Source organism: Cryptomeria japonica, chromosome 1, assembly GCF_030272615.1.
Source record: "Cryptomeria japonica chromosome 1, Sugi_1.0, whole genome shotgun sequence".
NCBI lineage: Eukaryota > Viridiplantae > Streptophyta > Pinopsida > Cupressales > Cupressaceae > Cryptomeria > Cryptomeria japonica.
In genome coordinates this window covers 564,173,008-564,317,186 of record NC_081405.1, presented here as the reverse complement: position 1 = coordinate 564,317,186, position 144,179 = coordinate 564,173,008, and positions in this window count along the sequence as shown.

Below are 144,179 nucleotides of genomic sequence, written 5' to 3'. Positions count from 1 at the left end.
CATCATAATAAAATTGTGACATGATGATTAGTTGATGAGTTGGAGAGATTAAAGATGAAGATAAATGAGAGACCAAAGCTCAAAATAGGATGAATGACCAACTCAGACTAGAATAGGGTCTGACTATGAGGAAACTCGAAAGAGGATGAAGGTTGATGTTTGATTTTGGATGTTTGATGTTTTGATTGATGACCTAGGAAGAAGGCAATGATGAGGAAAATTAGGAGATGAGAGATGATGATGGGCGATAATAACGATACAAGAATTGAGATGAGGACTAAAGTGATGACTTCCAATTGAGATGATAAAATTGATTACGCAAGTCAAGACCTTAGTAGGTGATAATAATGATGTCAAATTTGAACTGAGGAAAACCATGGGTATGATGAAAAAATTGAGATGATAAAATTGAAGATGTAATTCATAAACCCTAAAGGACGATAATAACAATGTCAAATTTGAAATGAGGACAACCAATGGTATGACTACAAATTGAGATGATAAAATTGAAGATGTAAGTCATAAACCCTAAAGGATGATAATAACTGATGCTCTCCAAAAATGGATTGTTAGAAAAACCCATTTGATTGTTACACACACCAAGAGAAGCACAAGAAATAGATGTTAGTCATTAGTGTTAGCAAATCAAAGATTAAATACTATCTAAGCAAGCATATGAAGAAAGACACTACACAACAAATAGAAAGCTTAATTAATCTAAGAAATGAAACTAAACATCTCCAAATGCTCTCTACCATGGTGGTAGCTTCTCCTTCCTTGTTCCTCTCCTCTCCAAGTTCCAAATGAGTGTAGCTCTCAACAACTTTTTGCACTATGGATGCCTTATGGAGGTTCAAGATTGAAAATGATTGACTATGTAAATGCAAGTGTAAAACAAACTAATATTAGATGCTATGAAATAAAAATGATTTATTTTAGTCCAAAATAACAATATACTAGTGATTTATGCTAAATGCTCTTCTCTAAAATTGACTATAATGTAAATGCATACAAGTTTTCAAGATGATAGCTGAAAATACTAGATGCTTCAGGATTTGAAAATGAGGAATGTGAGCTCTATTTATAGGTAAAACGGAGCAATGGATGGTTGAGATTGAGTAATCTCAACAAGGGTCGGGATTGAATGGTTTATGATCCATGTGAGGACTTTCAACCTAATCCTAGGATGACAAGTGTCAACATGAGAGGGGTTGAGGGGAGAGGGAAGAAGCATTAAATGATTGACATGATCTGAGGGTTAACTTGGGAGGTAGGGTTAAGGTTGAGTTAAGTGAATAAATTCATTATCCAAATAATAATGCTTTTATCCAATGGATAAACTCTTGTGCAAGAGTTAGTGAGGATAACCATGGTCAAAGCAATAAATGCTTGAGGAGACACATGTGTTACATGAGGGTTGAGTTAGGGGTCAAAGTCCCTAACCATGGGTGCAAGTGGATTTAACCATAAATGGTTATGTAAGAGCCATTAATGGTCATGTAAGAGCCATTAGTGGTTTTGAAGACTTTAGAGGTTAAATTGTTGAACACATAAAGCATTTAATGCTTTTCAAAGACTTTGGAGTCTTTGAGAAGTGACTCCAAGTTGCTTAGGAATGTGACAACAATTAGGGGATGGGTTAGGCTAATTAGGAATGGTTAGAAAGTGGTTAGAAGAGTCTAGAAGGGGATTTAGGATTGCAAGTGGGTTTGGTGGGTGAGGGAAAATAGGATTTTTATTAAAATAAAATTCATTTATTTCAACAAATAGGTGCAACTTGCATTTGTAGGAGAATGCAAGTGGGGGGATTTAATGATTTAAATAAATGTTATATTTAATTTATTTAAAAGAGGAAAGGGGTTTAAAATGAAATAAATAAGATTTATTCATTTAATTGATTGTGAATTTAGTTTAATGAATTAATTAAAATAAACTGAATAATTTATTTAATTAATAGGAGAATGTTTGAGGATGAATTAATTAAATGTTAATTTAATTAACTGTTGGCTAGTGGATTTTTAATCAAATAAATAGAAAATATTCATTTAATTAAAATGGATAGATTTATGTGACTAAATTTGCCCCTCTTTGAGACGGTGTGGTTTATTGCGTCATTTCAAAGAAAGAAAATTAGGTGTGAAGAAATATGCCCCATAAATGTTAATTTAATGGGTGGTATGCCCCCTCGAGAGATGGGCCGAAAAAATTTCAAAAAATCGGATGATCTCTCGAAAAAGAACGAGAATTGGCGAGAAGGTACAAGAGAAGAATTTAGTAATAACGGTGAAAGAATAGAAGAAATCGGAGATAAAATGGAGAAACATCAAGCCAGTGAGTACCCTTAGGTCATGCAGGAGATTCAGTGCAAATGCGGTGTTTGTGCTTTTGATTGATACTGTATAATTGATCAAAATTGGTTGGACAATCTGGTGCAATCAGTTAAATTGCCCCGGTCGAGTCAAAGTGTGACAATTGATGTCAGTTGTTTGCTTGGATAGGATAAAGTCTGAGTAAGTGAATCAAAGTGACCTGATGGTGACTTAGACAATTGATGTAATTGCTCGATGAAGTCAAGGTATATGAAGCAAAATACTCATTGAGACTTAGAAAATTGATGTAATTGTCTGTGTTGATTGTGTTTGATTGGTTGGATCAATTGATAGTGTGTGCGTGTGATGGATGGTTGTGGGGAATCATGGCAGCCCCGTTGAGACTAGGTCATTATGATAAATGCCTATTGTAGTCTAGGTTTGCCATGATCGATTACCTGTTGAGACCCAAAGATACTTGATCAAAGTATCGATTGATAGTCTAGGTGTGTGGGAGTTGATGTACATGTGCAACAAGAGTAACTGGCTTGATTATAGGATGAATGACTTAGGATGGAAAACACAACCCCTCCTGTTAGAGATGGATGGTGATGAACATGGTTTGATTGGGTTGATGGGAAATGATGAAGGGATTTATGATGATGACCTAGATAGGGAGGGTGAGGGGGGGATTCAGTGTTAGATGGAAGATATGGAGGACCTGGGACTAAGTCCTATGGAAGAAGATGAGTAAAATAGAGTATGCATTGTTATGGCTATGTATACATGATATGCACCTATATGGATGTATGGATGGGTGGAATGCAATGAAATGCAATATATACAAATGAGATGGAATGACGATCCATAGTGGTTTATTTTCATCATCGAGCAATGGTAGTATCAATCTTGGATGAGGCAGTAGGAACTAAGTTTGGAGCATTGTACCTATAAGCAAGTAGCATAGATAAAGAATATGGACCCTCCATAATGTTTCATGCTCATATGGCCGAGGTATACGCTATAGTCAGCAAGCCATCATGATCCATGATTGTATTTTGCATATGATCACGTAGCTTAGTGAACTTCCCATGTAGACACCATTAGTACATGCCCCAGAACTTCATTTGAATAATTCGCAGAGGACATACAAACAATGCTTAGGAACCATTGTGACCACTCTAATCACTTATGGATATCCCGGAGTAGCGTAGGAACTTGATATAAATGAATAAATAAATAACAAACTGACCAAGTACTTGATAGCTTAAACAAAATTTTCTTGTCAAAGAAAATGTTATCATGTCTTTGCTTTGGGTAAGGAGGGATGAATCCTTGTTAAGACAGTTTGCATGTCGATGTTGATTGTTTAGTTGACGTGATAAGTATTTCAAAATGTTTGTTTGGGATCTGCTTGGATGCATATGTACAAAAGCGTTGTCATGTTTTTGATTGATTTTTGATGTTTTCTGATGTTTTTTTGATATTTGTGAGTGTTTTATGAATGTTTTTGGTATGAAGAACTCAATGAATCACAAGTAATGCAGAATCCACTTCCATCAATAGGTTAAGAGCATTGCCCCCAATTTAGACATGACTATGAAAAAGCGGGATGCAAGACTAATGCAATACTATCCTTGATTGCAGATCAATAACAAGCCCTGATTTTGACTAATGGATGAGTGGATGCAATGAATGTGATCACAACAAGTTTGAAAGATAATGGAGCCATAGCTTTTATGAGTGGCGCCTGTTTGCCAGGTTTTCACCATCGCACTTAGCCAAGGTGCCACTAGAGTGGTTGTTCACCGTTTAGATGCATGATTTTTCTTTACTATTTTTGATGTTTTTGTATTTTCTTCAAGATATTTATCTAAATGTTTTTTTGGTGTTTTTTTGGTATGTATGGGAGCCTAATGCTCTATATAGCTTATGTATGAAACCATTTGAGGTGCATGCTGTTGATCGGATCTGCTAGTGGTTCTCCTTCTGAAGTAGCCAACTGATATGCCCCAGACCCAAATACAGTAGTGATAACATATGGATGCAGCCAATTGGATTCAAAATTTCCCTGATGTTCTCTGTTGGGTTGGTTACAAGGATTCTCTCAAAGAACAAGACCACCTACCTCAAATGTACGAGGTCTAACTCGATGATTATAACTTCTGCTCATGCGCTGCTGATAAGCTTTGAGGTGATTGTATGCAACTTGTCGTTTCTCATCAAGTAGTTCCAAGTCTTGAAGACATGATACTCTGTATGCTTCATCATCTATGAGATTATGCAAGGAAACCCATAGAAATGGTATCTCAACCTCAATAGGTAAGATAGCTTATGCTCCATAGACTAGTGAGTAGGGAGTTGCGTCTGTAGGGGTTCAAATGCTAGTTCGATACGCCCATAGTGCTGGATTTAATTAAACATGCCAATCACGACTGACATCATTTACTGTCTTCTTTAGAATTCTCAATATGTTTTTGTTTGATGCTTCGACCTGACCATTGCCTCGTGGGTAATAACGAGTGGAAAAGCGGTGTTGGATGTGAAACTTCTCATAGAGCTCACGGACATCCTGATTTTTGAAAGGAAGTTTGTTATTCGTGATGATGGACATGGGTACACCATATTGACAGATGATGTAATTAAGGATGAATGAGGCGATCTACTTGCCAGTGACTTGGGTAAGTGGAACAACTTTGATCCACTTTGTGAAGTATTCAATGGCGGTAATAATAAATTTGTGGCTGTTGGATGAAGATGGATAGATTTTACCCATAAGGTCAAGGCCCCATTGAAAAAAGGGCCATGGTAGTGTGATTGGTTGCAATTCCTGTGCTAGTGCATGTATCAGGTCTCCATGAAATTGGCATTTCTTGCATTTTTTGACAAAATAGTAGGAGTCTTTTTCCATGGATGACAAATAGTATCCAGCGCGCATGATTTTCTTTGCTAAGGAAGGACCACTTGAGTGAGTCCCACAAATTCCTTCATGTACCTCTTCCAAGGCCTTTGTTATCTCATCCTGTTCCAAACATTAAAGGAGAGTACCATCAAGAGTGCGTCGGTAAGGGTTTCAACAATGATGGTATATCGAGCGGTTTGGCGAATGAAAGTTTTACATTGGTTATTTGATTGTTTAGGAGGAAGTGTGTGATCGTGGAGGTAGGTGTAAAACTCATCGTACCATGGGGATTAAGAATCGACAAGGCAACATATCATCTCGGATTCGGGGATATCATAAGCGGGGATCCAAAGCTATTCTACCAAGAACTCATAGCGTGTTGAATTCTGTGGAAGATTTGGGAGAGATGCAATGGTAGCCATAGCGTCAGTGGCTCGATTATAATCTCTAGGTATTTGCTCAAGGTGATTGTAGTAAATGATGCCTTTAATTTGTCCACCATTTGCTTGTACGACATGAGTTTATCATCCTTGGTCTGATATTCATCGGTTACTTGTCGGATGACCAGTTGGGAGTCGCCATATATTTGTAGCTCTTTTAATTTCCATTGTATGGCTAGTCTGAGTCCTGTGATCAAGACCTCATATTCTGCTATGTTGTTTGTGCATCAAAAAGTTAGCCTGTAAGACTTCGAGATGCTGTCACCTTGACGTGTGATAAATAGAATGCCTACCCTCGAGCCATGCATAATGTAAGAACCATCAAAGTATAGTCTCCATGGTGGTGCTACGGTGATTATGAATATCTCTTCATCTGGAAAATTGGAAATGAGAGGATGATCGCCTATGAGAGGTGCATTGGCCAACTGATCTGCAATAATTTGACCCTTGATAGCTTTACGGTCCACATACTCGATGTCAAATTCACTTAAAATAATCACCCATTTGGCCAAGCGGCCTGTCAATGCTGCTTTGCTGAGTAAGTACTTTAGTGGATCGATCTTTGCAATGAGTTGTACTTTATGTGTTAACAGGTAGTGCCTCAGTTTAGTGGCTACCAAGATTACTGCTAGGTAAGCTCACTCAATAGGTGTGTAATTGAGCTCATAGCCGACCAATGTGCAAGAGATGTAGTAAACAACACACTCTTTCCCTTTTGCATTATGTTGAGCCAATAGCACTCCTAATGCTCTATTTGTTGGTGAAATATAGTAATAAAGGCTTACTTGGATCTGGTGGGATCAACAATGGTGTATTCATGAGATAGTCTTTAAGCATCTGGAATGCTTGTTGGCATCTGGCATCCCATTGAAAGCAGATGTTTTTTTGTAATAGGTGTGTAAAGGGGTGACACTTATTTGCCAGTTGTGCAATGAATCATTGGATGGATTGTAGCCACCCTTGTAATGTCCTTAGCTGACTGATATTCCTTAGAGGTGGCATGTCCATGATTGCTTTGACCTTTGTAGGATCAACCGCAATGCCTTTGCTTGAGACAATGTATCCTAGAAGTTTCCCCGAGGTTACTCCAAAGACACATTTATTTGGATTGAGTCGAACATGATATTGTTCTAGTCTGTCAAAGATTTGCTCTAATATTTCTAGATGACCTTTGTGTGTTAATGATTTTGCCAGTAAGTCAACATAATCTTCATGGAATGCATCATATCATGAAAGATGGTGGTCATTGCTCTTTGATAGGTCGCTCTTACATTATTTAGACCAAAAGGCATTACATTCCAACAATATGTTCCCCATGGATATGTGAAGGCCGTCTTATGTTGATCCTCTGGTGCGATCTTTATCTGGTTGTACCCTGAAAAGTCATCCATGAGAGAAAGCATGGCATGTCCTATTGTTAGGTCTACGATCATGTCAATGTTTGGTATGGGGAAGTCATCTTTAGGACATGCCTTGTTTAGATCTCTGCTAGTATAGATACAGATGCCCCCATTTGGTTTGCCGACAGGTACAATGTTGGAGATCCAATCTGCATAATCAATTGGTCTAATAAAACCAACATCCAGGAGTTTCTTAAGTTCCGCTTTGACTAGTACCGCAATTTGGGGGTGCATCTTGCGAAGCTTCTGTTTGACAGGCTTAGCTCCTTTTGCTATGGTGAGGTGATGCATGACCAAATCAGGATCGAGACCAGGCATGTCGGCATATGACCATGCAAAGTTGACCTGACGCTTTTGGAAGAATTCTACAAACTTAGGTTGTTCCTCTAAAGTTAAAAGAGATGCCAGATGTATGTGGTGAGGAGTCTCAGGGGTCCCCACGTTGAATTCTTTTGTTTCCTCAATAAGGATTGTTGATCATTCCTAATTTGTACTAGAGGGGAGGATGTCAAACCTTTCATCCTTAGGCACCTCAGAGAGATTTTCACCATTGGATACTCTCTTTCTTTTTACCTTTTTGGGATCAAACAGTGCCACAGTGTGGTTTTCACTAGAAGATCCATGTTTTATTGTAATATTTTTGTAGCTGAAAGGTTTGGCATCCGCCCCAAAGTATGCTGCACTATTAAGTTCGATGGCAAATCCAACTTTCTGATCCCCACTTGGTATGTTATCCCGTAGTTCCAAAAAGTCAATGATCGCCTCATCATTTTGGAATTGGTCCAGGCATGGGGGATTAGGTTGGTTCCATTCGATGAGTTCAGGATGGATAATAAGAATTACCTCATTGACCAGGTTAAGTTCATAAGATGTGTCAGTGAGGGTCAAGATGTTGTGGTGAAGGTTGTTGATGGTACTCTCTCTGTCAGAATCAGGCGTAGGATGTGACGTAGGGTCTGTGGAAGGTGTTTCCAGTTCAGGAACCCAAGAGGTTTTAATATGTGCTTCTCTGTAAATAGGGATTTCTTTGTGAGGTGGAGGTGGTGATGCGTCTTCCTCATCTAAAGTATTGAGTTGTATGAAATCAAATTCCCACTCATGTGAGTCGGTCTCCGAGTCGCTTTCTAGCATCTGATTACTATACCAAACCGGGATATCCCTTGAGTTAAATACTGTAGGTGTGATCGGTTGATGTACCTTTGGAGATGGAATGGTTGATTTTGTAGGAAGTGTAGCATCCTAAAATTGTGACACTTGCAATTTCGACCGCATTTGGGTCTTCACGATGGCGACGCAACACTGAACCTGAATGGAGACCCCGAAACTTGTTCATGACATCAAAAACTGCATTTTTCAGCACCCTGGCCTGATCCTCCTTGCACCCTGCTGTCCCTGGAGGTGGGACCATGGCGCCCAACGCCCTGGTCCCTGGCCCTATTTTGGGCCCGGTCTCTTATGGGGCTTCGGGGTCTTTAAGTTTGCAAATTGGAAAATAAGGTTGCTATGTCGGCCCAAGGCCGGAAAAATCAGTCTTTCAACCCTAATTGACAAGTATATAAACTACATTTCCCCTCTCAAAAAGGGGAGATGGAAAAAAGGCAGAAGCGACATTCAAACATTCAAGCATTCAAGCATTCCTTCAAGCAATTGATCATTCTAAGTCTCCATTCAAGGCTAAGTGTTGCATTCAATACAAGGATTCAACCATTGAAGAGGAGATCACTTACAACATACAACATACAACAACATTTACACCTTCGCATGTAAGAATATAAACATTCTTACAACAAGGTATTAGTACTTGTTTACATTACAATCATTTACATTTACAACATTCTCATTTCTTGGTTAATTCCAAAACTAGGGTTTGACCTAAGGGCAAACCCCTAATCCCTAACCCCCCAATCGTCTTCTCTTTTCTATGTGTAGGTTGCAGGTACGCGGCTGTAATTGAAGATCTGGAATCCTTGTGCAGAGACGAACAGATCCCCCTTCGTTTTGCGGATTTTTCGAAGGACTGTGTGCACGCCGGGTGCCATTGTCCCATCAACTTTCGCTCAAATTTGCAGGACAGCTTCGTCTCGACATTTTACTGCTAATTCCAGGTCCGCAGCTTCATCCTATATTCCTATCTCTGTTTATAAGTGAATCTTTCTCACTTTACATGCATTCCTAGCTCAATCCTTCTATCTATATTCTTTACAAAAGAGGGTAGCCTTGCTGTCTTAACCCTTGAAACTCATTTACAATCCAATCTTGCATTGTGTGGGATTGGGTCTTGTGGGTTTCAACCCCTCTTTTGAATGTAAAGTCTCTCCTAAGTGAAAACCGTCAACCCTAGTGACCCCCTTTCTCCTTGGAGTGGTGGAGAACACCTAGGGTTCGATTTTCCGCTTTACATTTTGGTGAACCCGACGTGAACATCCTAATTCTGATTATTCATGGTTAGATCTAAAAAATTTTGCTTCCTTATGTAGCGTCCTAAAATTGCGACACTTGCAATTTCGACTGCATTTCGGTCTTCACGATGGCGACGCAACACGCAACCTGAATGGAGACCCCAAAACTTTCTCACAACACTGAAAACTGCATTTTTCAAGCACCCTGGCCTGAACCTCCTTGCACCCTGCTGTCCCGGGAGGTGGAACCAGAGCGCCCAGCGCCCTGGTCCCTGGGTCCTATTTTGGGCCCGGTCTCCTAAGGGGTCTCGGGTATTTTTGTTTGCAATTTGGAAATTAACTTTCCTGGTCGGCCTAAGGTCGGGAAAATCAGTCTATCAGCCCTAAATGACAAGTATATAAACTACATTTTCCTCTTTCATTCGACATGATGGAAAAAGCGTGGAAATTATACTCAAGCATTCAAGCATTCAAGCATTCCTTCAAGCAATTGATCATTTCAAGTCTCCATTCAAGGCTAAGTGTTGCATTCAAGTCAAGGATTCAACCATTGAAGAGGAGATCACATACTACATGCTACAACATACAACATACAACATCTATACCTTCGCACATAAGGATACAAACATCCTTAGAACAAGGTATTAGTACTTGTTTTACAGTCATTTACATTTACAGCTCTTGCTCATTTCTTGGTTAATTCCAAAACCGGGGTTTGACCTAAAGGCAAACCCCTAATCCCTAACCCCCCAATCGTCTTCGCTTTTCTGTGTGTAGGTTGCAGGTACGCGGCTGAAATTGAAGATCTGAAATCCTTGTGCAGAGACGAACAGATCCCCCTTCGTTTCGCGGATTTTTCGGAGGACCGTGGCGCCGGGCGCCATAGTCCCGACAACTTTTGCTCAAATTTGCAGGACAGCGCCGTATCGACATTTTATTGCTAATTCCAGGTCCGCAGCTTCATACTGTATTCCTATCTCAGTTTATAAGCGAATCTTTATCACTTTCTATGCATGCTTAGCTTAATTCTTCTATCAACATTCTTTACAAAAGAGGGTAGCCTTGCTGTCTTAACCCTTGAAACACATTTAGCATCCAATCTTGCATTGCGTGGGATTGGATCTTGTGGGTTTCAACCCCTCTTTTGAATGTAAAGTCTCTCCCCTAAGTGAAAACCATCGAATCCTAGCGAACCTCCCTTCTCTCTCCTCGGAGTTGGAAGAGGGGAGAACAACTAGGGTTCGATCGCGATTTTCCGCTTTACACCTTAATTACATTTCCATGTTGATCTTTTGCAAATTTTAGAGGTTAATTGCACAAAACCCTAAATTTTCCTTTTAATAATTGAGCTTGCGAAATGTTTAATTGTTAATGCTTGTTTCAGATCTACCCTTCTACTACAAATTGTCAGATCATATCTGTGCTTTAATTTTGAAAATTAAGTGGTTAAGTGTCAAAACCCTAATTTTTAAAACCCTCTTGATTCAGCCTTTGACTGATGATTTCACTGATTAAAACACCTCCAAATCGGCTGTAACTTTGGATTCCGGAACAAAATCATAATATCTCTCATCCCTGAAAATTTGGAAAAAAGTTGCGAGGACCGTGTGCACCCCGAGCGCCATTGTCCCCGACATTTTTTCCAAAATTTCGGGAGTTAGATCTTACTGTATTTTTCTGCTAAAATCCAGAATTTTGGTTGATTTCATCAATTCTAACACTTTCAAAATTAAAGTCAAAGTTGGTCTAGGGATTGCTTGGATTAAGGCTTCTAATCATTAAAAAATTGTTGAAATTAAAATTCATGTCAAAATTGTGCTTCTTACTATCCTAAATCTGAAAAGTGTGTTGGCATTCATTCGAAATTTCAGTGCTTTATTCAAATTTTTGCAATTTGTGACTTTTGAAATTAAATGTTTAATTGCAACAACCTTGATTTCCACTTTCAAAATTGAATTTTGCATGAAATTGAGTCAATTTTTAAATTTCAAAACCTGCATTGCTTTTAGTATTCCCTCTAAAATCATAAAATTCAAAATTTCAGTTTCCCTCTCTTTTTCAAAATTCAAATTTTGCATTTTCAACAATCTTGGTAGGGTTCAATTTTGAGATTGCAACTTTAATTTGGCCTATCTACAGATCGTAAAATCGCTCAATTTTTTCAGATTAGCTCTAAAATCATCATAACTTTCATCCTTGAAAATTTCGAAAAAAGTTGCAAGGACCGTGTGCACTCCATTCGCCACGGTCCCGGACATTTTTTTCAAAATTTCGAGAGATTGTCCTGATTGTATTTAATAGCTTAAATCTAGGAGATTGGCTGATTTTATTGAAATTTGCTTCCTCTAAATTCAAAATTTTCTCTCTCTCCCTAGTGCATGAGTTTTACAACAATAAGCCCTACTTACACTATTCCCGTTAGACGAAGCCTTAGAATTAAGTCTTTCCAAGGTTTAATTACTGAGGAGATGGAAACTAATTTGAATGGCCTTTTTAACGAGGACACGGGTAATTCCTCTAATCCTCTTAATGATGAAGAAGCTCTCCATGAGGTTTCTGTAGAACAACTTTCAAAATTGGATAACCAATTTGATGATTTTCGACAATGGATGTCTCAAGAATACCCCGATAGTCAAGCTCTTCCTTTAATTGAGGGTCTAAAACGTATGATTCAAAGTGACAAGAATGGAATTGATATTTTGCGTGGTATTGCACACATTGTGGATTCAAATGTGATGCCTATGAAGAGTTGTGCTGAAACTTTAGGTTATACACAACCTTCTACTCAAGTCAATCATTCTATCCCTTTGACAACTTCTATTGCTAGTATACCTACTTTCACATCAAACATAATGACTACTTCAATACAAGACATTCCACCTATGATCACCAGTCACGGGGGCAATCCTTCTTCTTCAATCAACCCTCTTCCTTCATTCAATCTGACTTCTTCATTCATTCCTTCAATAAGTGTTCCTATTACATCTCCACAAATGAACCTGGCGCAAGGGGGCAATTCATTTAATCATTCCATTCTTCCTTGTAGTGTTCCTCCTTTCCAATCATCTCCTATGACTAACTATCATAGTGTCCCGCCACCTTACTCTCAATCAATACCTTCTTTCAATAACATAATACCTCCATCTCAATCTAACACGTCTAATATGAACTCTTCGACTGAAGCGACCATTAACAATCTTGCACAAACTGTCTCTTCTTTACAACAACAAATTGCCTCTATGAATCAATCTAAGTTTAGTGTGCCCACATTTGATGTTGTGAGCCCACTTTCTCTTGACATTGTTCGAGCTATTCCCCCTAAGCATGTTGAACTCCCACAATTGGAGCTTTACAATTGTAAAGGTGATCCTCTAACACATGTTAAGACCTTTCAAACAATATGTACCGATTTTGCTCATGACCAAAGGTTGCTTGCAAAACTGTTTACTAGAACATTAAGAGACAAGGCTCTACAATGGTATTGCTCGTTGCCTTCCTATTCTATTACTTCTTTCCAACAACTTGCAAATGCTTTTATTCAACAATTTCAAAACAATATAAGTCCTAAAGTTACTTTGATTGATTTAATGCATTGTAAACAAGGTGTTAAAGAAAAAGTGACTGATTTCATTGGTAGATATAAGCATTTGTATGCCCAAATTTATTTTCCAGTGCCTGACAATGATATTCAAAGAATCTTTATTTCTAATTTACAAAAAGATATTAGAGAAAAACTTTTGTTTTCTGAGTTTACTTCTTTCCAACAGTTGTGTGCAACTCTTCACAATTATCAACTGACTGTGAGTCAAATGGAACAAGCAAATCCTATGGCTCCGAGTGATAAGGGTGATAGTAGTCAACAACCATTTGGAAAGTTTAAACCGAATAGAGAGTCCGTTAAGTTCAATGAAAACATCATCAACAACAATGTGAATGCAGCATCAGGTGTGCCTCCTATTTCTAAGTTTTTCAAGAAAGAAAGAAAGTTTACTCCTTTGAATGAATCATTGCATAGTATTATGAATAAGTTATTGGAACAAAATGTGCTTACTCTTCCTCCTATAAGGCAAATAGATCCTGCAAAGATTAATTCACCCTATTTTGATAACAAATCTTTTTGTCAATTTCATCGTCAACCTGGGCATGATACTGAAAAATGTTTTGCTTTAAAGGGTAAAATTCAAGATTTGATTGATAATAATACTATCTTTGTTTCTGGAGTGAATGATAAAGGCAACACATCTGTAGCTCCTCCTAACCAAAATTTTAAGATTTTTACTGATCCATTACCTTCTCATACCTCTAATGCGATTGACGCTAATGATTCCTCTTTCTCATCTGATGGTCTTGTGTCTATGACTCTGAATGTGATTAACTTTGTAGAGCAGCAAGAAAACCCTAAAGAACCTTTCATCACATTTGATTCTAATGAAACTATCAGGGCACCTGATGGTCCTTTATACATAGTTGCAAAAGTCAAGAATACACCTTGCCGTGGAGTGCTTATTGATCCTGCTTGCATGGTTAATGTTATTACTGAGGAATTTCTTTTTACTTTGCAATTGAATCAAGTGATCTATGACAAAACAGATGTGATTGTGAAATTATTTGATGCATTTTCTTCTCCTGCAATTGGTTCTATTACATTACCTATTGAGGTCCATAACAAATCCCTTGATGTGAACTTTGCTATTATTCCTTCATCCGAACAATTTCATGTGAAGCTAGGCTATCCTTGGCTATCTTCCATGAAGGCTATTGCTTCTCCTATTCACAAGTGTTTGAAATTTCCCCATAATGGTGAAGTTGTTACTGTCAATCATAGTCTCTTTAAACCAGCTGAAAGAACTTCCAGTGTTCCTATTGATTATTTTTGGCCTAAACAATTCCAATCTCTTCCACCGCGAAGTGATCATCTTTTCAAATCTTATCAAAAGTGGAAAATAGATATGATCCTATCTCTAAGTGAACCTAAAACACCCAAACTTGATATTCCTATCATTCTTAAGAAGGAAGTTCTTCCTTTGAAAGATAAAACTAATGTCTTTCCTCAAGAAGATTCCCAACTCATTCCTATGGATGTGACTATGTCTATGCCTAATAAACTTTCTAAAAGTAGACCTATACCTCCTCATCATGATGGACTTGGTCTCCTTCCTAAACCAAATATTCCTCCTTTATATGGAGCAGTTCCTCCTCCTTCCTCTTATGGAGAGAAGAGACCTTCCTCTTCTCCTATTATCCAGCCTAAGAGACCACAACCTAAACACCCAAGTGATAAGGATGAGAACATTCCTCCTCCTCAATCTTCTCCACTTCCTACTAAGACTAGACAAAATCGTTCTACGCGTGAACGCCGATGAAAGCGTCGTCTTAGAGCTTAGGCAGTTGCTTCTCAAACTTTGCAATCCCCAAAAACACCTTCAACAAGCATTATTCCATTTTCTCCAAAATCTCCTAAACATAAGATGCATGATGCTTTTGATCCTGTGCGAGTTAAAGATCCTATTTTTATAAATCTTGATGATGATATAGATGAAAATGTTATTCATGATGAAAATGTTACTTCTCTTGCTTTTGATAGTGAATATGAATTTGTTGATGTTGATAACCATCTATCTAACGAATTTTCTAAAGCACTTATCCTAGCTCCTAGACAAGAACAACGTGGCTTGGAACATGAACATAGCCCTTGTTTGGATCTTGTGATAGCTCCATCTGCTGTGTTGGATGTTCCTCCTCTAGCGTGTTCTCTACCTTCCTGAAACATTGATCAGCAAGATCGGGGGGTGGATGACGTGCTAGACTAGTTTCATTAGCATAGCAGACTCTCTCCTCCTCTCTTTTGTTACTTCTTCTATGTGTTATTCTCATTCGTCTATTTTTTGTCCTTAGTGTTGTCTACTTGAGGACGATGCAAAGCATTGAGATCCCTTTTGGTCTCTCTCATGTTGACTCAAAAGACACATGTGTTCCCTTCTTCTAGGTGACCTTCCTTGATTAGGGAATGAAGAACAATTATGCATACATACATATGATATACATGAATTATCATACAACATACTGACCCCGAGGAAAGCGAAGTCACCTCGTGATTCATGTTTTGTGTCTATTATCCTTAGGTTTATCTCACACTTGGGGGCTAAATCTTTGTGATAACATGCTCCTTTCCCTTCTCATTCCTTATGTGTATCACTACCTTAAAGCAATCACCCCCGTTGAGGCGTGTGCGATCGCTTTAACGTAGGGGGGCATACACCTCGTCTATCCTTTCATGATACTTGAAAATTTCTTGGCGAACTTAGCTTTGCCTTGAAAATTTTTGGTATTTTTCTTGCATGACTCATAGTGAGGGAACCTTACTACTGACAGTCATGGTTCTCCCTTGTGATCTTCCCTTTTACTTTGTCAATCGAAGTCGTAAGATCCTTAGTCCACTGGGGGCTTGGTGTGTCTTGTCTCCTTGACGTGGTGAAAGTCTTTCAATGTTGTTTCCTTGTACTTTATCGGAAGTATGAGCATATGCTTATACTCCCGCTAAAGTGGGGGCTAAATGTAGCGTCCTAAAATTGTGACACTTGCAATTTCGACCGCATTTGGGTCTTCACGATGGCGACGCAACATTGAACCTGAATGGAGACCCCGAAACTTGTTCATGACATCAAAAAATGCATTTTTCAGCACCCTGGCCTGATCCTCCTTGCACCCTGCTATCCCTGGAGGTGGGACCATGGTGCCCAGCACCCTGGTCCCTGGCCCTATTTTGGGCCCGGTCTCTTATGGGGCTTTGGGTCTTTAAGTTTGCAAATTGGAAAATAAGGTTGCTATGTCGGCCCAAGGCCGAAAAAATCAGTCTTTCAACCCTAATTGAGAAGTATATAAACTACATTTCCCCTCTCAAAAAGGGGAGATGGAAAAAAGGCAGAAGCGACATTCAAACATTCAAGCATTCAAGCATTCAAGCATTCCTTCAAGAAATTGATCATTCTAAGTCTCCATTCAAGGCTAAGTGTTGCATTCAAGACAAGGATTCAACCATTGAAGAGGAGATCACTTACAACATACAACATACAACAACATTTACACCTTCGCATGTAAGAATACAAACATTCTTACAACAAGGTATTAGTACTTGTTTACATTACAATCATTTACATTTACAACATTCTCATTTCTTGGTTAATTCCAAAATCGGGGTTTGACCTAAGGGCAAACCCCTAAACCCTAACCCCCCAATCATCTTCTCTTTTCTGTGTGTAGGTTGCAGGTACGCGACTGTAATTGAAGATCTGGAATCCTTGTGCAGAGACGAACAGATCCCCCTTCGTTTCGCGGATTTTTCGGAGGACCGTGTGCACGCCGGGCGCCATCGTCCCGTCAACTTTCGCTCAAATTTGCAGGACAACGTCGTCTTGACATTTTACTGCTAATTCCAGGTCCACAGCTTCATCCTATATTCCTATCTCTGTTTATAAGTGAATCTTTCTCACTTTACATGCATTCCTAGCTCAATCCTTCTATCTATATTCTTTACAAAAGAGGGTAGCCTTGCTGTCTTAACCCTTGAAACTCATTTAGAATCCAATCTTGCATTGTGTGGGATTGGATCTTGTGGGTTTCAACCCCTCTTTTGAATGTAAAGTCTCTCCTAAGTGAAAACCATCAACCCTAGTGACCTCCTTTCTCTCTCCTTGGAGTGGTGGGGGGAACACTTAGGGTTCGATCGTGATTTTTTGCTTTACAGGAAGGATTATTGGGATTAATGAATCCGATACTGGGAGTATCGACATTATTGAATCTGCTACTTCTGATGGAATTATCAATGTTGTCGATACTGCTAGGGGTTTTGATATTGATAATGGTGCTATTGATGCAGTTGTTGCTACTGATGGGGTTGCTGGTTTGATTGGTGGGATGATTGGTGTTGTGGATGGTATTGTTGGGATTCTTAGTTGTATTGGGGCAGTTGGTGTGGTTTTTGGTATTGCTGATATAATCAAGGGTGGCTTCTTTAGAGTATTAGGCTGATATAGAGGTTTGATGGGTTTCCCTTTGAATCTGAGCTTAGGAAGAATCTCCTTTTGAAAGCCTAATCCAATATTATCTTTAGGTTTTAATTCTGGTTGTAGTAGCTCATGTCATCCTTTCTTGCAAGGTTCCAACACACTCTAACCATCATAGCCCATTCTTTGCATAATAAGAAGGCTTTTTCCATATTGATTTGTTGGAAGCTTAGCTTGTGGGATGTCTGTGGTGATAAGATCTTTATAGATCCATTCTGCTAAGTCCACATCTCTGGTCTCTTCTTGACTCTTTCCAAAGATAAAAGGCGCCATAGTGCATGTTGGCTTGACCAGTGGTGCTTGAAGTAATCGTTGAGGTTTACCATGAGTTCTAGGGGAAGTGGGTAGTTGTCCAAAATAAAAGAGTTGGCTGAGATTGTACTCCCCAGGACCTTCCTCTGCCATTTTCATTTTTAGCTTCTCTTGCTTGGGTATAGTGGTGTTTGAACTAGAAAGAGAGGCTGGACTAACATATGATGTGGATGGGATAGCTTCTCTATTGTTGGGAATGGTAATCTCTGGTTGATGGTTGATATTGTGACAAAATGCAAATGGATTTGCATCGCCTAGGATTGTAATTTCTACACCATTCTGAGGAAAGTTGATACACTGGTGGTAGGTGGATGGAATGACTTGCATGACATGTATCCAACGTCTTCCTAACAACAAATTATATGACAGAGGAAGGTCCAGAACTTGACATATGATGTGCTTCACCACTGGGCCTACTCGGATTGGTAACACAACTGCTCCTTTTGATGAATGCTCTGCATCATCATAAGCTTTTATTGTTATTTTTTTTGTGGGGATCCATTGATTCAATTGCATATCCCAATGCTATGACCAATTGTAGTGTACAAATATTTAGGCTTTCTCCATTATCAATCAAGACTCGCTTGATCCTGTGTTGGTTGATAAAGCCTTCAATATGGAGTGAGGCATTATGAGGTTGTTGGAAGGATGTATTGTCACTTTCTGAGAAAGTGAGACATGGTGATGACCTCAGACTACCAACCATAGCTTGAAATTGATATGTGTTTAGATTGGTAGGGATTGATGCCTCTTGGAGAGCTTGATCAAGATTGTTTTATGGGATGGAGATAGGTGCAACAACTCTAAGATGGATATAAGTGCGGGCATTTTATCTAATTGTTCAATAAGGTTTTACTGCTTTGGGATGGAGGTTGTGCCTTGTGGAGCTACTTTAATGGTGATCTTGCTACGACGCGTAACAACATTGCAAGTAGAGCTTGGATTTTTGATGGTAATGGTTATAATTTGTTCATCAGCATCATATAGGTGATTCACAGTGTAATTATAAGCAGCTCACGTATAATCATTGGTATCTATGTTTCATCCTGACGTGGAAGGACCCCTTTGATCTTGTGATGGAAGTGGATTTTTAAACATAAGATGATCATTATTCATGGTTTTTGGGTCATGTCCTTCAATTTCAATCTCTCCTCGGTCAATAAGATCCTGAACAAGATCTTTCAATCTATGACAATTACTTGTTTTATGCCCTTTCCCTTGATGGAATTCACAATGTTCATTATCCCTCCACCATGGAGGTTTGACCTAAGGTTCGTAATTAGATGTTTTGGGTAAGGTCACTAGATTTGACGAGACTAATTGACTAGATTTGACAAGACCAATTGACGTAACACTGTTTCAATAGGTTCCCCTAAGGGAGTGTATGTACGTTTTGGTTTATAATTCTGCTGTCTTTGCCTTGGTTCTTCCTGCTGAACATTGCATCCTTGATTTGGTGGGGGAGGAACCATGTTGGTCTTAGGAGGGGGGTTTTGCCCCGCAAATTCGACTACAGGTTGTGCACTCTTGACAGTCCTTACATCTACAACCCCATCATTGATGATGTTTTTGTTTTTATTCCAAAAGTTAGGTTTATCACTATTAAAGCGCGGGCGAGGAGCATCTTTTGGTTCATTGTATATCTTGATAAGCCCCTTTTTAATGAGGGCCCTTTCACATTTTAAACCCCGTGTGATCATGTCATTAAAGGACTCTGCGCCTTTCATGTCTAAATGAAATTCCATTTCTTTGTTCAAGTTGGAAATAAATATTTCCACTAGCTCTCTTTTAGGTAGCTGAAGGGAACGTCTGCTAGACATTTGTTGCCATCATTGCAAGAAAGCTGAAAATAGCTCCCCTATTTTTTGCTTGGTGTTACACAAGTCTGCCATGGTGACATCACACTCTATGTTATAGGAGTAATGTGCAATGAATTTTTGGACCAATTCTTCGAATGTCCTAATGCCGCCTGCTAGTCGGGAAAACCATGATGTGGTTGTCCCTCCCAAACTTTGTGGAAAGATTCGCATTAGGTATGTGTCTTCATATGCCACTTCTAGGAAAGCTAAATGAAATTATCTAACATGATCTTGAGGGTCTCCTTTTCCTTGATACTTTTCAAACTTAGGTTTTTCAAACCCTCGTGGAAAAGGTGGCATATGTAGGTTCCTATCAAAGGGATAGGGACAAATATCATTAAGTGAAAACTGGTTTGTTTTCACATCATTGTGGAGTTGTTGGGCTAAACTCTTGATTTGTTGTCTCAACATGTCAATGTCATTAGGAGGAAGAGGAGGTGGGGGATTTCCTTGATGAAGGTTGTATCTGATATGATCTTGACCTCTTCCATCCTCATTATGAATCTGGTGTTCCGATGCTTGCCTTAGTTGTGCAGTATCAAAATCAAAGGGTAATTTGGCTCCCTCTTGGGCAAGTCTTAAAAAGTGGGCATCAACATTGTTCCTGAGGATTTCGTCAAAAAGTCGATTGAAGAGAGGGTTGTGTTGTGCCCTTTCTATTGCTGCAGGAGTAGGAGTACTTGGATTTTCATCATTTGCATTTACTCCAAGGGCTTCTTGGAATTCATTGAGATTTTCCTCCTCTTCCTCCTCGATCTCAAGTTTTCTAGATCTTGATTTGGTTTGAGCCATTTTGTTTAAAAGTTGTTGTTGAAGTTTGGTGAAAATGATTATGAGTTGGTGATGAAATGTGAGATAAATGTTTGTTGAAGTGTTTTGCATATGGATCTCTAACACTAAAGGTAGATGTTACCAAAGTCTTTCTGTGAATTGCTTGTTGTGTTTGGTTGACAATGTTTGATGTGACAAGGTTTAAAGAGGCCTGAGATGTGTTATAGAATCAACTACCTAGTAATGAGAGGATGCACTCATAGATTAGTTTTAACTTGTGTAGAAATGCCTCTTAGGATGAGTTTATCCTAGATGTAGAGACACTCTAAAAAGTGATGTGTTGCGTTTGATTCAAGCAATATCTAAAAAGAACTAGGACATGACCTTTTTATGTTTTGAGAGTTGGAATGGATTGATGATATGTGAATGTGAGAATGGATGAAATGTTAACTTCAATAAAAACTTTGTGTTACAAATGGGATAAATTATTCCTCTTCTCTTTCGGTGGTTGGTGGTTCTTCCATAGTTGAGTTATATGTGATGCAAATGTCTGGAAAGAAGGCAGGATTGATTTTGCCTCCCTTGTTTTTATGATAACTCAAAGCTCTATATTGAGTAAAAGCTTTGCGGTTTAAAGACTCTTGATCAAACTCGTTGGATTTTCCTTGAAGATATAGACGCATGTGATGTAAGAATGTTCTATGTGAGACAAAGATTTCTCTATTGAGATAGAAAAATTTCCTTCTTTTGATGAAAGCTTTTGAGCTCAATGGTCTTTTCTTCAAATTGATATGTTGACGAAGATTCTTCTTTCTCAAAATGTGAAGGATGGTCATATAGTTTGATACTTTGTTTTTGCACTTTGTTTTTTATTTTTGCCAAATGTTGGTGTTGAAAATTTGTGTTGGATGAATACTTGTTTTTGAATTGGTTTTAATTTTCTTTGACAAGAAAATAGAGAAAGCACACAAACTCAATAATGTTGCCTAAAAGAAGGCACAAATAAGTGTGGGTCTAAATCAACCCAATCTTTGGACTTTTTGACCCCTTTTCCAAAATTTTTTGAGTATGTTTTTCCTAAAAAAAGCCTGAAGTCGGCTCAGTTTATCACTGGTCTTGACACAAAACAAAGACACTTCAAACACACTTTATCCCTAAGGTCAAATGGCCAGTTGTGATAATTTCAGCTCACATCTTGATATTTCTTCAACTTTGGTACTACATACCTTATGAATCCTGCCGTGGCAGGTAAAGATGTGATATACTAAGTCTTGCACGAGCATAACAAATAGATGATCCCTATGATGGGGGAGTCACCACTTTTATCAAGCTACAAGTAGCCTTTCAAAAATCTATGTTTCTACTCAAGGAAATATGTATGGTGAGTATCTTGGGAGCAAAACCAGCTATGCTCTTGCACTGAATTTATCACAAATGTCCTCAATAAATAGAACGGGTGGGTTTTTACATAAAAAGGTGTCTAGTAATTTTCGATGTTTTTGGACATAAGTTCATTCTGCAGTGACTCACTTAAGAGCCTTGTAACTTGTGGTGGGGCCCATTTGTCCCTTCGACAAGTTACATTGTAGGAACAACTATACCCAAGGCTACAACTTTCGCTCACACCTAATTTCTATAGCGGCTCGAAGGATTTACCGCGTGAGGTCGTTCCCAAGAGTGATGTGTCTCTTGGTAGGCCTGTCTTAAAAAGATAAAATTTGAGTGTTACTAGCACTTTTCTCTTGCACCTAGGATCACGAAAGCTAAGGGAGAGGATAGTGTGTGTTAGAAGTAGGACCACTCGACAAACTTTGCACAATTGTGCCAATCACCAAAAACACTTGTTCATTTTAACTGATTTTCATTGCAAAGTGATCTAACTATTTGGAGATGTTGCTCCAACAATCATGGTGTTCTTTTTAACTTCAAAGGCAAAATGTTTTGTAAACTAGGAACTTTGAAATCCTGGTCAACTGAATTAAAAACACGTTTTGCTTGAAGTAAATAGTTTGAGAACAACTTTGACAAATTGGGGATTCTTTTTAACTTGCACAAAATGAAGTGCTGATTGTGAGTTTTAGGTTGATGCAAGAAAATAAATTTTGCCTTGTTTTTGATTAAGTAAAAATAGGTTCTAGGGACCCGAAACCTGATTACAATTTGAAAGATGAGCATTAAAGAAACGAAACAAAACAGCTGCAAAACACCAGCACAAAAACCAACAGTTAAGAAAAAGACAGCAAGAAGCCAACAAGAAGTTGGCTCCAAACCCAGCATTACAAATTAATTGAAAAATTTAATAGATTCCTCAACATTTTGAACCAAGAGCATCATCGCCTTGGCTGCTTCCCTCAGTTCGTTGTTTTCCTCTCTCAGCTGGCTATCTTTCGTATAAATTTTGTCTTGTTGATTTTAAGCACTAAAACAATTTGTTCCTAACTTCGCAAAATTTTTTTTTTTGTGTTTGTTTTTGTGATTCTTTTTAACTTTGAACAAGTGTGATTCTTTTCTTAGAACTCCAAACGAAAGATGTGGTTCTTTTTAAACTCCAAATGAAAGTGTAGTTGATTTTAACCCAAAAGGAAAATGAATTTATTTTATCCTAACTTGAAAGACAAAGTTAGCAATATGAACAAATTTACTTCCTAAGCTAAAATTGCTAAAAATCCTATTGTAGGGGTTAGTAAAAAACCTGCACAAAAGAAAATTAGTTAGAAAAATCCACATGTTTGGTGGGCTCCTACAAGCCTAAATTTATTGGTTACAAGGAATTTTCTTACAACTCTCTGTTACAATAGCGCTACTCTGTGTTAAAACAGAAGCACTATTTAACACGAAAGTGCAATAGTATAGACAATAGCACTAAAAGAAAAGTGAGTGCACTGAATAAATAGACAATAGCGCTAAAAGAACCGCTGTCAAACAAAGTTAACTCTGTCAAACAGTGAGTCAAAAGCGCTAATACTAGAACGATAGCGCTATTTTATGGTCAATAGCGCTAGAAGATGGACGATAGTGCCAGTTTGGGAACAATAGCGCTAAAGTATCAATTAATGAAGGCGCTAAAGTGAGAACAAAACTGCAAGATTGTGACCCTTGTGTCAATTAAAACATTAAAAACGTTAGTAGTTTTCAAAATGGTTGCTCTTGGATTCATGTCAAGTTCACCAAATGATGCTCTACAAAAAAGGATTGCTAGAAAAACTTGTTTGATAGCTACACACACAAAGAGAAGCACAAGAAACAAATGTTAGTCATTAGTGTTAGCAAATCAAAGATTAAACACTATCCTAAGCAAGCATATAAAGAAAGACACTACACAACAAATAGAAAGCTTAATGAATCTAAGAAATGCAACTAAACATCTCCAAATGCTCTCTACCATGTTGGTAGCTTCTCCTTCCTTGTTCCTCTCCTCTCCAAGTTCCAAATGAGTGTAGCTCTCAGCAGCTTTTTGCACTATGGATGCCTTATGGAGGTTCAAGATTGAAAATGATTGACTATGTAAATGCAAGTGTAAAACATTTAATATTAGATGCTATGAAATGAAAATGATTTATTTTAGTCCAAAATAACAATATATTAGTGATTTATGCTAAATGCTCTTCTCTAAAATTGACTATAATGTAAATGCATACAAGTTTTTTAGGATGATAGCTCAAAATACTAGATGCTTGAGGATTTGAAAATGAGGAATGTGAGCTCTATTTATAGGTAAAATGGAGCAATGGATGGTTGAGATTGAATGGTTTAAGATCCATGTGAGGACTTTCAACCCAATCCTAGGATGACAAGTGTCAACATGAGAGGGGTTGAGGGGAGAGGGAAGAAGCATTAAATGCTTAACATGACCTTAGGGTTAACTTGGGAGGTAGGGTTAAGGTTGAGTTGAGTGAATAAATTCATTATCCAAAGAATAATTCTTTTATCCAATGGATAAATTCTTGTGCAAGAGTTAGTGAGGATAACCATGGTCAAAGCAATAAATGTTTGAGAAGACACATGGGTTACATGAGGGTTGAGTTAGGGGTCAAAGTACCTAACCATGGGTGCAAGTGGATTTAACCATAAATGGTTATGTAAGAGCCATTAATGGTCATGTAAGAGCTATTAGTGGTTTGGAAGACTTTAGAGGTTAAATTGTTGAACACATAAAACATTTGATGCTTTTCAAAGACTTTGGAGTCTTTGAGAAGTCTTTGAAAAGTGGCTCCAAGTTGCTTAGGAATGTGACAACAATTATAATATAATATAATATAATATAATATAACTCAATATCTAGGTTTGTTAAGTTTCTTCATCATGAGCACTAAAGCTTTCAAAATCTAAGTAATACACACAAAGCTAATTTAATCTAGATTATACATATTTTTGAAGGTGTTAATTCTTATTTCACCTTGTCTTGCTTTTTAATGACTTGTTTACTCCACTACCCTCATTCATCACCTCTAATGTTATGGGTTAATGACTCTTATAATTTTTTTTTTTTAATTTATCATGACCATTTTTAGCCAATTAATAGATATGTTTTTCTTACGTAAAATAATATTAACTTTTATTTATTGCCATTTTGACAACAATTTCATTTGTAGTGACATCTCTTAGAAGCACATTCCTCTTAATTCCATGTAGCTATATATGGATTTTTATGCATCATAAATAAAACACTCTCCTATTTTAGTTTTATGTTGTTGTGTTTATGCAAGTTTTTTTTTGCGGGAAAGGATTTGTATACTCTTGATATCACTCAAAAGGTTGTCATCATTTTATCTCTCCTTTGTTATAATTATATGTTCATAGTTTTGATTGATGTTTTTTTCATAGATTACATTAATTGGAATATTACAATATAATGCATGTTTGTCACATGCATAGATCAAATATCAAATTGTATCATTTTTTTAATGATATGTTCATTATTGTGTATATCATAGATTTTGACACAGACAGTAGTAGACATACAATGCCCAATTTTAATAGAGTAGAATTTAGTGCAACTCCATTAAAAGTGTATTTGATCTAAGATCCCCAATCTTATAATAACAAGAGACACATTTGTGTTAGGTTCCTACCATAATGCTTTTGTATTAAAGTTGGAACATTTGTAAATTGTAGTAATAATATTAAAACCTTGACATTGTTAAATAATAATTTGAAACTCTTTAAATAAATAGTATTGAGGAAAGTTTTACCTTGAAGCTTCTATATTTAAATGTTAAAACATAAAATTCTTTTCCTTAGCAATTAAACAAAAGACGCATTGCATCTAGTTCCTGCCAATCAATAAAATCTATAACATATTGCTTAATTAAACAACACTGTAACAATAATAATTTCTGCATCTAACAAAAAATAGATATGTATAGTAAAGGTTTTTAAAAAAATAGAGTATGTCAAATTAGAATAAAATCTTTGTGTACAATAATTTTTAATCATTAAAGTAAAATTAATTGATATATATTATAAAAATAACTATAAATTTTTTTTTTTTTGGGTCGGTAATAAGATTTTATTTTATTAATATATAAAAAATAATAATTACATATGATTAAGATCAAAGCTTCATTCACTGCTCCATGCTTCAAAAACAACCCAAAAGACTAGTAGTTCATAAACCATCCTCCTAAATAATGTCTACCCTAGCCACCCTTACACACCAAAATCTCTGTTGTTCAAACCAGAGAAGGCAACCCTAAATCACAGAGGACTACATTCAGTCCAACCACCTACAAACATTACATTAGATAGGCCATTATAGATATTGAAGAAAGACAAAAAAACCCTTATAATTTTTCGCAATCCTGAAAACCTCCTGAAACTATGAACTTTTAATTAAGCACAAAAGTCTACTTAAAATTTTAAAATTGTAGACTGTGACAAAAACCTCCTCCACCCTCCATTGTCTTGTGATTATCATGGGTCCTTTCACTCTCTGAAATCCTTCAGCACATGAGTTCCACAAACTTACCTTGCACAACATCGCACCATGTCCCTATTTTTGGTTCGACCTCTCCTTGAGATCTCTCTTGGCCATGCACAAGTCAAATATTTCTCCTCCTTCTCGTGGTCTCTAATAATTGCTTTAAGATCCTCCCAAGCCCCTGCAATTTCCAATTCATAGGGCTCTTTATCAACCTTTTCCATCCACCTTACAAAGGGAACAATTCCAAACTCCTCCACTTCCACACTATCTTCTATCCCCTCATAAATGTCCATCCCTACCCTTGGAACCGCCCACTCTAATATTGTGTCCAAATCCTCAAGCAACTCCTCATCAAATAGTGATGTTGCAACCCACTTTACAACATCGGTGTCTTTACCCAGCTCTAAGCCCCATGTTATTATCATGGATATTACATCTAGGTTTACTCTCCATCGCATTTTATTCTCCATAAATTTTTTTCCCAAAACCCCTATAGCAGCATTCACCGCCTCCTCTTCCTTGAATCTAAGGATCCCCTGCATTCTCTCCTTACTCACCAGCCCTTTGCAACCCTTTTTCTACTTCTTGGTGTTAACTATGAAGTTAGCCTCCATGATCTCCCCTTCACTTAGTTCTTAGCATTCACCTTTGCTAAAATGTAGAGAGAGCGTCTAAGTTTTTCACCAAAGCCACAACACCTTACCTTTAAAATAAGCCATGGCTCATTCTTGTCGAAGAAGTAATTATGAATATGAAAAATTCACATAATCTATCTGGCACCTTTCAAATCATACACTACACCGTCCTTTCGCACGTCTGAAATTCCCTTCCATGTTTTGATTTGAGATTAATGTGACCCAGATCATGCCTCCAAGCATGCACGTCATCCCTCATTTAAGATTCATCCAAAATACCATAGTCATCTATTAATGATGTGGTCATTAATGCAAGGCTGTCCTTTCAACATGCCATTTTGAAAACACCGGATTTATCATCCCATATCTAAAGCTTGCTTCTCTAGGGATCATCATCGATTCATAGTCTTTAATTAAGACCACAACGACACCCTTAAAATAGTTATTAATGTCTTTTGTTGAAGCTTCTTTTAAATTTAATAAGAATTCAAAGTCCTCCAATCTCAATTCTTCCTCCTGATCAAAGCTTAAAGCCCATTTTGAAAGTTTATCTGCCACCTTGTTAGCCTCTCTTCTAATGTGGCTCACCTAAAAATTCTTAAAGTTTTTCAATTTGTCTAGAATCAAAGAGATGTGACCCTATAAGTGCCACACATTTATGGCCCCATTTTTAATGGCTTGAATTATAAACAAAGAGTCCCCTTCTAAATGTATGTTTTTGACACCTGCATTCCTGACCATCCTAATTGCTATAAGTGTCGTGTTGTCTTCAACCTCATTATTTGTGCCTGGTTTAAGTCTCTTAGCTCCACATGTGACAATCTCACTTTTCTCATTTCTGATAACAAATCCCACCCCAGACGGTCTCAGGTTTTTTTTGGTAGCCCCATCAAAGTCAACCTTATGCAAACCTTCAATAGGGGCTTCCCAAGTAACACTTAGCTGATCTTGTTTACTAGTATTATTGACTATCTAGGCCCCATGTCTAATTTTAATTCCTGGCCATATCTTATGGATCCTTCCATCCTCTACTGTGTAGGGTAAAGCTACTGAATAAGGTCGAGAAGATGCAACCCCAATGACTTCCTCAATTGCATGATTTATTCTATCTTGTAACCTTCTATCCTCCTCCCATTTGTCCATGAAAATTCTATGGTTTCTCTCTTTCAAGATTTCCCAGATTAGTAATGAAGGGATTGAAATCCATATACTTGACAATGAGGATTTCCTTGGAGGTGTTGGCCAACTTTCAAACACCCCTTGAAGAGAATTTTATAAAGGTCCAAACAAATTCAGTTTTTCTTTGAGGTTAGCCCAGTGCCTAGAGGCTACCTCACACTTTAGAAGAAGGCAATCTACTAACTCTTCAACACTCCCACACATCACACACTTTTAAGGGCCAACAAACCCAAGACACTCCCTTCTCTCCCCAGTCAAAATCCTACCTTTAACAACTAACCATGCAAAGACACCCACCTTAGGAAGACAACTCTTATTCTAAAAAATATCATGAATCTTCAAACCCTCATTATCCCTCCCTTCTAAAAATTAATAATCTAGTTTAACTTAGTATTGACCATCTCGAGGCCCACACCAAATAACTCGGTCCTCATTTCTTGTCAACAATAACTTCCACTGATCTAGCACCTCCTTTAAAAGATATTGTTGTTGTTCTGATAGTTCTATAGCTATTAAGTCTTTCCAGACCCATTCAACCCCAAAGGTCCCTTTCTTCACTGACACATAGTCCCTGACTCTATCCTCCCAGAGGGGCACTAATTGATCTCTAATTCCCTGCAGTCCATCTATCTCTTTTAAAGCTGTCAATCCTGACCAAGAATCATCTCAAAATTTGGCTTTTGCTCTGGTACCAATTTGCCATGAAATATGATCAGTAATCACCCTCCTGCAAATACCAATGAAATTCCATATAGTTGGCCCTTTGGGTGGGTTACGAATTGTGAAGATTCTATGTTCTTCCAAGGAGTCTAAATATTTTGCTCTCATAACTCTAACCCAGAATTGATTTGGATTAGAGGAGAGGCTCCAAACCCACTTGGCTCCAAGGGCCTCATTCATAATATGCCACTCTCTTAAGCCTGCCCCACCCTTACTCTTAGATTTACATTTTTTTTCCCAATATAGTAATGGGATCTTGTCATTAACATTGGCTCCATTTCAAAAAAATTTCCTCATTCGAAAGTTAATTGTTTTAATGACCTTACTAAGGATCTTCAAGCACATCATGGAGTAAATTGGAATGGCATAAATAATAGACCTTAACATTAAAATCCTACTAGCTAAAGTAAGCCACCTGCTTTTCCACCCATCCATTTTATTTAAGTAGATGTCCACTAGACCCTTCCATAAATTTGATTTGCTGGCACCACCAAAAAATGGGATGCCAAGATAATTGCTAGGGAGGTTGCCAATTCTCATGCCAAGGATTCTACAAATCTCCCTCTGTTTAGCTGGGACAGTTTTGAAAAAGAAAATTTCTAATTTATGCTAGTTAACTCTTTGTCCCGAGGCCTGTTCATACTCATCTAAGGTCTCTTTTATCACTCTAGCTTCCTGTCCAGAAGCCTCTCCTTCTAAGAATGTATCATCAACAAATTGTAAATGGGTAATAGGCTCAACTCCTTCAATAATTTTAATACCCTTCCACACACCTTCACCATCCTTCTTTGAGATCAACCTTCCAAGCACCTCTGCCATGATGATGAAAAGGAAGGGGGATAATGGATCCCCCTATCGAATCCCCTTCTTTGATTCAAATAATCCTTGTGGACTTCCATTTTCAATGACATAAAAGCGTAGTGAACTAATACAACTCCTCACCCAGGATATCCAATCTTTTGAAAACCCAAATCTTGACAACACCTGTAGAAGAAAGCCCCTGTTTACCTTGTCATACGCATTCTTGATGTCAACTTTTACCATCATTTTTTCTATTTTTCCATCCTAATAGAGTGGACAACCTCATGAGAAAGGATTATGCCTTCATAAATGGATCTCCTAGGGGTGAATCTGCTCTGTTCATTAGAGATCACCGAATCTAGAACCACTTTGAGCCTATTTGATATGACCTTTGATATTATCTTGTAAATTGTGTTACATAAGGATATTGTTCTGAATTCATCAAAGGAATTGATTGCCATCTTCTTGGGGATCAAGGCAATAAATATGTTATTAAAATCCTTTAGAATAAACCCCCTCTTCTTGATTCCTCCACAACATCCAATATATCCATAGCCAAAAGATTCTAGAACTTTTGATAGAAGAGAGATGGAAAACCATTTGGTCCTGGAGATTTATCTGCTCCTAGACTAAACACCGCACACCTCACCTCCTCCCATGAAATAGGATCCATTAGCATTTTATTGTGATCTTCCTTAACACAAGGAGGGATAACATCCAGAATAGGATGTGGATCATCAATTTTTCCCTCCTCACCATTATAGATATTTAAGAAAAACCTCACTACCTTTGAATTAATCTGATCTGTCTCTAAGAGAAAATCACCATTCTCATTCTTGATAGAGAAAATCTTATTATGGGTCCTCTTGATTTTGACCGAAGTGTGGAAGAATTTCGTATTGTTAGAGTAATTGGGTCTTTACTTGATTAATTAAACAATATTTGTTTAATTCTTTAAGTTCCCAATTATCTTTTTACACTTAAGCTAACATTAGGTGCATATTAATTAATTGTTTTATTAATTATTATGTGCAAGCCTAGGGTTTTCCCTTTTTAGGGTTTCTTGACCTATTAGAGGTTATTTTTCTTTTCATTGTATTATCTTTTCACAATACATTTTTTGTGAATTGGAGCTCTCATCTTTTGAGAATATTTTTCCCGTGTTTGGTGTGTTCTTTAGATTATTGCTTCATTGCTTCTCCTTGTAATAGGTTATTCAGCTTGCAGAAGATCTTTAGGCTACCGTGGGTTGTATTTCTCAACTCCTATATGGTATCAGAGCTCAGATCTGCAGCTATCTGTTCCTGTTTTTGAGAATTTTGCATTGGAAGCAAATCTGGGGTTTCGGGTAATTTTTTGTGTGCTTAGGGTTAGGCTTTTTTATGAGCACTTTCAGCCTAAACGGACCTCACCATCATGCTTAGAAGGCTCAAAAACCCCTATAGTCATATAGAATTTGTCCATTTTTGACTCATGAGCATCTGGGTGATTTTTTTTTTCCCAACTAGGCCGTACAACTCTGGCATGCAAATCAAGAATTTTTTTTTTTGCCTTTTTACAACATGCAGGCCAGATTTTTGATTTTTTAAAGAAAAATCACAAAAAAATCAAAAATCCAAAACAATTGGTAAACAGGCGAAAATGAGGGCACAATTTTTTAGTTTTTTGGGTATTTGGGCACCGGACCTGCCAGTCCGGTGCCGTATGGCGGCTGCAGACTAGTCAGGCTGGCCCCACCGGCCCTCGCCAACCCTCTGGCCACCCCGGCCCTCATGGGCTGCACACTTCAGAAAACCCACTGGCCTCTGGCCCCCGCCGGCTGTCCCCTCCGGCAACCCCACTGCCGCCACCGCAGCTTCCCGTCGGTGGCCCCTGCTGCCACCTCCGCTCGGCCAGCGCTCCGCTCAACCCGGGCCGCACCACCTCTGCTTAGTTGCTCTACCCACATACAACTCCACTCGACTTCTCCACCTGGTGGCTTCGCTCCACCCGGCTGCGCCACCGGAGCTTGGCTTCTTCACCGGAGCCCCATACTTTACCCTTTTTGAGGAGGGGTTGGTTTTTTGGGCCTAGATTGCGCATCTAGAGTCGGATTTTGGTGAACGAATAGGCGTCAGAAAGGTGATTCCAAGCCGAACCTTGTGGCGGTGGATTTTTTTCCTGAATCTTCTATTTGACTATATTTTTTATCATTCAAAGTTGGGCTTCTTTTTTGCACTTTCGGGGCCGTAGAATTGGGCAAATGGACTCCATTTTTCAAAAACGAATAGGCGTTGGAAAGCTCTCAGCATGCTCTATTCAGATTTGTGATATTTTTTCTTAGAATATTCATCAGGTACAATAGATATTAGTTTGAAGTTTTTTTGCTTATGCACTACTTCCTTCTCATTACTATGTACTAGGGTTTGGGTTTCTCTATTTTGGGGGATGTTTTTTTTCTCGCTTTCTATCATTTATATCAGAAATCAAGAAGACCTAAACTCTCAAAACCAACAAACCCTTCTGTGTCTTCTATCTATTCTGAAAGATCACCTAATAAAAAAAACCAACAAGCAGGTACAGGTGCAGAGTTTTTTTTGTTCTCATGGCAGATCCTTCAGTTGAGTTGTTGACTTCACACAACTATCACACCTGGAAGTCCCGCATCATGAGGCTTCTTAGGACATGAGGGTTGTGGGATTCTTTGGATGAGGTTCAACTAGTACTACAACATCCTTATGATATTCTTATGCATAGGAACAAGCTGAATGAGGCCATGGGTTTGCTCTCTTTGCATGTCTCCAATAGTCTTCTATTTCACCTTGATGAGTTGCTTACTCCTCGAGATATGTGGTTGAAGTTTGATTCTCTCTTCGGGAGGGTCAATGAGATTCAGGCATTATAGATTGAGACAGAGTTGATTTCTTTGTCACCTGATTCCTTTCCCACTATTGAGGATTTTTTGAACAAAGTCAAGACTACTAGATCTGTTCTTCAGGGATGTGGAAAGAACAAGACAGACATAGGGTGCATTCATTTGATTCTTTCGAAGCTTCGGGGTCAATTTCAATTTTTTGCCTCTGCTTTCTACTCCACCATGGATGGCTTGGGTACTCATTTCAACATGACTACCTTTGATGTCTTTTGTGAGCGATTGTCTCGTGAGCAGTCTCATCTTTCTCAGCTGGATACGCTCTCAGGCTCCAAGAATAAAGCATTGGTTGCTCAGTCCTCTAAGGAGAAGGAGAAACATAAGAAGAAACCAAAGCCGAAGAAGCCTTCTGTAGGTAGTGAGAATTCCTCCAAGCCTGCTCCTAAGTCTGATTCAAAACCATTTCCTCCCAAACAAGGGAAATCTTCACAGTCTGGTGAGTCTTCTTCCAAGACTAAGAAGAAATCAGGAGACACTTGCAGTTTTTGTGGCAAGGAAGGACATCCAGTTTCCAAGTGTTGGAAATGATTAGAGGCTTTAGAGGAAGCCATGCAACAACATCACATTTCCTCACCTCAGGCGTCTTCTCATTCCATAGGGAAAGGTCATGCTCTCACTGCTAGAGCTTCGACCTATGGGTCCACATGGATTCTAGATTTTGGTGCTTCTCACCATATGACACACACTCAATAGTTGGTTACTTCTCTTGCCTCTTGTGGTATTTCATAGATTGCAGTGGGTGACTTAGTTCAACTTTCCATCTTGGGTTCAAGTTCTGTCTCTTTGGATGGGGGTACTCTACAAGATGTTCTGGTTGTCCCTGACATCTTGATGAACCTCCTGTCCATTTATCAGATTTGCCACTCTGGCTCTGGTAAGAAAGTTGAGTTCTCACCACATGATGTGGTTATTCGGGACCTCCATGACCTTGATTTGGTTGTGGCTACTGGTAGTGTGGATTCTGCATCTTGTCTCTACAGATTTGATGAATTTGAGCCCTCTTCGGGTACAAGTTCATCTCTCATAGCACATGCAGATTCAGTGAGTAAGCTTTGGCATGAACGATTGGACCATATCAATTACAGATATCTTCAGCAAATGAGTACATAGGCACTTGTTCTTGGGCTCCCACAGATTTCCTGCACTGATGGTGTTTGTCATGGTTGTGTTCTTGGCAAGCATCACAGAGATCCCTTTCCTAAGGGAAGAGCCTCTAGTGCTTTGGCACCCTTGGAGTTGATTCACAGTGACCTCATGTCATTTCCCACTCCTTTTTTAGGGGCCAAGTATGTACTCACTTTCATTGATGACTTCTCCAGACGCACATGGGTGTACTTTCTTAAGTACAAATCTGATGTCTCTGATTCCTTTCGAGTCTTCAAGACATTTGTAGAGAAGCAGTCTGGCTGTTCTATTCGACGGATATGTACAGATAATGGGGGGGAGTATGTGAATCAAGCTTTCAGAGTTTTTTGCACTGAGCATGGTTTGCAACATCAGTTCACTGTTCCCTACACCCCTCAGCAGAATGGTGTCGCTGAATGCAAGAACATAACTTTACGGGAGATGGCTAATTGTATGATTCAGTCCAGGTCCATGGATTCATCTTTTTGGGCTGAGGTAGTCAATTGTGCCAACTATATTCAGAATTAGATGCCTCACAAGGCTATTCGACATATGACTCCTAAGGAGGCTTGGTTTCATGACAAGCCTGATGTTTCCTTTTTCAGAGTGTTTGGCAGTGAGGCATGGGATTTTATTTCTGATGCTCAGAGGCACACCATGGAGTGGAAGAGCTGACCACTCATTTTGGTTGGCTACTGTGAGGATGTTAAGGTGTACAGGTTGTTTGATCCTAATTCCAGAGAGGTCCTGCTTCGATGGGATGTTTAGTTTGATGAGCGCCTTCCCACAGTGGATACCTCGACTCCAAAGTCTCCTCCTCTGCCTCCTCCGACCATTGCACCCCTTCAGGATCTTTTGGAGGATGATTCTGATGATGGTGTTGATGATCCACCATCCCCACCTCCACCCACTCCACCTCAGATGCCCAAGTGGGCTTGCCTTACTGTTGAGGCGACAGGTCCTTTGGCTGGTGATCCTTCAGATACTCATCGCACTCGTTCTCATAGTGTGGGTTCTAGTCTTTTGAGTCATGCTATTTTAGATGATCCTCAGAAATTTTCAGAGGTGACAGGTCACCCTGAGTGGGATTGTGCTATGGAGGAAGAGTATTCTTCTTTGACGAGGAATCATACTTGGGATCTCTGTCCTCTTCCTAAGGGAAGACAGATGGTTAGGTGTCGCTGGTTATTTCACACTAAGTATGTTGCTGATGGTTCCATTGATAAGTACAAAGCATGTCTTGTTGTGAAGGGGTTTTCAAATGTTGAGGGTATTGATTACTCTGAGACATTTGCCCCTGTTGCCAAGATGAATTCCATTCACTTTGTACTATCTCTTGTAGCTTCTCAGCGTTGGCCTGCTTTTCAGATGGATGTGAAGAGTGCCTTCTTGCATGGGTATCTACAAGAGGAAATCTACATGGAAGAGCCTCAGGGATTTGTGCAGGATAGTTCTTTGGTTTGTAGACTTCGACGTTCATTGTATGGCCTCAAACAGGCCCCTCGGGCTTGGTATGAGAAGATGGACTCTTTCTTGCTCTCCATTGGGTTCTCCCGTAGTCATTATGATCATACAATGTACATTTAGCTTCTTGAGGGTGACATCCTGATTCTTGTGCTATATGTTGATGATCTTCTCATCACGGGTAGCTCATCCTCTATGATTCAACATATTCAACATGCCTTGATTGACCAGTTTGAGATGACAGATCTCGGTCTTTTGCACTATTTCCTTGGTCTTCAGGTGATTCAGTCTTCTGATGGGATCTACCTCTACCAACAGAAGTATGCTCTTGACATGCTTCAACACTTTGACATGCTTGATTGCAAGCCTGCTCCCACTCCATTTCAGTCAGGGGTTGTTTTGACCACCGCTTGCCCCACTCCTTCGGTAGATTCTACACTTTATAGGCAGTTGGTTGGTAGTTTGTTGTACCTGACTCACACCCATCCTGATATTTCCTTTCCGGTTGGTCTTGTCTCTCGATTCTCCCATGATCCTCATGAGAATCATTCGCAAGCTGCCAAACATATTTTGCGGTACATTCAGGCCACTAGTTCTCATGGCATTCACTACACATCAGGGGAACCTCACGTTGTTGGCTACATTGACTCAGATTGGGCTGGTGATGTCACTGATCAGAAGTCTACTTCTGGCTTTGTTTTCTATCTTGGCTTTAATCCTATCACATGGTCTTGCAAAAAGTAGACTGCTCATGCATTATCATCTACAGAGGCTGAGTACCGAGCTGCTGTGCTCGCTAGTCAGGAGATCTTATGGCTTCGACAGTTGATGACTGAGTTTGGTTTTCCTCCTGATAGTCCCACTGTTCTTTGGTGTGACAATCAGAGTGCTATTCATATTTCTCGCAACTTGGTAGAGCATCAGCGGATGAAACACATTGAGCTTCACATGCATTTCATCTGCCAGTTGATTCAGGATGGTGTTCTCATTCTGGAGTACATTCCCACTTCCGAGCAGGTTGTCGACATCTTCATGAAACCTTTTGCATTGCTGCGCTATCTTCAGCTGCGTTCAATGCTTGGGGAGAGGGAAGTTGTCCTTGGGGGGTTTTTATGAGGCCTTCCTTCCTTCTTCTTCTTCTTCTTTCAGCATGTTTTTATCTCTTTTTGGAGAGGAGTTTTCTCCCACTGGGTTTTCTCCTTTGTCTCTGTTTCATAGAGATTTCATTGTATTTGGGTACCTGATCAGGCCTTGTTGCTGGGACCCATCTTTCATGCTTTCAGTAGTTGTTCTAGGTTTTATCTTCTCCCTAAGTCTATCTTAAGGGAGGGTGTTAGAGTAATTGGGTCTTTACTTGATTAATTAAACAATATTTGTTTAATTCTTTAAGTTCCCAATTATCTTTTTACACTTAAGCTAACATTAGGTGCATATTAATTAATTATTTTATTAATTATTATGTGCAAGCCTAGGGTTTTCCCTTTTTAGGGTTTCTTGACCTATTAGAGGTTATTTTTCTTTTCATTGTATTATCTTTTCACAATACATTTTTGGTGAATTGGAGCTCTCATCTTTTGAGAATATTTTCCTGTGTTTGGTGTGTTCTTCAGATTATTGCTTCATTGCTTCTCCTTGTAACATGTTATTCTACTTGCAGAAGATCTTCAGGCTACTCTGGGGTTGTATTTCTCAACTCCTATACGTATTTCTATCACCATCTTTGAGATATGTCTCCCTAGATATCTGTCGCGAAACAGTTCTTCCCTAGCAAGAGTTTCAACATATAGCTTATTTAAATCCTTCTCCTTTGCATAGGTTGCTTCATCCATACCCTGTAAAATGATCTGCTCATGCAACTGTTTTAACTCATCTTCTAATCTTAACTTCTCACTAAAATGTTCCTAAAGGATTCTCTATTCCATCTTTTAATCTGTTCCTTGAAAAATGAAAGCTTTTTAAAGAATATGAACACTTCATTACCCGTTACCTCTGGAGATTGACGCCACCAATTTTCTACAAAGGATTTGAAGTTGTTATCTCTCAGCCACATTGCCTCAAACTTAAAAGGACATCTATTTGGAGTGGTGTCATCTTGTATTCTGAGACAAATCAGGTAATGATCCGACCCTAATATAGGTAGAACTCTGCTGCTATACAAGTCCATTGTGTTTCAGACCAGTCACTTGCAATGAAAAATGGTCAATTCATTCGATAGTATTTTAAAAGCCACTCCTTCTATTAGTCCAGTTGAATTATCCTGATCTGAAGGGGAATTTAATCAAACCATTTTCTAATACAAAAGCACTAAAGTATTTGTGACTTTGGCCATACCACCCTACACCCCGCATTTTATCTGATGGGAGAAGAAGAGAATTGAAATCTCCACCAATAATATACAAATTTTCCTAATCATGTTTTAATAAGATAGAAAGGTCATTCCATAATTGTTCCTTGAGATTAGAATTATTAGAACCATTACATTGAAAACAAAGAAGTTTGTATGAAGCGGTTTCGAGAAGATTTTCAATAGCTTCCACCATCTGCCTTGATTTACCACTTCATCCTCTACCATCAAGTCCCTCCATAAGACAACTAGACCCCCCGAGGCTCCTTGGGATTCAACTAAATTGCATTGTTATCTCAGGAACTTCCTAGCAAAAGAATCAAAATCCTCCCCTTTTATTTTAGTTTCTTGTATCAAAACTAAGTTTGATCTTTCTTGATCAAGACATCTCTTGATCAAGAGAATCTTGTCAGGGGCATTGCTGCCCCCGACATTCCATGATATGGTCCTCATTGCTTCTGAGAAAAGTCATAGCCTTTTCCCGATCTCAATTTGCTTTGACAAGCAACATTGCCCACCATTTCCATCTTAACCGTATTGGATTTAGCTCCCCACCTTTCCTTCTCTCCAATTTTGACTTTGGTTTGGAGGGAGGGTGTCTATTCCAATGTTCTTTTCTCCCTTACCCCTACACATGCTTGAAATCCTAGTTCATCCTCCTCCTCTCGAGCAAAAAAGGGTGCTTCATCCATGTTTGAATATGTGGAGTTGTCTTCACCGTCCTACATTCCATCAAAAGAACTTTCCAAGTTTTTGATAGGAGAAATCTGTTTATCCTTGAAAATCGGTTCTTCCTCTGGCATGATAACAACATCATTCTGTGGTTCTATTCTAAGCCTCTAAATGTTTGGTCCTGAGTTATATCTTGAGTCTTTTTTCTTGTGACCATCATTAATGCTAGAATCTGGAATGCTTCTAAAGCAGAACCATCATTTGCCTCCTTATATTCCCTTTCTGAACCTTAATTCTTTGGTGCCACGCTTACCATATTTACAGTGTCATTCTTTTCTTTTGGGACCTCATTATCCACAGACTCTCTTTCCATATTCTTGCCATCTCCTAGAATTTCTGAATCTGAGATCTTCTCCCAACCTTGAAGTTGTGTCTCATATTCTGACATTTTCTTGACCATGTCAGGATCACTATTCTATTATTGTCTTCCCCAGTTTTCGAGATTGACGGGTTGATGTCATTGTAAAAAAATTCATCTATGATAACCTTTCGAACACCACTCCTAGGATTAGTTATACCATAATTGTCCCTATCATCCTTCCCTTTGAAAGATTGTAGCACTTCCCAGTCCACCTCGTTCCATTGTTTTTCCCACTGATTACCTTCTGAGATTCTTATGATCTCTTTTGCTAATTGGTTTTGTTCTGATTGTTTACCTTTGTCCCCATCTTTGCACATCCCACTTGGGTGAGATATAGCCTTACATTACGACCATGATTCCATTTCCTCTTCAAACATTATCTTTTGTTTCCAGACTCCTGATCTTGATTTAATTTCAATAATATCAGGGAGTATATGTATCATTTGCCAGTTGACACATATTCTTCTAAACATGCTGAATTTATTTTTTGTCAATGGCTTCTTTCACCATCACAAATTCCCCAAGTCTATTACCTATCCTCCTTAGGGTTTCTAGATCCTTATATTCCTGAGGTGGATTAGGGAGTTTTAATCAGATTAGAACTATGTTAGTGGATTCCTCTTGTGGCTTGAATTAGGTTTCCATCGTTTGAATAAAAATCCCTTTCCTTCTATAAAGAAAGGTCCACTGTTGAGGATTCAGTCTCTATCATGCATTGAGGGAAAAATTACAAGATAGAAACCATTTGCTACTATTTTGAGTTCTATATTCTCACTCCACTGCTCATTATACCAAGAAGAAATTTTGGAACAGGCAAGCTAAGTGCCCCCCCACTTCATAAATAAAGCCTTGTCTTAAAGGAAGTGGATAGACTCACTCCATTCTATATTGTCAATCTCAAGAGAAACAACTCGACTATATTCAGAGTTAGGGATTACCTCTAGAGCCTTAATAGCTTCCGGTGAGGGTTTAGGGCGCAAATTTTTCCTACACCGTTTTGAAATCCACTCTCGAACCATTATGTATTGCCCGATATCCTTCAAACGTATTTCCCTGTTGTGACCAAGATAGTTTAAAATCTGATTCGCCTTTATTTTTCCAGTGATTAGGATTCACCAGAGCCTTCCATGACCATTCCTTTTGATTTTTGCCATTTTTGATGTTACTGGGTTGAAATATTTTGAGTCTTCTATTCAACGACCATCTATAATCCACTCCTCTGTATCAAAACCCTTCATGTCGCCTGAAACCAGGCCACAAGCATTTCTCCACCATTTTTCTTCACCTTCTTTAAATTTTGTTATAATCACTTTTTGAAATAAATCATTTTATTTCAAAATTAAATCCAAAATATCTTCCCACTTGCATCCTCCTGAAAAATCCACTTGCATTTCTAACCCCCCTTCTAGATTCTTCTAAACCATCCTAATTAAGCCTAATCCCCCCTTAAGCATTTGCACAATCCTTAAGAAAATGGTCACTTCTCAAAAACCCTCAAAGTCTTCATAAACCATTAAAGGCTTTATAATAACTATACAAATATTATTGTTAATTAAATATAATAATAATTATGATAACTAATATCATGCATAATTATACAAGTAATACTTAATCTATATAACAATAATTATAATAAACATATAATAACAACTTATTATACTAGTAATAATTAATAACATTTATTATTATTCATAGTAATTATTCTATTATTAATGACTACATATTAGTGTGTGTGTGTGTGTGTGTGTGTGTGAGAGAGAGAGAGAGAGAGAGAGAGAGAGAGAGAGAGAGAGAGAGAGAGAGAGAGAGAGAGAGAGAGAGAATATGAATGAACACTGTATAGAACAAAATATACACTCATACACTCATCAAAATTATAGATATATAAATATAAATAAAAACAAACATATTTAAAAATAATCCATCATTTCATATTACAATATTTTTTTAATTTCTTTTTATAAATTTTTTATTTTTAATGATTTTTTTGAAAAATGATCAGAGGTTTAAAATTTAAATATAAAAAAACTAGATGTCAATTATTGAATAAATAAATAAATAATGTAGGTACAATATAATTTAAATATTTTTGTTTGTAATAAATATAATTTAAGAAATCAAATAATTTTAAGGTAAATAAAATAGTTTCAATTGATGAATGTTGGCATTTCTTTATATAGATATATTTAAGATATCTATACTAGTTATACAAGAGACACAATGCATCAAAGTTCCTCCAATAGTGAGTGTGGTTAGTTTAAAGTAGATAGAAGTAAATATGAAGATCCAGAAAGAGGAAGAGGGAGAGAAATAGATAGAGAAATAAAAATGGGTAGATGGAGAGAATTTTTTTTTTGTATGATGTACGAGGGATTGATAACCATGACCAAAATTTTAAAAAAATTAAACCATTGAATGGCTTGGATGCCATGCTCATGAGTTCAATATAAAAAATCTAAAGCAATTTGATTAATGCGTATAATGATAGTGAATTGTTTTGGATAACTTAAAGTTGGAGGCTTTATCTATTACTCAAAATTAATTGATAAATTATATATAAGAACAATAGTATTTAAAATGTTAATAAATAAGTTTAATAAAATTTTTACTTTTATTTAAGAGATTTTGTTTTATTTATGAACTGTATTATTTAATTCTAGGTATTTATTAATGTATAACATTTATATTATAATAAAAAAAACATATTAAAATATGTAAATTAAATTTCTACAATCTTTAACTTTAGATAAGAATATACCCAATACGTTCAACATATACAGTTAAAATAAAATATTCAATTTATTTACTTTTATGTTAATCATATTTACTTTTTTTATATAATTATGAAAGTTGACAACAAAGAAGCGGAGTATATATTAATAAATGATATATCTATTGCATGTACAATAGACATAAATGATGTACTATTGATTTGACTATGTATAAATGTCGATAAGATTGTGCATGAAATTTTTATATTTTTTGTTAAAGAAAATTAAGTTTCATGCCCACAAAAATTAAGATAGACCAATCAAATGACAAAGAAATCATTTTTTAAATAATTTTTGTTAAGAAATTTGCATGTTAACTTTTGGAAGGATAAAAATTTATTTTAGTTTACAAAATTTTAAAAATTGATTGGTGAGAAGGACAATAATTAATAACTACATAATTTTTTTTAAACTATGATGAATGCATTAGTATTCCGCCATGGGCAGGAACTAATAATATTATATAAGAAATTGTTATCTTATCATTATAGAAATGAGTTAATTAAAGGTATAGACTTAACCTTTTTATATGTTTGGTATTTATAATTTTATGTAATTTTTTTAATTATTATTATAAAAAATCAAGTGACTTTATCACCTATTGCACTCTAAAAAGAAATAGGACAAAACTAGTTATTATTATGTAATAGTGAAATTACTGTACAATACTATTGTATGAAAATGTAAACAAAAATACAAACATTAGAAAATTTGGTCAACCTATTTTAATTTTTGCTTCTCATTGGTTGATGCTTTGACATTTAAAATGTTGACATCGTCCTAATAAGACTATAGAGTACTATTATCCGATAAAATAAATGTATGTATGCATGTATGTATGTATACATACGTATACATCTACACACACATATGTATGTATATGTATATGTGCATGTGTACACACACACACATAGATATATATATATCAGCTAGCCTGAATCATGGGACAACCCCTACGAAACTTGTTTGTTTCATAGCCCTCCTCCTCCAAGGTTGGTCAATTTACCTTGCAAGTCGTGCTAGTTTGCATCATCGTTTTTGTCATTTTTTGTTTTCATGTTTTTGCCTTGATCTTTTATTTCATCTTTTGATTGCACTTTGGGTTTTAAAACCCAAAATGCAGTGTTTCTTGTGTTTTCCTGCACATCAAATTTTAAAACCTGAAGTGCAGTTTTGGTCTGCAAAGTAGTGCAAGTCAGGTTTTAAAACTCGACCTATAGGTCTGCATATTGGTAGGTCGGATTTCAAAACCCGACCTGCAGGTCTTCCCCATTGGCAGGTCGAGTTTTAAAACCCAACCTTCTTGCCTCTTTTTACTATCACATTGGGTTTTAAAACTTGACTTGTTAGTCTTTTTTTGCACATGGTGCAGGCTGTGCTTTAAAACCCAACCTACAACCTAGGTTTTTCCCAACTATATACCGGGTTTTAAAACCCTACCTGCAACATTGACCTACAACATTAACAAATCGAGCTTTAAAACCCGATCTGCTAATATGACCTACCCAAGTGCAGACCAGGTTTTAAGAACCGATTTGCTGATTTTTCTATCTTTTTGTCTAAGGGTATTTTTGATCTTTCAGGCATCATTCCAGGTCTTTGAAACCAACAATCTGATGGTGAATATTGATTTTCATGATGAAAATGTTGCAAATTCTGGCAGATGACTGATCTTTCTCTGAGTAAATCCAGAGGGAGGAAAATGAAGAATAAAGTGTCCTCATTGACACTAAGTAGTTTTCATGTAGTTGCATCTTTTCTTACTGCAATTTTTCTTACAGTTGCATTTTTATTTTATGTAGTAGTTGTAGTCAAGTGGGACACTGTAGTTGAATTAGTCAACTGTGCCCACATTTTTCTCAACTTCTTTCCTATAAAAGGAGGAACCTCATTTGTAAATATTGATTTTTTGCTAGCTAAACAAAACTCTACCGATTTTTTGTCTCAAGTGAAACTTTGAGTTCTCTTGTGTTGGAAATAATCAAGCAAATAAAGAAGGCAATTTTGTGATTGCAAACTTTGTGTTGGACAATAATTTTTTCTTATAAGTGGATATTCTTATGTCATTTACTTATATGTGTTCTATATTTTCTTGATGGTATTTGGAAATGCTATGTGAGTGAAAGAGCTTTCTAGATGTGAGTATAAACTTTGAGTTATATTACATGTTTGGAGATTTTATTGTAATACAGTGATAAAGTAAGAGACTTTGCGCTATTGCTGGTTGCTTTCCATGGTTTGAGGTTACGTATACCTTGAAGAATTTGGGCTGCAACATACTTTAGTTGTTAGGTTAGATATAGTGTCTTTAATTCACACGAGACTTTGTGCTTATGTAAATTTAGAGGAGATTTAATTATTGTATGCAAGTGTGGTTATCATTATAAGAAGATTGCATCAAGCAAAAGGATAAATGTTAATTCTGAAAAAAGAGAATTATACACCTTAAGCTTAACCCCAAAATTTACATTTCAAGTTATTTGAGGTATCAAGTTATATCGGGGAGCCTCCCCTTGCTGAAAAGAGAGACTTTGTCTCATCATAGCTGCGTGTGAAACATATATTTTTGTCCTCACTATGCTGTTGACAAAATATTCACCCAATAGTATGTACATGTATATATACATGCATATATATATATATATATGTATATATGTATACATATATATTTGTGTATATGTGTATATATGTGTGTGTGTGTGTGTGTATGTGTATGTGTGTGTGTGTGTATGTGTGTGTGTGTATGTGTGCGTGTGTGTATATGTGTGTGTGTGTGTACACATATATGTGTATATATACATATATACATGTACATGTATATATATGTATATGTATCTACACATGTACACATGTACACATTTGTATGTGTGTGTGTGTAGATATACATATAGATATGTATATATCTGTATATGTATATGTATATGTATACTTATACGTATACATATACATATACATACACACACACGTATACATATACATATACATACACACACACACATGTACATATATACATGTATATACATACACATACAAATACACATACATACATGTACATACATATATACATGCACATATACATATATATATGTATATATATGTAGTACCCCTCGTCGATCAACCTCTTTTGTATATTTTGATTTACTTCAGTGAATTTTCAGTGGAACATTATTGTATATTGATTCAAATTATATGCGATGTTATTTCATGCTTTATCTGGATGTATGGTGTATGCTTTTATGCAATATCTCAGTGCATATGTTTAATGTTATTTTATGGATCATTATCATGGATTGACACTTTTACCTTATATTGCGATGCATTATTTATATGTTGCATGTTTGCAAGTGTATTGGGATGCGAGGGGATGATTTTCCTTCACTCACTCCGGTGAGACATGGAATGTCACGATTCTCTTTCATCGGTGTGCGTGTCGTGTCTGTATATATATATATGTATATGTATATGTATATATCTTTATGTATACATATACATATACATATACATATACATATATGTGTATATATATACATATACATATACATATATATATATATATACATATATATATATATATACATATACATATATATATATACATATATATATATATATACATATATATATATATACATATATATATATATATATATATATATATATATATATATATATATATATATTTGTCTATATGCACGTATGGGTTCTTTTGGTGCAGGATATTGCAGGTACTAGTACCGGGTATCGACTCCACTTGGTTTCACAGGTCTGAGTGTGCCTTATATATATCTGATGGGAGTGGAGGAGATAGTTGTTGTACCCTAACTTGACCCGTAGTTACACTCATGTGAGTGTTGTCAGTCGGTTGTCTTTTCCATCTGGTTGGTATGCGAGTCATAGTGCTTTGGTTTGGTCATTTGTGAGTCATCATTTGATCATCCTTTGTTTTGCGTGCTTCCGTTTATTTAAATGGTTATTTAATTGAATGGATGATGCTATCTTATGTTGGCGTAATTAGTTGATTATTATGCTCTGTGATTATTGATTTAATTAATTGATGAATTGCTAGATTAAATGGTTAAATGACTTACTTCATTGTGTAAGGTGCATTAATATATTTTGTGGAAGGAAATAAGTATTTTCCTAGCCATTTAAATGATATATGCTTATGTTGAAAGAAAGTATTTTGGAAAAATAGAAAATAAAATTAAAAAAAGCTTTTCTTTTTACCTTTCCATTTAACTTTTTCATTTTAATTGTTGGAAAAGAATTGTTTTTGGAAAAAGGTAAATCTGATTGTTTTTACTTTTTAAAATATTTAAATCTGATTGGATGGAATAACTTTTTAACCTAGAAAGTTTAGGTTAAAAGAGAATTTTCATGCTATTCCTAAGATTCACGGAATAAGGAAGAGGGGAAATTTTTTGGGAGAGAAATTCTGGAAAACTTCTTGGAGGAACTGGAAATTCGACCTGGTTTGCAAGACTAGAAATTCTTCATCTCTTGGATTTCTATTGCTTCAAGGTTGGAGGTTATCTTCTTGTTTTGAAATTTTATTTTTGAATATTTCAGTTTCTTCCTGTGTGTTTAAAAATGCAAAGTTGCCTATAGATTCTCGTGGAATGTTTGGGTTGGAAGAAAGAATGCCTGATATTGTTGATTTTGTGAAGTTCTTATCACATGGTTGCATTTAAGAAAGAAATGGTTCATTTCTCTATTTGCTGTATGTTGTGTTATTGAAAATTAATTTCTTGTTTTATCTCTTCTTTTGGGAAAGAATGAATTAGATTTAGTTTTCTGTGTGCTTCCTAGTATCTAATTGCCCAAGATTTGGGGTTTGTGTGGGAAAAGATTAGTTTTGCCCTTGAGTTTATGCAAGAAATTCTTACTGTGTATGGAAGTGTGGAAATTTGGTCTTTATTCCTTTCTTTTTTGTTTTAATCTTATATTGTTGCCTAACCGATATGTATTGGGATCATTGTGTGATTTCATATCACCATTTACCTTTCTGGAAACTATCCTTGGTGTTTTGGATTTTGGCATTGTGTGTTTGTGCCGTGAAATGATTTGGGAGTGTATCGGTTTACTTTGTAGTCATATCGTTTTGCAACTTATTGTTTTATTTATGCTTTGGAAGTATGTTTTTACCCTCTGCTTGGACTTTACCTTACCCCGTGGTGGCTAGTCCCACCACGCGAGTCGGTAGTGTTTGCTACCCGCAAGTAGCATTACTATTGGTTGGTAGGACTGTTGGTAGGACTGCTACCAGATGGTAGCACCTTCTACCGGTCGGAAGCAACGCTATCAGTCAGTAGGCCCGTTACCAGTGGTACCAGTACTACCGGCAAGTAGTGTCTATTGCTCCAGCAACAACACTACCGCAGTTTGGCTTTTGCCACCACTTGACCATGTGCCTTACCGGTGCAAACCGATATGTGTTATAAATTTAATTAAATTCTATAAAGTGAATATACTTTGTGAAGTGGTTTTAGTGTTAAATGAAAATGGTGATTTTCCATGTGATTTTTATTATGTAGTTTAATAAATTTATCAATGGAAGTCAAGGCACGAATTAGAGATTCAAATTGGTAGATTTGGATATATTCCGGAAATGTATCAAATGCCTGTTCAGAATTCATGTTATAACCGATTGAATGTTTAAGGTGATCTTCCTTCTCGATGGAATATTGATTTGGTAATTGATTAGATGTGAATGCTAGAAAAGAATGTTTTATTTAATTTTCAATCAATGATGTTGCAAGTGTTTATGATGCTGATTTCCTCAAAGATTGTTTGAGTGCGGACTTAGTGAATTAGCTATCCTTGCAAGTGTATAATGTGTTATTTTTGGTCCGTGGTTCTATCATCTTGTGGTGGCGTATTTGGTACCTTGACCAAGTGATATATGTTGGCTTCATTGTCGTAACCATGTAGTGTCTTTGCCTTATGGTTATCCAAGAGTCAGTATGTCCTTGTTTGACCACTTGTTTCTGAAAGTGGTGCAATGGCTGTTTGCTTTGCCATAGGGTCCTCGAGGAGTGACCTTGTCTTTTTAGTGTCCTTTGAGATAGTGGCTTTCGAGCAGGTTACCCCTGTGAAAGTCAGATAATAAGTGATAATCTAATTAATTGATTAGGTGGGTAGTTCATAACATTAATAAAGATATTGTACCTCGCGCATAGGTGAGTGCTTGTATTGAGGCTCATAATGTAGTGAGAAGGCCTGGAATGGAAAACAACCACCTTGTCTTCACAAAAGGTTGAAAGGGTCTACATGAGTCTTAGTTGGAGCCGGAGGTTTGGGAGAGGTTACCAGGATAGAGAGCCAGGACCTATGAGAGCCTACTGAGGTAACCATCAAGCTATGCGATGACACTCTCTCTTTAGGTTCCCTTGTGTGTGTGATGACGGTTCACTTGTGTTTTGTGATATTGAGTCATTTGTGTATTTGTGATGTTGAGTTACCTGGATTATTGTGGAGTCTCTTGTGCTGTCATGGAGTCATGTTGTTTTATCGACCATGTCATGATTTTTCTTGCTTGAGGGTCCTCAGCTATCTCCTAGCACAGTGGGGTGATTCCATTTTGGGAATTACATGGTCAGGTGGTAGTGCCACTTCCCATCGGATGTTCAGATTTGTACCTTCATGCGAGGATTGGCTTCACAGGTGTTTTTTGTAGATCGTGGCTCATTCTTCATCTCATGTTGAAGATTATTGTTATTCGGAGACCCTCATGGTCATTGTATCATGATCTTTTGTAACCTTGTAATTGGTTAAGTTGTATCTTTATATGTATATTGAGAAGCTATGTATTGGAAGACCAATGCAATCCTATGTTTGGGATGTTTTTATCAGTTCCTTTATGATATGTGTAAATGCTTATTGAAGGGGAATTATATTGTATCCTTTCAATCTTTCAATGGTGTATTTGTTATTGCTTATGGCTTCTTGTGATCATTGAGTTAATGATGAATTATGTGGATTAGTGGTAAATATGGAATCTATCTTATGAAGTTAATTCTTTGTTGGTAACCCTTAAGGAATTCTGGTGCAAGTCTTACGCTTGTGTTATCGTGCATGTTGTGTAAATGCACTTATGATGTTTATACTTTAAAAAAAATTGTTTCACCCTTATTTGTGGGTTTTCCTTTGGGGTTCCTAGCAGGGCCTTACAATATACATATGGAGAGAAGGAGAGAAATATGAAGAGATAAAGAGAGAGGGAGGATATAGGAATAGATAGAGATGGAAGAGAAAAATAATAGAGGGAGAAAGATGGAGATATAGAAAGATAAATATAGAGCTATGAAGTGATATATATATATATATATATATATATATATATATATATATATATATATATATAGGAGGGATATAGTGGTGGAGAGAGATAGAGGGATACCTACATAGAAATAGAGGGCTAGATGAAAGAATAAATATAGAGAGAAAGATATAGAGAGGAAAAAAGATGTAGATATAGAGGTCTAAAAACAAGGAGAGAGAGAGAGAGAGAGAGAGAGAGAGAGAGAGAGAGAGAGAGAGAGAGAGAGAGAGAGAGAGAGAGAGAGAGAGAGAGAGAGAGAGAGGGAAAAACTATAGATAGAGATAGAGAGAAGTAGAGGGAGAGATAAAGATAGAAAGATAGGGGAAGAGAGAGGGAGAGATAGAGAGGAAGAGATAGAGAGATCTATAAAGGAAGAGGGAGAGATAAAAAGATATATATGGTGAGATAGAGTGATAGAGAGATATAGGTATAAGAAGATATAGAGAGAGGGTGAGAGATAAAGAAACACAAGTGGAGAGAATTATAGATAGAAAAATAGAGATGGAGAGAGGGAAAAAAAACTAAGGTGAGATAAAGGGAGAGATAGAGATATATTGAGAGAGAAAGAGATACAAAAAGAGATAGAGAGATATATAAAAAGAGATAGAGAGAGGAGTGAGAGGGAGATAGAGAAATGGAGAGATAAAGATATTATACAAGACATATGAAGTGAATAAGAGATACAGAGGTAGAGAGAATGATATATGTATATTTACAGGAGAGAGATATGGAGATAAAAATAGAGGGGGAAAGAGTGAGAGAGAAAGAAGGTAGCAAAGAAAATTAATAGAGAGTGAGGTTTAGAGTGAGGGAGAGAGATAAAGATGCAGAAAGATGAAGAGATAATAGATAGAGAGAGAGGGAGAAACAAGGAGTGTGTGTGTATGTGTTAGAGAGAAAGAAGAAAAGTATAGAGATATAAAAAAAGGGAGTGATGGGGAGAGAGGGAGAGAGAGAGGGGAAGATATGAATAGTAAGAGGTAGAGACAAGGATATAAATGAGAGATAGAGTAGATACAACTTGTGAAATATAAAGGGGGTGAGAGGAGGGATAGGAATAAATAGAGATAGAAAGAGGGAGATCATGAGAGAGGGGGATATATAGAAAGATAAATATATAGGTGTTGGTTAACAAATTTTGTTCTTAAAAAAATTATAACAATATTGACTCCTAGCCTGGACAAGAGAACAAACTATTAATAATAGTTGGATAAGTTGCAATTGTCTCTGCAACTTTCCTCTGAATTTGAGAGTTACAACTCCCTCTTATAATATGAATTTATATTTTCATTGGGTATGCTTTTAACCAGAAAGCAGGAAAGGGGAACTTTACAAACCTAAAGTGAAAAATAAGGATGAGATTAACCACACATGATCTTCACAACAGAGTGTAAAAATTAATCTTTATGTAACTTAAACAAAAATCATCCACCGACATTCATACAAAGATTTCCACCAGTAAATGATCAACTCATAAAGAGAACGGTAACAACAACATGCATCACATTCACCTCAAATCCAAAATAGCATAGGAAACTATTCTCCACTATAGCACAAAGCCTAAAATCAAGAACAAATATTCTCACATTCAACAAATTATCCAGATATAAATATTGATGATAGCATCAGATATAGATTAGAAATCCAATTGGACTACACAAAGTCTCCTTCAAACATAACTCTATTAAGTTTTTTTTTTAAAAATTGCAATGCTATTGTAACTAAAAATCAAAATAGTTTCAGCCAAAAATTGAAACCCTTACCAATGGTTCCTACCATCCTTAAATATTTCAACATCAAACTATAAAAATAATGACTTCTTGAGGACAACCGACTAAAGAGAGTTCAAAACATAACTTAAAAATAAACCGTCGACCAAGACCAATAGTTTTGAGCCAAAGACTTAAAAAATAAGCAAACTAACTAAAGAACAAGAAATTAAACTGTCACATCCCCATCTGCTTCTTCATCTTCCAGTCCCACCACATCATCTATTGCCTCTTGATCTATTGCTTCATTCATTACACTTCCCTGGAGTTGTTGTGCCACCTGTGGGTTTACTTTTCTTTTGTATGCTCTGAAATTGGAGAGAATTGGCGATATCTTCTTTGTTGCAGGTTCAACCATGGCTCCAACTCTAATCCTCGATTTGGCGATCTTCTGTCTGGCTTCAACAATTTTTCCAAGAATATTTTTGAATTCTTCACTAACAAGATTTAACACCATCATCACGTCTTTTAAACATTCCAAAGATTTAGATCTAGCATTAGCTGCAGAGAGACTATCTTCCACTTTTTGGCAAAAATCTCTTCTCACTATTTTGCCTCCTAACAACTCCTTTCCATCATCTCCAAGTATATTTATACCGATTGTATCATAAGCTCCCTTCAAGTCCTGCTGAAGATTTACTTTCTGAATCACTAAACTGTAAGATGGGATTGGAATTCTTTTGTAACATGGTGTTTCTAGTCTAACATTTCCACCTAAATGGCAATGTTATCTGCATCAGGGTCCTCAATGATATGCTTTGAAATCAAGAAACTAGGGGGAAACTTGATGATTTATCACATCTCCATAAGGGCAACAGATAAGCAACCAATTTCTCTTTTTGTCTTTTGTAGCTCAACTCGGTGCACACAGATCATCTTATTAAGAGCATCATAATTTTGCAAGCCATGCTTAATAAATGACAACCCTTTTAAAATTACTTGATTGGCCCAACCATCAACTACTTTGGCTATGGCTTGTGATCATTTGACAAGTTCCAACTTATCAGAATTGAAAAGTTTTATGATAGACACTCTTGATGATGAACTAGCTGCAAATTTTTCGACAGAGCAAGCAGATCGAATGAAGGAAGTGAGTGTGTCTACATACTATGCAAGCTCTTGATTCTTGCTTTTTGCAGCTTGAGTTCTTTTGGATAAAATAGCAATAGAGTGTTTGGCATGATAAATATCACCTTCAATTATCAAGGGACCCATGTCATTTCTACTTATGTTGAATTCTCCTTCTGTGAGTTCTTGTTCATTTTTGTCTACGCTAGGATCAACAATCTCCAACACATGATGCTCTATTTGTGGGTCCACGATCATCCTAGCCATTTGCCTTGCCTTATTAGGTTTGGGTGTTTCCCCTAATAGGTGTGTTATTGTATCAACCCTAATCTCAATGACTGATGAGTATTGTTTCTTCTATTTATCAATTGCCTTCTTGAGCCATGCCATGGACAAAGTGTTTGTGGAACTTTTAATAGCCAAATATTTGTGGCGGTGTCAGGTGTTAGCATGGGAATATTAGATGTGGGTATCTATGGATCCTCATCATCAATTAGGGAAACTAGAGGATTTTTCTCTCCTAATTGATCAAGAAACTAAGTATCTTCTTCATTGGAACTAATCTGCAAGGCTGTTCTTTTCTTCTTTGGTGGTGTTATAACGACTTCTTCACAAACAGGTTTTGGTTTTTTATTTTTGTTAGGGGAATCATTACCTCCACCAGACTGTGAGTATGATTGAGATGCACCAGTCTCTAATATCAATTTCCTTGTTTCCCTTTGAGAGGTCTGAACAACTATATTGGTTTCCTTGGGTGTACCTTTTTGTGAAGAGGAGCCAAAATGTGTTAACTATATAATTCAGCTAAATTTGTGACTTGTTCAAAACTTGAGAAGTTGTAGCCTTAACATCTATATCTTCTTCATTTTCTGGCCACTGGAAAGATGGTAAAACATCATCCTAATATGAATTATCTATAATATTTGAACCATCATCCACAACATTTTCAAGAGCTGAAGGAATGACATTGAAAGCTACCATATGACTTAATGTCAGTCACATGAAATTTCTCTTGAAGACCTCCTTTTCATTAGCACAATCCTCCCAAAAGTCCTCTAACTTTGGCACATGAAAATATTGAGTGGCCCCATAAAAATTTTGTTGGACATAGCCCTTACTATCAAAAAGGGCTCTCATAGGTAGGGAACGAAAACCAAGCTCAACAAGCAACTTATTAGAAAATTTGGCAGACTTATTATTTTTGCATGAAAAATGAGATAAACTCATCGGAAAAGAGTATCATTTCTTTCTCATTTGTACATATTTAATATTTATAAATGTCATTTGGTAGCACAGTTCTAGGAAAACAAGATGATAGAAGGCATACTAAGGGCAAATTCACAAGTGCGTTTTCATAACCACCAACTCCTAAGTATGAGAAACTCCTAAATTGAATGTAGAAGTTGCCATAATTTTGAATCAGAGCTTTAGCTTCTTTTGAAATTCTATTCTCAGGGTTTCCCTCATCTTTTATAAGTGTCATGAGGAAGGCATTATGGACACAGGAAAAGTTCCTCATGCCTTCTTCTTTCTATAACTGGGGAAAACAATTGTAAATAGGAGCACCATTTGCAAGGTTACCCACTTGTTTTAACCCTGGCCAAAACATCCTTCCAACAAATAACACATAGAGTAGCACATATCATAAATGGACTTGTTTCCTATCATTAAAACATGTAAGTTGCTCATGGAGTGAGTTTCTTATCAATTTTGCATAGTAAATTTGATTTTTATCATCACAGATAGTGAGAACGAACTAACACATGTACTCCTCAAAATATTTCATCTCAGGTCTACCAAGTACACGACACAATAATATCTACAATATCATCCTTGAACAACTTGGTTTTCATACAGGATGACAATTTGGACTTGCCTGGTTGAGGGGTTTTCAACCAACCATGAGCGATGGTATCAAGACACCAATCCATCTGGATTTGAAAGAATTCCCATCGTAACCGCAGTGACAAATTTACTTCGTCTTCTCTCTTAGGAATATTGAGTGTGAGAGAAAAATTATTTGTATCAATTCTAGCTATCACAATCTGATTAGTGCCTCGAATCTCATGAGAATCAGGATGATAATGTTGCATGCAGGCGAAGACTAATTTTGGACATGCAACAATAGGTGGGTAACAACCGACTTGAGACAAAGAGGACTATACAACTTTTTAATCAATGGGGGATATTTATGTGTTGTGCAACCTCCTGCGGATATCATGCAGTGCGAATGACCCTATTTATGTGTCTTTAATCAAGTTTATCTTATTTTCAATTGGTTGAGTGCTTTTGGGTGCCATAAAAACTAGGAGGACAAAAGATAGGGTTTCTAATAATGAATGAAAACTAGAATTGGGATAAAACAGAAGGGAGCTACGAGATGAACAAATGTTCATGAATGCCAAATTAACAAACTTCCTCTATCTTATCAACAAGAAAACTAAAAATTTCAACAATTTGAACAAGGAAATTTTTTCTCCTTAAACCTGGTTCTGTGCTTTTGCTTGAACACTCCTTCGTATTCACTATATATTTCAAATACAAATGACAAGAGAAAAGTTGAGATACCTATGCATGCTTGGAGTAATTAATTCATGCATTTTGGTAGCTACTTTACTGCCTTGATATTTGAAAAGATTTTAATTAATGCATTAGCCTATTGCACGTTACAAGTTGATACTAGCTGACATCACCATGCAGTTGCCGGTCATGAGGCTTACTACCTATGTGAGCTTGAATTTCATCCTTAGAATGTTTACCTGTAATAAGTTAGTTTCACAAAATACAATGGAAATGCATACAAGAAATCCAAAATCCACCAATGAAACTACATGAAATATATACCAAAATAAAACATTATTTTACCTTCATGGCTTATGTCTCATTGTGTCCTAACTCCACTGTTCCTGGTTGCAGATGGTGTGCTCTCAGATAATGCACTGTTGGCTTCCAAGATGGTATATGAAGAATGGACTAATAACTTGTAGTTAACTGATAGTATGATATGCAAAGCTACATGATTATGCTAAATGATACTATATGATAATATTGCTAAAATGATATTTGCTATTTGCTTCAAAAACTCATAGATGCATAAGATTGGCTTAAAGACTATTTTTGAAGACTCTCTTGAAGATTCTTGATTTTCTAACTCTCTCTCAACTAAAGCTCTTGATTTTATAGACTTTGAGAGGATAAGATGATGTGGCTCAGATCCACGGTCATGATCAGATCTACAGATTTGAATGGCTATGAGCAAAGGTGAAGGTTGAGAGAAAGGGGGAAGGAGAAGACAAGTGTCACTCATCTCACCTTGACTGGCTTGCTGACAGAGGGAATCTAAGGATGGTTGGAGGAAATTTAGCCATGGTAGGACAAGTGGACTCAAGTCCTTCCCAAGATGTAGGGGGTGTTGGAGAGAATATAGGAAATGGTTATGAAATATGTGTACGTACACAATTTCATTAATTTTGGAGGTTGAAGATAAATGATGAATTAATATTTAAGAAATATTAATTTCCTTAGCCACATGTTTGATGAGTTGGCAAAGGGAAGATGAAGTGGAGATGGAGGGTAAGTTGGAAAAGTGATTAAATAATTTAATAATTATTTAATATTTGAGACTATAGGATAGGAGAATAACTATTAAATATTATATATTTAATTGTTTGGAGGAGATAATTAAATATTAGATATTTAATTAATTGATTAGAAGGATAATTAAATATTAGATATTTAATTAATTAGAAGAATATGATAGATGAATTAATTAATAGAAAAACATGAAATGAATTAAATAAATTAATCTTTTCAAATTAACTATTTAATAGAAGAATAATTATTAAATAAATATAAAATATTTATTTAATTGCTCATAGCCAATTTTTATGTGTATACATTTTGCCCCTCTTTGAAGTGAGGTGTGATGACACATTGATTCAAAGAATAATTCATTTTGATGATATTGGTTTGATAGGATGCCCCAAACCTTGATTGATTGATTTTGGTATGATGATGCCCCCTCGGGAGATCAATTGAGATAATTGATTTGCGAAGTGGTTGGATGATTACAAGATTGATGTCCCGATTAGAAAAGATTTGATTCCGCAACTTTGATTGATGAAAGTGCAAGTTCTTTGATCATAATGGTTTAGTTTTCCATTGATAAGATGAGATCGATAAGATCTAGATATAGTATGGTTTCAGGAATGACACCTCCTGTATAAGACAAAGATGATCAAGAGCGTCTGGTTTGAGGAAAGATATATCTTGTATAAGATGTGATCAAAATGTCTAGTTTCAGGAAGGATACATCCTATATAAGACATGATATGATACATCAGATGTTATCGATTGATAGAATGGATTAAGATTGATTGGATAAAGAATTGTTGCAGGATAAATAGATATGCTGATGGTAATTCGGTTGAGGGGGTGATATAAGACTGGCGCTGGGTTGACAATATCATGAGAGAGATGAGTCATCAATTTGATTGTGTATACACTTATGATGATGCTTCGATGATTCTTGTGATGGATTTAGCCTTGGATAAGATGAGCTTGTAGGATCCCATTCAAGAATGAAATACAAGCTAAATGCAAATGCAATGATTTATATACAACTAAATGAGATGGATAATGATTAAAATGATATGTACCTATAATGATTAAATACAAATTGTTTTTGTTGTCCAAGTATACTCAATCTTTATTTATAACCATTGATCTATTAATGAAATGATATGCTTATAATGCAGTTGATAAATGAATGCTTATAATGCAAATGAATAATGAGCTAATGAAATGATCTAACTAAAAATTGTACTGCCATTCTTCATATGCTATCAGGTAACAGTGCTTGATTTCATCATTGAGCTTTAAATGTTGTAAGAAAATACAAGCAACTTGACATAATGATTCAAGATGACCTGAGTATTGCTTACATGGATTTTGATATAGCAAGTTAATACAAGCAACTTGATATAATGGACCAAGTTGACCTGAGTATTGCTTGCAGAACAGACAAGGAGTATCTCCTTTCATGCATGACTTGGAATGTCCTCCTTGATCTTTTGCTAATCATATCATGAGACAGGTTTATACCATAGTAAGAGATAAACCACAGACAACAATCAAAGAAAATAATCATGCCCCATCATAGCTCCTCTAGTCCTAGACATCCTTGAGTCGCATAGAGTACATGATTAGCAATAAAATCAAGATATAAACACTAAATCTTGTATGTCATTCACATGTTCTAATGGTCATTAACTGGTATAATCATCTTAATGAATGATCTTTGATAATCCTTTATAGTTTGCTAGTTGATCCTTTGGTTTCTGAGTTGCATGATTCAGTTGTTGATGAAATGCCTTGATTTTCGTTTCTTTGTTGCTTGTTATCTGTTTCAAAACCCTAGGTGTTTTTCTTCTCTCTAAGTTTTTTGAATGTTTTTGGATTTTCAAAAGATCACCTTAGCAAAAGGAATTTTGATTTTGCCCCCAACGGAAACAAAAAGATTTTTTTATGGATATATGATTTGATCAAGATCCAAACCATAGTAGGATACAAATGTCGATTGATAGATTTTGATAAAATCTAAGACAGTGACTACGACAAGTATGTCAAAGGTTATAACTGTTGGTAAGCTACATATTTCTTGCTAATGGTTCAGAGCAATGGATGCGAAAGATGGAATGGATAAGCTAAGATAAATGGAAGCGATAAGTGCGATAGGATGGAGCGGATAGGTGCGCAAAGCGATCTCATGGATGGAGGAATTCACTTTTTAGATAGTACCTATTTTCTAGGTTTTCACCATCTAAATTTATTTTATTTTTGTTGTTTTATATATTTTTAGGGATTTTCTGCTTTTCTGATTTTTACTGATTTCTTCAGGACTTTATATGCCTTTTATTGATTTTTCTAGGACTTTATATCTCAAGCATAGAATTTCTTGAGATGGATAGAATTGATAGGTTCATCAAACCAATCACCTTCTAGGGTAGATAATTTGTATGCTCTTGATCCATATGTTGCTACTATGATAAAAGGTCCTAGCCAATTTGGTTCAAATTTGCTCTTCATTTCCCGATCTTGCCAATTTCTCGGATTCTCCCTTAGAACTATGTCTCCAATCTGGAAAATGCACGGCTTGACTCTGTGGTTATAGCTTCTTACCATTCTTTGTTGATATACTTTCAAATAGTCTATTGCATTTTGGCGACGTTCTTGAATCAGTTCTAGTTCCTGGAGTCGAGAGACTCTTTGTTCTTCTTTTGGTATAAGACCATGCAAGGATACTCGTAGAGAAGGTATCTCTATTTCTATAGGTAATATCGCTTCTGATCCATAGACCAAACAATATGGAGTTGCCCCTGTTGGAGTAAAGACACTAGTTCGATATGCCCAAAGAGCAGGATTCAGTTGAATGTGCCAATCTTTTCCAGCTTCATTGACTGTTTTCTTCAAGATTTTTAAAATAGTTTTGTTTGATGCCTCAGCTTGACCATTACCTTGTGGATAATATGGAGTAGAGAGCCTATGTTGGATATGAAATTTTTCACATAGCTCTTTTACATCTTGATTTTTGAATGGTCTTCCATTATCGGTGATAATGGTCATAGGAACTCCATAGCGATAGATTATGTAATTCAAGATGAATGATGATATTTGTTTTCCCATCACTGTTGTTAAAGGCACTGCTTCAATCCACTTAGTAAAATATTCAGTAGCAACTAGAATGAATTTATGGCCATTAGAAGATGAGGGATTGATCTTTCCTACCAAATCTAGGCCCACTGTGAAAATGGCCATGACCCTGTCATAGGATATAACTCGTGTAGTAGTGCATGAATTAGATTTCCATGAATTTGACATTGTCTACACTTTTTAGCATAGGTGAATGAGTCTCTTTCCATAGTAGGCCAAAAGTAACCCATACGAATAAGTTTCTTAGCCAATGTTAAACCACTTGAGTGTGTACCACAAATACCCGCATGAATGTCATTAGGAACTCTTTCAGATTCATCTTTTTCCAGACATCTCAATAATGTACCATCTAGACCACACTTATATAGGATATCAACAATAATGGTATAGCGAGAGGACTGACGGATAAAGTTTCTTTGTTGATTACGAGATAATTCCATAGGAAGGATATGATCTTTTAAATATTGGTAGGTTTGACCGTATAAGGATTGACTGGTTCCTGATATATGGAAAATTCGATAGGTATGTTGGGATTGAATGGTAGGGGTTAAGATATCTTCCACAAGAAACTTTTTACATTGTCGATTCTCTTTATTTTGCAAGAGAGATGCTATCGTAGCCATTGCATCTACTGCTTTATTTTCATTTCTGGGAATTTGGGTGAATGTGATTTCTTTAAAATGTCCTTTAAATTCTTCCACCAGTTGTTTGTACGACATAAGCTTATCATCCTTTGTTTGACATTCATCATTTATTTGATTAATGACAAGTTGTGAATCACCATAGACATATAGTTCTTTTACATTCCATTCAATGGCCATTTTGAGCCCTATAGCCAATGCTTCATACTCTGCAGTATTATTGGTGCATGGAAATCTTAGTCTATATGATTTCGGAATTGTATGTCCTTGAGGTGTGATAAAAAATATTCCTGCACCTGATCCATTTTGAGTATAAGAACCATCAAAGTACAATTCTCAAAAGTTTGTACTTATTGTCAAGATATCTGCATCAGGAAAGTCGATGTGCAAAGGCATGTCATTTTGTAGAGGTGCATCAGCTAATTGATCAACAATGACTTGTCCCTTGATGGCTTTCTGACCAACATATTCTATGTCAAATTCACTTAGTATCATTACCCATTTGGCTAGTCTCCCTATTAATGTTGACTTACTCAATAAATATTTGAGAGGATCTATCTTTGCTATTAGTTTTACAGAATGAATCAACATATAATGTCGTAGCTTCTGAGTTGCAAATACAACTGCCAGACATATCTTTTCAATTGGTGAATAATTTAACTCATATCCAACAAGTGTTCTGCTGATATAATAAACTGCTCTTTCTTTTCCTTCATCATCATGTTGAGCTAGGAGAGCGCCTAATGATACACTTGTTGCTGAGACATAGAGTAACAAGGGTTTCCCTTTGGTTGGTGATATCAATACTAGAGGACTCATAAGATATTCTTTTATTTGTAAGAAAGCTTCCTCACATGTTAAATCCCATTTGAATGGAACATTTTTATGTAGAAGATGGGTAAAGGGAAGACATCTATCAGCCAATTGGGACACAAATCTCCTTATTGATTGCAACCTTCCTTGTAAAGATCGCAATTGACTTATGTTCTTAGGTGATTCCATCTCCATGATAGCTTTAACTTTTCCAGGATCGACTTCAATGCCATGAGCTGATATAATGTACCCAAGGAGTTTTCCAGAGGTTACCTCGAATGCACATTTCTTTGGATTCAATCTCAATTGATATCTTTCCAGCTTGTCAAAAATATTGCTTAAAATGTTCAAATGTTCTTTTCTTGTGTGAGATTTTGCAAGTATGTCATCGACATAATCTTCCATAAATGTATGCATCATGTCATGGAAAATTGTTGTCATAGCCCTTTGATAAGTCGCTCCTGCATGCATTCTTAAGCCCAAATGGCATAACATTCCAGCAGTATGTTCCCCATGCACAGGTGAACGCTGTCTTCTCTTGATCTTCAGGTGCGATTCTTATTTGATTATATCCCGAGAAGCCATCCATTAATGAAAACATCTCATGCCCTGTTGACAAGTCTACTATGATATCAATGTTTGGTAGTGGGAAATCATCTTTTGGACATGCTTTATTTAGATATCTGAAATCTGTGCAGATTCTTATGCTCTTATCTGGTTTTGATACTCGTACAATAGTTGAAACCCATTCTGGATAAGCGACTGGTCTTATGAATCCCACTTCTAATAATTTCTTGAGCTCAATTTTGACAAGGAGAGCAATATGTGGGTGCATCTTTCTTAGCTTTTTCTTAATAGGTTTTTCTTTTAAATCCACATTAAGATGATGCATGATAAGATCTGGGTTTAGCCCTGGCATATCTGCATAAGACCAAGCAAAATTTATTTGTCATTGCTTAAAGAATTCCATGTATTCTTTCCTCTCCTTTTTTGATAATGAGGCAGAAAAATGAAGTATTTTAGGATCCTTTGATGTATCAATGTTTACTGCTTCTATTGGTTCTATCAGGATAACAGATCTTTCTTGAAAATATGCAGGAAAAATGTCAAACTTTCCATCTTCTGACGCCTTGAGGAGGTTTTCATCATCAGATACACCCTTTATTTTCTCTTTTGATTGATCTAATGTTGCCATGAAATGGTTTTCAACAATAGGTCTCTTTCCTTGTTTTGTTTCACTTTTTTGACTGAAAAGTTTGGCATTTTCCTGACTATGAAAAACTTTACTTGAATCTGTAGTAGAAGATATCTTAGGTGGGATGGGTTCAATAGCATTAAGGTACACAACTAAGTCATGATCATTGGAAAAGATATTTAGTTCAGGGTTGTCTAAATTATCCCAATCAATTAGTTCAGGATGAAGAAGGGGTAAATCATAATCACTGTCATCATTAGGTGTTTCAACGTTCATGACATAATGATCATAATTTATCATAGAATAGGTATTGTCATAGATTGAATATTTTTGAGGATTGTCTTTCTCAAGAATTTCTGAATTAGTCTTAACAAGATTAATATTAGCATTTTATAGTTCACACTCAAGTGGTTCTTCAATTGACATTTGTCCCTTAAATGAATGGATTATATCAACACACACGTCTTTGGTATTGCGAATTTCTTCCTGATTGACTCCATTTGCAGTTTGGAGTTTATAGACTTGTGTACATGTTAAAGAGGATTCTTTTAACAGATTTTGTCTCCTTTCAAACTCATCTTCTTCTAGACTAATAGTTAATCCAACTTGACTATCTCTTATTTCTTCTATGGTTCTTGCATATCTGATTCTTGTCTGCACTTCTTGAGGCATTGTATCATTGTTTTTCTCATTCTCTTTTCTTTTTGCATACGCCTCTTTTCTCTGAATTTTGAGTTTCTCTTGTCTCTTTTCTAATTTTATCTTTTGTTCTGTAATGGACAAGTCTTCTTTTGTAATGGCTGCTTGATCTTCATTATGTTCATTACTTGATGTAGTAGATAAAGCATCTGGTGCCCATTCATACTCATTGGAATCTGTTTCTGAATTCTGATCTAAGATTACTCCACTATACCATATTGGAATGTAGTATGGTGCAAAAAGTTCTCTGATTTCTGTCATTTCTATTTTTACTGCTTCTGGAATATTCTGTTCAAATTTTTCTTTTGTTTGTATTTTCAGAACTTGTTGACAAGATTTTTCTTCACCTTTGATAGTAGTCTCTTCTTCTTTCTTTTCATGATCTTCTTGCTTCTTTTTCTTATTGGCTACTGTTTTGGCTACTTGATGTAGCTTTTCTTGCCAATTGTGTCCTTGAGAAACTGATTTCTTTCTCCATTTTTGCTATTGAGTATTGTGTTGCTTTTGATTAGACTTCAGATATCCTAACCCGGATTTATCTTCTGTGGATTGTGAATGCAGACAAATAGGTTCTGAAATACCTTGATGTTGCTTACCAATTGGTCCTTTCCCTTCATATCCCATCTTTTGCATGATTTCATATCCTTTGCCATATTGTTTTATGGGAATATTGACTTCTGCTACTGTTGCTATAGTTTTATCTTCATCTTTGTATAACCAACCAAGGATGTCCTTGTCTTCATTTTCTTCCTCAAGAGTTCCAGCACTAACAAAGGTTCCCTTAAACATACATTTTGATTTTTCTGATGATTTTGATTGATTATCTGTAGGTTTTCCATATGACTTAGGGGAAAGTGGAAAATTATTCAAAGAATATTTTCCCATTCCTTCATCATTTAACTTGAGCTTTTCTTCAAAAGTTTCCCATAACTTTGCTTGAATTTCCTTGGTATGATATACTGATTCTCTATTATGTGGAACTGTGGTATCTTGTGTTGGCTTCAAATTGTTGCAATATTGACTGGAATCTGCAATTATAGTGATTTCTTTTCCTTTATGAGAAAATTTTACACATTGATGATATTTAGAAGGAACTGCTTGCATCTTGTGAATCTAGGGTCTTCCCAGAAGAATGTTGTAGGAGAGATTTAAGTCTAAAACTTGACACAATGTATCCTTTTGGATAGGTCCTATCCTTATTGGTAGCATAACAGTTCCTTTAGAAGAACGTTCTGCTTCATTGTAAGCCTTGATGGTTATTTTCTTTTTCGAGTCCACTGCATTCTCTGAATACCCCAAAGCTTTTATCAAACTTAATGCACAAATGTTTAAACCAGCTCCTCCATCTATGAGTACACATTTGACATGAGTTTTATTAATGGAGACTTCAACATGTAAAGGAGCATTGTGAGGATGTTGTAAGGAGGCATCATCATTTTCAGAAAATGATAAGCAATGAGGAGCTATAAGATGTCCTACCATGTTTTGGAATTGATCTATATCCAAATCCTTTGATACTGTTGTTTCCACTAAAGCTTTTTCCAAAATTTCGTTATGCATAGGTGGAATCTTGAGAAGTTCCAAAATTGATATTTGAGCTGGTATTCGTTGTAATTGCTCTACTAAATTGTATTGTTGTGATGTGGATGTTGAGTCTTTTACTATACCTGGAAAGGTAACCTTTGCTTTGCTTCTTGTGATAATGTTGATTGGTTCTGAAGATGGATTTTCGTTAACAATTATCACATTTACTACATCATCGTATGTATAAGCGTAATTTACTTTGGCTTTCCCTTTGTCATTTTCCAATTGGGATGATTCACCTTTATCATAGTTTGGAAGTGGAGTTTTAAAAGCCAAGTGTGATTCATTTGTCTTATGGCTATCCACTGTAATGGTTCCATTATCAATTAGATCTTGGATAATGTGTTTCAATCTTTGACAGTCATTTGTTAGGTGTCATTTATTCCGATGATAATTGCAAAAATGATTGTCATTCCACCAATTTGGCTTAATTGGTGGTTCATAAATTCTTGCTTCAGGTAAAACAATCAATTTGTTAGCAAGCAAAGTTTTTAGAGCTGATTCTAAAGATTCTCCAATATTTGTGAATTTTCTCCGAGGATTAGAGAAAAAGGACTTGACTTTCTTGTTTTCCAGATTGTCGTTGCTTGGGATTTGACTTGATAGATTGAAAATTGGTTGTTGTTGTTTTGCAGTATTGCTATCATCATTTCCTTCATTGCTAACATTCCTATTCTTTGACCAGAACTTGGGTTTATCATTGTTGTTGTTGTTGTTGTTGTTGTTGTTGCTATTGTATGAATTATTGTAAAGTTTTAGTTCTTCTTTCTTTACCATTGCGTTCTCTATTTTAAGACCATTTTTGATCATTTTGGTAAAAGAGGGAGGACATTGCATCCTTAGTCGATAACTCATTTCACTGATAAGATTATCAATGAATATGTCCATTTTTTCTTGATCAGGTACATCCTAGGGATACCTATTAAACACATGTTTCCATCATTGTAAAAAGATCATAAAGGATTCACCATTCTTTTGTTTAACATTGCAAAGATCTAGGATTGTTATTTCATTCCTTATATTGTAGGAATATTGTGAAATAAACCTATTCACAAGTTCTTCAAAGGATTTGATTCCAGATGGTAATCTTGAAAACCATTCCATTGACTGTCCATTTAAACTCCTAGGAAAAAGACGCATAAGGTAAGTCTCATCATGAGAAAATTCCATGCTCATAGTACAAAATTCCCTAATGTGATCTTGAGGATCAGATCTTCCATCGTATTTGTCATATTTAGGAATCTCGCAATGTCGCGGAAATGGTATCATATTTAGCTTTTTATCAAAGGGATATGGACATATGTCTTCTAATGAATACTTCTTGGAACTTGTCCCATTTTGCATGTCTTGTATCTGTTGTTGTAGAGTTTGTATTTGTTGAGTAAAGTTTGAAAATGGATTATCTGCATAGTCTCTCCTTGTTTCGTCATGAGTCTTTTTGTCACTATGCTCTTTTCTTTTCTCATCCCTTTCTTTCCTTGTTTCTTCGTTGTTCATATCTTCATTATTTTTCTCATCTGTGTTTTAGGTGTTACTTGTCTCTACGTCTTGTTTTAAGCTTTCTATATTAAAGTCTTGTGGTAGTTTAGCTCCAAATTTTGCCAATATCAAGAGATATTTCTCTTTTTGTTTTGTCAATAATTTTTCCATTAGCCTATCAAATTTGAAATCTTGTTCAAGGTCTGTAATCATGCTATTGATAGCTTCTTCATTGACAACGGAAAGTCCAAAAGTGGTATCTTCTTCCTCCATTTGTTGTTGTTTTCTAAGTTGTTCGTATTGGGCTCTAGTCCAAACTGGCATGTGTTTATCTCAAAGTTGTCAAAAAATTCCCAAGGACAAGGTCAATAAGTAATTATTGGTTTAGGAAGATATGCTTTATTGATCTTACCACTATTGTTTGTTCATTGGGATAAAGCATCTCTTTGTTGAAAAGGATGTCTTTGTAGAGTTTCACCGTCAAATTCTGTACCGCAACCACGTAAGTAGTGACGAAAACGGTGTAGGAATGTCCTATGTTTCAGTAAGATCTTACGATTGATATACAAGAATCTTATTCTCTTCTGAGTAGCTTTGGAACTGGGTTTTCTTTTCTTAATGTGATACTTAAAAGTCATATAAGCATTTGACAGTTTACAAGTTTGATTCCAATGTTGGTGCAATTTTGGTATTGATGTAACCTAGGTTCAAAATAGGAAAGATATATCCAAGATTAGGAACCTAGTATAGATTGATCAAGCTTCGTGATAGAGGATTTGATAATCTTGATGAGAGTCTTGACAAGGATGTTGATTTTTGCACTTAATATGTTTGAATCAATAGTTTGCCGAATGTTGATGTTTATAGAACCTTTTGGAAATAACCTATAGGATTAGCAACCTAGTTGTTTTGAGCTATCTTGAAAATACGTGATGGTTTAGAGACAAACCTACTTCAAGGATTACTTTGATATCTTGATGTTTTGATACTTTGATTTTGAGTTGGTGCTTCAAGTGTTGGAATGCTTTTTATTTTATCCCTTTGATCACACTTTTTAGAAATTTGTTGATTTTCGATCGCTTGTAGATGATAATATTCTTCAATTTTTGACCATTTGGAACATGTTACAGACATAGAAGACACAATGTTTAATAAATAAAATGCACAAGCAAATACAAATCCCTATGGCAAGCTGAGACAATAGTTGTTGAATCTCACATAGAGTTTCCCCCGAGGCTATGCTATTCAAAGTGGATATTTAGATGCTTTACCCCACTGGCTCCACCCTCGACACTCACTTCTTCAGGGCAGCCAAGCACCAGTTTCCATGAAATCTCCTCATGGCAAACTTTATATCTCTACTAGGAACCGTATGTGTGTGAGCCACTTCAGAGGTCCGACCTCCTGCACCAACAACTAGAAGGTTTTTTGGCAACTAGTACAAATAGTTTTTAGTAAAGGCTTCCAGTCATGTGGCCATACATGCGACACTTTCAGCTCTGTAAATACAGAAGGTTCCCAACCTATAGAGGTTATGCTCCATAGGGTTTATGGGGAAACATAGTGTCAGTATGAACTTATCAGCACATGTTGTTTGAACTTTCGTTACAAACACAATTTATTTAGAGTGGATTGGAAGGACTCGGTATTAGCCCATTTCCACTTTAGGTCATTCCCCTCTCACTGGCCCCCTCAAGGCAGCTCAGGAAGGTAGACCCTCTATTGGATTAATTGCTTGAAAGTAAAGAAAGCGTAAAAGAGTGGGTTTGGCGTTTTGATCACCCACTTAAGGGGAGAGCATATACCTACCACTTTCGAGACACAAAATACAAGCGTTCTTTTTAACTTTTTCAAAGCAATTTGTTGGCTAAGTCGTATTTGGAGATGTTGCTCCAACAAGCATGGTGTTTATTTTAGCCCCACATAGCAAATGATTTTCTAAACTAGGAATTGGAAATCCTGGTCAACAAAATGAAAATCGTTGCAAAAAGTAACTTGCTTTGTAAGAATGGACAAGTTGATTGTTCTTTTTAACTTGCAAAATATAAGATTGATTGTGCTTTTTACCTTTGCAAAAAAATAAAAGATTGTTGTTCTTTTTAGAGCCCAAGATTTGAAGTGTGAATGTCCTAACTTTGCAAGAAAGTAAATGTTTGATTTGTTGTTCTTTTTACCTTGTAAATGTGATTATTTTTAGAGCCCAAAAATAAGTGAGGTACTTTTTAGAACACCAAATTGAAAAATGAAGTTCTTTTTACCCAAAAGGAAGTATGAGTTCTTTTGAACCAACTTTGAAAAATCTAGGAAATAAATCACTAAATCCTAAATTGTCTTCTCCAAACCTGCAAGAAACTTGTTAGAAATCTGCAAAGTAGTAAAAAGTTAGTGAAAAACCTTAGGTGGGCTTCCACAAGCCTAATTTCAAATTGGTTACAAACTTTTTGTCAAATGCGCTATCCTATGATTCAAAAGTGCTAACCTACGTTACACACCCACTAACTTATTGTGCAAAAATGCTAACTTGCGTTACAAAAGCGCTAATCTTTAGATAAAAGTGCTAACCTGTATGACATATGCGCTAACCTATTGTGCAAAAGTGCTAATTTTCTGACAAAAGCACTAACCTGCATGACATATGCGCTAACCTATTGTGCAAAAGCACTGATTTTCTGACAAAAGCGCTAACCTATGATGCAAAAGCGCTAACCTACAATGCAAAAGCGCTATCAAAATTGACATATGCGTGAATTTGTATTACAAATATGTTAATTTTATTTTTTCAAGATTTTTAAAAGTATATGCTAGGTCTAGCCCCACGATGGGCGCCAAAATGTGTGAGTTTGAATTTCATCCTTAGAATGTTTACCTGTAATAAGTTAATTTCACAAAATACAATGGAAATGCATACATGAAATCCAAAATCCACCAATGAAACTACATGAAATATATACCAAAATAAAACATTATTTTACTTTCATGGCTTATGTCTCATTGTGTCCTAACTCCACTGTTCCTGGTTGCAGATGGTGTGCTCTCATATAATGCACTGTTGACTTCCAAGATGGCATATGAAGAATGGACTGATAACTTGTAGTTAACTGATAGTATGATATGCAAAGCTACATGATTATGCTAAATGATACTATATGATAATATTGCTAAAATGATATTTGCTATTTGCTTCAAAAACTCATGGATGCATAAGATTGGCTTAAAGACTATTTTTGAAGACTCTCTTGAAGATTCTTGATTTTCTAACTCTCTCTCAACTGAAGCTCTTGATTTTATAGACTTTGAGAGGATAAGATGATGTGGCTCAAATCAACGGGCATGAGCAGATCTACAAATTTGAATGGCTATGAGCAAAGGTGAAGGTTGAGAGAAAGGGGGAAGGAGAAGACAAGTGTCACTCATCTCACCTTGATTGGGTTGCTGATTGAGGGAATCTAGGGATGGTTGGAGGAAATTTAGGCATGGTAGGATAAGTGGACTCAAGTCCTTCCCAAGATGTAGGGGGTGTTGGAGAGAATATAGGAAATGGTTATGAAATATGTGTACGTACACAATTTCATTAATTTTGGAGGTTGAAGATAAATGATGAATTAATATTTAAGAAATATTAATTTCCTTAGCCACATGTTTGATGAGTTGGCAAAGGGAAGATGAAGTGGAGATGGAGGGTAAGTTGGAAAAGTGATTAAATAATTTAATAATTATTTAATATTTGAGACTATAGGATAGGAGAATAACTATTAAATTTTAGATATTTAATTAATTGATTAGAAGGATAATTAAATATTAGATATTTAATTAATTAGAAGAATATGATAGATGAATTAATTAATAGAAAAATATGAAATGAATAAAATAAATTAATCTTTTCAAATTAACTATTTAATAGAAGAATAATTATTAAATAAATATAAAATATTTATTTAATTGCTCATAGCCAATTTTTATGTGTATACACTACCATTGGAGTTTTAGTCCACCTCTCTCTTTAAGAACTACAGAACAAGTGAAGCATGTGCTAAAAAATCCCTAAAGTGAGATCAACTGATATGTGACTCATGAGGGACCTACTAATGCAATACTGTTGGGGATTGGGTATTGAGTGGAACAAGACTTAATGACAACAAAATGTAGTATGTTAAGCTTCCATTACATGGCGATGATCTGATAAAATAAGGTGGGGCCCCTTTGGACAAAGCCGAGACTTTATGCTTGGAAAAAGGCTGATCGGTTGATTGGATAAATTAGGAACTAAAGGACTTAATGCATAGGACAAATAAAGGAGGCTTATTGACTTAAAAGGGTTATTTCAGCTTAGCGAAATTGTGGGGTAACAATAGGAAGTGATATATGTAGATAGAGTAAGAGAGATGAAGGGGAAGAATATATAATAGAGAGATATAGAAAAAGATAGGGAGGGAGAAATGGGGAGTGTGTATGCTATGTAAGTGAGATATATATATAGAAAGAGAAGGGGAGAGAGGGAGAGAAATAGAGAGAGGATAGAGGAGAAGTAGAGAGATATAAAAAGAGGGAGTAATAGGGATAGAGGGAGAGAGAGGGAGAGAGAGAGAGAAGCATATAAATAGGGAGAGATAGAGAGATATAGACATAGTGGGAAGGATAGAGGGGGAAGAGAGAGAGATATATGGAGAGGTAAATACATACAGATAGGGGAAAGAGATAGATATGAAGATAATCATCAAATGATATGCTACCCTAAGCATCAGTTCCCAATGACACATGCCATTCTTAAATAATTGACATAAAATGAGTAATCAAAAGTTAGTTTCTCTCTCTCACTCTCTCTAAACTATTAACTTAGGTTTTAAGTTGAAATCTATTTTATTATATAAATAAAAAATAAAAATAAAAATATAATTTTACTCTACAATAAATAAAATTTCAATAAGGCAAAAAAATATAAATCAAATTGTAGTCACATAAATCTGTCCAGTTTAATTAAATGAATATTTGCTATTTATTTGATTAAAAATCCACTAGCCATTAGTTAAATTAATATTTAATTAATTCATCTTCAAACATTCTCCTATTAATTAAATAAATTATTCAATTTATTTTAATTAATTCATTATACCAAATTCACAATCAATTAAATGAATAAATTTTATTTATTTAATTAAATCCCCCTTTTCCTCTTTTAAATAAATTAAATAAAACATTTATTTAAATCATTTATGCCCCCACTTGCATTTTCCTACAAATGCAACTTGCACACATTTATTGAAATAAATTAATTTTATTTTAAATAAAATCCTATTTTCTCTCACCCACCATCTCCCACTTGCCCTTCCTAAATTCTTCTAGAACCTATCTAATCCTAATCAATTAACCTAATCCATCCCCTAATTATTGTCACATTACTAAGCAACTTGAAGTCACTTCTCAAAGACTTCAAAGTCTTTGAAAAACATTTAATGCTTTGTGTGTTCAACAATCTAACCTCTAAAGTCTTCCAAAACCACTAATGGCTCTTACATGACCATTAATGGCTCTTACATAACCATTTATGGTTAATTCAACTTGCACTCATGTGTCTCCTCAAGCATTTATTGCTTTGACCATGGTTATCCCTTTTACCTTTGCACAAGAGTTTATCCATTGGATAAAGGCTTTATTCTTTGAATAAAGAATTTATTCACTCAACCCAACCTTGACTTTAACTCCCAAGTTAACCTTTAGGTCATGTCAAACATTTAATGTTTATTCCCTCTCCTCTCAACCTATCTCATATTGACACTTGTCATCCTGGGATTGGGTTGAAAGCTCTGACATGGATTGAATTTTATTCAATCCTGACCCTTGTTGAGATTACTCAATCTCAACCATCTATTGCTCCATTTTACCTATAAATAGAACTCACATTCCTCATTTTCAAATCCACAAGCATTTAGCATTCATAGTCATAATCCTGAAAAATTTGTATACATCTAAGTTATAGAGAATTTTAGAGAGCATTTAGCATAAATCACTAATATCTTGTTATTTTGGCCTAAAATAAATCATTTTAGCATCATAGCATCTAATATTAGCTTTTATTCACATTTGCATGGCATTTTAGAATAAAACATTTCAATCTTGAACCTCCATAAGCATCCATATTACAAAAAGCTGCTGAGAGCTACACTATTTTGGAACTTGGAGAGGAGAGGAACAAGGAAGGAGAAGCTACCAGCATGGTAGAGAGCATATGGAGAAGTTTAGTTACTTTTTGTAGATTCCTTAAGCTTTCTTTTTGTTTAGTAGTATCTTTCTTGATATGCTTGCTTAGGATAGTTTTTAATTGGTGATTTCTAACACTAACATCTAACAATTGATTTCTTTTGTTTCTTGTGTTGTGTTTATCCTAACCAACATTGTCCATTTTGCAAAGCATCATTTGGTGAAACCGACGTGAATCCAAACACCCAAAAACAATTTTTTTAACACAACTAACTTGTTTGAATGTTGAGCTTGACACACAGGTCGCGCTTTTGATCGTGTTGTAGCGCTATTGCAATTTGACATTCTAGCGATATTGTATTTACAATAGTGCTATTGTCTCAAATTTGGTGCTATTTACCATTATTTAGTGCTTTTGTGGCTTAAATAGCACATTTGTGTTTGTTTTGGCGCATTTGTATTTGCTGTCAAAGCTTTACTTTTAGAGCTTTTGTCTTTGTATTAGCGTGTTTGTGTTAAATAGTGCTTCTGTTTGCACACAGAGTAGCACTATTGTAACAAAATGTTGTAAAAAGGACCATGTAACTGAAAATATAATTTTTCTTAGGCTTGTGGAAGCCCTCCATGGGTTCGGATTTTCCTAACCATTCGTTTCTTGTGCAGGTTTTTAACTAACACCTTTTTGTTGTTAAAGTTAAAGTTTCCATTTGGTGCTCTAAAATTGAACATTACAAACTTCATTTCTTGCAAGTTAGGATCAATCTTATTTTGGTGCTCTAAAAATTGAACAACACAAACTTCATTTTTTGCAAGTTAGGATCAATCTTGTTTTGGTGTTCTAAAAATTGAACAAAGCAAAATTTATTTCTTGCATCAAAGCTAAAAATTCACAATCCACACTTCCATTTTGGTGCAAATAAAAGGAACAAATCAATTTGTCTTATTTTGCAAACGATTTACTTCATGCATACGTGTTTCAAATTAAGTTGACCAAGATTTCAAATTCTAGTTTACTCAAACATTTTGCCTTTGAAGTTAAAAAGAACACCATGATGGTTGGAGCAACATCTCCAAATAGTTAAATCACATTGCGATGATGGGTTAAAAAGAACAAGTGCATTTCATGTTTGGCAAATTTGTGCAAAAGAGTTTGTCGAGTGGTCCTACTTCTAACACACACTATCCTCTCCCTTGGCTTTTGTGGTCCTAGGTGAAAGAGAAAAGTGTTAGTAACACTCAAGTTTTATCTTTTTAAGAGAGGTCTGCCAAGTGACACATCACTCTTGGGAAAGACCTCATGTGGTAAATCCTTCGAGCTATTATAGAAATCAAGTGAGAGTGAAAGTTGTAGCCTTGGGTATAGCTATTCCTATAATGTAAATTTTCGAAAGGACAAATGGGCCCCACCACAAGTTACAAGGCTCTTAAGTGAGTCACTACAAAATGAACTTATGTCCAAAGACATCGAACATTACTAAATACCTTTAAGTAGTAGCCCACCCATTCTATTGATTGAGGATATTTGTGATATAATTTAGTGCAAGAGCTAAATGGTTTTGCTCCCAAGATACTCACCATACATATTTCCTTGAGTAGAAACATAGCTTTTTGAAAAGTCACTTGTGGCTTGATGAAAGTGATGACTCCTCCACCATAGGGATCACCTATTTGTTATGCTCATGCAAGACTTAGTATATCACATCCTTACCTGCCACAATGGGATTCATAAGGTATGTAGTACCAAAGTTGAAGAAATATCAAGATGTGGGCTGAATTTATCACAACTGCCCATTTGACCTTAGGGATAAAGAGTGTTTGAAGTGTTTTCATTTTTGAGTCAAGACCAGTGAAAATTGAGCCGAATTTAGGCTTTGGAAAACACCTAAAAATAAACTTAAAGGAAAGGGTCATAAAAAGTCCAAGGATTTGGGTTGATCTAGACCCATACTTATTTGTGCCTTTTGAGGCAACATTCTTGTGTTTGTGTGCTTGCTTTGTTTTCTTGTCAAAGAAAGAATCAAAAACCAAATTCCAAAGAACAAGTATTCATCCAACATAAACATTTCCAAACACCAACAAAAGATCAAAAACAAAGAGCGAGAGTATTAGACTATATGGCCATTCTTCACATCTTGAGAAAGAAGAATCTTCATGAACACATCAACTTGAAGAAAATACCATTGAGCTCAAAGGCTTTTATCAAAAGGAGGAAATTATTCTATCTTAATAGACAAATCTTTGTCTCTCATAGAGCCTTCTTACATCACATGCATTTTTATCTTCAAGGGAAATCAAACGAATTTGATCCAGAGTCATTAAACCGCAGAGCTTTTACACAATATCAAGCTTTGAGTTATCACAAAAACAAAGGAGGCAAGATCAATCCTGACTTCTTTCCAAACATTTGCATCACATATAACGTAGCTCGGGAAGAACCACCAACTCCCAAAAGAGAAGAGGAAGAATTTGTCCCATATGTGACACAAAGCTTTTATTGAAGTTAAACATTTCATCCATTATCATATCCATATCTCATCAAATCCATTCCAACTCTCAAAACATTAAAGAGGTTTTTGTCCTAAGTTCTATTTTTGATATTGCTTGAATCAAACACAAACACATCACCTTTTGGAGTGTCTCTACATCTAGGATAAACTCATCCTAAGAGACATTTCTACGTAGGTTAAAACTGGTCTATGAGTGAATCCTCTCATTACTAGGTAGTTGAGTCTGTAACACATCTCAGATTTCTCTAAACCTTATCAAAAACAACAAGCAATTCAAGAAGAAAACTTTGGTCACATCTACCTCTAAAGTGCTCGAGATCCATATGCAACACACCACACCAACCATAAATCTCTCATTCCATAACAACTCATCATCATTTTCACCCAACTTCAACAAAAACTTATAAACAAAATGGCTCATACCAGACCACGATCTAGACAACAAGAAATTGAAGAGGAAGAGGAGGAAAATATCAATGAATTCCAAGAAGCCCTTGGAGGAAACGTAAATGATGACAATCCAGGCACTCCTACTCCCACGACAATAGAAAGGGTGCAGCACAACCCTCTTTTCAATAGGATTTTTGATGAAATACTCAAGAGTAATGCTGATGCTCACTTTTTAAAACTTGCTCAAGAAGGAGCCAAACTCCCATCTAACTTTGATCTTGTGCAAATAAGACAAACATCAGAATGCCAAAGTCGTAATGAGGATGAAAGAGGTCGAGAACACATTAGATACAACTTTCATCAAGGTAATCCCCCACCTCCTCCTCCTCCAAATGAAATAGAAATGTTGCGGCAACAAGTCAAAAATCTCGCCTAACAACTTCATAGTGGTGTAAAAACCAATCAGTTTTGACTCAATGAAATTTGTCCCTATCCATTTGATAGGAATCTTCATATGCCACCTTTTCCACGAGGGTTCGAAACACCCAAGTTTGAAAAATATAGAGGAAAAGGAGATCCTCGTGATCATGTCAAAGAATTCCATTCAGCTTGTCTCGAAGTAGCATACGAGGATATGTACCTCATGCACCTTTTTCCCCAAAGCTTGGGAGGAACAACCACATCATGGTTTTCCCAATTACCCGGTGGCATTAGGAAATTTGAAGAACTCATCCAGAAATTCTTGGCACATTACTCACACAACATTGAACGTGATATCACCATGGTTGATCTATGTGACACTAAACAAAAACCAGGTGAACTATTCTCAGTCTTTCTACAACGATGGAATCAAATGTCTAGCAGATGTTCTCTTCAGTTACCTGAACAAGAACTAGTGGAAATATTTATTTCCAACTTAAACAAAGAAATGGAATTTCACCTGGATGTAAAAGACACAGACTCTTTCAATGACATGATCACCAAAGGCTTAAAATGTGAGCGGGCTCTCATCAATAAAGGACTTATCAAAATCTATAATGAGCCAAAAGACGGCCCTCACCCACGCTTCAATAGTGACAAACCAAGCTTTTGGAACAAAAATAAAAATATCATCAACGACGGGGTTGTGGATGCAAGAACTATCAAAAGTGCACAACTTATAGTTCAATTTGCAGGATAGAATCCCCCACCTTAGACTAACACAGTTGCTCCTCCAAATCAAGGCCGCATCTGTAGTGTCCTAAAATTGCGACACTTGCAATTTTGATCGCATTTGGGTCTTCATGATGGCGACGCAACATTGAACCTGAATGGAGACCCCGAATCTTGTCCACGACACCAAAAACTGCATTTTTCCAGCACCCTGGCCTGATCCTCCTTGCACCCTGCTGTCTCGGGAGGTGGGACCAGAGCGCCCAGTGCCCTGGTCCCCCAGGACCATGGCGCCCAACGCCCTGGTCCCTGGCCCTATTTTGGGCCCGGTCTCCTATGGGGCTTCGGGTCTTTTTGTTTGCAAATTGGAAAATATCATTTCCTGGTCGGCCTAAGGTCGGGAAAATCAGTCTATCAACCCTAATTGACAAGTATATAAACTACATTTTCCTCTCCCATTTGGGTAAGAAAGACATATGTGTACAAGCGTGGAAACGATACTCAAACATTCAAGCATTCAAGCATTCAAGCATTCCTTCAAGCAATTGATCATTCTAAGTCTCCATTCAAGGCTAAGTGTTGCATTCAAGACAAGGATTCAACCATTGAAGAGGAGATCACATACTACAACATACAACATACAACATACAACAAATAACAACATCTATACCTTCGCATATAAGGATACAAACATCCTTACAACAAGGTACTAGTACTTGTTTTACATTACAATCATTTACATTTACAACATTTCTCATTTCTTGGTTAATTCCAAAACGGGGGTTTGACCTAAGGGCAAACCCCTAATCCCTAACCCCCCAATCATCTTCGCTTTTCTGTGTGTAGGTTGCAGGTACGCGGCTGAAATTGAAGATCTGGAATCCTTGTGCAGAGACGAACAGATCCCCCTTCGTTTCACGGATTTTTCGGAGGACCATGTGCACGCCGGGCGCCATCGTCCCGTCAACTTTTGCTCAAATTTGCAGGACAGCGCCGTATCGACATTTTACTGCTAATTCCAGGTCCGCAGCTTCATCCTATATCCCTATCTCAGTTTATAAGCGAATCTTTCTCACTTTCTATGCATTCCTAGCTTAATCATTCTATCTACATTCTTTACAAAAGAGGGTAGCCTTACTGTCTTAACCCTTGAAACTCATTTAGAATCCAATCTTGCATTGTTTGGGATTGGATCTTGTGGGTTTCAACCCCTCTTTTGAATGTAAAGTCTCCCTTAAGTGAAAACCGTCAACCCTAGTAACCTCCCTTCTCTCTCCTTGGAGTTAGAAGAGGGGAGAGCAACTAGGGTTCGATTATTTTCCGCTTTACAGCATCACATCTCAAGATGAACCTAGACCACGTCAACAAAAACCAAACCGAACATACACTCCCTTAGGGGAACCCATCGAAACAGTGTTACATCAACTAGTTTCTCAAAATCTGGTAACCTTACCCAAAACATCAAATTATGAACCTCAAGTCAAACCTTCCCGGTGGAGGGATACTAAGCATTGTGATTTCCATCAAGGGAAAGGACATAAGACAAGCAATTGTCATAGATTGAAAGATCTTATTCAGGATCTTATTGACCGAGGTGGAATCGAAATCGAAGGACATGACCCAAAAACAACAAACAATGATCATCTCATGTTTAAAAATCCACTTCCATCACAAGATCAAAGGGGTCCTTCCACTTCAGGGAGAAACACATATACCACCAATTATACGCAAGCCGCATATAATTATACTATCAATCACCTATATGATGCCAGTGAACAGATTGCAACTATAAACATAAAAAATCCCAGCTCCACTTGCAATGTTGTTACATGTCGCAGCAAGATTACCATAAAAGTAGCTCCACAAGGCACCCCATCTACCCCAAAGTAGTATAACCTTGTGGAACAGTTAGAAAAAATGCCCACACTGATATCTATCTTAGAGCTATTGCACCTATCTCCATCCCATAAAACAATCTTGGATCAAGCTCTCCAAGAGGCATCAGTCCCTGCAAACCTAAATACAGATCGATTCCAAGCCCTGGTTGGAAATTTAAGATCATCACCTTGTCTCACTTTCTCAGAAAGTGACAACTCCTCCTTCCAACAACCTCATAACACTTCACTCCATATTGAAGGGTTTATCAACCAACATCGGATCAAGTGAGTATTGATCGACAATGGAGCAGGCCTAAATATCTATACTCTACAATTAGTCACAGCTTTGGGATATGCAATAGAATTAGCAGATCCCCGCAAGAAGGTCACAATCAAAGCCTATGATGATGTTGAACGTTCATCCAAAGGAGCTGTGGTGCTACCAATCCGAGTGGGCCCTGTGGTGAAACACATTATCTGTCAAGTTTTGAACCTTCCTCTGCCATACACTCTGTTGTTGGGAAGACCTTGGATACACACCATGCAAGCCATTCCATCCACTTACCATTAGTGTATCAAGTTCTCGCATAATGGTGTAGAGATCACAATCTTGGGTGATGCAAACCCCTTTGCATATTGTCATAATATAAGTCATCAACTAGAGATTACTGTTCCTAACAATAGAGAAGCCATCTCCTCCACATCATATGTAAGTCCAGTCTCTCTTTCCAGTTAAAACACCACTATACCCAAGCAAGAAAAGCTTAAGATGAAAATAGCAGAGGAAGGTCCTAGGGAATACAATTTGAGCCAACTCTTTTGTGTGGGACAAATGCCTACTTCTCCTAGGACACATGGTAAACCTCAACAATTACTTCAACAACCACTGATCAAACTAGCATGTACTTTGAAACCTTTCATCCTTGGAAAGAGTCAAGAAGAAGAAACCAGAGATGACATACTTCATCCTAACCAATCGAATAACCAACGTAAAACCTTCATTCACCAAACATCTCGATATACTATTATTGCTGAAACCCTATATTGACGCAGTCTTGATGGTACTCTCCTTCGATGTCTGGAACATGATGAGATAACAAAGGCCTTGGAAGAGGTACATGAAGGAATTTGTGGAACTCATGCAAGCGGTCCGTCACTAGCCAAGAAACTCCTGCGCACTGGATACTATTGGCCATCCATGGAAAAAGACTCCTACTACTTTGTCAGAAAGTGCAAGAAATGCCAAGTTCATGGAGACCTGATACATGCACCGGCATAGGAATTGCAACCAATTACAACACCATGGCCTTTTTGTCAATGGGGTCTTGACCTTGTGGGTAAAATCCATCCATCTTCATCTAACAACCACAAATTCATTATTATTGCCACCGAGTACTTCACAAAGTGGATCGAATCTATTCCACTTACTCAAGTCACCGGCAAGAAGATCACCTCATTCATCCTCATTTACATCATCTGCTGGTATGGTGTACCCATGTCCATCATCACAAATAATAGACTTCCATTCAAAAATCAGGATGTTCGTGACCTCTGTGAGAAATTTCACATCCAACACTGCTTTTCCACTCCCTATTACCCACAAGGCAATGGTCAGGCTGAAGCATCAAACAAAAACATATTAAGAATCCTAAAGAAGACAGTCAATGATGCCGGTCATGATTGACACGTTCAATTGAATCCAGCACTATGGGCTTATCGAACTAGCATTCAAACCCCTACAGGAGCAACTCCCTACTCACTAGTCTATGGCACAAAAGCTATCTTACCTATTGATACCATCACTACGGGTTTCCTTGCACAATCTCATCGATGATGAGACATACATAGTATCATGTCTTCAGGACTTAGAGCTACTTGATGAGAAGCGACAAGCTACATACAATCACCTCAAGGCCTATCAACAGCACATGAGCAGAAGCTACAATCACCGCGTTAGACCTCATACATTTGAGGTAGGTGATCTTGTTCTTCAAGAGAATCCTCGTAACCAACCAAACTGTGAACATCAAGGAAAGTTTGAATCAAATTGGCTAGGTCCATATGTTATCACTGCTGTATTTGGGTCCGAGGCATATTAGTTGGCTACTTCAGAAGGAGAACCGCTAGCAAATTTGATCAACAACATGTACCTCAAATGGTTTTATACATAAGATGCACAGAGCATCAGGCTCCCATACATACCAGAAAAACACCAAAAACATTAAGATAAATGACTTGAAGAAAATACAAAAATATCAAAATAGTAAAGAAAAATCATGCATCCAAACGATGAACAACCACTCTGCTGGCACCTTGGGTTAGTACGATGGTGAAAACCTGGCAAATAGGCACCACTCGTAAAGGCTATGGCTCCATTGTCTTTCAGGCTTGTTGCGATCACATTCATTTCATACACACATCCATCTGTCCCAAACCATGGCTCGTTATTGATCTGCAATCAAGGAAAGTACTTCATGCATCTTGCATCCCGCTTTTTCATAGTCATGTCTAAACTGGGGGCAATGCCCTTAACCTATTGATGGAAGTGGATTCTACATTTTTTGTGATTCATTGAGTTCTTCATTCAAAACTATCTCACAAAATACCAAAAACATTCACAAATATCTCACAAAATCCAAAACATTCAAAAACAATCACAAAATCGAAAACATTGGAAAATAATCATCAAAATCCAAAAACATTCAAAAATCACAAAATCCAAAAACATTAGAAAACATCAAAAATCAAATAAAAACATGGCAACATATTGTACATACTCATCTGAGCAGATACCAAACAAGCATTGAAAAATACTCACAGGATGATCACTTCTCAAATCGACCAAATAATCAACATCAAAACTCAAACTCTCTTCAACAAGGATGCATCCTTCCTTACCAAGACAAAGACAAGATAACATTTTCTTTGACAAGAAAATTCTGTTTAAGCTATCAAATACTTGGTTGATTTGTGGGTTATTTATTCATATTAGGTTCCTACAACATTGTTTGTGTATCTTCAGCGCATTATTCTGATGAAGTTCAGGGGCATGTACTAATGGTGTCTACGTGGGAAGTTCACTAAGCTATGTGATCATAGGCAAAATATAGTCATAGATCACTACAGCTTGCTGACTATAACGTATACCTCGACCATATGAGCATGAACCATTACCAATGATCCATATTCTTTATTCTTTATGTATGCTGTTTACTTACCGGTCCAATGCTCTTTCTTTGGTTCCTCCTACCTCATGCAAATTGGATAAAGGTTTTTGTCTCTTATTACGATATGAAATTATCTCTGGATATGATTAGCCCAAGATCAAGGAGGATGTTCCAAGTCATGAATGAAAGGAGATGATCCTTGTCTGTTCCGCAAGCAATACTTAGGTCAACTTGACCCATTATATCAAGTTGTTTGTATTAACTTGCTATATCAAAATCCATGTAAGGAATACTCAGGTCATCTTGAATCATTATGTCAAGTTCCTTGTATTTTCTTACAACATTTTAAAGCTTGATGATGAAAAATAAAGCACTATGGATTATCATTTCATCTCACTTGTATATATTGCTTTTCGTTGCACACTGTCCATCCATTTACTCATTTATTTACATGATTTTTGTATGCAAATGTGAACAAAGTTAATATGAGTAGTTATGCAAAAATTGAGTTGGTTTTGGATACAATCGCGACAGAGTACTCTGATACATCATCACGTGCATCATACAAAGTCTAAACAACCTTGCATTTATCTCATCATCATTTCATTACATTTTAGTCACCTTTGCATTATTCTTTAGCCATTTATTAGTGTGCATTTATTATCATTTAGTTGCACTTACCACATATAGTTCATTCTCATTTTACTTGCATTAGTATCATTATATCTTTTCATTATTACACTCATGACATTTAGATTCACTTACATAAATAATTGTCCTTATTTTGCATTTCCTACCATGATTACTCATTACTATACATTCATTTTAACATCCATTAGTGCTCATCATTTATCATCATTTCCACACTCATGTATCATACATTTGTTTAGGTGTCCATAATTGCATACATTCATTTATCTATTCATTAGTTAAAGTGCATTCATTCATCCATTTTATCTCACTTAGGATTCATTAGATTGGATTCATTATCCCTCTTAATTGCATTACGGTGCAGTTATTCATTAAACATGAGTTGCATTATTGTCACATTATCATTGTACTTCATCCTATTGTGACATTTAATTATTTTTTATGCATTCATTTAGAATTTATCATTTAAAACATTTGTACTTTACATTTGTTTATCCATGTTACATTTATTTTTAACCATCTAGATGCATATACATAGATAAATCATTCATTCAAAAGCATTTGCATTAACATCTTTTGCATATCATTATCCCATCATTGTGTTAATATAAAGTACAAAATACTATCTATACCACCATAAATCATCATTTTATTATGCATACATAAACATCATGGCATTGCATACATCAGACATTTTATCCCAAAACATCAATACACACGTATATCAACCTACATCCACATGTTAGCATCCATCATCATACAACATGCATATAGACATCATGTAAAAATAAATCATCATAAAACATGCATATAGGAATCATCTCATAAACACATACATATAGCAAAGTACAAATATCCATCCTGCATAAAATCCATACATATCAACATGCATATCATAAAATGGGATCTCGTCATATATATCATCTCATGTATCAGAGTACAATGAAGTCTACAAAATCGGCTACCAAGAGCCATCCAAGACATAGTCCAAGATAACAATATAAATACATGCATACAAAAATGCTCTCTTAGATGCCACTCTGACCAGATGCTACACCACCATCACCACCTACTCCCCCACTAGTCCTTGCACCATCTGATCTATCTCTTCGCGGAAGCCCCATCAAACCCCCACTAGCTCCTGCGCCACTTGACCTAGCTCTCCATAGAGGACCCATCACACCCCCACTGCTCTGCATCCTCTGAGATCGCTCTGATTTGGCCTGCCGCATCTGTGAATAGCTCAGTGCTTGTTGACTAGCTGACACCACCTGCTCGTATAAACCCTGCCAATACTCTATCTCAGCCTGTGCTCGCCGGACCTCCCTCACCAAAGCCTCCACAGCTGACCCCTGTCCCGGTACTCCCTCCAAGGCCCATACTCTCTCCTACAACTGAGTCACTCTCTCCACCACACTATCCCTCTCCCGTAGCACTACAGTCAGCTCTGACTCTCGTGCAAATAGCTACACATCTCTAGCTGCAACCTCCACCTCCAGATCCTCCACCTGTGTCTCGGCTGCTGTAAGTCGAGTCTGCAAATGTAATATCATATGATCCTAAAGATCACCACCCCTTGTCGCTCCCTCCCCTATATCCATATGTGCCTCACCTATAGCTCCCTCTCCAGTGGATCCCTCTATCCATTGGTACCTCTCTCTCTCTCTCTCTCCCATACCTCTCCCACCTAGTCTAACTCCTCCCTACATTAGAGGTCCTTGTGATATCCGCAATGGAAAACCGCCTCTCCCTCTCCGCTGCACCCAACCACCACTGCCACCTCCACCTTAGAATCCACCACCCCCACCATACCTTCCACCTCCTCCATCACCACCATCCCCTCTCCCTCATCCATCTACTATAGGTCCTCGACCTCCTCTCCTCCTCCATCTTCGTCCCCTCTCCTCCTCAAAATCTAGAATGGGCTCTGTCGGATCTGATATCCGAAGTATCAGATGAGCTGCCATATACTCCTCTGACACCCCTGCATCTACCACCCTCGGCCGTATATCCCATGGCCTCACTTGTACCATCCAAAAATCTGCCAAAGCCTGATCATAGGGTAGTACTGGCCCCCATGCATACCTCTCTCATACCACCCTGGCATACTCCCCCGATCCCCTAGGCAATCCCTATTGCCGTCCAGACTGTCTCATAACTCTTCCTGGCAACTGTCTCTCCACATGGTAGGCTATCCTCCCAATGAGGAATCAGGTCATGAATACATATGACAACGCCTCTACATCCTCCTCCCAAGGCTCGCACTCAATATAAGGTCTCCAAATCACTGCATCCAGATCATCCAGTGCCCGCCGCCACCACTCTAATTTCCCCAGGTGGGGCTGAATCATCATACCACTATACATATACATATACATATACATATACATATATGAGTGGTCGACTGCCCAAAATCTCAAACTCATTGGTCGGGTAACTGGTAGGTGCTCCCATGCTCAAATATGCAACAACGTCACTCCCATTGCCAATGAGCCCCTCCTGCGGTATACTACCTCATGAAGCTCCTGATATAAGTGCACTAACACTCACAGTCCCTAGGCAAACTAGGTCCCCTCTGTAATCATCTGTTCAATAACCTGCCCCCAACCAACGATCAGACCATGTGATCACCTATCTAGACACAGTAGCCCCCTAACGATCCCTGAGAACACTGCTGGTAATGGCTCATACAATGTCGCGATATCCTCCCAAGCTATCGAACCATCATCAATATAAACGTCCTCATAAAGAATCGCTGCACCGATAGGGTCCCCCATGCTCTATCATATGTAACCAGCTCACCTCGAATGAGAATATGTAGGATGCGCCATACATCCTCCAGTGTAACAGTCATCTCCCCCTGCGCCAAGTGAAACATACATGTCTCACTATGCCAGTGCTTTGCCAATGCTGTCATCAAACCGTGATTCATCCGAATCACAGACATATACATCACATCGTACAGGCTAGTCGTTGCAATGCAATCCACCTCGGTCTCTATCAACCGATCACGCAGCCCCTATGTGGCAAGATGTCTCTTGCGTAACTGTAAGATGCGTAGATCCTCCTACACAAGTGCATCAACCATTATCATCAGTTATTTTATTTCAAATTTTCTTAAGTTTAAACCTAGACTATCAATAGATACTTTGATAAAGTATCTTTGGGTCTCAACAGGTAATCAATCATGGCACACCTAGACTTTAACAAACATTTATCCTAATGACCTAAGTCTCATCAGGGTTGCTATGGTTCAAAACAACTCTCACTTCATATCTTCATCCATCCATCATTGACATCCGGAGATTATTTGTTCAAACTCTAAGGCATCTATTTTTCTGCACAAAAGCGCTATTTTGCATACAAAAGCGCTATCTGCTAACAATAGTGCCACTTCCCTAGAAAAAGCACTTAAACAACTATTCCAAAGTGCTCAAACTACAATAACGCTATATCAACTACACAATAGTGCTACATTTCAGCAAAATCGCTCAATCAACAGCTCAATAACACTAAACAAATAAAAACGCTAGGATAGCTATGCAATAGCGCTAACCTTGGCAAAAAAGCTCAAACTACTATGCAATAGCGCCATTGTGGCACAAAAGCGCTAATTAAATCGACAAAAGCGCCAAAACACAGTTTCAACACTATTGTCTCGACTCAACTTGGACCTAGCTAAAAGTGCATTAAAAAAATGGAAAATTCAAAAACTCAAATTCACATACCGCTGGTCCGTAGTCATCTGGCCGCTGGAATCATCAGACTCGCTCAAGTCGGTGCTCTGCTACTGGTACCAGCATCCTGACTGGTCCTTGCTCTTCCAAAAAACCACTATCAAAGCTAAAGTTTCACTATGAACGCGAATGCAAATGAGCCTGTTTTTACCCCTTTCTCCCCATATAAACCCTTCGCCATAACCGTGATTTTCCCCCGCTCACCGCTGTGGTCCCCGTGAACTTCCTGAGCCTTCCATTTCTTCATTTTATTTCTGATTTCTTTTATTTTTCACTAGCATTGCTAACTTCTTCTCTTCTATCACCCTGCCAATTTTCATTCTTTTTCGAGAGATCACCTGATTTTTCAAAAAAATTTGGCCCATCTCTCAAGGGGGCATACCACCCATTAAATTAACATTTTATGGGGCATTTCTTCACACCTATTTTTCTTTCTTTGAAATGATGCGATAAACCGCATCGTCTCAAAGAGAGAAAATGTAGTCACATAAATCTGTCTAATTTAATTAAATGAATATTTGCTATTTATTTGATTAAAAATCCACTAGCCATTAGTTAAATTAATATTTAATGAATTCATCTTCAAACATTCTCCTATTAATTAAATACATTATTCAATTTATTTTAATTAATTCATTATACCAAATTCATAATCAATTAAATGAATAGATTCTATTTATTTAATTAAATCCTCCTTTTCCTCTTTTAAATAAATTAAATAAAACATTTATTTAAATCTTTTATACCCCACTTACATTTTCCTACAAATGCAACTTGCACACATTTATTGAAATAAATTAATTTTATTTTAAATAAAATCCTATTTTCTCTCACCCACCATCTCCCACTTGCCCTTCCTAAATTTTTCTAGAACCTATCTAATCCTAATCAATTAACCTAATCCATCCCCTAATTATTGTCACATTCCTAAGCAACTTGAAGTCACTTCTCAAAGACTTCAAAGTCTTTGAAAAACATTTAATGCTCTGTGTGTTCAACAATCTAACCTCTAAAGTCTTCCAAAACCACTAATGGCTCTTACATGACCATTAATGGCTCTTACATAACCATTTATGGTTAATTCAACTTGCACTCATGTGTCTTCTCAAACATTTATTGCTTTGACCATGGTTATCCCTTTTACCTTTGCATAAGAGTTTATCCATTGGATAAAGGCTTTATTCTTTGAATAAAGAATTTATTCACTCAACCCAACCTTGACTTTAACTCCCAAGTTAACCTTTAGGTCATGTCAAACATTTAATGTTTATTCCCTCTCCTCTCAACCTATCTCATATTGACACTTGTCATCCTGGGATTGGGTTGAAAACTCTCACATGGATTGAATTTCATTCAATCCTGACCCTTGTTGAGATTACTCAATCTCAACCATCCATTGCTCCATTTTACCTATAAATGGAACTCACATTCCTCATTTTCAAATCCTCAAGCATTTAACATTCAGTCATAATCCTGAAAACTTGTATGCATCTAAGTTATAGAGAATTTTAGAGAGCATTTAGCATAAATCACTAATATCTTGTTATTTTCACCTAAAATAAATCATTTTAGTAACATAGCATCTAATATTAGTTTTTATTCACATTTGCATGGCATTTTAGAGTAAAACATTTCAATCTTGAACCTCCATAAGCATCCATAGTGCAAAAAGCTACTGAGAGCTACACTAGTTTGGAACTTGGAGAGGAGAGGAACAAGGAAGGAGAAGCTACCAGCATGGTAGATAGCATATGGAGAAGTTTAGTTATTTTTTGTAGATTCCTTAAGCTTTCTTTTTGTTTAGTAGTATCTTTCTTGATATGCTTGCTTAGGATAGTTTTTAATTGGTGATTTCTAACACTAACATCTAACAATTGATTTCTTTTGTTTCTTGTATTGTGTTTATCCTAACCAACATTGTCCATTTTGCAGAGCATCACAAATTAATTCTAATATCTATTAATTATTATTTGTAATTCCATATGATGACATAAATAATTAAAATGAAATTTTAACTTAAAGAAAATTAATATTTAAAAAGAAGAAGAATTAGAATAAATTAAAATACAAGATACAATATATTCTAACAAGTACCACGTAGTGGCGAGTACTTGCCTTTATAGTATTGTAATAAAAAGATTTATTGTAATTCTTAATTATTATTATTTTGAATTAATGTTATTTTAAAATTATATTATTTTAATTATATTTTTGTAATATTAACTATAACTCTCACTTCAATAAAATTATATTAATATCTATAATATAATATAAATATTGTACACACCTAAAAATGTCTCATTGATCATGTACTAATTATTCCTCTAATTGATTAAATAATTATTTAATTATTTAATTAAGTTAATTAATCTTATTCTTCTAATTTCATATTTTCTCATCATCTTACTAATTATTTTATTTCTTATTCTATCATCATTTAGTCATTTAACCATTTTCTAAATATTAATTAAATATTTATTATTTAATTAATTCTGATTAATTTCTCAATTTAAATAGTCTTAATTATTTAAATAAATTCTAATTATTCTAGTCCAAGGGGTTAAGCTTAACTGGTTAAAACATTGGGTTCTCACTGTGGAGACCCAAGTTCAATTCCCAATAGGGACATCTAAAATGGAATCCTAAGCTATGACTCTTGGCCTTCCATAAGATGGGGAAGGTCTTGGGTGAATCTAATCAAACATAATAATAAGAATAATAATAATAATAATAATTCAAAATATTGTGGCTACGACTTATTACTTATAAAAAAAAATAAAAAAAATTTGAATTATTCTATTTCTATCTCTAATCATCTAATCATTAACTTTTTTCTAAATATTAATTAAATATTTATTATTTAATTAATTGTAATTTAATCCTTTAATTTAAATAATCTTTATTATTTAATTAAATTTTATTTCTAAAATAGTTAAATAGTTTCTTTAAATTATGTAATTAGCTAATTAATTCCTCTAATTCAAATTCCAAATCCCCAAATTCTAATTTCATTTAATTTCTTTTAATTTCAATTTCTCATAATTTCTTCCAAATTCAAATACATGTGCATGATTTCAAAAATCAAATTGAAAATCAAAGTCAAGTTCTAAATATATTCAAATGCTAAATTGAATTTAAAATAAATTCAATTATTTGAATAAATATCATGCAAAGATTAAACTGAAAATATAAGTTAAAATGCAAGCTCATGCTAAATTAATTAATTTAATCAATCAATTAATTAAATCATTATCTCTCCAATCTCTATTTCCATCTTCTAGTTCTCTTTGTCATCTTCTTTATTTCTTCAAATCATTCTTTTTCTTCTTTCGGTTAGCTTTTTCTCAATCAGTTGACTCAATTAATCTATTCAATCTATTATGTTTCACCTCCAAGTCAGTAGTTCAACTATCAATTTTCATGTGAGCTCATCTGAGTTCCACCTCTTGATTATTCTGTTCCACCTTTCAATCAATCTCATCCAAAAATCTATAAATTGAGCATTCAATCCTCACAATTCTTCTAGATCATGAACTTCGAATCTTTGTGTCAATTGCAGGTTGCTAGTGCAATATCTGAGAGCCATAATACCACATAGAGAAGAAGAACAATGGAAGCTATGATGTATAATAAGGAGTTTCATATTGCTTAATTTAATTCCATTTTGCGTCTATTTCATCGGTTTTATGTTTGAATTGCTTAGATAGCTAAGGATTCGTGATCGTCCTTATTTCCTATTTAGCAATGGTGTATTTGAGCATGCTACATTTTGGTGAACCCAACATGAAATAACAACTAATTAACCTTCTATGTTTTCTGTGTTGTTTTTGCAGATCGTACAATTTTTTTCCTTTTTTTTGCAAGTTTTGCATAGATTTCAAGACGAAGCTCTTTGTCACGCAATCGACCTTACACCATCACACAATCGCATAGACAGAGCCACGCAATCAACTAGATAGGGTTACGCATTCATGCAGAACCCATGATGTAATCACCCTTACATCGTCACACAATCGACATTTCTTTGTTATGCAATCGCTTTGTAATTATCACGCATTCACAGGGAAAATTGCTATTTGATTGTTTCTATTCTCACATCCTTTCTATTCTCTGATCTGTTTAATTCTGTCTAAAATTGAGTAAATCTGCAAATGGATTATTTTGCATGATTTTATTATAACAGTTTATGGCATGAAATGTACAATTCAGGATTTCAAGTGCTAGAAGGACAAAGGAACAAAGAAGACAAGCCAAATTCTATTAAAAGGTTCTCCAAGCAGAAAAGTAGATACAAGATTGGGAAGATCAACTAGCCTTTGATAGATATAACAACTTAGTTCTCTCATATCAAGTTAAATATGTTCTGATTAATATTGAATGGATGATGAGAGATTTAGCTAGGGCCTCACAATTGGTTTTGTAGGTTTCTAGTCGGGTTTAGTTTAATTTTTTAATTTTTTTTGTGTTATCTGCCTGCCTATCATGCAATCGTCCTGTTTAGATTACGCAATAGATCTGTTGGTGTCATGCATTCGATTTGTCAGGATCACACATTCACTCTATTATGTTCACGCATTGGCTCTGTCAGAGTCACACAATCGCACAAGTATTGTCACGCATTCGTTTCTGTCAATTTTTGATTCTCTATTTTTTGTTGATTTGATTTTACTGCTAATCATCTATTTGCAGCCTGTGGCGAATTTACAGAAAGGATTAGATTAGTATTAGATCAATTGCACTCATAATCTCACACTTCATCTTTTGGTGCTTAAAATTAACATTGGTTAAAATGGACATGCACGTAGAATCTCACACTTCATCTATTGGTGCTTAAAATTAATATGGGTTAAAATTGACATGCATGTATAACACTTCAATTTGGGCTTAAAATCAACAACGGTTAAAATTAACATGCATGCCTTCATATTTCAATTTGGTGTTTAAAATGGATATGTACATGCGTATTCAACACCTCAATTTGGGCTATAAAATGAACGTGAATCAGGCTGCATTAGATTAAATCACATTTGGTTTTCTTAAGGTAAAGAATTTTTATCGTGTTTGGGGTGGACCTAATGTTGCATTAACTAACTTCCCACCCTCCTTAAGGGTCTTGGGAGAAAGGAAGGAGGTGATAACGACATCCAATTTTATTTTATTCCACATAGTGAGGGGTATCTTTGACTAGGGATTTCATCATCCCACAGAGGTACTTCGAATTAGAATGCGTTGGGGATATCATTTCTCCCAGCGTACTCTTGAGTGGGTTTTTCGAGCCGCTATATAAATATACTGGTCAGACGGCTAGAGTGTTGAGTGAATTCGATGTATGTGGGGGCCTTCCCTACACTGATAAGCTCGACTAAAGTCTTAAGTGGCTTGCTCTGAGAATCCGTTGTTGGATCGGGACCCCTCGAAACCCTACAATAAGAACCAATGTAGTAGCCCAAAACCGTACATTCAGTGATTCCAAGGGTGCAGATCGTACCCTATAGATACCCTTCATGTACCTTACACTATGATACAAGAATCCCTCGGCTATAAGATCTTCAGATCTTTGGGGTAAGAGAGACTGACATGCCCGAGAAGTGTGTGCTGTGGAGTGGAGCCAGTGCTGCCAGACTCTCTATCTATTTATTTTGTCTCGGTATTTCGTAAGGGCCTCATTGAATGGTGTCCACTTTCCAGCCTAAGATTGTATTCTATGCTTTTTATATATCATTGTGTCAGACTAGTATTGAGTCAGTCCTTTGGGCTATTTTAGGCCCTATCCTATGTATCTCTGAATTTTCTGAGATTGTTTGAAAAACCAGTTCAGTCAACTATATTTACCTCCAAACAATTGTTCTCAAACTTGAAGAAACCACAAAACTTTTCCTATACACAGAATTACTGAAAACAAAGTCCATTTTTGAAACGTCAAAACTCAAAGGTTTATACACTTGTGACCCTAGGAAGTCCTTGCATAGTCTTCACTTACGTCCTTACTATCGTCCTAAGTCCTTGCATAAGTCTTGATTTAGGTCCTCACTATTGTCTTATGTCCTCTCATAAGTCTTCACTTACGTCCTTACTATCGTCCTAAGTCCTTGCATAGGTTTTCATTTAGGTCCTTACTACCATCCTTAGTGATAGTTCTGATACTTAATATAAGTACAGATCCAATAGCCAACAAGATGAGAAGGGGGGGGGGGGGGGGTGAATCATACAAAATTAATTTTCTATAAAAACATCAAATTCAACCTCGGTAACATATACTTTAGTAATATAACTCAAAACTATTAAACATGCAAACTCAAAAGCATATAAACATCATAAACCTCACAACACCAGGTTTAACGTGGAAACCCAAATAGGGAAAAACCACTGTGGGATTTCAGACCCACTAAGAAATATACTCTTCTAGAGTATGCTTGGTTAAAAGAAAATCCTGTTAAAGATTACAAACACATTGCTAGATGTGATCCGGTTAAGGGATTTCCCTCAGATCTGTTAATATCTTTACCTTGTTAGAAGTGACCTTGTTAAAGGATTTCAAACACTTAATCAGAATGTCACCTTGCTAGAGGGTTTTACAAATAAGACTGTTAAGTCCACTCGGTTAAGATATTTTCTATCACTTTCACAAAATAACAATAATAAAAATCTATCTGCAACTTCACATCTAAAATGCTAAAGTAGATTCTTATTTGTTCAATACAATCTAGACATAGAACTAATCTTGTCCATCTGCTGGGCTTCTATACTTTGTTATTCAAATAGGTCTTCAAGCTTCTGTGCTCGGTAATCACTATGTAGCATCCCTGTGCATACACTTGCCCACATCCATTGTTTATCAACAGTTCCCTATTTATAAACAATTAGTTAACTGCTTAATCTCCTTGATCACATTTCCCATGATCAATCATAGCCATCAGATCTTCAAACTTGTCCAGGTTCAATGCATCTTTCGATCTGAAAATGTTTTACCCCGCCTAGGAACTTGCATATATTTCTTGGAACTTGTGCTAGGGTATTGCGATTCTTGGAACTTGTGCCAGGGTATTGCGGTTCAATCTACACAGTAGATCTTCATGCTAACTTTCCTTTGCCATAGATTAATTAACAAACTATTTTTACAGCATACCAATCATTTAATCAGTTCCAGCTCATTAGCTTCCTTCATTAAATAATGCATGTAAACATTTAATGCATTCTATTATAGCTTGGTTACAACTCGGTTATAACTCGGTAAATACTAAACTTTACTCGGTAGACATTCCGCCTTCATTAACCAATAGCGATAACCTTAGGGTTTACCGACTAGGTTCTTTGCTTGGTAACATAGTATAGTATTAACCTTACAATTTACAACATATGTATGATGTTAAAACAATCTAAACATCATGATCTCATCATTGTCTGACTTGATAATAGTTTCCCACTGAATACTTTATTCATCCTCTTATTCATCATAATCTTTCCTGTGTCTTTTACCGACATCTTTATATTCTTCGAATCATACTTCTCAAGATATGGCAACAACATATTGAATTAGAAAATCATTTCTTGACATCAATGACAAAATAATAATATCAAGACTGTAGTCACATAAATCTGTCCATTTTAATTAAATGAATATTTCGTATTTATTTGATTAAAAATCCACTAGCCATCAATTAATTAAATTAATATTTAATTAATTCATCCCCAAACATTCTTCTATTAATTAAATAAATTATTCAATTTATTTTAATTAATTCATTAAATCCAATTCCAATCAATTAAATAAATAAAATCAATTTATTTAATTAAAATCCCCCTATTCCTCTTTTAAATAAATTAAATAAAACATTTATTTAAATCATTATCCCCACCCAACTTGCATTTTCCTACAAATGCAACTTGCACACATTTATTGAAATAAATGAATTTTTATTTTAATAAAATCCTATTTTCCCTCACCCACCAAATCCACTTGCAAAAATCTAATCCCCTTCTAGATTCTTCTAACCCCTTCCTAATTAGCCTAATCCATCTCCTAATTATTGTCACATTCCTAAGCAAAATGGAGTCACTTCTCAAAGACCCCAAAGTCTTTGATAACCATTAAAGGCTTTCAAACCTTCAACCACTTAATTCCTCAAAGTCTTTGATAACCATTGAAGGCTTCCAACTTTCAACCACTTAATCCCCAAAGTCTCCAAAAACCGTTAATGGTTAACCCAAACCCGTCCACATGGTTAAAACATTTGTTTTGACTCAACCTCTACCCAACCCAAGGGTCTCATCAAGCCTTTAATGCTTTGACCATGATTATCTCTTAATCATTTGCACAAAGGTTTATCCTTGGATTAACTCTTAATCCAGTGGGTAATCTTAATTTAGGCTTGACCCTTAGCCTTTAGATAACCATGAGGTCTTCTCAGGCCTTTAATGCCTCCAACCTCTTCTTTCAACCCAACCTTATGTTGACACTTGTCACCATTTTATTGGTGCAAATTGTGCACATGGATCCCCAACTTTCAAGCTTGACCCTTGATTAAACCTTTCAATCTTGGCCATCCATTGCTCCATTTTTCCTATAAATAGAACCCATTCCTTCATAATCCAGATCCTGAAAACTTGTATGCATCTAAGCTATAGACATTTTAGAGAGCATTTTAGCATAAGCAATCTAACATCTTATCTTTTTGGTTAAAATATATCATTTTAGCATAGTATTAGCTTTTTATTTCACATTTAGAGCTATACTACAAATCTCAATTCTCCATAAGCATCCATAGTGCAAAAAGCTGCTGAGAGCTACACTATTTTGGAACTTGGAGAGGAGAGGAACAAGGGAGAAGAAGCTAAGGCCATGCTAAGAGGCAGTTGGAGATGTCTCATGATCTTTGTTCTACTTATTAGATATATTAGCATGTCTCTTTGTGTCTCTTTTGGTATGCCTTCATATGTTTAGTTTTTGATTGACTAACACTAATATTTTGTGTGTTTTTGTGTCATTTGATCATAGGCTAAACCTTGTGCCATTTAGGAGGGCATCAAAGACAGTTAACATCCTTAATCAGTTATATCCATAATCATCAACAACCTTCTCAATATCCTTAATGAAATGCCAACAATCTTTCATTGTCTGTTATAATGCTATATTGCCAACACTTAGTCCTTGCATAGTCCTCATTAACATCCACATTATCATCCTCATATATGTCTTCATCTATATTTCTTATACGTCTATCTTACTCCGTCATCATTAACATAATCATCCTACAAAGTCATAGCATGCGTCTTAATGGGTCTCCTAGGTGATGGTTTGCTCCCCTTCGAGCAACCTAATCTAGTGCCAAATGATGGTCAACGAGAAATCATTGAAGGTCTAGCTAACTTAGCCTGAGACTCAAGGAGAAATGCACCTCCATATATAGGAGTCAAGTATGAGATAAATATCGAGTATAAAATTGCTCGTAGGATTGATAGAGAAATTCTTGTAGAACCTTTTAAGAGAAGACATGGAAAAACTTGCATTACAGAAATCTAGAAATACTCAACAAGTCTCGCATCAAAATCCCCAATAGAGAGTCAAGCCTAGTTTTGCATACCTCATACCTACGTCTATAGTCTAGCATTAGTTGTCGTCTTGCATAAAACCACCCTCATATAGTAGTCTTAAATGCCCGTCACAGGGTCACAAAAGGAAAAAGGCATAAGGGACCCAAACAATGACCAATTTGTAAACCCAACTTGGAATATGGACATATCAACTAGTCAACAATCAGGTTCTCAGGCAATGTCTACCCTAAATGAATTACAACAACATTTAACAAAAGAAGATATTGAGTTAGCTCAACAAGATCCACATGTACTTATGATCTTAGATGCACTTATACATAGTGATAGGGACAAATATGTCTCGCTGTTATTAAAAAATGGGGTGAAACTACCTGAAGATTTTGATGTCACGAAGATCTTACCACTAGGAAAAACTTTAGGTCAAGATAATAGTCAAACACTGCCCATAACACAAATGCAAGCAACAACCTCTAGTTTTCCTCAAAACATACCTATCCTAACAAATGTTAATACAAATGCAAACTTTCAAACAAGTGCATCATCTTCAACGATAAATGTTAGTATACCAACACAGAGCATACCGATAATATCAAGTGTCTCAACACCTATTCAAACACAAACAACAAGTGCAACCCAACCTCCGGTTTCCTATTCTATAGGATCGACATATAGTCACCAAAATGCAAATCTAGGTCTTACCAATACAACAAGTACAACTCCACCAAACATGGGTTTGCATATCACTTATTTCACGGTACCTAGTGGAACGTACAACACACAAAATTATATTCATGGTACCTTCCAACAACCTCCTAGTTATGCAACCACGAATCCTTTTGTGGGACATACACAAACACAAGTTGTACCTTTGACCCAAACAAATATTCTGACACAACAATTATAGAATTTTCAACAACAAATGACGACTAGTAACGATAAAAAGAGATACACAATGCAAGACTTACGTCCTTATCCTTTCGATCACACATTATACATGCTGCCTTTCCCACCACATTTTGAAACGCCTAAATTCAATAGATATTGAGGGAAGGGTGATCCTAGAGACCACATCAGAGAGTTTTTTATGACATGTATAGAGGTTGCAATAGAAGATACTTACTTAATGAGACTATTTCCTAAAAGTCTGGGGGCTTGACTTTAGAGTGGTTTTCACATTTACCACCAACCATCACATCATGGGGAGAATTAGCTGAACATTTTATTGCAAACTTCTAACATAACACTGAAACCTTGGTTACTTTGATGGACTTGTGTGCCACTAAACAATATTAGAATGAAACATTTGCATCCTTCATACAATGATGGAGGGCTCTTTATAGGAGGTGCAAGACAATTATCCTAGAAACATAGCAAGTGGATACGTTCATAGAAAACTTGATTCCCAAGATTAAATATCTGATACAAATGCAATGTTTAACCACATTCAAACAAATCACAGAAAAAGATCTAAAATGTGAGAAGGGATTAGTGGAACAAGGTATTATTAAGTATGGCAACACCAACAACAATGAGAAATCCAAGTTTTGGTCAAAAAACAAAAACGTGACCAATGATGGTATTGTAGACACTAGAACAGTAAACAAAACTCAATGGGTTTTATCTTTGGGAACAAGTTAATCATCAAATCCATGTATAGAGAATAACCTTACTTCAACAAATGTAAACACTACACAAAACATGAACACAAGATACCTCAGAGTAAATTCTCCAAGAAGGAATTGCACACCTCTAGGAGAACCTATTGAGTCAGCACTCAAAAAGTTAATACAGACAAACATGATCACTTTACTAGAAATAAGAGTATATGAAACAGGTCCTTTCAAACCCACATGGTGGAACAATAATTATTTCTGTGATTATCATTAGACTATAGGTCACAAAACAACAAGTTGCTACAAATTGAAAAACTTCGTCCAAGATATGATATACCAAGGTGACATCACAATTGATACCGATAAAACCTCAGCAAACATGAATCATACAATCTTTAAGGATCCATTTGTTAAGCATGACAAAGGGAAAGATGCCACATCAGGTACTCAAGACAATACAACTAACTACACAAAGGTCTCATACGAATACACTATTCATGCCATTAGCTCAGGAGATATAGTAAATAATGATTTACAAGAAACACTTGATCAAGATGAGCAATATCTAGACACTCACACATATGATAACCAAATTTTCATGATATCAGAGGCACCAAAATAAGATGATGATAGAAATATTTGTCTCAGAGATTGGGGGCATGATCAACCATCTCATTCAGGTTGGTTTAAAGATGAACTCATAGAACACATCACAGATGTCAAACATACACATAAAGACTATGAAGAGGGATTTAACATAAATCTTGATAACACAACATATGATACCGACAATACCTGTAAGTCATATGATACAGTGGCTACGATCACCATAACTCTCAGAGACAAAGACTGTGCAGTAGTTACTCGCAGATCAAAGGTAACTTTACAAGGAATACCACAAAATCATCCACCAATAGTAGGGACCTATAATGTTGTTGAGAAACTTAAGAAAACTCCAACACATATATCATTATTCAAACTTTTGCATATTTCACCCACTCATGGAGCTATAATGGACAAAGAAATTCAAGATTCGGTAGTGGATAAAGATATAGATGAAAATGCCTTCCAATTTGTGGTAGGAAATTAGACACAAGGCACTCGTATTGCATTCACAGAACAAGACATTCCTAGTTATAGACTGCTTCATAACGATCCACTACATCTGGAAGCTTACATACATAAGAGAAGAATCAGAAGATTACTCATAGATGGAGGAGCTAGTCTCAACATTTGTACTTTAAAATTGGTTAAGGTGCTAGGATATTCTGAGCTTCTCATTGATTCATCCAAGAGGATAAATATCAAGGCATACGATGATGAAGAACATCCATCAAAAGGCATTGTAACTTACCCGTACAAGTGGGACCTATAACAACAAAGGTCACTTTTCAAGTCTTGGACAAAGAACTGGGATATAACATGTTATTGGGCTGCCCATGGATCCACACCATGCAAGCAGTACCATCTGTATTTCATCAGTGTGTCAAATTCCCATATAATGGTATTGAAATCACCATAAAGGGTGATCCAAATCCCTTCCAACATTATAATTACATGAAAGAAAGTGTGGATAATCAGGTACCTATTAATCAGTTAGCACCTCTCACTACACAACTGGAGGCATTAATAATCATAGAAACAAAAAAGGATATGCCTACAACATCCTCCTTACAAATACAACATATGGGTTGTGGAGAGTATTCTATTGCAAATACTTTAAGTGGGAAACAATTGTCTCTATCTCCTAAGTCTTTTGGGAAACCTCACAATACAGTACAAAAACAAGACAAAGGAAAAGAAATTGTCAGATACACAGACTCATGCTCTTTCATTAGATGGGGTGACTTACAAGAAGAATCCCTGAACGAAGATGTTAACCATTGGATATATAGAGAAGAGGATCATATGCCAATACCAAGAATACCCACATATCAGTATGGCAATGGATTCAAAATGCTCCAGAGACATGGATATGATGGTACCATAGGCCTGGGGTTACAAAAACAAGGAAGACTAGAGCCTATTGTTTCTAATGATAATCCAGGGAATCAAGGATTGGGGTATAAGCATGTACCACATATCACAGAAGAAAGACAATGTACCCTTGATATACTAAATCAACAGATAAAACCATTAGACTACATACCACAAAGGGATTTGTCCACCCAGGTGCTTCCATCTTCATCTCAAACAAGTAATCAAGTACCCACATTGCCTAGTGCGGAATCAGATGGAGAAGACATGAGACAACTCCTGCAAGAACCTAGCACTGAGTCACAAAATGATACATTTTTCGACACAACAACACAAGATAATGTTGCAATAGATGCAAGCTTACCACCAGTAGATGAATCTAATCCATGGTTATTATCAATACTTCTGCCATGGGAAATGACTCAAGCTCAACCTAACAAATTAGATAAAGAAAGATTGCAAAGGCTTATACTAGGCTTAAGAAGGGTAACTACTGTCCAAAGAAGACCAACCAATCTACAACATAATCAGTGGCATGAACAAGAAGAAATAAGTAATGATAGCTCAGATGATGAGACATACATTGAAAGTGAGACAGACTCTCACTGCTACAAGTTCTTATCACTCCATGATTCTAGCCCACCAACAATAGTCATACTAAGGTATCAAATAAAGCCTATACAAGATGAAAATACACAAAGTCATTCAAACAATCAAGTCTTCATGTTATCAGAGTCTACTATGGAAGGGAGTAATGATCTACCCCTTGTACATTCACACTTGATTGATTGGGAGAAAGAAGGAAAACCAACGTAGGATTGGTTTGAAAACGATGAAGCACTTGCAGAATTTCTTAGAGTCAGAGAGGGATTTCCACAAGGTGATCACAAAGCAGGGTTTGCTGTAGACCTGGATAGAACATCATACTTTAGAGAAGAAATTACCTCTACAATAGAAGATAAAGATCAAACCACCCATAATGGCAAGTGAGAGTTGGGTAACCTTCCTATTGAAAGAGAAAGTTCAGCATTACTTATAGAGGAAACATAAGAAGTAAACATATCAGAAGGAGAGATTGTACATAACATCCACCTGGCAAAATCACTAAGCAAATAAGTGTTAGGGTTTCAAGCAGATCCGAAGCAAATATAAACTAATAATTATATGCAGATTTAAATACAAAAGATAAAGAAATAAAATAGGACACAGATAACACAGAGATTTAATGTGGTTCACCCATAATGGGTTACATCCACCATACACAACCATCTAATCTTTCTTATTATCCAGCAAAAAATAGTACATCAACCTTACAATGCCTTAAGCATCCCAGCCGCTTATAACATGCATTTTTAGGGCAACAAACAAAGTTGGCCTTTTTAGGGTTTTATTACAATGTTGGTTTTCATCAACAAAAAAATCCAAATTTTTTTTCCTTGGGGGCTGCTGCCCTCAAACCCTCGCCGCGGGCTTCTACCCGCGTTCCTAGGCCGGGGCGAGGATACATGCTGAGTGTACAATACTTTGCTGATCAGTCACCACATATCAACAATCTCCCACTTGGAGACTGATCAGGATCCACACCAAATAATTTCTCACTTGGAGACTGATACTAGACAACACCACTGTACTTGCAGCATTCGCTGGATAAAACACTTAGACTCAACTGGTATAAATTTCACAATTATCAATCAAGAAGACCAACAAAAACTGATGAGGAAATCAACTTCTCCTATGGAACTACATTCATGAACATATCGACAGGATTCTCACTTGTGTGAATCTTCTCAAGCCGTAACTGACCCTCCTCCAAAATAGTCCAGATGAAGTGGTACCTGAGCTGAGTGTGCTTTGTCCTTGAATGAAAAGCAGAGTTCTTCGCAAGATGAATGACACTCTAGCTATTAGTATACAATGGGCTATCCTCCTGTGTCTGGCTCAATTCCTCCAAAATACATTGTAACCAAATCATCTCCTTTTTGGCTTCTGTAGCAACAACATACTTAGCTTCAGTGGTTGAAAGTGCAACAACCTTTTGCAACCTAGAAATCCAACTGACTGCAGTTCCCCCTATAGTAAAAACATACCTTGTAGTACTCCTTCGTGAATCAATATCACCTGCCAGATCAGAGTCAACAAATCCACTTAGAGCAACATTAGATCCTTTGAAACATAATGCCTTCGTAGTAGTTGCTTTCAAATACTGAAGAATCCATTTCACAACATTCCAATGTTTCATACCCGGATTACTCATAAACCTGCTCACAACTCCCACTGCATGTGCAATATTTGGCCTTGTGCATACCATTGCATACATCAGACTGCCAACATCTGATGAATACGGGATGTTAGACATTTTATTTACCTCTTCCCATGGCTTTGGGCACATCTCCTTAGTCAATTTGAAATGACTAGCCAAAGGTGTACTAACTACTTTTGCATCTTGCATGTTAAATCTTTTCAACACCTTCTTTATATACTCACTTTGGGACAAATTCAAGGTTCTATTTTTCCTATCCCGTGTAATCCTCATACCGAGAATTTGCTTAGCTGCACCCAAGTCCTTTATAGCAAATGACCTGACTAATTTCTGTTTAAGATCATTTATATGTTGCATGTTAGACCCAACAACAAGCATGTCATCAACATAAAACAACAAGATAATATAACTGCCAATATCCAATCTCTTAAAATATACACAATGATCAGAATGACATCTATGATAACCATGTTCAGCCATGAAACTATCAAATTTTAAATACCATTGTCGAGGTGCTTGCTTTAGGCCATACAAACTTTTTTTCAACCTGCACACCAAGTTCTCCTTACCTTTGACCTCATATCCCTGTGGTTGCAACATGCAAATTTCCTCCTCCAAATCTCCATGGAGAAAAGTTGTTTTGACATCTACTTGTTCAAGATGTAAGTCATCTACAACCACAAGACTAAGTATAGTTCTAATTGAAGTCATTTTTACATCTGAAGAAAATATTTCATCAAAATCTATACCCTTTTTCTATGCAAAACCTTTTACCACAAGTCTGGCCTTATATCTTTTCTGACCTCTATCCTCCTCCTTCAGCTTATAAACCCATTTTTTAGGCAAGGCTCTTTTTTCAGCAGGTAATGGGATTAAGTCCCAAGTCTTATTTTCATCAAGGAGTCCATCTCTTCTTTCATGCCTAGCTCCCACTATTGTTTGGCATCCACCTGCATTGCTTCTTCATATTCTTTCGGCTCACCAGAATCAGTTAATAAAATAGAATACAAAGAAGAAGAGAATCTTTCACGGGGTCTACTTAACCTTGTAGAACATCTAACACTTGCAGGAGTTTGTGGGACAATCTGTTGTTGCTGAGCATCAGGTACTTGTGGCATTTCATTTTTAAGAATCTCATCCAACACCACATATTCTTGTTTGTCCTGTTCATGCTTCTTTTCCTGCATTTGTTCTTTATACATGACATTCTCATTGAATATAACATCTCTACTTCTAATTATTTTCTTATTTTTAAAATCCCATAACCGATAGCCATATTCATCTATCCCATATCCAATGAAGGTACATTTATGAGATTTAGCATCAAGCTTGGTTCTATTTTCTTTATCAACATGGACAAAAGCTTCACAACCAAAGGTTTAAAAAAAAGAATAATTTACCTTTTTACCAGTCCATGCCTCCTCTAGAATACCACCATCCAAAGGGGTTGAAGGTCCTCTATTTATCAAATAGACAACAATATGTCCAACATCTGCCCGAAAATGTAAGGGCAATCCAACATGCAATCTCATGCTCCTCGCGCGTTCCATGATAGTCCTATTCATTTTCTCTGACACACCATTTTTCTGTAGAGTTCCTAGAACTATCTTTTTCTTTCGAATCTCATTTAAGGAGCAGTAATCTTCAAATGCTTTGCTGCAATATTCACCTCCATTATCTGATCTGAGACACTTCAACTTTTTTCCTGTCTCATTCTCAACCAAAGCTTTCCATTTATTAAAAGTTTCAAAAACATCTGATTTTTGTTTTAGGAAATATACCCATATTTTTCTGGTTGAGTCATCAATAAAAATAACATAATAACAAGAGCCACCAAGAGATGATACCTGGGTCGGTCTCCATACATTTGAATGCACAAGCTCTAACTTCTCTCTCTTCTTCTCTTTCCCAACCTTGAGAAATCTGACTCTTTTTTGTTTACCATAAACACAGTTTTCATAGAACCCTAAATCAATCTTCTTTAGTCCTGGCAATAGATTTTTGGAGTGAAGATTTTCATCCCTTTCTCACTCATGTGCCCAAGCCTATGGTGCCACATTATCGAATCTATTCTTGTAACATCTATTGTTGTTGTCCCTACAGTAACTTTATCTATAGCAACTAAGGTAGAGTAAGTGTTACCAGTACATAGATATAATGTGCCTACCTTCACACCTTTAGCTACTACTAATGATCCTTTAGTGACCTTCTAGATACTGTCTGAGAAGGTAACTATGCAACCTTCACTACCTAGTTGCCTTGCAGAAATTAAATTTCTTCTTAAATTAGGAACATGTCTTACCTCCTGCAGAAACCAGTCATTTTTATTTTGCAACTTGATCTTTATCTTTCCTTTTCCAACAATTTGACATGGCTCATCATCACCCAAATATACCTATCCAAAATCACCTTGAACATAATCTAGAAAATATTTTCTATGGGGTGTAGCATGAAATGAAGCCCCATAATCTATTACCCAGGAATCATTAACATTATCCAAGCATAAGATTAAAGCATCTTGTAAAGTATTACTTACAATATTAGCTCCCTTACTATCATTTTCATTTTTGTCTCCTTCTTTGTTCTTCTGAGACCAACAATCTTTCTTTATATGACCAGGCTTTCCACAGTACCAGCAATCTTTCTTTCCTCTAGATTGAGAGTGTCCTTTCTTTGACTTCTCTCGTGACTTCTCATTCCCAAGGCCTTTTCCTCTTTCCTTTGATCTTCCTCTATTCTCCACATTAAAAACACTACTTGATGATGTTGAAGTCTCACCTATGCTTTTCCTTCACATTTCCTCGCTTAAGATAACACCAACAATATCATCAATTTTTAAAGTATTTGTACTAGAGACAAAGTTACTTACAACTATAACCAAGCTATTCCAGTTTTCTGGCAAAGAACATAAAATCAAGAGATCCCTAACCTCTTCTTCAAAAGTAGTTTTTACCAAAGACAATTGACTGGTAACTGTATTAAATTCATTTAAGTGCTCCGCTATAGATCCTCCCTCACTCATTTTCAAATTAAACAAACACTTCATAAGAAATACCTTATTCAAAGCTGAGGCTTTCTCATACAACTTAGCCAATGTCGCCATCAAATCTACAGTCATTTTTGATTTTGCTATATTGAATGTTACAGACGGCGCAAGGTACAATCAAATGGATCCTAATGCCTTTCTATCTAAAATGTCACACTCTTCATCTGACATTGTGGTCGCTTTCTTTGCGTTTCCTTCCAATGACCACCACAAATCCTTTTAATACAAGTAATCCTCCATCTGCATTTTCCATAACTGATAATTCTAGTTGTTAAACTTTTCAACCTTGAATTTAGAATCCTCCATTGCTCCCACTCAAAATTGAAAGTCCTACCAATTTATAGAAAACCTTGCTCTGATACCAATTGTTAGTGTTTCAAGCAGATCCGAAGCAAATATGAACTAACAATTATATGCAGATTTAAATACAAAAGATAAAGAAATAAAACAGGACACAAATAACACAAAGATTTAATGTGGTTCACCCAGAATGGGTTACGACCACCATACACAACTGTCTAATCTTTCTTATTATCCAGCAAAAAATAGTTCATCAACCTTACAATGCCTTAAGCATCCCAACTACTTATAACATGCATTTTTAGGGCAACAAACAAAGTTGGCTTTTTTAGGGTTTTATTACAATGTCGGTTTTCATCAACAAAAACATCTAAATTTTTTTTCCTTGGGGGCGTTCCCGGGCCGGGGCGAGGATATGTACTGAGTGTCCAGTACTTTGCTGATCAATCACCACATATCAACAAGAAGAAAAAGATAGTTTCATTCATTTTTTTAAGCAACAACCTATCAATTTTTCTTGGTCCTATGTAGATATGCCAGGCTTAGATCCTGAATTAGTGTTGCATCATTTACCTTTGATACAAGGAGTTAAACCTTACAAGCAAAAATTGAGAAAAATGCATCCAAGCATTGCATTACTAGTTAAAATAGAACTACAAAGCTGGTGGGTGTAGGTTTTATTCGACCTATTGACTATGCATAATGGATATCCAACTTGGTACTTGTGACTAAGTCCACAGGAGGAATAAGAATCTATATGAATTTCTGAGATCTAAATAACGCTTGTCCTAAGGATGACTTCTCACTACCGAATATTGATATGATAGTTGACCTAACAACTGGAAATGAAATGCTATCCTCAATGGATGGCTTTTCAGGATACAACCAGATTAAAATTGCACCAGAAGATCAACATAAAATGACCTTTACATGCCCATGGGGAGCATATTGCTGGAATGTGATGCCATTTGGTCTAAAAAATGTCGGAGCAACATACCAAAGAGCCATGACAATGCTGTTTCATGACATGATCCACAACATAATGGAAGATTATGTGGATGACTTATTGGATAAATTCACAGACAAGAGAAGGTCACCTTATGATCCTTGCACAAATATTTGATCGGTTGGAGCAATATAATGTCAGACTAAATCCAAAGAAGTGTGTGTTCGGCGTAATAACAGATAAACTGTTAAGGTTTATTGTGTCCAACAGAGGAATTGAAGTAGACCTTGCCAAGGTCAAGGCAATCATTGATATGCAACCGCCACCAACACTTAAACAACTAAGAGGGTTACAAGAAAGATTGCAATCCACAAGGAGATTCATAGCGCAATTGGCAGATAAGTGTCACCCCTTCCAACATTTACTCAGGAAAGGAGTTACTTTTAAATGGACAGAACAATGCAAAGAAGCTTTCCAAGCTCTGAAAGATTATCTTTTAAACACACTAGTGTTAGTATCACCTACTCCAGGAAAACCTCTATTGTTATACATATCGGCAACAAACTCAGCTCTAGGAGCTCTGTTGGCACAACATGATGAAAAAGGAAAAGAAAGAGCCATTTATTATATAAGTAGGACTCTGATCAGCTATGACCTTAATTATACTTCTATAGAGGGAGCATGCTTAGCAGTAATCTTCACATCCCAAAAGATCAGACATTACATGCTAAGTCATAAGGTACAACTCATTGCACGCTTTGACCCACTCAAGAACCTATTGAGCAGAGCAACATTGACCGGGAGATTGGCTAAGTGGGCTATGATCCTGAGCGAGTATGATATAGAATACATAGAAAGAAAATCCATCAAAGGATAAATTATAGAAAATCAATTAGCAGAGGCTCCTTTATAGGACAATCACCCATTGCTGATAGACTTTCCAAATGAATCCGTGTTTACATTGACTTCATCTATAATGTGGAAATTATATTTTGATGGGTCATATACAAGTCATGGATCTGGAGAAGGGTTTCTTTTCGTCAACCCTTAAGGGGATTCTATACCTAAGTCATTTAGGATCAATTTCCAATGCACAAACAATATCGTTGAATATGAAGCTCTCCTCATAAGGCTTCGTACAACTGTATAGTGGAGAATAAAAGAATTACAGGTCTATGGTGATTCATAATTGATTGTAAACCAGGTCAATGATGATTATAAGATGAAGGATGACAAACTCATGCCTTATAAGAAGATGGTAGAAGATTACAAGGAGCACTTCATCAAAATTACCTTCGAACAGATCCCAAGGATACAAAACAAGGCAACATATGCCATGTCTACCATAGGATCTCTTTTGAATATGCCTGCTAACGAAACTCAGTTTGAGTTCATCATAGAACAATTGATGCTAGCGGCATATGAGACTCCCCCAACAGAATATGTATGTGCAATTGTGGGTCCAAAATCACCTTGGTACAATGAAATATATACATATTTACATACTAAGTACATGTCATCGGATCTATCCACAAATCAAAAGAAGACCCTTATTCGTCAGGCATCTAGATACACCATTATAGATGATACTTTGTATAGAAAGGGCTTCGATGGAATTCTTCTCCGATGTCTTGATAAAAATGAAGCACAATTTTCTTTAAAGGAAGCTCATAATGGAATTTGTGGGGTGCACCAAAGTGGTCCACCATTGTCAAAGAAATGGTTGAGAACAGGTTGTTACTGGCCAACTATGGAAAAGGACGCTTATAAGTATGTTCAGAAATGTAAGCAATGCCAAATGCATGAAGACCTCAATCATACACCAACACAAGATCTTCAACCCATTACGCCACCATGGCCATTTTCACAATGGGGTTTGCATCTAGTGGTAAAATCAATCCTACTTCTTCCAATGGGCACAAGTTCATCTTAACAGCCACTGAGTACTTTACCAAATGGGTTGAGGCAATTCCACTTACATACACCACTGGAAAATAGATAGAAAAATTCATGCTCATCTACATTATATGTAGATACAAGATTCCACTGTGCTTCGTGACAGATAATGGACATCCATTTAAAAACCAGGTAGTGAAAGAGTTGTGTGACAAATTTCACATACAACAGAGATTTTCCATGCCATATTATCCACAAAGCAATGGACAAGCAGAGGCAACAAATAAAACAATATTAAAAATTCTTAAGAAAGTTGTCACCGACACAGGACGATACCGACATCTCCAGTTAAATCCTGCTCTTTGGACTTACAGAATAGGAGTACGCATACCTACAGGAGCAACACGATATTCCTTGGTCTATGGTACAGAAGAAATACTCCCCATTGGAATAGAAATACCCTCTTTAAGAGTCTCCTTACAAAACATCATATCGGAGGAAGACTACCGGGTAGCAAGGTTACAAGAGCTAGAAACGCTTGATGAAAAAAGACAAACAATGTTCAATCATCTACAAGGGTATCAAAATAGACTGAGACAGAGTTATAATAAACAAGTCCGTCGACAAACTTTTGAAGTGGGAGATCTAGTTCTTAAAGAGAATCAAAATAATCTAGCGGAACGAGAAAAGATAGGGAAATTTGAACCTAACTGGCTAGGTCCTTTCATCATAACAAGGGTTATAGGAAATGGAGCATATAATTTGGCTACCATGGAGGGAGATTCACTCTCTGACCCTATGAACAACATGCACCTTAAACGATATTATACCTAAGGGTTGGGTTAGTTTAGGTTTTACTTTCCGCATTGTATATCATATTATTCAAAGCATTGCATTACATATAGTTTCTTTTTTAAATGCATCGCATTTTCAAAGTTCTCCATTTTCATATAGCAACATCAATAAAACAAGGCAACTGTCTAAGTTTATCATCTGTTTGCATTCAAGAGAAACAAGGGTCATCTTGTTTCTTAGATATTCGAACATGAAGTCTTTGAGGTTCTAAGGTCATTCATTTTTAACATTACCCTGTGATGATGCTTTACTTATGTTTGGGTAGTGATTTCACTATTTGAGACTTGTTAACCCCAAATCTATCAATTGCTATATCTCAAACATATTAAGAAGATCTCTAATCCATTCTAGACACCTAGTTGATCATATGACTAGTGAAAAATCTAAAATTCTACTTCAGCACCGCTATAATTGTCACCCCCAAGTAGGTTTCATTACTTACAAGTCAAGGCAAGAAAATAAAAAGAAATAAAAATAAAAATGCTATGCCAAATTCATCTCAAGGAAAAAGAGCAATGATATATAACTGAAATATCATGCATGCAAGTGCGACAAAAAGCTTGACTATGGGAACATGCGAGTAACTCCATTAGAGCTATGAATGCCTACTGGCAATGGAGCAATATTTGAGAAATTACAGTCTATAAACTCATCGGAGCTCTCAAGGCTTGCTGGCAGCGAGGCTCTATTCAGGATGCTTTTGAAGTTAGGCTAATCCATATAGCTAGTCATATAGGATGCTAAGGATCTTTAGTAAAAACAAGAGCAGGAATTAACTCATTTGCACACACATGGGCAAAAGAAGATCAAAGTTTCAAGAATCAATGGGAAAATTTTCTACATCTCCATTTATAAATCCTAGTCACTAAGTGTGTTGAGTTGAATGTTCCAAAGGGCCTTAGGGATTGACTGATTGCTTATCTATGAAACATTTTGCACTTCCAATTCAATTAGTGTATTACAAATGATACAACAAACATAGTCAACCTTGTTCGAATAAGAAATGCATCTTCATCATGCATATTGCATTAACATAGGTCAAGTAAAAAATTCATTGTCTCCACATGCATTCTACAGATCATCATGTCATACAGGTTTGCACACTAGGGGCATAACTGAAAAAATCTTTTAAATCGTATAAAATCCTGAAAAAATCCTGAAAAAATCCAAAAAATCGTATAAAGTCTTGAAAAAATCTTAAAAATCATATAAAGTCCTGAAAAAATCCTAAAAAATCATATAATATCCTTCGAAAGAATCCAAAACACTCAAAAACTCAAAAATCCAAAAACATTCAAATACGATCCTGAAAGAAATAAAAAACATTTGTAAAATGTCCTGAAAAAATACCAAAACATTTAAATATCAATTCACATAATCCAAAAATATCAAAAAAGCTCTTGGAAAAGAACTAAAAATTGAAAATCAACCAAAAAACTTGCAATAAAATGTCTCAAGAGAAATAAATACCCTAGCAAATATCTAACAAACACTTTGCACGAAGTTAACAAAGGATACGACTATCCAGTCAAGGATCTGCGATCAAATGATCAAACTAGCTTATCAATTGTATCATATCCATATCAAGTGATCATTATCTTGTCTTAAATAGAAGAGGATACACTCGAAATTAGACAGGCCAGTCTTAAACGGGGTCCACAACTTTATGAGATCAAACATTATCAACTATCACATCAAGCAACTGAGAACGAAGGCACAAGGTTAGTATAGCTGCTAAATTTTGTCCGGGTCAGTCTTTATCTTTTATCATTTGGTGACATATTGTGTTCGTATGCTACTCAAGGATGTCCACAAGTGACTAGAGGAGCAATGATGGGCATTATCTTTTTCTTTGTTTGTTGCTTGTCTGCTACGTGTTTGTTTCTACAATGAGATATCTTTACATCTTGGTTCCTTATACCCTGATGTGCTAAGCTTCATTGTTCAATGATAAGGCTCGGTGATGAATATATATTGCACAATAAATAATGACACAGGTTCGTGAATCAATCATTCTCATTTCATCTCATTTGCTTATTGCTAGTTTGTTGATTCTTTTCTCATCATCTCTTTCTAAATCATTTTCTATCATCTAATATTATTCTATTTCATTCTAAGGTTCATTCTCTCGTATTCTATCTCAAATTCATCTTCACATCACCCATCTCTATCTCTAATCAACTAACCATTCTTCTATCTTTCATCTCACATTCTTTTTTTTTTTTTGAGAGATCATTCATGTCTTTAATGCACAAACAATCTCTTGAGGGGGCATTACACCCTAAGTATCGATGGGGCATACTAGGGCATAATTTTTTTCATTTTCTTTGAAACAATATCGTTTCGACATTGTCTCAAAGAGGGGCAAATGTAGACACCTAAAAATGTCTCATTGATCATGTACTAATTATTCCTCTAATTGATTAAATAATTCTTTAATTCTTTAATTAAGTTAATTAATCTTATTCTTCTAATTTCATATTTCCTCATCATCTTACTAATTATTCTATTTCTTATTCTATCATCATTTAATCATTTAACCATTTTCTAAATATTAATTAAATATTTATTATTTAATTAATTATGATTAATTCTCCAATTTAAATAATCTTTATTATTTAAATAAATTCTAATTATTCTATTTCTATCTCTAATCATCTAATCATTAACTCTTTTCTAAATATTAATTAAATATTTATTATTTAATTAATTATAATTTAATCCTTACATTTAAATAATCTTTATTATTTAATTAAATTCCATTTCTAAAATAGTTAAACAGTTTCTTTAAATTATTTAATTAGCTAATTAATTCCTCTAATTCAAATTCCAAATCCCCAAATTCTAATTTCATTTAATTTCTTTTAATTTCAATTTCTCATAATTTCTTCCAAATTCAAATACATGTGCATGATTTCAAAAATCAAATTGAAAATCAAAGTCAAGTTCTAAATATATTCAAATGCTAAATTGAATTTAAAATAAATTCAATTATTTGAATAAATCTCATGCAAAGATTAAATTGAAAATCTAAGTTAAAATGCAAGCACATGCTAAATTAATTAATTTAACGAATTAATTAATTAAATCATTATCTCTCCAATCTCTATTTCCATCTTCTAGTTCTCTTTGTCATCTTCTTTATTGCTTCCAATCATTCTTTTTCTTCTTTCGGTTAGCTTTTTCTCAATCAGTTGACTCAATTAATCTATTCAATCTATTATGTTTCACCTCCAAGTCAGTAGTTCAACTATCAATTTTCATGTGAGCTCACTTGAGTTTCACCTCTTGATCATTCTGTTCCACCTTTCAATCAATCTCATCCAAAAATCTATAAATTGAGCATTCAATCCTCACGATTCCTCTAGATCACGAACTTCGAATCTTTGTGTCAATTGCAGGTTGCCAGTGCAATATCTGAGAGCCATAATACCACAAAGAGAAGAAGAACAATGAAAGTTATGATGCATAATAGGGAGTTTCATATTGTTTAATTTAATTCCATTTTGCGTCTATTTCATTTGTATTATGTTTGAATTGCTTAGATAGTTAAAGATTCGTGATCGTCCTTATTTCCTATTTAGCAATGGTATATTTGAACATGCTACAAATATTATAGTAAAAATATACATTTTTTTAAAGAATATAATCCTAATTTAATTATAAAATCTATATAGATCACGTGTCGAATCTCAAATGAGGAATTCCCATTAATTAATGTCTATGGTCCCACCAAATCAGGGGAAAAAGAGTTGCTATGGAATTCCATCCTACATGGCATTGGGGATCAAAATAAAGATAAGATAATTCTTGGTGGATATTTTAACGCCATATTGGATTTGAGCAAGAAGAGTGGCGGATTAAAAAAAGTAAATCGAATTATGATGGATTTAAGAACATTTATTGAGAAAACGGAAGTTGTTGACTGTATCCCTAAAAAAGGAGTCTATACATGGATAAAAAGAATAGTAGATTTTACCAACATAGTAGAAAGGTTTTATAGGTTTTTTATCGAATGCTATTGTGTAAAAAAAGATTGTATTGTCAACATATATCCTTTTGTTATCGATCTCAAACCATTTTTTGGTCCAATTGGAACTGAATGGTAGTAGAAAACCAAAGAAGGGATATTTCCAATTTAAAATTATGTGGTGGTGGGATCGTTCTTTGAAGGGAAAACTTGAGATTTGGTGGAGGGAGAGTGACATCTTTCAGGGAACAATTAGTTTTCATTTCCTGAAATGATTAGGGGTCCTCTAGATTAAATTAAAACAATAGAACCGTGAATTCTTGAAAAATATTCCAGGAAAAAGAATTGGTAGAGAAGGAACTGGAGGAGCTGAATGAGAAAGTTATTAAAAATGGTATGTTCATTGATGTCTTCTTAAAAGAGAAGGATCTCAAGGAAAGACATGTCGAGTTTTTAGCCAGAGAGGAAATATTTTGGAGGAACAAGGTTTGAGAGAATTGGGTCTCTATTGGGGATCAAAACACCATTTTTTCATGCATTGATGAGAGCAGGGTGGGAAAGGAATATAATTGATGAGATCAAACTTCCTAGTGGTTGGTGTAGTACATATCCAACAAAAAATCTAAGAGAAAGAGGTCATGTTTTTCCAAGCATTATTGGATAATAAAAACAATGGGATCCTGGATTAGAATGATGGCATACTCTTTGTCATACCAAAGTATGTTAGTGAAGCAGATAACAAGATGTTGATTGGAGAATTCACAATGGATGAAATTAAAGCTACAACTTTTCAATTAGACTCAAAATATTTCTAGGCCCAACAACATGCTTGCAAAATTCTACCGAAATTGCTCAAAATTTATTGGGCAAGATGTCTCAGAAGTTGCAGAGGACTTGAAGAAAAGAGGGAAGTTTGTCTGGGATATAAATAACATATCTATTTCCCTCATTCTTAAGAAAAAAGAATTCACTTTGATGGCAGATTATCATCCAATATCCCTCAGCAATACTATCTATAAGACCATTTCATAGGCTATGGCTAACTGATTAAAGAAAGAGTTGGGGAAACTAATCACAAAAGAACATAATGGTTTCACTCCTAGTAGGGAGATAATTGATAGCATCCTATTGGCAGCTTAGACAATTCATACAATATTGGTAGAGAAAACAGAGGTATGTTAATCAAATTAGATGTCAACAAAGCTTATTATAGGGTTCAATAGTATTTTTTGTTGAAAGTTATGAAGCAGTTTGGTTTTTGTTCAAAGTGGGTTGAGTTAATTAAAACATGTATCTCTACCCCCCAATTCTCTATACTAATGAACAAGTCTATGTGTGGTTTTTTCGTTCCCTTGAATGGATTGAGACAAGGGGTTCCAATTTCCCCATTCCTATTTGTAATTATGGTGAAGGTAATAGGAAGGTTGATTGGAAAGCTATGGGAAAGCATAAATAGGAAAGGAATCTCAGTGGTTAGAGATATTGAGCCACTGATGCACACTCAATTCGTGCATAATACTATTCTCTTTGGGGAGGCCTCTATCTGTGAGGTGGAGGTAATAAGGGAAACTCTTGACATTTACTATAAGGCATCAAAACAAATATTGAACAAAGATAAGATCAAAGTCTTTTTATTTAATACTAAGAAGGTGGCACATAATATAATTAGTCAAATATTGGGATGTAAAATTGCTACACTTCCTATTAAATACCTTGGAGCTCCACTATTCACTGTAGTGGGTAGATTGAACTATTGGAAAGAATTAATTAGTAATTACTGAAAAGAAAAAAGCAATTGGAAGAACAAATGGTTATCATTGGCAGGTAGGATTATGATGATTAAATCAATGTTGTCTACTATTGCTATATATGTATGTCATGCTTTAGTCTTAAAAACAAAGCAGTCTCATAATTGGAAGGTTTAATGAATAAATTCTTGTGGTAGGGTGGAAAGGAGGCAAAGCGTATCCCAAAAGTGGGATACAACTTATTTGGCAAAATTTGACAAAGGAGTGGGGTTGAGAAGGCTTGGTTGGGCACAAAACACTGCTTTAGGTGCTAAACTTGTATGGAAAATGTATAAAGAACCACAAAAATTATGGTGTTGAATTATGTAGAAGAAGTATCTATATTTTGAGAATTCAAAATGAATCCTCACAATAGCCAATAATGAGGGTGGTTCCACAGTCCAGTGATTTTTATGGGATAGTCAAAAGCTTATTATGTATCATTTAACATAGAGGATTGGGGATGGGACTCATACCAAATTTTGGTGTGATTTCTGGAATGGAGAAATCCCTCTTGATTGGTCCTTGAACGAATCAAATTGGGTTGAAGATGTATCTAGAGAAAACAAAGAATTTGTTCTAGGCTATGCATCCAGGATGTAGGAAGGATATGGAGAGGATTAGGATTGGGCTAAGTTGGATAGAGTTACTATTCCGAAGGAGACAAGAGCTGAATTGGATGCAATTCTAAGGTAAAGGAAGATTATACTCACATCAAAAGAAGATGAATTAATATGGAGAGCTTCAAAATTAGGGGACTATTTTGTTTGACTGGGTTACAAACTTTAGTCAATGCAAAGGGAGAATATAAAATGGCCGGTGGTTTTATGTTGGCACAAATATGCTTTACCTAAGGTTGGAGCCTTCCTTTGGACAACCCTACATGGGAAAATTTTGATTGATGAAAGACTTAGGGTAGTTGGTATTGAGGGTCCAAGTTTCTACCCTTTTTTTCTATATGGACAGGGAAAGCATGGAGGACCTTCTTCTTTGATGCCCTTATTCAAAAAAATGTTGGGATTGTCTATTTTCTTCTTTGAAGTGAAAATCTACACGATAGCGCCAACACTATTGAGTTTTATTATAAGCTGGCGAATAATGAGCAAAGATTCAATGTGGGGGGATATTTGGACTATTGCCCCATCTATAGTGGTGTGGCGAGTTTGGAAAGAAAGGAACATGAAAATATTTTGTGATAAGAGGCTGGAGGTGGAAGAGGTGATTGTGAGAATTGAAGAAGGTATTTGTGAGGTAATTAATACGTCATTAAAAAAAAAAAAAGTTCTATTCCACATGTGATAATGATATTTAGAAAACTTGGGAGAGCTGGAAGGTATCACCTAACAATATTTTGAGTAAGTTTAAGGTAAGGGAGAATGTCAGGTGGATTGGGCATAAACTAAATTTTTATGGCGCTGCCACAAAGAACATAGGTAGAGCAAGGATTGGTTGTATAATCAGAGATAGTGATGGAAAGTGCATCAAGATATTGGAAAAAAACATTGGTACTACAACAAACAACGAAGCCGAATTGGAGGCCTTCTTAAGGGGTGTGGGGCCCTATTTAGAGCTTGGAATAAAAGAGATAGCTGTGGAAGGGGAGTCCAATTAAGTATAATTGTTATATGTAATAGTAACATACATAATTGGAAATTAAAATCTTGAGTGTTACAGATTAAAGAATGCATCAAAATTGGGGAACATTCAAATTTCTCATATTTATAGGGAATCTAATAAAACAGATGATTTTTTGGCAAATATAGGGACTGAGTTGGCTAAGGAAGCTTGTGTTATCAGGGATGTGGATATATGGTTGGAGTTAAGGAAGTTTCTAAAGGAGGATTTAATAAGACATCCTTCCTTAGGTTAGGGTTGGGTGAGGTGGTTGGGAAGATGAATCATGGATGGGAAAGGATGACCATCTTTGCTAGTCACAATGTGATCACCATGGAATAATGATGTAACATGTATCAATTAGAATGTTACTAAAGGATGGGAAATGTAATGATATCCCAATATGCTTGTAAAAGTATAGACCCACCTTAAAAGTATAATTGACGTCAAATATAGTTGTCAGAGAGTTGTCTTTGGTGAGATGGGACTTACTTGGTGCAAGAATGAAACTTTGAACCAATTTTACCAGAATTTATAGTTGGATAAGAAAGAGAAATCTATAGTATGCTCAAAACAAAAAGAATAAACTAAAATAATTTTGGAACTTTGGACCCAATACAATATTTTTTTGCTTTTCTTAGGAATCAATTTGGATTAAAAAAATTGACAACAATCTTATGGAGTACATCCCTCAACTGCACAACTATATGAAATTGGTTGTTTGGGACTCAAAATGGAAGGCAAATAAAGGGAACATATCTCAAAGAATTTTTGTGAAGATAAAAAAAAAGTAAAGTAAATGGAAATATTCAGAAGATGTGTCATTGACTGGAGAACTAGGGGGATATATATAGGGACCAAAGCCAAATATGGTTTGATCTTGGAGCAGGAAATGAGGGTAGAAATCTTTGGCATACAGTCTAGATGTGTTGAAGAATCCCCTAAGGATTAAGTTGCCCACCTATTTTAGAAAGGGAATGAGGAGGAAAAGCTGATAGTGATTAAAATTTTGGGATCAAACTTTTGGACTAGAGGACATGTACATTATGGTGCCATATATGAAAATTTGTTTTCTTTGATTGTCTAGATTTTGTGGTATGCAATCAAGGCTTATGAGATAGTAAAAAACATGGTTAGAGAGGAGAACGCTACGACCATTGGATCTACTTCTAGAAGACCAAGATGAGTAAGGATTGGAAGAACACTACGACCATTAGAGGGAAGAAGACCAAGATGAGTAAGGCTTGGAAGTTGTACAAAAAAGGGATCAGATAGAAGTATAACCTGGATGATTTTGTTGCCCTCATGTGTGAAAACAAAGAACTACTTCCAGAAGAGATAATTGATAGGCTGGAAGAAATTGGGGATCAAATTGGTTACCTATATCATTAATTCCTCCATATGCTATGTAATTGTTTTTGTGAAGTTAATATAATGGGAACTACCCCCTTTCTAGCAGTCTATGGATTATTTGTAAGACCACCAAAAGGTTTGGTTTTATCTCCCAATTACTGAGATTGGCCATTTCAATACTTCTTGTTGGATGGATTTTTACTGTCTGCTTTCTGAGGCCATTGAAGGCCTAGGAGAATACTTTAGTGAATTTGTTAAACAAAACAACAACCTTTGCTTTGGGTATTGCTAGTACGATTTCTTCAAACTAAAGATTATCATAGGCCTGCTACCTTTTAACCTTTTGTTTCTTCTCAAGAAGGTAATTTTATTTACTATGTGACGCTTGAAATTATTCAAGTAACATGGAGTCACTCTATCTCAGGTGTGGTGTGCTTAAATGTAGCGTCTTTAACTTTAAGCATCCATTGAGGTTTGAACTTGACTAATTATATGACTGTTATTCCTTTACTTTTTTTAAGGAAAAATTGGTCTTCTAGTAGTTAATAGATATGTATGTCTATCCTATTCAATCCATGATCTTCATAGTTTGTAAATACTTGTATTTTTAATATGAAAAAGGAAGAAATTTATTTTGTAAATACTTGTATTTCTAATATGAAAAAGGAAGAAATTTATTTGAATCAAACTTTGATTGCAAAATTTGTACAAGCCTGCTATCCTTATTTAGAAAATATGCTCTTACAACCATATCTTTAGCTTAAAAAACTCACCATTACAATTTGAAGAGCCTGTTAGTCCTTATAGTTTTGCTATGACATTTAAAAAAAATCACCGTATCAAAAAATATATCAAAATTCACCTTAGCTAATTAAATATGCTCTTTTTAAGGTTGTGTTTGACTCATAAACCAAATTAGTAAATTTTTTAATATTTGGGAGCTTTGTAAACAAGAACATTGTTCAACTTGCAAGTATTTTTTATATGATGGGTATACATTGTAAAGAAGGGGAAGGAAGGCATATAGTTGTAACCTAGGAAATTAGAGTTGTCAATAATTACAGGCTGCATTTTGGTCGTTTTTATAAGAACCATACTCCCAAATATGAAATTCATAGTTCTATTAAGAGTCAAAATTGGGAATTTTGTACTATTTAGTGTGAATTTCCAAGCTAGGTTTTGAATGGAACTTAATAGGAATCTCCTCCTTCTATCAATATTATGATGGATGTCCCATTATTGGGTCGCAAAGGGTTAATCCTTCTAGGGAGGTAAGCGATCAAATTTGCTGACACCCCCCAGATACAGGATGGATAAAAATAAATTTTGATGGTGCATCTTGAGTAAATCTGGGACCATCAAGGGCAGGATGTTTAGCAAAAGATTGGAATGGAATGATCATGGCCAAATACATCCAATGTTTAAACCCGGTTACTAATAATGAAGCTGAAGCTAAAGCAACTTCCCTGGCAGTTTAGCTAGCAAAAAAACATGGTGTGATTAAGCTCCATCTATAAGTTAACTCACAAAGAGTAATGTAGGTGCTCGTTCATGGATATACGCAAAATTGGAAGATTGACAAAGAAATTCAATGGATTAGAGGTCTCCTCAGTGAATTTCAAGATTTCAAGCATACTTTAAGGGATGGAAATAGGGAGGCAGATGAGTGAGAAAATCAAGCATTTGAACTACAGATGGGTGAACTCAAATTGAGTATATTTCCCTCCAACAACTAAAACATGGATTGGTTCTTGGCGACTTGAGTAGAAATGGTAAGAATGCCATCATTAAAGGAAGGATGGTGTTGATGGTAGCATTTATAGTAACATGATTGATGTTATGAAAGAGATCCAAGTGGTTTGTATGAAGATAGTAAAACTTTTCGAATATACGACAGATACACATGCTTCAAATTGAGGCATTCTCAAAGGACAAGGGTGGCGGTGCAAGTTTGCAATCCAAGCATGCGAACAGGTGGCGGGTTTTATCCATTTACTCCCGCCAGCCTCGTGCTACAGATTCATTCAATGCTTCTCCAAGAGGGACGCTAAGGCGACTTTGGTATGACTTCTTCGACAAGCCTTAACCTCAGTTGTTAATGAGCTTTGGGAGAGCATATATGTCACATTATATTCCCAATCAGTCTGAGAATACTATGAATTACAATAGAGACAAAATTTTCACTCAAAGCCTCGAGACAGATGATGACTTTTTGGGGCCATATATTAGATGAACGATTAGCAAATATCTTTCGGTTCTAAGAAAAATAATTTCTGAGAGAGTGAAGATCATTTTTGGTGATGAATATTTGTGAGGAGAGTTTAAGTATAGAACAAATGTTGAGGTTGCCTCCATGTTTGTAGCATGGTGCTTTTAACTGGAGAGAAAGGTGTAGGTGGAATGGATAGTTAGAGGTTGCGTTCGTGAGGAGTGATGTGGTGACTTGGATAGCTTTATGAGAATGTCTAGAAGTGGTTCGGGTTTTGTGTGCCCCAATGGCACATGGATACATGTTAGTGAGTTCTCGCCTCCACTATGTCCCTCCATCATATGAAGTGTGAACTATAAAAAAGATGTTTGATGCGCCTCTTCTCAGATTGGAATGCATGGGATGAAGGAATACGTGAAGTGGTGGGAGAAATAGGAGCTCAAGCTAGAAGCGAAGAAGTGGGGTTCCTACAAAGGTAAGTCTTCACAGGCGAGTGGGTCTACCTCCTCAAAGCGCAAACGAGGGTTCCCAAGGAAGTTGCAAGAGAGAAGGGGACGATGCACCCTATGGATTAGATTCTCACTTGAAGATAATGACGACATCAAAGACCTAGAAGAACAGTTGAAATTGGTCGAGGAGCCTAGCGGGAGAGGCTAGGAAGTAGTGTTTGTGAATTGAAATTGATACTTGTTTGTTTTTTGTGATCTTAGATTTTTATGTATGTATGGAACAATGTAATTCTTATGTGCTATATTTGGGCACAAGATATGTATCGATGCAAGGTGGGGTGGGAAGGAATGCAATTGTTTTGGGATTATTATGTTACTGGTTGTCTATTTCACTCAGAACTTGATATTTATAGAAGACTATTCCTGCAAATTTTTTTGTTAGTGATCTTTTCAATAGATTATTGCCATCATTTGCTTTCATTTCTTTGCAATCTGATGGGTTGCAAAAATTTAAAGTATGATTGGATTGATGTGCAGGCAAAAGAAAAATGGAAAGGGAGGAGGAGCGTGCAAATGGAGCTGGAACAGGCACGAGCAGCTCTAAAGAAAGTTGTGAGCTTTTAATGATTTTAGCTTTGTTTTTCTACGAATCTCAAATGTCCTTTGATTTTGTACACTATACCGATTTTTTTTTTTTTTTTACTTGGTTCTTTTATTTACTTTTATGTCATTTCCGCCACTTTTAAGAACTCCATAAATCCACTTTTTACTTTTTATTGTCATTTTAAAATGTTTCTTTGTATGTTTTGGCAAGTATAAGATTCGGAGTGGCACCCATGATCCATATGAGATTGTATGGCAGTAAGGTGTATTTACAAGACAAGAAACTGAGAAGTCAAGACCCTTCTCTTTCAGCTTCTCTCACTGCAATTGAACCTCCTTTTACTTAGAATGTGGTGTATTCAAGAATGAAACAAAAGACAACATTAATTTGTGAATCTCCAACATTAAATTGACACTAAGAAAGGCATGCATGCAACATTAATTTGTAAATCTCCAACATCAAAGTTAGTGTCAATTCTCAAAGAAATAAATTATAATTAATGAGTTGATTTATTAAAAATATTGTAATTTTTTAATTGATTTTTACTTTTTTTTAAAAATATCTGTACTATTCTCTAATAAGTAATTCTCTATCATAATATTTCAATGTTAAATTGATTAAAAAATAAATTTTAAAAATCTTAATTATTTATTAAAAATGGAGTTTTTAAATTACAATAGATAAATGGGAAATAGATAGGTTCCAAGAGCATTAGTTGTTTTAGTAACATATACAACAAATAATGGTCTAGGTCATAGGTAGAGTGAAAAGGATAGGCTCTCTAATTTTTGTAAATAAGATGTGTAATCTCTTCTATAAGCCCTGTGTTGTTAATGGAAAACATATTTCAGGAAAAGATGAAATATGAATTGAAAGCACAAAATTTTAAAATGACTGATTAAGGATTATATATAGTGAAATCAGTTTTAAAGTTTTATTAAGTTTTTTGTTAAATTTATTGTAATGTGAGCTAGCTGGTCATTAGACATATTGGTGTATGCATTTATGCATCTATTGAATTCAAAAGAGACAATGAATCTTAAATTTTTAAAATTAAAAATTTGATATCTATCGACGATTTTTACCTAAATTTTTTAAAATATAAGTATACTAGTTTTATATAACTCTTTCCTTTCTATCTTAAGTCTATTTTTTAACGAATACAGTAGCTTCCAGCTCTGCTGTTATATCATTTACTGACAAAAAGAGTGGAAATTACAGAGGCATGTTAATGCATAGAGCATTCTCGAACTGCTGATGGAGTATGCCGTATTAAATGAAAATCTTGCCATTCTTATCAGTTAAGAGTCAAGGACGCATTCTTTATGATGTTAGAGTCTTACACTCAACAAAACTTGATCTTTCGTAAGTTCATTTAGAGTCATTCAACTTCATCAATAGACCAAAGACCTATTGACAATCCAGAAACATTTTAGAAAAAGTATATGTTAACTTTTTCAACGGAAAAATTTTTACTCATAGAATTAATAATTGAAAGTCATACCCAGATTTTCCAATCTGTTTAAGCCGCAGATTTCTCAATGCAACCAGTCTAAATATAGTTATGGCTAGTAAGTTATTTTTTGAACTGTGATGAGTGATTTTTTATTTTTTTTTGTCATGCTTCCTCCTTTTTATTTCAAGAAGTCTCTGTTAATTTTGTCTAAAATTCTGTCAAAATTCTTTAGATTATTATTTTTTATTGGCACTTGAAGATGAAGACTTTTCTATGCAATCCATCAATGTTTGATTAGTCATGTATGGGAAGATCTAAAATTATTTGAATCTCTTTACATGATTAATGTTTTTTAATTTCCTCATCAAAATGAATCTGATCATGGGTTCTTTTCATTCAGCTTACTTTAGAGTATATAGATCAAGAATAGAATTTCAATATAATTTTATAGTTAAATAATAACATTATTCACTTGGAAATTGTAGCTCATGGTGGATTGTATAAATATTTCGCAACTAGAGAGAGGTGAATAAGAAATAAACTACCTAGTATACAAGCAGGCACATCAAATTTAGATCCCCTGTTTCAAAGCAGCCATTCAAAATCTCCTGACTAGGGAATTGTTGCTTATCATTTCGAGCTGAAGATCCCAAATATTCCTGTTTTCTGAGTCACATTTATAAGAAAAAATGAGAGCCAAGTTTCATCTATGGGATTGGGTCTCATGGAGAGAGCTATTGATAGTATTTTTATTTCCTGGAAATCCCATGAAAACAAAACAGTAGGAAACCAGGAAATTTATAACATCTTCCTCTATACATGGAATTGCAATATTTTGGCAGGCGACTGTGAGAAGCTGTTGGAGGAAGAGGATTAAAATTTTTTAGCACCTGCAATAGTATTTTGGTTATGACTTTACCAACTAGTTTTCTATCAAGAGGTAAATATATTGTTTGATATTTTTTCTTAGAAATATAATGTGATATTTCGAATGCAGATTTCTGATAAAAAGGGTAGGAGAGTTGAAAACTTAATCTCATATAATAAAAATGGTTTTATAAATGCAGATTTCTGATAAAAAGGGTTTTATAAATGCAGATTTCTGATAAAAAGGGTAGGAGAGTTGAAAACTTAATCTCATATGATAAAAATGGTTTTATAAATGAAGTGAATTTTTCAATAGCATCAAAATTAAATTTGGTTAACAAGAAGAGGGCAACTATTTACTACTTTTGTTAAGCATGAGATGTTAAATTGGTATTCCCTATTTGACTATTTGACTATTGGAGAGTGTGATATTTATGTAGCCATCATAACTATAATTTCTTTGTAAAATTTTCATTCTCAATAAGAATATTCATTAAGTCAAATTTTGTATATAGTATTAAATTTTAAAGTTACAAAAAATTTCAATATAATTGTCAACCAAGCAACCTTGCAATGTGTAATTTTTCATTAACATTTCTCTTTCACTAACTTTTACTATTATTTAATGGATGTATTAAAAAATTTTTATAGTAAAACCTAACTGAACATTTGAATTACCCAAAAAAAATTATCTAATTGACAAATTTGTTTATCACATTTAGAGTTTCCATCCCATATCAAATATAATAGTTTCTTAAAATTAAAATTACTTGATAATCTATCATTAAGAAAAAGAAATCTTAATAGTTTTCGACATCTAAAAAGCCATAGACAACCACACAATTGTTAAATAATATTTAACATTGTTTATATTTATATCTTCCTATAAATAGAACATTTAAACTTTTTTTTCATTTTATTGGCGACTCTGCTGAGGAGAAGTGTCTAGAATCTCTGGTTAGGGAAGATTGAATCATTATATAGTTGAGATTTCTCTAACCGAGCCACAATCAACATTGGTGACTTGTTGGGGACAAAGCCATAAATCCATTCAAAAAGAGTCAGCAAAGTGGAGGATCTCAACTTTTGTTTTAGACAAATTAAGCATGTTTTCAGCCTGGAAGGTGTTTTGTAGCAACTTGTGTGAAGGAGTTTGAAGTGGCTCTGCTGTTGAAGAACTCAAAATACTATTTTTTTTTGAATAAGCTCTCTGTTGTTCAAAAAATTGTTCCTCTGCAAGGAGGTGGCGACTCTGTCAAAGACCCTAATGAAGGGGTGATGCGAAGCTCTACACCTTTGAAATTTTGATCAAACAAGAAAAGGAGCAGCAACTGCAATACTTCCAGGTATTCTCAAAATCTTGCTAAGAATAAAAGTTTTTTTGAAAATTGTTTGTTAAAGTTTTAGCACTTGAAAGTTCCCTATTGAATGATAGTAGCATTAGGAAAGGGAAGTTGTAACAAGAATTCTTTAAATGCTTGTGTGTATTTTATGACTTTTATTTTGAAAGAAAATAAGCATGTTGTAGTCATTTGTTCTCTTGAAAAGAGGTTGTAGTCACAAGTGTTTTCAAGTTTTATTTTCAAAAGCTTGTGTGAGCACATTTGAACATGTATCAAAATATGATCCATACTTGGCTCCTAATGTGGACATGCTAAGAAGTCATCCCCAGTCAAGCAGTCAAAGAGATTTCATCATTCAAAGGTATAAGGCCTTGAGGTTTGATGATATTCTGGGTTTCCCCAACTCTATACCACCTAAAATTAGAGATAAGATTCCTAAGTTTGGTGGGTTAAATGATGAATCAATAGAGAAGCACTTGCAGTGGTTCAATAAGGTAATGGAGGACTATGAAGTTGATTATGAGGATGTGTTTATGAGACTCTTTGTTCAGCCCTTGAAAGAGGATGCAAGAGAGTGGTTCTCTAAATGGTTACCATGCTCAATCAACTCATGGGAAGAATTCCAATCAGCTTTTAGAGAGCATTTTTTTGAGAAAATTTTTGAGTCTTCAATGACCCAGTACTTTTTGGAGATTCACATTCAAGGGGATGAGCTGGTCTCAGCTTTCAATCTCATATTTACAAAGGCATTGTAGAGAATCCCTCAAAATATTAGACCATCTGATAACATGGCTTTAGTGGTTTACCTTGGTGCCTTTGATGGAAAGATGAGCTATAGGCTGATAAATGAAAGCCTGAAAATTTTGTATGAGGCCTATGAGATAGCTAAGAACATTGAGAAAGTCTCAAAGTTCAGAATAAGCATGAAACTAAAACCTAAAAAGGGAGCTTGATGTGCAAGCAAGAAAGGCGGTTATGAAGTTAGACATGATTCCCAGCTTGTTGTTCCCTCATGTGTATCTTTCCAAAATGCCAATCAACAAGTTTCTCATAGTATTGTATATGAACCTAGAGCTGATGCAATGTATGTTGAAGAAGCAATGTGCCTCAAGAAGTGTCCATGCCTCAAAAGCCTACTCCAAGTTACACCAATGAGCATCTAGGTTATGTGTATGCACCCAAAAATGACATTCTAAATCAGTATGAAGCTACTATCCCAAACTCAATGGTGTGCATAAATGAGCATCAGGCTGAGCCTTATGTCTCTTACCAACATTATGGAGGTGCCATTAACAAAATGGTGTATGATCAATCTTTAATTAACAATAGCACAACTATGGTTGTAAGAAGTGAGAACATGGAAATAGAAGAGACTCAATGGCAAGCCTATGGTAGTTTTGATCTAAGGGAAATGTCTTATAGCATTAATGACAATGGTTTGATGGCTCAGTTAGAAAGTTAACAAAAAAGACACACTGCTTCAAAAAAGACATACTGTTGATTACATGCATGCAAGTGTTGAAACCCATGTTGGTTATAATCTCAATGCCTATGGTTATGATAGTGCAACTTGTTCCCATGATTCCAATCATGTAAGTTGTTGTCCTAATACTTAGAATGATGACTATGAATCAGATTTTGATTCTCTTGCAGCATATGTGAGGGGTATAGACCTGAGCAATGCTAGTGATCATGAGTATGTGCTGAATGAGGAGGATGAAGCCTCACATCCTAATTGCACCTATGAATATGATGATGCTAACAATGAGTTTATTACTCAAAGAGACGACATGGTGTAGTAGTATGACATGAATGAAATGCAAGAGGCAAGTACACCTGAGATAGATGAGGTTACGAATAATGATCAACAAGTGAACATGGTGTGTAGAATTGAGAATCCATTGTATGATGATACCATAGACACGAACGAACTTGTGTTTTGCAATGACATGTTTGAGATTGATTCACACATGATCTCAAATCCACTTTATGAAGAGGTGGACCCACTTTCAAATGAGGAGGATATTCTATCAATTTGTGAATATGATCTCCATGAAGCAAAAGAGATAGATTCTAAGTTTAATGAACAAGATGTGGATGTATCATGTTCTTCATGGGATATGAGCTACCTATGTATCATGGTGAAGTAGATGAGAAAGAAGCACAATGCATTCAAGATCATTATGCTACATTGTCGATTGATATAATAGAACTTCTAGACTCTTGTGTGGAGTCGGATGATAACAATAGTTGACTTTATTGGCAATATTCTTTGGCCAACATAAGCTATGCCCATGAGGTGAAAGAAATTAGTGATGCTAATGAAGGCATAGAAGTTTTTGAACTTCAAGATGACAGCTATGATGAATCTCAAAGTGTGGTGATTGATGACGACTCGGAGGTTCAGACAACTGAAGATGAGAATGTCTATGAAGTCCACTATGTTGATCACTATCAAAAGGACTCTCATGTTGGTTATGATGAAGAGATTTTGTTGGACATGAGCGAATTCTTTGATGAAAGCTCCTACATTCATGCACAAGATGATTAAAAAGACCAGTTGGATTTGTTGTTCAGTGATGAGGGGGAAACACCTAATATTGACAATAGGGAAGCACGAGTTTTCTCAATTTTTGGGACAACCATGTATTCATTTGATGAACCATACATCCAAAGTATGTCATAGTGGGTGCTACAATGAATATGGATGTGTCTTTCGTAGAGCATGACAACCTTGTGTTGTCTCATGATGAATGCTTTCAGCTATTGGAGTGACATGCAATGCAAAGTGACTGGGGTAATGGCAGTAGCAACATGAGCAAAGCACCAACTGCTAGTATGAATGTTTGTGCCTATGATCAGTGTGTTCTCAATGATTTTTTCAGATTAGGCATGATGAAATCAAAAGGGAATCACATTTTTGACCAGGGTAAGTTTTGCTTCTTCATGTTTGGTGGTTTGGGACCACCCTTTGGATGTTAGAGACAAATTTCCAGAATGAAGCATATAGTGGTTGAGTGGCCCAATGGATATGACACTTGGTCTACTCCTCCAGAGATTTGAAATCTTGCCATGCCCACAAGGGGCATGCATCCATGAGCAAGAGCCACTGTTGGGACTAAAAAATTCATGCCTAATTTTTGAAATCTGGTGTAAAATTTTGTTCAATTGCACTCAATTTTGCCCATGTAATAAGCCTAAGTTGCTCAATGTGAGAGCTTGTCATTTTAAACCAGTTGAGTTTCAAGAAAAATCCCTTTGGGGAAGTGTTATACACCTCATAGAGATGCCATGTGCCCACTTGCAGCTTTTGTGGACTTGATTTGATGTGTTTGTGAAGCCTCTTTTGGAGGTCTTGTGGTTAAGGTTGCAATTTGCACATTTTTCCACTTTTCTGAGTAGCCCTGTTTGAGGCATTGTATCTTTGTGCTAGTTGATTGTCAAACCAAACAAAGAGCTCCTCATGTTTCTCTGCTATCTTTTGAAGCCCCATGCCAAATGGCTTGACCCCATGAATCCATCTTCCAAGTTTTCAAAGTCAATTCCGTTTGTAAAAGGTTTAGTTTGCAAACTGAACAGTGTCAAACAATAGTTAAGGGCCCACTTCGAGAATTTTCATTTTATGCTCAGTTGACCTGCAATTCAAAGCAGATGTACCCCGTGATTATCTATAAAATTATCTACTAGATCCCCAGTTTGTAGCCCCCAACTAGTCATTTTATTAGTTTTTTTAGCCCATTTCAAACACACTTTTTCAGGGTTTCATGAGTAGCATGTTCATAATTTTCAAAGAGACCAACTTTGAGGGTTTATAATTTGCACATGTGACCTAATCATATCAAATCATCTTGCACACCTATCCAGGGTATGTTGATGTGTTAGTGTACCAAGTGGCGATCCATGAAGTGATGTTTTGATATTTTTTCAAATCAGGGTTTGAGGCTGTAAAGCGAAAAATCGCGATCGAACCCTAGGTGTTCCCCCCACCACTCCAAGGAGAGAGAAAGGAGGTCACTAGGGTTGATGGTTTTCACTTAGGGGAGACTTTACATTCAAAAGAGGGGTTGAAACCCACAAGATCCAATCCCACACAATGCAAGATTGGATTCTAAATGAGTTTCAAGGGTTGTGACAGCAAGGCTACCCTCTTTTGTAAAGAATATAGATAGAAGGATTGAGCTAGGAATGCATGTAAAGTGAGAAAGATTCACTTATAAACAGAGATAGGAATATAGGATGAAGCTGCGGACCTGGAATTAGCAGTAAAATGTCGAGACGATGTTGTCCTGCAAATTTGAGTGAAAGTTGACGGGACGATGGCGCCCAACGTGCACACGGTCCTCCGAAAAATCCGCGAAACGAAGGGGGATCTGTTCGTCTCTGCACAAGGATTCCAGATCTTCAATTACAGCCATGTACCTGCAACCTACACATAGAAAAGAGAGGATGATTGGGGGGTTAGGGATTAGGGGTTTGCCCTTAGGTCAAACCCAGGTTTTGGAATTAACCAAGAAATGAGAATGCTGTAAATGTAAATAATTGTAATGTAATAAAGTACTAATACCTTGTTGTAAGAATGTTTGTATTCTTACATGCGAAGGTGTAAATGTTGTTGTATGTTGTATGTTGTATGTGATCTCCTCTTCAATGGTTGAATCCTTGTCTTGAATGCAACACTTAGCCTTGAATGGAGACTTAGAATGATCAATTGCTTGAAGGAATGCTTGAATGCTTGAATGTTTGAATATCACTTTCATGTCTTGTACACATATGTCCTTCCTCCTCAAAATGGGAGAGGAAATGTAGTTTATATACTTGCCAATTAGGGTTGAAAGACTGATTTTTTCGACCTTGGGCCGACATAGCAACCTTATTTTCCAATTTGCAAACTTAAAGACCTGAGGCCCAAAAGAGACCGGGCCCAAAATAGGGCCAGGGACCAGGGCATTGGGAGCCATGGTCCTGGGGGACCAGGGCGTTGGGCGCGCTGGGCACCATGGTCCCACCTCCCGGGACAACAGGGTGCAAGGAGGATCAGGCCAGGGTGCTGAAAAATGCAGTTTTTGATATCATGAACAAGTTTCGGAGTCTCCATTCAGGTTCAGTGTTGTGTCGCCATCGTGAAGACCCAAATGCGGTCGAAATTGCAAGTGTCACAATTTTAGGACGCTACAAAGGCTACCCAGATTGTTTAAATAAGTTTAGATTTAGAAAAGCTTGAGAAGGTAACTTTGATAGTTAATAACATTCGCCTTGGATGCCTCAGATTCTCAATATTTCAATCTATCAGTATGCCAGCTCCCAGGGCTTGGTCAAGTGTTTTGATGAGTTTTTGAAATTGATTTCAGAGGCTACTTAGGTTGTTTTGACTCGGGGTCAAAGTTGCTAATGCGCTCAATTTATTGTTCTGAATTCAATTTTTTAGATCCTGAGCATGTCAAGTCAATGTATAAGAGCATTCTCAGCCTGGCTAATTGTTTGAAAATGAATTTTTTTTAGCCGGGCCCATCTGAGGCTTGACTATAGATGATGCCTAGATGAGCAGGTTGGTGCTTTTGGAATATAAAATGTATTATTTAAATCTTTGATTTAAATAATATATCACATATGAGAATAATTCAAGAAAAATATATTAAATCATTTTAATAAATGATTTAATACTAAATGAGCAACTATACTCTAAATGTGGCTATTGGTGTTGTATAAATATTTTATATAAGTGAAAATGGGGACATGTGAAAGACTATAGTCATAATATTTTCAGTGAAGGATACCTTACCCCTCGCCCATAAATTAATTATTTTCACTTGCATCCGTGGGTCCCAAGAAAGGAAATATTAAAATATATCCCTAAGGAATTGTTGGGTGAATATTTTGTCACTAGTGTACCAACGACAACATATGTGATTCACACACAGCTATGTTGAGAAATTAATCTCTCCTCTTATCAAGGGGAGGTTCCCTTTGAAATTTCTTCTCTAATTAACAAGAAACTAAAATCTATGGGTAAGTTTTAGGCATATAACTCTCTTTTTTCAGAGTTTATGTATTCTCCTGTAGCGTCCTAAAATTGCGACACTTGCAATTTTGACTGCATTTCGGTCTTCACGATGGCGATGCAACACGCAACCTAAATGGAGACCCCGAAACCTGATTATGACACTAAAAACTGCATTTTTCAAGCACCCTGGCCTGAACCTCCTTGCACCCTGTTGTCCCGGGAGGTGGGACCAGAGCGCCCAGCGCCCTGGTCCCCCAGGACCATGGCACCCAGCACCCTGGTCCCTGGGCCTATTTTGGGCCCGGTTTCCTATGAGGACTTCGGGTCTTTTTGTTTGCAATTTGGAAAATAAACTTTCCTGGTCAGCCTAATGTCGGGAAAATCAGTCTTTTAACCCTAATTGGCAAGTATATAAACTACATTTTCTCTCTCATTTGGGATATGAGGAGGATATGTGCACAAGCGTGGAAACTATACTCAAGCATTCAAGCATTCAAGCATTCAAGCATTCAAGCATTCCTTCTAAGTCTCCATTCAAGGCTAAGTGTTGCATTCAAGTCAAGGATTCAACCATTGAAGAGGAGATCACTTACTACATACTACTACAACATACAACAAACAACAACATCTAAACCTTCGCACATAAGGATACAAACATCCTTAGAACAAGGTATTAGTACTTGTTTTACATTACAGACATTTACATTTACAGCATTGCTCATTTCTTGGTTAATTCCAAAACCGGGGTTTGACCTAAAGGCAAACCCCTAATCCCTAACCCCCCAATCGTCTTCGCTTTTCTGTGTGTAGGTTGCAGGTACGCGGCTGAAATTGAAGATCTGGAATCCTTGTGCAGAGACGAACAGATCCCCCTTCGTTTCGCGGATTTTTCGGAGGACCGTGGTGCCGGGCGCCATCGTCCCGACAACTTTTGCTCAAATTTGCAGGACAGCACCGTATCGACATTTTACTGCTAATTCCAGGTCCGCAGCTTCATAGTGTATCCCTAACTCAGTTTATAAGCGAATCTTTGTCACTTTCTATGCATTCCTAGCTCAATTTCCTTATCAACATTCTTTACAAAAGAGGGTAGCCTTGCTTTCTTAACCCTTGAAACGCATTTAGCATCCAATCTTGCCTTGTGTGGGATTGGATCTTGTGGGTTTCAACCCCTCTTTTGAATGTAAAGTCTCCCAAGTGAAAACCATCAACCCTAGCAACCTCCCTTCTCTCTCCTCGGAGTTAGAAGAGGGGAGAGCAACTAGGGTTCAATTGCGATTTTCCGCTTTACATCTCCCTCCACTTTGTTACAATTATCTATCACTTTTGATACTTAAAGAAATGAACAAACTAATCCAACAAATTATACCAAAACTTACAACCAAGAAGTACAAAGTCTTTCTTGAATGTAATTCAAACTAAACTAATTATCACAAATGGTAAGAAATCCAATCTTGTAGCTCAAAGTCTTCAAGTGTACTTCCCCAATCCTTAAAACCACAAGTAAATAGAAGCAATACAAATCCTACTACTAATCACTTAACATTAGAAAATTTCCGAAATCTGTAAACAACACAAAGTCTATTTGCACAATTGGAAAGCTCTTTCATAAACTTTAACAATTTCACCAAAAGATTCAAGATCACAAAGAATGATTTTTCAGAACTAAACATAAGAATGATTCCAATCACAATCGCAATCTTTAGTCCAACACAAAGTTTGGAAACTATCAAATTGCTATCTTTATTTCCTTGAATCCACTTTTTTGCATGAAAAGCACAAAGTCTTAATTGAGATAAAATTGGGTAGAGTTTTGCTAAGCATATTCAAGATAAAATATATACAAATGAGGGTCCTCCTTATATATGAAAGGAGTGGAGAAAAATGTGGGCACAGTTGACTAATTCAACTGCACAATCCCACTTGACTACAACTACAATAGAAAGAAAATATGCAACTGCGAGAAAACTTGCAGCATCTAACAATGCAACTACGCGGAAAGAAAGTGTCAAAAATGGGACACTTTATTCATCTTTCTTCTCCTCATTGGATTTCTGAAATTCTTCGAACTTGACCAGAATAGCTTCCATCTCGACTTGTTTGGTATTGGGGTATAGTCGGTGATGATGCAAACATGGGAAACTGCATCTTCGGCCTTTATGTATTTCTTTTTTGCATCTTTCAACATTGATGCGAGGACTTCAAAGCCAACTTGTATTTCTAGCAATTTATCAAACACATTCAATGAGAAATCATGTTCTGTATAGTGATCCATTAAGGAAATAAAGTATTGTATGATGGCATCATTGGTCACAAGTTTTTGATTATCATCATACAAGTAACAAGGAATATCAACTATTCTAGCTGAAATAAGATCAATTTCATCATCCCCTTCCTTCTTTTCTTGATCCATCTCCATAATCATTGACTTTATTGTTTCTTTCTTGTGAGACAATAAAGACAAAATTTGGATATATCTCTCTCTAGTTGGGATGAACTTATTTTTCACTAGGACATCAGTTCTGAAATCCTCCATTTTATTCCAAATGGTTGCACTTCTCTCAATATCTTCTATTTCTTGAGATAAGGAAGTTTTAACACCTTGCATTTGACTTTGGATAAGTTCAAAGTCAGCCAACAACTTAATCATTGAATCTAGAAGATGAGAACCTTCTAATTTCAATCGAGCAATCCACTCATCCACTACACGACCTTTGATGCCCACCTTTTCCACCTTCTTGAGAGCTTCAGTATCTATTGAAGAAACAATTGGCTGAATTTCCTGAGATGATTGCGTGACCTTGAGAAGCACACTAGTTAATTGCTCACATTTCCGCTTTAATTCATTCTTTTCATTCCTTTCTTGATCAAATCTTCACATCAAAGAATTTAAAGAGTCTGGGAATCTAGCTTGACACTTTCACGTGTCTCCACTCCAAGCTCTACAGTCTGCATAGTATAATCCCCAAGTTGTATATCATCCTTATTCATATCTGAAGAGGGCACCATAAACTCAACATATTTCCTTTCGGTAGTCGGATCCACTAGTACCTGGGAAACAATCTTTGGCTTTTTAGTACCTTTGGATTTTGGTGGAGCCAATTGTTCAAAATCAAATTCATCTGGTGAAATTACCCATTTCTTTCTCTTGGGTGCTACTACATCCATCCATGGTGGCAACTTTGTGTTAGTGAATGGAGTCGTGGCCTCCTGCTGAGTATCAACCGTTATTTGAGGAGCATTCTAACTTGAAATTGCAGTAGTTGTAGATGTAATAACTAGTATCAAGGATGAAGTGTCTTGTGATATGCTAGTTGATGTAGCAATAGTAGTTTCTATTGTTACCTCCTTTGTAACAACTATAGATGGAAGAATTGAAGGTACATTAGTAATAATCTCAGTACTTACAAGGGGTGGAACTTCTGCTACAACTGTTGTAGAAGGTAAAGTCACCACCTGTTGTTTTGCAAATGCTTGCTCCATAGTTTTAGTAAAATCCAACATTGAGGATTCAATAGTGGTTGAAGGAATATCATCTCAAACTGGAAAAATTGGATAGTGTGAAATATTGTTGGGCAGTCTCTGATTGTGGTGTTTCCATATCTAATTCTTCATCATCAAATTCCTCATCTTCTTGATATGAGTTAGATTCAATAGAATGAATAACAACCCCTGAATGAGTTGATACCTGTGAGGTGGTGGGAGTATTACTCTTTCCTTGATGTGATGTTTCTTCTAGTTGTGCTTCCTCTTGATGAGGAATTTCTCCTTCTTCTGGTTCTTTTTCCTTCTCAATTTCCTCAATAAACTATTGCTCTGGCTCCTTTGTTGTTGTCTCTTGCACTGCTGAAGAAGACTCATCTTTTTTAGACCCTTTGATTGTGAATTTGATCTTAGGTCCCTTTCCCTTAGATTGTGTCGAAGGGATTGAGGGTGGTGCTTGCAGATCTACTTTTCTTTTGGTCCTTGTTTCGGCTATAGTTATTTTACCAACTGGACCATCACTATTGTCATCATCACTGAAACTGTCAAGAAGTTGTTTCATTATGATCTTCTTCTTTAGTAACCATGCATTGGTATTTGCCAAAATAGGGGTGATTCTTTGAGTAATAGATTTACTCTCCTTCTTTGACCATTGCACAGGCGGGAGTGGAGAATCAGCAATTTTTCATTCATAATAGACTGGGTCTACTATGTCATCAGTATCCTCCATGGTCATTGGGATTTTGGCCAAATCCAGATTTTCAATCTGCTCCAATGTAAGGCGGTTGAAATCTATTCTCCTGATGTCTTTTTCATCATGGCAATCTACCCACACATCTTCAAACCTGAATACATGAGTGTAGTTTCTTTGGAGCTTATTTTTCAAGCCACGAAAAATCAAAATTATTTCGAGCTTTAAACCTCCTCATGGTATTCCATTGCATTTCCTCTTCCATGTTTTTAGCCTTGGGATTAGTCATAACTGAATATCGGCCAATAGATTATGGGAACTTTAAGCCAGTCTTATGAGCTTGTGACTAGTTTTCATGCACATAAATCAGTTGCCGACATAGTTACATGAGTATAATTTTGTCAGATGGATATCTTGGCAAAATGAAAGGTTCTCCTGAGAAACATCCTATCCAGATGTAAGTGAAAGTAGGGAACTGAAGAAAGACACATCCAAAATGAGAAACCTTGCTATATGCTTCTTTTGACAGTCTCTTCTTCTGCAAGTCTTTATCAAACATGCACTTCCATACAACAAAGAAAGCGTCATTGACTCTTTTGAAATGATTCTCTTGATTATTGATCGTTAGTTGATCATAATAATTCCAGACAGGTACTAACCTTCTGTCACCTTTTGTAGATAAACCTGGATATTGCCTCATGGAGGTGGCTGCATATACAAGATATGAGGTCATATAGAATTTGAGTGTTATTTTAACCTCCTTCAATTATGCACAAAGTGCATCACTGATCTGCTCACCCCAATCTATCTTGGTAGCTCCTTTCCTGATTATATTCATATAATAACACATCCAACTTTGAAAATAGTGAGAATCTTTCAGACCCTTTACCCGTGCCCGCATGGTAACAATATCATTATATTCCTCATTTAAGTCACTTCTATGGAAATACTTTGGCCATCTTGAAGTGGTATAATTTCTAGCAGTAGAGAGAAAAACTGTATTAATTACTTTCTTACACTTTACCTCATTTTTCTCAAAATATTCTTGAGCACTTTCTTGAGTAATGTCAACCACTTCCTCAACTGGAGAGCCCTTGAATACATTGTTAAAGAAAACAATGTGTAATGTCATAACCACATTTTGATTGACATCTTTTACTTGTCTTGTATTTGGATCAAAATGATCTGCCACTGCAAGTACAAAGTCTAGATCATGAGCTGCGATTGGGAAGAAAGCATATTTGTGCAACTCTAATTTGATCAAGTTTGTCAAGCATGAAGGATCTTTCTCAACTCGATCAATGAACTCCTACATATTGACATGACCAATTTCTGTATCCTTTATCTCCTTGATATTGGAGTCAACTGAGCTTTCTGGATACATATTCAAGTATTTATCATACTTGTACTTCATATTTGTTGCTGATGGTTTGCTTGGTGAGGATTCCAATTGACTTGAGGAAGGCTCTGATTTGTCTTAAGAGGGCTTTGACATTTGCAAAGGACTGTATCCAATACCAAGAATTAGATTTTTTGACAATCATCATCATCATAAAAATGAATTTTATCAAATGGATCAAGAATTCGGAGCTAGAACGAACTTGGGAACAAAATTGCCAAAAACTGGTAGGCCGGGGAAAAAAGTCTGATCTGCACCTTAAGTATCAAAATTTGTACATTGGACTTTAAAGTTTGATGTGTAGGGTCAAAACATCTTCCTTGCACATTGGAATTTAAAGTCCGATTTGCAAGTTAGGGAAAAATTGTTAGCACATCGAACTTTAAAGTCCGATGTGAACATGAAGTATGCTCAAAGGAAGTGCACATCAGACTTTAAAGTTTGATGTGCTTGGGGAAGAACAAAGATTGACATGTTAGGTTTTAAAACCCAACATGTCAATCAGATGAACCTGACTTACATATTGGACTTTAAAGTCCGATATGTAAGACATAATCCTCCTACTAACACGTCGGGTTTTAAAACCCGACTTGTTAGCAGGAAGGATATCTCTTGCATATCGGACTTTAAAGTCTGATACGTAGGAAACATATTGTTCCATCAGCCTACATGTCAAGATTTGAAACCAGACATGTAGGTGGAGGAAAGGAAAGAGAAAAGATTAAGGGCAATTGGATTTTAAAATCCGATGTGCCCTTTGATCTCAGAAAAGAAGGTAGAAAGAAAACAAAAAACAAAGGAGATGCCAACATGAATACAAAACCCAAAATGAAAAAGAAAACCTACCTCAACCAAGGCGATTGACAAAATTTATTGAATCAGAAAGATGATCGAGAGCAAAAATGGAGGAAGAGAACATGAGGGCACACAAGGAGGAAAAATTACCAATTGAATTGAGAGAAAAAGAATCGAGATTTAATAAATAACCCTCATTTTAAGAAATTAATGACATTCATTAATTACTAAGTGCGCCATGCATGTCGGACTTTAAAGTCTGCATGTGAGATAAAATCTCTTGTAAGTTGGACTTTAAAGTCTGATATACAAGTCTCTATTGTTCACCTGCACATCGGACTTTAAAGTCCGATGTGCAAGGGAAAAGTCCCTGCAAGTCGGACTTTAAAGTTTGATCTGCAGGAGAAGAACTACCTGCAGGTCAGACTTTAAAGTCCGATCTGCAGGGGAAGAACCACCTGCAAGTCAGACTTTAAAGTCTGATCTGTAGGGGAAGAACCAAAAAATTACACATAGGACTTTAAAGTCCGATGTGCAATTCTAGCAAAAGAAAACCCTGCAGGTTGGACTGTAGGCAAAACTGCAAAAAATAAAAGAACTTAAAACAAGAAAAACAAAAGGAGAAAAGTAAACGGAGCTAACTGACGAAGTCGATCAACCTCTCCTAGAGGACGTGAGATACGAAATGGACCAGTTTCGTAGGGCTGTCTCACAATTTTAGCCATGCTGAAATTGAGGACAACAGGAATATATTGTCACTTACCCACATAATGGGAAGGAAGATCGAAAAAGGTGCAGGAAAGTAAATATTAAAAGAGACTTTTAAAATATTATATGTATAATCTCACACAACACAAAAGGTAACCCTAGGTATTGCATGAGACACGCTACAACAAGGAGCAAAGAAGGATTAAGTTACCCTCTGTGGGTCCAACGCCAAATGCAGATCACTACAGGATAAAGGTTATGCATGGAGAGGTGGGATATTGCCTTACCCCATGCAAGGATCAAGGCAATATAAAACTTTCGTGGGGCAAGAGAACCAAAGGGCGCAAGGCGGGTATCTTATCCCGCAAGGTCTGATAAGGGCTAATGAAATGGTGCAGGATAAGGATTTACATCCATGGAAGGCAAGGTCTTATCCCGCAGTGGAAAAGAGGCACTCAGGAATGGCCGTGGGATAAGCCAAATGAACCCGCAATAAAAAATCTAAATGCCCGTGTAAGAAAAATAATAAAATGATGGATTAGAGGAGCCAAAAAAAATGCCAACAAAGATTTAGGGCATCCTGTGTTGAAGGCGTATGTGCGGATGATGAACAGTTTTGCAGAGTGTGAGGTGTGAGAGCAATTGGTATTTCCTCTATCCCATGCTAAGGCCAACTTTTCTTTCTAGATGATCATGTGGGTGTTACAAGGATCATCAAATCAGTTCAGGTTGGGCTATTTGAGGGTGCATCACTATACTTGAGAGAGCCATGTGGGCATGAGTGTAAGGTACGAGCACCAGAACTTTGAAATATTCAAAATTATAGAGCGCAATGTGGGTTCTCCCAGCGTTGAAATCTTTGGGGGTTTCGAGCGGAAATTCCCAGCTACATCAATTATATTTGCAAAATAGGGGCATGTGGAATGTACAAGGCACCACATAGAGAAAAATTTGTTGAAATGGCATTAAAGACTTTGGAAATAAATACTGTTGGGTGTGCACAAAATGGATTTGTTATGAAGGCTTTTAAAGGTTTCAAATAAATACCATTGTAGGGAGTGCATTAAATTGGGGGTAATTTTATGAATGATCCTAGATTTCAGTGACTCAATGATGAGCAATAACAAATCAAATGGGTAGTATAGACAAGGATTGACAGTGAACGGATCACCAATTCTAAATTAGAGCATAGATCAGGAGGAGAAATGTTGGGTCTGGAATGTATCTGCAAGGGCATAATGTTCATGAAGCCATCGATGAAAATAGTAAGTGTTGCATATGTGAATAGGGCACTACAGGGGACTAAGATGGGACATTAGACTAAGGGGGTCATATGTTCATTGTGGTACCATGAATTGGAGATTTCAAGACCTCTTTGAAACTAGACATTGTGTGAGGGTTAAGCCTGTATACTCGTACGAAGTTGTGAAGATGCCAAAATCAATATATGGATGCAACAATGTGACATAATGCTTGATGATCCTATATCTGGAGAAGGCAGTGTGAAGTGTGATGTTTTGAGATTACTCAGTGCTAAGATGGAATTCCATAGTGTGGTGAAGTAAATCAAGGTTTGAAGAGATAAAATGGATGTGTGAATCCTATTGTTTACACGTCTGCGCATCATGTGTACTCATCAACAAGGAGAAGATCTATAATCACGAGGTGAGATTTACTAACAAGAATGACAAGGTATTGCATTCAAGAAAGTGATATGAACCAATACATGCCAAAGTGGTCCCAGGGAAGCCTATTATGCATAGTAGTGAATGGGGTGTATAGGTGTGATGGAAAATGAGCAAAAAAGTAGTGCCATGGTAATATGGAGATTTTTATGTTCAATCAAAGGGGTAATTTGTATGAGACTAAAAAAGAAGGGTAGTTCAATGAGTTAGAGAATCTTGAGTTGAAGACTAATGGAAGAGGCCATATATCAGAAGAGATTGTTTCGAATATGGAAGATGCGGGAAATGAAAATCTGGAGAATGAAAGAGGTTGTAAACTTTTTCAAATCTAGGATTTTTTCTTAAAGGGGAAGTTTCCAGATGCAGTGGATGGTAAATTTTTTGACATTATTTTCTCTTAAATGTGTGTTGCATACATACCTGGGTATTTTCACCAATGGCAAGGCTTTAAACGAAGGAGGGTATTATCAAGTTTGAGATTTTCTTGAAATGGGGAAATTTATTTTTCACTTGTGGAAAAGTTTTTTGATTGTTTCCCAAGGAGTATCACTTCAAAATGAGTGGAAAAGGTTCTACCGCACAGTGAAAATTGTTAGCACTAAGGGAGGTAATTTTCAAAATACATACCAACGAAGGGGGTATTTGTTTCACTTATGAGGTAAAAGGAAGTTTTTTTCTTCAAGATGGTCACAAAGATATATTCAGGATGGAGATATAATTATTATGATTATTTTGATCTTTCTTCAAAATAAAAAATGCAAGTGAATAACCTTTAGACAAAAGTGACCGTGCAGTGTTTGAAAATGACAAGTCATTTCCAGCTAAAGGGGTTTTTACTATTTCCAAGCCAAGAGGAAGATGCAAGGAAAGATTCATTTTTTACTTTCACCAAGAGAGGTATTTTTTTCAATTTCAAGAGCAGAGGGGAAAAGCAGTCAGATGTCGTAGTGGTGCAAAAATAGTAAATTTTGATCAAAGTGGAGGGTTGAATGTGATATATGTATGCAAAGAGTTTTTTCAGATTTTGAATGTAGTTTGAAGACCCAGTTTTGGAGGGGAAAATGCATATTCAAATTTGAAGGTAAGGGAGATAGTGACATGTGTCAATTCTTGATGCATTCTAGGGTTTTAGTTAGGTCTTTTCTCTTGTCTACTTATTCATTTTTCTCCTCATTTTGAAGGGTTCCAACCCTGATTTCTGCTAAGGCAAACAGATGTATTGTAAAGAATATTGTAATGTGTTTTAGTTAAGTTCATATAACTGAAATTTTATCCTAGTTTTGAAGATCTCTTTGTTTTGAAATGTGCTTAATAGCTTTATTTTATCAAATGCATGTCTCCATATATTCCTTTAGGATTGGACATGGCCTTTTCTAAGTCTGTTGATAAGTTAGTGGCTATTCCTTTAGGACTTGAATCTGTTGATTTGGGAACCAACATTAGCATTTCTCTTTCATTAATTTTTACTATTATTTAGTGAATTTATTTTAAAAAAAAATTATAGTAAAACCTAACTGAACATTTGAATTACCCAAAAAAATGATCTAATTAACAAATTTATTTATCACATTTAGAGTTTCCATCCCATCTCAAATATAATAGGTGTAGGGCCTTCTAGCCAGAATGGTAACCAATTCAAGATGATCTTTCATAGCACAACCCAATGGCCACATTTGAGGGTCCTTCCAGAAAGTCACCTCAATCTGACCCTTAACCTTAACAGTCTTAAAATGCTCCATTGTATTCCATCCAACAACCATCATAATATTAACAAAGGTTGAAGATGAGGGAACCCATGTATGATCGAGGGATGTCCGTCCCAAGAATCCTAACAAAAGAGAGAAAAAGATCCCTTGTTGCAAATCTAGAAAAGTCCATATTTGATGAGCTTAGCCCCTCTTTTAAGTGTATCCGAAATCATAGATCCCTTCCACACAAAATTGTATTAGGGCACCTTAGACTCACTAACCCCTAGAAGGTACTTATGAGTAATAAATTGGGCGCACACCTAATTCTGACAAGTGTACCACCTCCAATACAACTTAGAAACTAAAGCTTGACAAACCAACCTACTTGATCAGAGCCCAAGACCACCTTCTTTCTTTGGCCTACACACAAAGTCCCAATGAACCAAGCTCCACTTGGAGGAAACAAGATTACCAGACTAGAGGAACTAGTGAGAAAGAGCATCAAAATCTTTGATAAAGCTAAAGGGAGCCACCAAAACAAATAACTTGTATAAGGGCATAGCCTGCACAACAACCTTCAAAAGATTCACTCTATCAATAATGGAGAGCCAACTATAGGTCCAATGATTGACATTTTGCAAAATTTTTAAAGATCTCTTGCTAAACCTCTCGTCGAAGAACTCCCATCCCAAGAAGATGTTGGTGTAAATTATGTCTCATAATTACAATTTACTTAAGTTGACTTAGGGTAAAGCATTTCATAGTAGTTTGAATATGAGACACTTAGGGAAGTGTGCACATAGGGATGATGTATGTAGAAGAAATTCCACCTTTTGTGTTCTTATCTTGTTGTTACATTCCACCTTCGGTGGGTGATCCACCTTTTGTGGAATATTTATTATTTCTCCTACCCTTACCTACCCTTGTTCTCATTGAGCCAAGTGTCATGATTGTGTGCTCACATATCCATATGGCTTTGCCTTTATAAGAAGACTCATCTACATTGTATGTAATTTTGATGATCCAGTTGATCAATATTTTGCATCTTGATTAAAATACAGTTTATTCTTCATTAATTTTTTTAATTGATGTAGCCAAATACATATCCAAAGTTCTCCTGAAGTTAGCAGCTTCAATAATTGTAGCCACACCCATCAACGCAGTATCATCCATAAATTGGAGTTGGGAGATAGGAGGGAAATTTTCTGACCATCTCCAACCCTAAAGGAGCCCTTGCTCAGCTTGAAAATGGATAAATCTATCAAGCCCCTCAGCCATGATGATGGACAAATAAGGGGATAGAGGGTCTCTCTACCTAAGGCCCCTTGACACCCTGAACAATTTAAAAGGCTCAACATTGATGAAAATAGAAAATTAGGTAGAGGAGACACAACTCATGATTTAGTCAACCTAATCCATACTAAATCCAAAGGCCAATAAAATATTCTAAAGGAAAGACCATTTAACTCTGTCATAAGCCTTAGCCATGTAAAGTTTGATGAACATGGCCTTCTCTTTAGAGGTCAACATAGAGTGAATAGCCTCCGTAGAAATCACAATACCATCAAAAATTTGTCTACCAAAAACAAAGCCCCCTTGTTCATTAGATATCCAAGCATTAAGGCATACCTTAAGACAATCTACAATTAGTTTAGTGATAATTTTATAGACAACATTACAAAGGGTAATGGGTCAGAATTGGTCAAGCTTGTTTGCACCATCCCTATTACAAATAACAGCTAAAAAAGTGGAAATCATGGCTCTCAATATTTGCTTGTTTCTATGAGATTCTTGGATCACCTCTAACAAATAGAATTTAATAATCTCCCAAAATTATTGAAAAAAAATAATAGGAAAAACATTGGGTCTTGGGGCTTTACCTTTTTTCATTCAGAACACAACATGCTCAAGTTCTTGAAGCATGATGGGCCGAATGAGAGATTCATTCATTTTTGAAGATATCAAGGAAGGGATACAGGACAAAATAGATCTTTCATCCTAATGAACTAGGGGAGAATCCCCCATAAATAAAGCTTGATAATACTAAGAGGCTTCATGGGATATATCTCCTATGGAGGAGAGATAAACACCTTTGCAAAAACAAGAGAAGTAATGAGATTACCATCCCATCTCATCTTAACTAAATTATGAAATAAAGAAGTATTCCCATGAACCTCATAGATTGAGTTTATATGGGAAATTCGCTTCTAGAAAATCACCTCTCTCAGCACCCATTCCTCAACATCCTTAATAGCAGATGTTTCCTCTATTTACAAATCCAAGGAGAGCCATTGATGACAAATTAAGCGAGTAATACTATCTAACCGAGTTTGAGCATTCATTTTATTAGAGTGAAGCTTGCCAAAACATTGTTTATTCTACTGCTTAAGCTTATATTTGACATATTACAATATTTTGACAAGAAAGTACATAGCCCAACCATGCACAAGCCTCCCTTTGTACCACCAAAAGAAATCAAGTCCTAGAGAGATTGATCTCGCAACTACATAAGTTGCAATTTAAAAAGGAAGGGTTCTTCTAAGCTTTGAATGAATCTGCCAAAATTTTAATTGGCCAATGATCTGAGCCTCTCCAATCCAAAATATATGAGCTAGTAGAACAATTAACTCCCATCCAGAAGAAGGAAACTAGGAACCTCTCAAACCTTTTAGAAATAGCTTCCTCACCACACCTTTTGTTCCAAGTGAAGAGACCATTATTTGGTTTAGCATCCATTATATTCAAGAGATCCATATTAGTATTAAGGAGAAGAGTAGAGGGGTCAAGCCAAGATACACCACTTCTTTTTTCTTCTAGGATACAAATTGCATTGAAGTCCCCTACCAAGATCCAAGGAAGGAAGGGTGTCAAAGACCGAACATATCTGATATTGTCCCACAACTGAGACTTACCCAGTAAATCAATAGGAGGATAGATATTAGTAAACACACAAATTTTACTTGACCCCAAAAAAGAAGAAATCAATAAAATAGAAGAGCGACATGAAATCCACTAGAAGTGGACCACCTTTCTTGGATTCCAGAACCAAGCCAACCCACCAGAACTACCATGAGCCCTAATACATTGACATGAGCCATGAGCCCAAATTATAGGAGCTCTATCCAACATACCATACGGTGGGATTTGTGACCCACAATATCAGTTCACCGGCCATATGAAAAGATATTACATAAATAGGGGTCTGCACTTACAGGAAGGCATACTGCCTAGAGCATACTACTCATCACTAAAGAGCCTCACTGACTACAAGCTTTCTGCCAAAGTAAATTACTAAAAATGAACTCAAGAATGCATCTGCTATGCCAGATAGAGTTCTAGTTCTAGTTCTGCTCTATACCAGTTCACAGTCTTGAACTATTACCGGTATTGCTTCTCCTCCAAGAGTTTTTCCTAGCTATCTATAGATCATTGCATGATACAATGTTCACATACAAAAATGATCTCCATACATATATTTCTCATCTCACGGTTCTACTATACGTCTATCTCTATACCATCATTATTCCATCTTCCTTCTCTTATTTAAATTGACCTAGCAGATTGACTTATATACCTATTACATATGATATGCCTTATGTCGGCTTACAATGCATTTACAAAAGATATTCAATGTCAGCCTTGACAATAATTACAAAATAATTATTTACAAAATAAATCTTCCTTGATGTCGGCTTCCTAAAGTACTGATGTCGGTGCTGGTGTAGCCCTGAATGCTTCCAATACCAGTATCTACTAGTATATGCCTCTTAGTGTTGGTTTGTGAATTCCATCAAGTCTTGTTGTCTTCTATCTGATCTTGTTGCCATCAATGACAACAAAATGAATCCAATGAGTGTTAATTGCCAACAATCTCCCCCTTTGGCATTGATGGCAACACTCATGTGACAAATGGATTCCCTGTCGGTGTGCTCCCCCTGAGCAACACATTTCAACTGATAACATATTCCCTAATATTTTTCACAAATGTACATAATCCCCCTTTGACATTAATGCCAAAGACCATTGAAAGAATAAAGAATGAAAGAATATAGTTAGAGTCATTCAAGCTTAGTCATCTTTAGAATTTTTGGGTATGCTTTTTGTAGGAACTGAAGATATGTGTCCCATCTAGATTTGAAAGTGTCTGATGCTGATGCAAGTCCACTGAGTAAGTGGGCAAATGATTCCTTCTCTTGAGTATCTACCGGTGTGGGCTTTGCTAGCATATCCATGCATTCTCTTTTGTGAACACCCAAAGAGTCAAGTCATAGACTCACCAGTCCTCTTAAGTTTCTTGCTCTCCTCAGTATTTTATCTTTTTCTTTCTCATAAGCAAAAACTTGATTTTCCAAGGACAATTTTTTTCCATCAACAGATGTAGTTAGTGTAGTTATCCCATCAAAAGAATTAGCAATAGTAGCCATTTTGTCATATAATTCTTTCAATATGTCATTTACATTGGTTGTTAGACTTCCTATATTACAGTATATTCTGTAAATATTGGTGTATTATTTCAAAAAAACCTCAATAGAGATAAGTTTGTCCTCTATCTTCTTCTTCCTAGTTACTATAAGTTGATCAAAAGCTGCTCTCTTTGTAGCAGAGAAACTGTCCAAAGCCTGTCGATCTGCAATCTGTCTCAAGGATTGATAGTTATTTGATATGTGTACTGTTAAAGCTTTGACCTTACCAGAAGGGCTTTCTCCATCCTCTATCTGACAGTCAGGCATTATTCTGTGTAATACAGAGACTAATTTATCAATTAACCCTTTGTCTAAAGTTCCTTCTTTTAACAATTTTTGAGTGGCCATCATCATTAGTTATGTTGGACGTAACTCAGAAACTGATTTCTTCTCGACCTGAGAAGTGTTAATTGCCAATACTCTTTCCAGTGAATCTATTTTTCCTGCTGCTATGGACTCAGTTGATTTGACCTTGTCCATCTCAACCTCTTTTGCACTAGTGGCTTCGTCACTTGGTGTAGTGTCGATTACTGTCGGTGGAGTATTATCCACAGTGTTTCCAGTGTCCTTTACACTCTCTTGCCCAAAATTGGTTTGTGCTATTACACTCTCTGTGACTGCCATTTGTGGATGTGTGTCTGTAGTTACAGTCGATTGTGATTGTGTCAAAATAGGAGTAGAACTGCCTAAAATACCCTTTCCTTTTGATTTGTCAGGAATTGTAGGGGATGTTGCCTTTGCAAATTCTTCCTGAGATGTGAGAAAGTTTGGGTTTTTCTAAAAGAATTTTGT